Source organism: Microtus pennsylvanicus, chromosome 2 (genome assembly GCF_037038515.1).
Source record: "Microtus pennsylvanicus isolate mMicPen1 chromosome 2, mMicPen1.hap1, whole genome shotgun sequence".
Taxonomy (NCBI): Eukaryota; Metazoa; Chordata; class Mammalia; order Rodentia; family Cricetidae; genus Microtus; species Microtus pennsylvanicus.
Genome location: NC_134580.1, coordinates 95,314,780 through 95,458,958, shown reverse-complemented (window position 1 = coordinate 95,458,958; position 144,179 = coordinate 95,314,780). Strand labels below are relative to the sequence as shown.

General features: G+C 40.5%; 1 protein-coding gene across 1 annotated transcript; it reads right to left on the bottom strand.

Annotated features, from left to right (window-relative positions):
- Window positions 1-35,864: 35,864 nt before the first annotated feature.
- On the bottom strand, window positions 35,865-114,512 carry Spred1 (sprouty related EVH1 domain containing 1). Its single transcript, XM_075961762.1, has 7 exons — window positions 114,336-114,512; window positions 71,858-72,032; window positions 57,172-57,340; window positions 55,275-55,324; window positions 49,828-49,986; window positions 43,125-43,226; window positions 35,865-40,796 (listed from the first exon to the last, which is right to left on the bottom strand). Exons 1-7 carry the CDS (start codon window positions 114,365-114,367, stop codon window positions 40,149-40,151), a joined length of 1,335 nt encoding a protein of 444 aa, XP_075817877.1. The 5' UTR covers window positions 114,368-114,512; the 3' UTR covers window positions 35,865-40,148.
- Between the last annotated feature and the right edge of the window lie 29,667 nt (window positions 114,513-144,179).

Below are 144,179 nucleotides of genomic sequence, written 5' to 3'. Positions count from 1 at the left end.
TTATGCACACAACAGAATCCTGCTCACAGTTTAAAAGCCGAGAATTCCGACTTGTGCTATGAACGGGCCTTGAAAGTATAAGGCTGAGCGAGAAAGGCCAGTCACAGAAGGATGAACGCTATATGGCTCCTTTTATGGTATACCTAGAGACATCAGCTTCATAAAGACAGAAACTAGGTTGATGGTTGCCAAGGTGTGGGGCACGGGAGTTGGGGGTGAACTATACGGTGGTTATGATTTCGGTGTGCGTAATAAAAAGTGCTCTAGAGACGGTGGGCTGTGACTTGCCCAGCAGTGTGAATGTGGTTAATATATATTTTAAAATTAAAAATAATCAAGACTCAAAAAATGAGAAAGATGATTAATTGCATGCTCCTGTATTTTACAATTTTAGAGAAGAAATTACAGGACTGGGTCAGGCTCAAGTGGGTGAAAATCAGGTAGAATTTAGTTACTTTGAAAATTAGTCTCCAGACTGGAGAGATGGCTCAGCAATTAATAGCACTGGTTGCTCTCCCAGAGGACCTAGGTTTGGTCCTTAACACCTACATGATGGCTCACAGCTATCCTAACTCTAGTTTCAGGAGATTGGATGTCCTCTTCTGGTCTCTGCAGGTATTTTGTGTGCGTGCACACACACACACACACACATATGCATATATGCACACACACATACACACACATGTGCAGCTAAACACACACATATAAAATAAAATGGGAAAAGTAACTTTAAAAAGAGAAAATGCATATCATACTTTGAATTTTAATTTTGCTTTGTCTAGACTCTGGAAAGACTGAGTGGGTAAGAACTCTAAGTTGCTTATGGACTTTACTGTGCCCTCATTGTCCCTACTCCTTAGCTACTGTGTTACTGCAGACTTGGTAAGGTCTTTTTGAAAAACCTTGTCCACCCCTGGCCCCAAAGCGTGAAGGAGGAAAGCCTGAGGAAGGGGTCCTTTCCTACCTTGTTGTTCCACCAGAGCCTCCAGCAGCAGGTTAAAAAGAAAAAGGAAAAAACAATACCCTCGAATCAAAGAATTGAGGGTGCACTTTTATTTCATGTGTATTATGACAACATATGGCACCTGACCCTTGACACCCCCTGACGCCTGAACTTGGATTTTAACCTTCACCCAGGACTTTTTGAATGAGGCAAAGGTGTAAACAGCTCTTGTCAAAATGGAAAGACATGCGTGTAGCTGGCAGAGCATCCGGTCATTCCAGAACAGAGCATAGCAAAAGAAAAGCCACCAGTCAAAGTGGCTGAGGTGTGTGTGTGTGGGGGGGGGTGTCAAATTCACAAATGGCAACAAAAAAGATGGAGGAAGAAAGTCGTGACGGTGTGAAGGAATCTGTTGAAGAGGAAGGGAGTATGCAAGGTGAATGTAGGAAGAAGTGGGTTTTTTCCCACTCCCACTTCCTTCCCTCCTCCCATTCCCTCCTCTCCTTTCATTCCTTCCACTAACCTCTCTCTCCACCCTCATCCCTCCTCGGTGAGGGTAAGGCACATTGCTTTGGGGAACATACAAAGCCCTATCTAGACTGAGCAAGGTATCCATCCAAAGAGAATAGGTTCCCAAAAAGCCAGTACATGCAGTAGGGATAAATCCTGGTGCCACTGCCAGTGGCCCCTCAGTCCGCCCCAGCCATGTAACTGAATTAGAGGGACTAGTTTGGACCTATGTTTGCTTTTTTCCTTGTCCGGCTGGAGTTGGTGAGCTCCCATTAGCTCAGGTAGACTGTTTCCAGTGGGTAAACCCATCATGGTCTTGACCTCTTGGCTCATATTCTCAGTCCTCCCACTCTTCAGCTGGACTTTGGAAGCTCAGTCCAGTGCTCCGATGCAGGTCTCTGCCTCCGTTTCCATCAGTTGCTGGATGAATTTTTTTAAAGATTTATTTTTAATTCTGAGTATATGTGTGTATATGGCACATGCACATGAGTGCAGGTGCCCAGAAGACAGCTCAGATCCTGTGGAGCTGGGACTCCAGACAGTTGTGAGCCATCCAATAGGGTTGCTGGGACCAAACTCACGTCCTCTAGGAGGGCTCTCTAAGCTCCTAACAACCACTGACTGAGTCACGCCCTGACCAAGGGAAACCTGGAAAAACAGCATTTGGCTCTTCGCCACTGGGAAGGCTCCGGGAGGACTGAAGGGATTCCTGAGTTCTGGCTGTCACCACACAGGGAGCACCTCCACTCTCTCACAGCCAGTTCCCTGCTGCATACCAGACCCAGAGAGAGGCAGACCACAGTTTTCACCTGGGTCTCTGCCACAGGCTGACCAAACAGGAAGCCTGTCCTAATGTCTCCAGAATTCAAAATGTTTGTGGAAGGTGGAGTCTTGCCAGTGCTCAGTGAGTCAGCCACAGTTAGCCGGAGGGGAGAGCTGGGGTGACCACTTTGGACAATATGCTGTTTGGAAGTGGGGATTTCTTCTGCAAAATTTGAGCTTGGGAACATAGCGTGCTTCATATAAAGCAGAAAGTAAATAAATGATTTCAAGGCATTCCTCTCCCACATGACCAATTCAAAAACCAAAGCCATCAAACCCAAGCAAGCACCAAATGGATTCAATGAGCACTCATCTACTCCAACCTTAAAAATATAATACACATGAAGCTATTTTAGAACCGTTTTTTCCCCTCCTAAAAATGGAACTCACTGAAATAGAGACACACTGGCCACAATAATTTAGTTTTCATCAAGTGTGGGTTTTCAAATTTCACCAAAAAGGCTCCAGAAAGAACATTTTTTTTTTTAAGTAGGAGCAAGGCAAGGCAGTTTGATGTACTGCTGGGAAGGATGGTCAATCCTTATCTGAGATAATTTTTAATAGCTTAGCGTAAGTTAGTATACCAACTAAAGCTGTTCTGTGTTTTCCTTGTTTTGCAATGTTGGGGACTGAACCTGAGGGACATCTTCAACCCCCAGTACCTTGTTTTCAACTTGAGAACTGAATTCCCATTGTTTCTTGTTTGCTGCCCTGATGTTTATTTGTAGCTAATATTATTAATTGTATTATTATCTGATCAGTAGTCTCCTGATACCCATGTTTTTCTTCTTCCATAGTAACAAAACTCATCATTTTTAAAACTGACCTTCTAGCTGCATGAACTAAAGATATTTCTCATTCTCTTTTACAGCTGAGTGGGGTGTGTGACTAATTCTGACCAATGCAAAGAGAAAATGGTACATGGAACTTTCCAGTATACTGTTTAAAAAAGGGACAGAGATGGGCGTGATGATGCATGCCTTTAATCCAAGCACTCAGGAGGCAGGGGCAGGCAATTGGATCTCTGAGTTCAACGCCAGCCTGATCTACAGAGAGAATTCTAGAACAGCCAGGGCTACACATAAAAATATCTCCTCAAAACAAACAAACAAATAAATAAATAAATAAATAAATATTAAAAAATAAAATAAAAAGGACACGCTCTTCTTTGTGCTCCCCCAGCCCCACTGGTTAGAATTCAGATGAGAAGAGTAACGGTTCTCATACTAAATCAGGGTCATGAGATCCTTAGAAATGGAGCAATGAAAAGGAAGGTGTCTGGGTCTCAAGCCTGTGTGGTCCTAGATTGTTCAGCTTTGACAAACTCTAGCACTCCAGAACACGGCCCTTGATACTGCTGAAGCCACTTGTGGTGGTTTGAATGAGAAATGTCCTCCAAAGGCTCCTGTATCCAAATGCTTGGTGGTGATGTTTGAGACTGCTTAGGAGGTACAGCCTTATTGGAGGTACAGCCTTATTGGAGGTACAGCCTTATTGGAGGTACAGCCTTAGTGGAGGTACAGCCTTATTGGAGGTACAGCCTTAGTGGAGGTACAGCCTTATTGGAGGTACAGCCTTATTGGAGGTACAGCCTTATTGGAGGTACAGCCTTAGTGGAGGTACAGCCTTATTGGAAGTACAGCCTTATTGGAGGTACAGCCTTATTGGAGGTACAGCCTTAGTGGAGGTACAGCCTTATTGGAGGTACAGCCTTATTGGAAGTACAGCCTTAGTGGAGGTACAGCCTTATTGGAAGTACAGCCTTATTGGAAGTACAGCCTTATTGGAGGTACAGCCTTATTGGAGGTACAGTCTTATTGGAGGTACAGCCTTATTGGAGGTACAGTCTTACTGGAGGTACAGCCGTATTGGAGGTACAGCCGTATTGGAGGTACAGCCTTATTGGAGGTTCAGCGCTGGGGATTTGTATAGTCTCACCCCACTTTCCAGTGCTATCTTTGCTCCCTCCCCGTGAGTTCTCGGCTTTCTTTGCAGCCATCATGCTTCCTCACCAGGATGGATTCTTGTCTCTCTGGTCGTCGCCTGGGTCACGGTGTTCTGTCACAGGCTCAGAGACGTGACTGCTACAGTCCCATCCTGTTTCTTCCTGCTTTTAGCTAACAGGAATCATGAGCTGACACGCTATGTTAGTGTATGCTACCGAGGAATAAAGAAGTCTCTGCTTTATCATGTCTATAACCCTAGACATGAAGATGGCACATAAGTTAAATGTCACTAAAGCAACTGTGTTGTGAACCCTACAGCCCTGTCTTCCATGTGTATTTTCCTTCCTCTCAGCATCTCCCTCTCTCTCTCTCATAATACAGCTGCTTAATTCTACGTTAAAATCTTGTCTTAATAAACTCTTAACTTTGCTTCATACAACAAGCAAACGTAAAGACGAAAGTGGAAAGGGCCTGGTGCCCACAATCCTGCCTGTGTCCGTCACTCAGTCACCTGAGGCTGGGGCATAAAGGAGACTTCTGTGAAGGATCGTCTGAGCCCCGGGCCTCCCACCCAAAAACCATCACACAGGTGCAGGCTAGACTCCATGTTTTCAAGGTCAAAAAGGACTAAAATTAGTTATTTTTTTCCAAGGAAAAATATGACTTTACAAAGTCTCATGGAGCCAGGTTCGGTGGTGCACATCTTTAATCCCAGCGCTTAGGAGGCAGAGGCGGGCAGATCTCTGTGAATTCTAGCCAACCTGACCTACATAATTGTTTGGAATCTCCAGTTTTGGGGGGATGATGGCGTTCCTGACCCCACCCTCAGCATATCAAGCAGCAGCTCCCTGGAGCTGCCTCATTCCAGACTCTGCCCCTGAGAAAGCCCACCATCGGTGGCTCCTCCCCCGGAGATGCCTGGGACCACGCTTACCAGGTATTTAGGACCCATCCCATAGATCTGCCACACATGCTCTGGAGTTCCGTCTCCTGCCTTTGGGAGAGCCACCCGAGAGTGCTCTGCTTTGCAATGTCCTGTTTATTAAATCTGGATTTATTAATTCAGTTTGATTTGGCTTCTTGCCTCGGTGGCAGAGGAACCCAGCAACTGGGGATCTAACAATAATGGGTTCCAGATCACCCAGAACAAGAGCTACAGAGTGAGACCCATCTTTTAAAAAAGTCTTCAGTGTTTCTTTTCTTAGGTTAAGAAAATCCTGTGGGGTTTTCCATTCATGCGCACACACTCAAGACTAAGTGTGTGCATGTTAGTGAAAAGCTTCTTGTATTTCATTCTGATGTTAGAACAATTTTCATGAAAGACATGTTTATGGTGAGAGAGTAAAAGAAAAAATGGAAAGTAAGGAAAGTAAGAAATCTGAAGCAGGAGAGGAAAATTGAGATGTAAAAGCCCAGACCTCCAGTGTAAACAATGTCAGAACAGTGCTATTCCTGGGGGGAGACTGGCCCAGACTGGAGTAAACAGGAAGTCAGCTCCATAGATAGGAACTCATTGATTGATCTGAGCTTCAACTAAAACTAAAAAATTGTGAAGAGCTTAAAAAACAAGAGCACATAGGAGAAGTAAACACAATACAAAGACAACATCTCCTCCAGGATTGTGTCCAGGAATCCACTGGGAAGTTTTAATAATGGTGATCAGATTGGTTATCTACATTTTACAACCCATAATGTAATAAAAATATGACTGTCTACATTTTATAGCCCCTAATGTAATAAAAATGTGGCAATAGTCATCAATGACTAGCCTCAACCATTACTTAAGCACAGATGCAATAGACAGGCTGAGCTAACAACATCTGAACTTGGGGATCAATCTTGACATCACAACAGAAGAGTCGTTCAGCCAGTATAGACCTCCCGAGAGGACATAGCAGGAACTGCATAGCACTGTGACCCAGGAAATAATCTTACAAAATATGGAACTGGAATCTGATCTAGCTTTAAGAATCTGCCTACTGGAAAACCCAGGGAGAGAAATGCATACTGGATGCTATCTTGGGGGTAACCAGCAAAATCAGGATTTAATGAGTCACTAAGAGGAGTCTCACATAAAGGAAACTTACCACAAGGACCTACTGGAGATTCCTTAACCAAATCTAAAAGCAAAAACCAGTTATAAATAGGTACCCATGAGACCCAAAGGGAAATTTCAACATTAAAATATTGGCGTTATGATCTTGGGCTAAGCCATAACTTTTAAAATATGATACCAAGAAACAACAAAAGGAAAATGAGCCAAGGGAGATGGCTCAGCTGGCAAACTGCTTGCTTGAGACATGAGCTGAATCACCAGAATCCCCATAAAGATACAGGAGAGAAGCAGCTCCACAGGTTGCCTTGGAGCCTCCACATTTGTGCTGTAACACACACACACACACACATGCACACACATGCACACACACACACACATGCACACACACACACGCACACACATGCACACGCACGCACACAAACATGCACGCACACACTAAGTTTTAAAATAATTTAAAGAAAGTATGAATTAGAGTTCATCAATATTTAAAACTCTGTGCATTAAAATGTTAACACACACCATGGAAGTGAAATAAATCCATAGAATAGGATAAAATATTCTCAAATCATATCCGACAGGTTTGTGAATCCAAAACGTATACAGAACTTTAAAATGTAATGGTAAAAATACAGTTCAATAAGAAGTATGCAATAAAAATGGACAGCAGAGTTCTTTTCAAAAATACGTATGTAAATGGACAATAAACACCAGAAAGATACGTCTGCACATTCAATAGTGGCACAAATGCCACATGAGTAACCAACCACTTTCTGATTTAAGGCCCACTCTGCAGGAGTAAACTCATGCTTGGTATGGTAAAACCCTGAGACTAGGGAGCCCATAGGCCATAGAAGTATCTACTACTAATGTTTTGCTAACTGGACATGGCTCAACTGCCTTTGAAATGCAGAGATTAGCAGAGCTCTCAGTCCTCATCAGAGAAGCATCTTCATGCAATGGGCAGTGTTGCTCTAGGGACTCACACTAGTCCAAGTGCAGAGAATGACTGTAAAGTGCTGGGTCATAAACAGCACTTTATATGTTATATGTTCCATGTTATAGTGCCTATCAGAGTCCATGAGTGGGATCTGTTTCACCTTGACCAAAGGCCAGAGAGTTCAAGCCTATTCCTTTATTTTTTAAGATTTATTTATTGTGTACACAGTGTTCTGTCTACATGTTTGCCTGCAGGCAGATCTCATTACAGATGGTTGTGAGCCACCATGTGGTTGCTGGGAATTGAACTCAGGTCCTCTGGAAGATCAACCAGTGGCTCTTAACCTCTGAGCCATCTCTCCAGCCCTCAAGTCTGTTCTTGCTTCAAGGTAATGACAGGAGGTTTGACCAGGGTGTGGCTGCCTACAGGATTCTTAGCCGAAGGTATGGTCACTGCACGTCCTGCCTAAACAACAGAGTACTTAACTCAGGATATAGTTACTTGATGTTTTGGGTATTAATAGGTAATTACTTTGTTTCTTATTTTGTATCATAGTAAAGAAGTCTTGACTTCTTCCCCCCTTTTGGATTGAGGTATATAAAGTATATGACAGATTCAGTATTCACTGGGTTACCCTCCCATCTCTATTCTGTGTCTTTGTCCGTGTGTGTGTGTGTGTGTGTGTGTGTGTGTCTGTGTCTGTGTGTCTGCTTTTTCTGCCCAACATTTATAATCCACATGCCCCTACCCTGGAACGTACAAACCCACTGAGGTAGGACTACGACAAGTCCCTCCCCTCACTGTTCGTTCAGGAAATATCATGGGAGAAGGGGTAGAAAGATCTCAAGAGCTGGAAGTTGGAAAAGACTGAGGCAAACAGTGCCTTCTGGGCAAGACAGGGGTGCTGCTCACAGCAGCTGTGGCTGCCTGCACACGACCTGAGCTCACATGCTCAGAACCCAGTGAGAGCCAGGTGTGGCAGCATGGTGCCGGTGGCCCCAGCACTGAAGAGAGCAGAGAGCAGCAGTGAGCTAGCTGATCGGGGCTCTAGTTCAGTGTGACAATGAGTCTCCTAAGTTAAGGTGCAACTGAGGAGCAACTGAGGAAGACATCAACTTCCTTTAGCCTCCACATAAACATGTATACAGGTGCACACACATGAACATGTACACAGGTGCACACACATGAACATGTATACAGGTGCACACACATGAACATGTACACAGGTGCACACACATGAACATGTATACAGGTGCACACGCATGAACATGTACACGGGTGCACACACATGAACATGTGCACAGGTGCACACACATGAACACGTACACGGGTGCACACATGACCATGTACACGGGTGCACACACATGACCATGTACACGGGTGCACACGCATGAACATGTACACGGGTGCACACGCATGAACATGTACACTGGTGCACACGCATGAACATGCACACAGGTGCACACACATGAACATGTACACAGGTGCACACGCATGAACACGTACACAGGTGCACACACATGGCCATGTACACGGGTGCACACACATGACCATGTACACGGGTGCACACGCATGAACATGTACACTGGTGCACACGCATGAACATGCACACAGGTGCACACACATGAACATGCACACAGGTGCACACATGAACATGCACACAGGTGCACACACATGAACATGTACACGGGTGCACACACATGAACATGTACACGGGTGCACACACATGAACATGTACACGGGTGCACACACATGAACATGTACACGGGTGCACACACATGAACATGTAGGCACATATGCAGCAGTAGCAGCAGCAACAACAAGAACAACACACATACACACACGAGTCATCCTCTCTTGGGGGATACTACTGTATTTGTGGTGGCATGAGGACAAGATCTAAGCCAAGTAGCAATAGGAGACAGTGCTTGGGAATCGGGACAGGACTGAGGAAACAAGACTGACCTTGATTCATACGTGTTGAGATTGGGTGTGAAATTGCTGAGGGTTTGTTAGGCTCTTCTCTTAACATTTATATGTGTTTATAACTTTCCATAGCTAACGGGTACAGTCAACAGACTGGTTGCTGTCGGGTCCCAGGTGAGTGGGACTGTGGCAACAGGGACAGAACCTGACAGACTAGCTCAAACCTTCTCTTTACAAACCTGACATCCCCACCGAGGAAAAGAACAAGGAAGATCTAAAAGAGGAATCTGTAATTTTTTAAAAAGTTGTTTTTAGAGGTGCACAGGGGAGCAGAAAATGATTTCTGCAGCCTTCTCTGCTCTTTATCTGAGCCGTGAACTCACCTGACAAGAGACAGATTAAGATGAGAAAACCCATACTGAAATATGCATGTGTGCGGGAACTCACACCCACCGTCCACAACCAAAGGTCAAGTCTGCCTTGGGGCTAGTGACTGGGGCTGTGCCTTCCACACATTTAGTAGGTGTGGAGCAACACCTACTGACCACAGCCGTGCCTGCCAGTCGGGGGATTTTCTCTGTTCCACGCTCAGTATATAATATATGCAGGCGTGAGATTGAGGAATGTATGCAGTATCTCTTCCTCTCAAGTTTGCTGTCAACTTAAAATACTCATTTAAACTTTAAAAATATCTTCTTTGCTCTGTCTCTTTGTCTTCCTCACTCTTCCCTCAGGCTTTTGATCCCTTCACTGGCTTTTCTTAGTTCCACATTTTCACAGAAGGCCATGTAGCCAGGATCATACAAAGTGGTCTCCTCCATTTGACTTCTCCCAATCAGTAGCATGCCTGCAAGCCTCCTTTACACCTTTTCATGATTTCATAGATCATGTTTTGAGCTGATTAATATTCCATTGTGTGAATGCATCACAGTTAACTCATCCACTTTATCTACTTGAAATACTTCCATGTTTCCACAGGAAAGAACACAGCTAACACAAACAGCCATGTGCAGGAGTTTGTGTGGACACTTGCTACCTCCTGTGATAGTTTGAATGTAAATGCCCCCCAAAAGCTCATAGGGAGTGGCATTATTAGGGGGTGTGGCTTTGATGGGGTGGGTATAGCCTTGTTGGAGGAAGTGTGTCACTGTGGAGGTAAGCATTGAGGTCCCATACATGTTTAAGCCACACCCTGTCGTGAGATACTTGATTGCACTGTGCAAAGATGTATCACTGTGATTGGTTTAATAAAAATCTGAATGGCCAACAGCTAGGCAGGATTTCAGACACAGAGGACGCTGGGAAGAAGAAGGGCGGAGTCACCAGGACTCGAAGGAAGCAGCAGGGGCAATACAGAGTAAAAATAACCAAGTCACGTAAAAGAATGTATATTAAAAGATATGGGTTAATTTAAGTTATAAGAACTAGTTAGAAACAAGACTAAGCTGTTGGCTGAGCTTTCATAATTAATTAGAAGTCTCTGTGTTGTGATTTGGGAGCTGGCTGGTGGGACAGACAAAGACTTGCTACAACATCCAGTGTCTCAGTTCACTTACTCTTACCTTTGGATCAAGATGTAGCCAGCACCATGTCTGCTTTCATGCTGCCAAGCCCCGCCATGATGATAATGGACTAAACCTCTGAAACTGTAAGCCACCTCAACTAATGTCCTGCTGTGGTCATGGGTCATGGTGTCTTTTCACAGCAATAGAAACCCTGACTAAGATAGCTCCTTTGGATTGCCCTTTTATAAGCTAAGTATTTTTATATTTAATTTTGAAAAAGTCACCAAACTATCTCTCAAAGCAGTTATTCTATTTTGTATTCCCATTAGTACTGAATAATATTACTGTTTTCCAGGTCCCTACAGCATCTGTCATCATCGGGGTTCTGGATTTTTGCTATTCTCATGTGTGCAGTGAATAGCAGTACTATTTCAATTTCCATTTCTTTAGTAACAGATGATGTATCTTATTTTGAGTTTCAAGAGTTCTTGTTTTTAAAAGATTTGGTTTTATTTTAGGTATGTATGTATACTGCATGCACACCTGGTACCCGCAGAGGCCAGAAGGGGGTGTCAATCCCCTGGAACTGGAGTTACAGGCGGGTGTGAGCCAACGCATGGGTGCTGGGAATCAAGAGGAGGAAGAGAGCTCTTTGTGTGTTTTGAGTAAGTCTTTGCTCAGATAAATCTTCTGCGAGCATTTTCTTCCAGTCCTTCACTCATCTCCTTCTCTCTACAGTGTTTTTCCCAGAGCAGAATTTTTGAAAGTGAATGAAGTTGGGTTCTTTCTTTCACGGACCCCAACTTCGGCATTTCATCAAGAAAAACATCATCAGCAAACGGAAGGTCCCCAACTGCTCTCCGATGGGGCCTCACTTTATACCAAGGTTTGTGGCTTCTTTGCAGTTGTTTTGTGGAAGCAAAACATCTATGCCTATGTCTAGGTTTAGCTTTTCATATGTGGATAGTCTGCTATTTTCTTGCTTTGCTCCTGTAGAAAAACAAACGAAAAACTGTTGGCGTTGTTAGACGGGCCTGTTTCTGAACTGCGTCTGCTGTATGCACCGTTCACACAGTCTTGATTACTGCTGCTTTCGTGTGTCTGGTAGTTGCGGAATGTCCACCCTACTTCAGTACTGCATTGTTTTTCTTCAGGGCTCTATTAGTTGCTCTTAGGTCTCTTCCTTCTCCACAGAAACTTTATGATCAGTTGTTGACATCCACGAAATGACCGACTTGGGTTTTGATTGAGATTGCACTGACTCAATAGTCAAATTTGGAGTCTGATATTTTCTTCGTAGCCGTAGATATTGCTCCATGGATTATCTCTTCATCTATTTTGTTCTCTGATTTCTTTGATTAGATCTTACCGTCTCCCCATATAGATCTTGTGTGTTTTTCAAGATTTGTACTTGAGTATTTTATATCCCAGGGTATCAGTACAAATGGTATTTTGTTTTAATTTCTTATTCCACTTGTTCATTGTTGTAACATAGGAGAATGGCAGGCTTTTGTATGTCACTCTTACATCCCTCAACTCTAGCTCTATTGGTTATCAATTCCAGAGTGTTCTTTGTTGTTGATAATTGTTTTGAATTTTCTGCAGAGAAGTTTTCTATGAAAACTCCTAGAAATCATTTTAGAATCCTTGGATCAGTTTTGGTTGCAACTAATAAACTACACTGCTATGGCAGCAAAATAGCCACATACAATATGTAAAGAAATCAATGTGCCTACGTTTCAATAAAACTTTATTTAACTACATATTTCTTACATTACCACTTGACATATTTAGTTTCAGACAGTAGGCAGATTGACTACTTTGACTCATGAGCTATGGTCTATTGGCCCCTGAACAACTGACTCTTCTGACCCTAGTTCTGGTTCTCTTTTCCCTGACTCATGTCCCAAACACAACAAAAGTTCGGGAATTTGCCACCGACTGACTTCTTCTCATTTAGGAACACTTAGAAGAAACAAAAACAACATCCTTGAACTGAGACTACCTGTCCATGGACTCCTTTCAGCTCAACTTTTATCTACAAGTGATAACAATGAAAGCAAAAGGGGCCATAACTTTGAGAGGGAGCAAGGAGACGCACATGGGAGGAAATGGAGGAAAGGATTAAAAATGAAAAACTTCCTGTTCTGTGACATAAATAGCATTAAAACAGAACCTACAAATGGGAGTCTTAGATGGAGCTCTAAAGGGGGAGGAAATGTTTCATCAGTAGTTCTGGGATAATTGTCTTTGAGCCTGTGAGTTTTTAAATACTTCAATAAAATGTGGATTAATCTGGTGCCAGAATCATTAAACAAAGTAAATGAGTGGGTAAGAAAATATTATCTAATATTTAAGGTTCTTTCCGTTTCTTTCTGGCACAAGGGAGCAACAAAGGCTCAGCGAGTTTCCCACTACAGAACTTAGTGTTGTGGGCTGCGGAGAATTAGAAGGTAAACGAGAGTGGGCAGACAGAAGAAGATCGAAATTCTAGGTATCACCAATGCAGTGCTTACTGTTTTTATGTTTTTGGTTTTCCTGTCTGGTACCCTCGAGGGTGAACCTAAGAAAGGCTTCAACCCTCGGGAATAAGTACTGGGTAACCAGAGAGAGCTAAAAACAAAAACAAACAAACAAACAAAAAAGCCTTCTACGCTTGCCCCGGAAACAGAAACGGGAACTGCCAAAACTGAGAGAGGATGCCGACTTCTTCTGCCCTTCTGCTTTCTCACACCTGCAATGCCATGGCAGGAATGATAGAGGCTGAACCTTCTTTTTCAGTACAGGGAGATGGGGTTTCAAGAGGATGAGGCAATCAATCACCCCTCCCTGTCTCTCACTTTCTCTCTTACTCCCTTGTCCTCTTCACACACACACACACACACACACCGTTGTCTTCACCCACTGGTCCCATGGGTAGAGGAGTCAGGTGACTAAAGCCTCAGCATCCTGGCAGATGAGGACATAGGAGATATTCACGAAAATACAGTTCAGGAAAACCACTCCCTCCATGCTGGTTTTGAACAGCATGGGGTAACTGCCTAGCTGCGTATGCACGGATCTGATCCTCATCAACCTTCCAAAGACATGGAGGGTGGTTGGAATAACGGATGGCTATTTAAACTACAGACTAACTACAAGGTGAGACCCATGCAGGAGAGCTAGCAGACTGACAGTAAAGGGACCACAGGAGGGAGTTGGCCAATCACACATGCAGAACATGGTCCACATGCAGAACATGAACCTAGTCAGGTGGTGAAGCGCCTAACAGTGTGGGCTCAAAAATACTTAATTATTCTCTGTGTAATATTTTTAAAACAAAACGAACAGCAACAGAATTGCCATGAGCCAGTGTGTTAAAGAAGTAGCTTCGGCCAGTGGCTCAGTAGAGGAAAGCCAGGTGGGAAATCTGAACAGAGATTAAAAAGTAGACGGAGTCAAAGAGATGCCAGTAGACCACAGCCTCGTGATGATACACAGATTAATAGAAATGGGCCAATTTAAGATGTAAGAGTTAGTTAATAAGAATCCTGAGCTAAGAGGCCAAACTCTGTTATAATTAATACAGTTTCTGTGTGGTTATTCGCATCTGGGCTGCCGGGGAATGAACAAGCAGTCTCTGCCTACACCAGTGTATGTCTTAAGGTCTTGGATGCGAGCATCAGAAATACCCCAGCTCAATTAGGCAGAAATTTTGTTTGCAGACTATTGGCTCAGAGAATTTACAAGAACAGAGAAGAACCGGAACAGCAAAGTGATGAAAAGCACTGAGGAGGACCTCTCACTGGCCTGGTCATCAGGGCCACTCAATTCCAAAGGGCTACCCAGGTTGGCCTCCCAGGACAGGGCTTGCTGGATATTTGGATTTCCCTGGGGACATCCAGAAGGATGAGGGGACAAGTGCAAACCAGAGAGATCCACAGATTGCAGCCATCAAAAAACAGGTAAAATATGGTCATTGCCCGCTCCTACAGAAAAGGCCTATAATGTGTAGTTCCAACTGCCGAAGAATCGCTGAAGAGGCTTTGGCCTCCAGGGAGCTTTGCAAAAGCTATGGTACCCAACTGAAACAAAGATGAGAAGTCATTTGAATCAGAAGTTTCAATTTGTGTTTGACTCTGCAGTTAAAATGGACACTAACCCAGTTTTGTTTTTCTGGGTTTTGTTTTGTTTTTAACAGTTTGGGGTTTTATTTTGTCTTGGAAATATGAATCGTAATATTTCTCAGTACATACTCCCTCTGATATATCTCAAAGGAAGCAGTATTTGAGGATTTTGGTCATATACCCATCAGCAATACTTTTTGAGGTCCAGTCCTTGTGTATCCATGTTCTTTTGTAAACTACAATATTCATTCATTGTGTGTGTTCTCAGTAACACGCTAGAAAGAGAATGTTCAAAGACATTATTCACACAGCACAAAAATCACTGTTTATTTCCTTAGCAAACTGTTAATGAGTAAGTCCCTGAATGTGCTTCAAATATCTGGTCCCACATTCAATTTATTTTTAGACTTGATGCTGATAGCTGCTATAATTAGAAAAAGTCAAAAAAGATATGTAAACTCAAATATGAGTACTTCATCTGTGGCCATGTTCATTAAACTACAACTATGAGCCTTGTTTCTGTAAATCCCAGCTATGCCAATGCCAAGGGCTTCAGGGGTCAGGGGTGCGAGTGTAGCGGAGACCTGAGTAAGCTCCCATTTATGCTGCTGTTAGGCAAAGCATGAGAAGATGTTATATTGTTTTAATTTTAGCAGATGGCTTCAAGACTGTTGTAATTTATTTTTCAATTAGAAAACTTAACTAGATTAGAAAGCTATGAGTCCTACTAGTTAAGGGTTGTGTAGATAGAGTTCATAGGAGCTAGCCTGGCATGGGAGACTTCATAGGAGTTAGGCAGGCATGGGAGGGTTTGAAGAATGTCTTAGTTACGGTTTTTATTGCTGTTAAGAGACACTACGAGGGCTGGAGAGATGGCTCAGTGGTTAAGAGCATTGCCTGTTCTTCCAAAGGTTCTGAGTTCAATTCCCAGCAACTATATGGTGGCTCACAACCATCTGTAATGGGGTCTGGTGCCCTCTTCTGGCCTGCAGGCATATACACAGACAGAATATTGTATACATAATAAATAAATAATTTTTTTTAAAAAAAGAAAGAGACACTATGACCACAGCAACTTGTAGTAGGAAGGCCATTTGTTTGTTCTCAGCTGCCCAGACTCCAGAAATAACCACATAGAAACTGTATTAATTAAGTCACTGTATGGCCCAGTAGCTCTAGCTTCTTATTGGCTACCTCTCACATCTTAATTTAACCCATTTCTATTAATCTGTGTATCGCCACATGGGTGTGGATTGCCGGCAAGTTTCCGTCTGGTAGCGTCTGTCTCTGACAGGGCTACATGGCTTCTCTTGACTCCGCCTTCTCTCTCCCAGCATTCAGTATAGTTTTCCCTGCCTAGTTCTATTCTGCCCTATCAGTTTTCTTTTCTTTTCTTTAAAAAAAAAACAGTTTTTATTATGTATACAATGCTCTGCCTGCATGTAGGCATGCCCGCTAGAAGAGGGCACAAGATCTCATAGATGGTAGTGAGCCACCATGTGGGTGCTGGGAATTGAACTTAGGACCTCTGGAAGAGCATCCAGTGCTATTAACCTCTGAGCCATCTCTCCAGCCCCCAGTTTTCTTTATTCACTAACCAATAAAAGCAACACAAATACAGAAGGACATCCCATACCAGCAACTCTTATAAAGAAAACATTTAACTGGGATGGCTCACTTACAGTTTCAGAGGTTCGGTCCGTTATCATCATGATGGGAGCATTGCAGGCAGATGTGGTCCTGGAGCTGAGTATGCTACATCTTGCAAGTAAGATGAAGATGACTGAGACACTGGGTGGTATCCTGTGCATAGGAAACCTCGAAGCCCACCCCCACGGTGATGCACTTCCTCCAACAAGGTCATACCCATTCCAACAAAGCCACATTTCCTAAGAGTGCCACTCCTCAGGAGCTAATGGGAGCTAATTACCTTCAAACGACCACAGAGAAGCTAGCCTGGGATAAGAGGTTTCATAGGTGCTAGCCTGAGATAGAAGAGTAGGGGCTAGCCCAGCATGGGATGGTTCATAGGAGCTAGCCTGGAATGGGCACATCCATAGGAGCTAGCCCATCTCCCTCTATAGTAGTGGAACCACGACAGGGTGGGAGTGATCTTTGCAGTGTCTTTGCAGGTCGGGAAATGCCTCCGCAGGAAAAGAGCTGGCTGCACAAGCATGAGGACCCAGGCTGGAATTCTCAGCACACACCTAAAATCTGGGTGTAATTATCCCCACTTCTGTACCCCAGCACTGGAGGGTAGAGACAGGAAGATTCTGGAGATCACTGACCAAGGAATCTAGCCAATAGGTGAACGTCAGGTTCAGTGAGAGACCTTACCTCAAAATAATAAATAAATATCTTCAGTGCTTACCTTCATGTATATGAAATGTGCACCTACATGGACGCATGAATACACATAAATACACATAAACATGTGTGCACACATACAGCATCCATGTTCCTTTGCAAATTTCTTTCTCCATGGCACTTCAAAAACAGGTGGTTCCTGTCTTTCTGACTTTTAGCTCAAAACAGTAGATCCAGAATGTTCTTTAACAATCTCCAAGGGAGCATACTATTCACAACTATATGACCGCGCACCAAGGGAGCATACTATTCACAACTATATGACCGCGCAAACAGCAAAGGGGGTGAATATGTTTGATCCTGACCTTTTATGAAATAAAAATATTCCTACTTCATCCTTCCAGCTTTGTTGGACTGGGTTGTGTCAGAAGTATTTTCCTCTATAATTGTTTAAAGAAAAAAAGTGCAAGAAATTTAGATCTGAATGAATTGGCAAGTTCACTGAATGCGGGGATGGGGGAATCAGGCTCTGCAGTTAGACCTGCTTCTCCCTCTAAAAAGAACCGGGCAGAAAGGGTCAACAAGCTCTCCGCTCTGCTGACCGTGGTATTGGGGCAAGAGAGCCTGGCGGAAAGCTGCTGGCTTAGTTACGGTGATGGCTATGCTGGTTGTCAGCTTGGCTACATCTGGAATGAACTGAAACCCAAGCAGTAGGTACACCTGTGAGGGATTTTTTTTCCTAATTAAACAATTTTAAGTGGGAAGATTCTAATCCAGATTTTTTTTTTTGAGGTGAAAAGATACATCTTTGATGCAGATTTTTTGAGGTGGGAAGATGCACCTTTAATCTGGACCACACTGTATGCTGGCAGCCTGTATGGAGGATATGGAAGAAAGAAGTGTAAAGCCGAGAGAGTCCATGAGAGTCCGCAATAAAGGGATATCACACATTTCCTGGGGAACACTCGTGAACAACAATAAGGGAGAGAGAGAGGAGAGAGAGGAGAGAGAGAGAGGAGAGAGAGAGAGAGGAGAGAGAGAGAGAGGAGAGAGAGAGAGAGAGGAGAGAGAGAGCTACCACAGTTCTCTGTCCTGGGGGCACAACCAGAGCAGCCCACCACACGAGAGAGCACAAGCGAGGGCCCTCCTCTCTCTTAAAAGGGATCATGTATGTCCCCAGACTGTGCCCCAAGGCAGGTACTCCAAAAACTACTAGCAGAATGAATTCTCACAACATGGAAGCTCTCTCCTTTTGCCTGCTTGCTCTTGGTCGCTCCCTTGACCACAAGTCCATTCCTTCACTGGCATCGGAGCCTACTTCTTCAAGATTCCAATGTGTAATGAAGACCAGCTGAGACAACCAGCCTTGTGGATGGAACTGGACTCTTAGACCTTTTGTTGGTAGACAGCCATAGTTGGACTAGACGGACCACAGCCTGTAAGCTATTCTAATAAATCTTGTGTATGTATGTATGTATGTGTATATATATATATATATATATATATATATATATTCATTCTCTGAGTTCTGTTCCTCTAGAGAATCCGTAGCAATGCAGCTGCTTTTCTGTTGCTGTGGTAGAATATCAACAAAGCAACTCAGGAGAAGGAAGGTTTATTTTGGCTCACAGTTCCAGGATGCTGTCCATCACGGTGGGGAAGGCGTGGCAACTGGAGCTCAAAGCAGCCGTCCCATCATCACAGTCAGGAATCAGAGACGGGTGAGTGTGTGCTCCTGCTCACCTCCTCTTCCCCATTTGTTCTGTTCAGGACCACAGTGGGTAGTCTTCTCACATCAAATAACATAAACAACATAGCCCTCCATAGACATGTCCAGGGGCCCATCTCTCCAGTGATTCTCCCATTCTGTCACACAGACAACAATAACTCTCCCAGCTGGATTGGCCTTCTCAAGAACTCAAGTCCAGTTCCTGATCTTTCCAATATCTATGTGAACCAAGGTGATCTCTAGCTCCTCCTCCTCATTGCTTCCACTTCTACGTAAGCAAAGGCTACCTTGTTGGAAGAGGAGCACATAAGCCAGAGATTGAGACGATCTGATCAATGATAGTCTCATCAAAGAATTACTTGCTCCTCAAGAACAGAAAACATAATCAAATATAGAAGAACCTGTGACAGGTAACAAGGGATCCAAATAATGTGGTTATTAGCAATGAATTTAAAATACATATGGCTAATGTGCCCAAGAAATTAAAAGACAACTCTGAGAATATTGACGGAGGTTCAGGAAGCATAAAATACTCAAAATCGGGGGGAAATACAAGGAAGACTTCAGTAAATGGACTGAACATCAAATGAGGCAGAGCTTCAGAAACTGTGTAAACTGGGTGTGGATCAGAGGGAAATGTTTAGACTGAGGCATGAAGAGATGGACAGAGACGCAGAGTGGAGTGTTGACTCAGGTTTCTGTCCTACCCCGTTCCCACAGTCTTTATGTAGGTCCAAAAGAAATCACACAGAGGTCTACATTAATTATAAACTGATTGTCCAATTAGCTCAGGTTTCTTATTAACTCTTATAACTTATATTAACCCATAATTCTTGTCTGTGTTAGCCACACGGCTTGGTACCTTTTTCGGTGAGGCAGTCACATCTTGCTTGCTCTGTGTCTGGGTAATGACTACAGACTGAAACTTCCCTCTTCCTAAACTTGTCGTTGTCCGACCTCTACTTCCTGCCTGGTCACCCTGCCTCTACTTCCTGCCTGGCTACTGGCCAATCAGCATTTATTTAAAATACAAGTGTCAGGGTATAGACCATTGTCCCACTGCAGTGGAGGAGGAAAAAGGGGAGGGGAGAAGCAGAGAGAAAATAGGTAGCAGGAGAATTGTGGAGAGAATGAGCATTCCGCATGCTGGTGACAGGCACGGAGCTTCAAGTGCTTTGGCACTGGTTGTCGGAGACACGTGATCTTTAAACAGATGTCACTTGTACAAAATTCACCACACTAAAGACAGCTGGTGGCCCTCTGGAGATGTCTGCCTCGCCCACCTTTAGAGAAGCCCATGACTGTTGTGTGGAGTGTCTCAAACACCTCATTGTGCTTGCGATTCCCACAGCCTACATCATCTGGGTCACAGCGACCAACTCCTTTCTGTGGTGGCTGCCTGTTCAGACTTCGTAGTCACACCAGTTTCTTCTCACTTTCAAATACTCACTACTGATCTAATTACACATAAAGATTGACACAAACAGATTTTGTAAATTTCACCATTAAAACATTCCAGGACAAACAGCAAATAAACTTGCATCTACTAATTCAGAGAGAATGCGGCAAACTTTTCTATAAAATGACAGAGTAAATATTTGAGTCTTCGAGGGCTCTTATGATCTCTGTTGTACCTACAAAGCGACACCATCATGGCACAAAGGAACCCCAGACCATGCATCAGCAAACAGGCATGGCTGTGCCCTAAGCTTTATTACAGTCAGTTTTACAAATGGCCATAGTTTACCTGCCCCTAATTTAACCGAAGAGCAACTTCCCACTCTATGTAATCTGCTATTTTTAAGTTCTTCACTGTGGTGATTAATTTTCCTTATAGATTGGATACATGCAGAATCACCCAGAGAAGGAATCTCAATGAGAAATTGTCTAGATTGGCGAATGAGCAGGTCTGTGATGGACTGTTCTTAATTGGGTTAGCTGAAGTTGGAAGACCCACTGTGCATGTGAACGGCTCCATTTCCTAGCCTGGGCTTGAAGGGGAGAGACCCAGCTGAGTGCAGGCAGGCAGGCAGGCAGGCAGGCAGGCAGGCAGGCAGGCAGCAGTCCACGGCTCTCTGCTCTTGACTGTGGATGTGATGTGTCCAGGTGTTTCAAATTCCTGCCGCCTTGACTGCCCTGAAATGATGGGTTGTCACCCGGAATTGTGAGTCCTTCCTTTCTTAGGCTGCTTTTGTTGGGGGCCACAATATCACGGCAGTAAGACGGAGGCTAAGACATTCAGATTGCCAGCAATACGTTCGAACATCACAACTCAGGTCAGGCCATTGCTGCGCTAGTCTCTGTGAATCATTTCTGGCATATTAATATAGCAAAAGTTTCCCAGTAAAGATTTTTTAAAATAGTCTCTGAATAGGAAAGCATCTTCTGTATGCTCCTTTGGTTTAGAGAAACTGAACGTGTTGCTGAATCGAGTATTTCAGAATATAAATTTGAACACAGCTGGAAAGAATGTAAAGGTTCCTCATTATGTTTTGGATTGCCAATTTCTATAGCTTAATCGTGTTGGCAACATTTGAAACTGAAATGCAGGGTGGGGCCATTTCTGAGGCTGGAGCTCACACATTCACACATGAAATGGGTTTTGAGTCATCAGCTCTTTGGGTTGACTTGGAGGTGCTGCCTCGGGAACGCTTCCTGAATGAAAACACATCAGGATGTCCGGTAGGGTCTTCTGCCTTCAGTTTCTTCTCGGGCATCTGCAAAGCTGTTTTGCACATTTCCCCAAGGCTTAGGTTTTTAAGGGCTGAATAATAATACTACCTGTTAACTTGATTCCTATGTAAGGCGACCAGCTCTTCTGCAGATCTCGCTGTCCAATCAATATTTGGAGCACATACTTTTTCCAACTTTCCATCTTTTTTAAAAGGTACATAAATGCTCCATTATTCTCTTCTGCTCCCCCACTCCATCATTCTTTACTGTCTGGATGACTAGTCTTCCGTGCCAACCACAGTCCTTCGGGGCAACCGTCACCTGCTCTTCAGACAGTCCCTAATTTACATTGTCATGAGGGCAAAGCACATTCAGTAGGAACCGTCCATCAAACGCCTACCCCACCGTACTGTGTGAGTTTCTCCTCTGTTGCTGTAATCAAGTATTCGACAGAACAGCTGTAGAGTAAGGGCTTGTTTCAGTTCAGCACCCTGCATTCACAGTGGCAAGCAGCGGAAGGAAGGCTCACGAGCTCGTGCTCAGTTCATTCTCTCCATCTTACACAACTCGGTCCCCTGCCCAGGGGATGATCCCGCCCGTAATTCAAACAGTTCTTCCAGTATCAATCAATATAATATAATTAATATAATCAAAATAACAGGCCCACCTCCTAGGTAATTTTAGATTCTGGCAAGCTAACAACACCTCCACTGATGCAACTGGGGGCAGGGATGGGAAACGCTGAAACCAGCCTGGGATACGCATGGTGCCAGATAGTAAGGAAATCCGCAGAGGACGGAGGGCACATGATCCCTGATGGGCCTGTGATGGAAGCTATTGGCACGGGTTCATGTGGACAAAATTTGGGATAAAAGAACAAATGACAATGGTGGTGATAACTAAGGGTGTGCTAAAAGCCCTTGAGGAAGCAGGAGTCCACACTTACATCATACGTGAAGAATAAGCATTTACAGCAAGGGGGAGCTTTCAGCTGATAGAATAACAAGCCCAGGTAGACAAAGGCAGGCAAACAAGGAGAAAACGGGGCAAGGTTTGACTACCGAATAAATAACTGAAAGTAGAGCAGCAGCAACAAGGCAGAGACATACGGGCAAGCCAAACTTCATCTACTAGACAAAGGCCAGGTAGTGGTACCCCGCCACTGAAGGCAGGATTTGTAATGGATTTAAACACATCAGCTGCGGTGCAGGCTGTGGTTCATTTACTCACTTCTAGCTCCGCTGGCATCTTTGCAGAGCTTGTGAGAAACCACCTCACCCTGTTGGAAGTTAGCACATGAAGAAGAGCGAGAGCTTTGTGGAGTGCTGGCACCCGGGGGCTGAGGACATAGCAGAGTCAGCTTGTCCAGCACACACCAGGCCTTGGGTTTGATCCTCAGGGCTGCATAAAAATTGGCCATCGTTGGGGGCTGGAGAGATGGCTCAGTGGTTAAGAGCATTGCCTGCTCTTCCAAAGGTCCTGAGTTCAATTCCCAGTAACCACATGGTGGCTCACAACCATCTGTAATGAGGTCTGGTGCCCTCTTCTGGTCTGCAGGTATACATGCAGACAGAATATTGTGCAAATAAAAAATAATAAATAAAAAAAATGGCCATCGTGGTGTGCACCTGTAATTCTAGCACTTGGAAAGGGAGGCAGGATGGGCACAAGTTCAAAGTCATCCTCAGCTTCGTGAGCACAAGTTCAAAGTCATCCTCAGCTTCGTGAGCACAAGTTCAAAGTCATCCTCAGCTTCGTGAGCACAAGTTCAAAGTCATCCTCAGCTTCGTGAACACAAGTTCAAAGTCATCCTCAGCTTCGTAGCCAATTGAAGGCCAGCCTGGATTGAGACTTTGACTCAAAACGAAACAAAACAAAAAGCTAGCATCTGGCTTCAGTTAATACAGGGCCACTGCAGACAGCGTTGATGAGGCCCCAGCCAGGGGAAAGGAAGCAGGGACAGAAGCAGCCGTGGTCCCGCTTGCCAAGCAAGCAGTTTGCCTAGGTGGGCAACGGTCTTATGGGGAGGAAAGGATCCAGCTTCCTAAAAGTCCCACCGAGAGTGGCCTTTCACTCAATGGCTGTGATGAAATATCCTTTAAAATGGCAAAGTGGTTTGCAGTGGCTCCGGCAGCATTGGAGAACTAGTCTCCTCAAGGACAACTTCTCTGTAGAGAGCTATAATAAGGTTGTTAGAATGGCAGAGGGACCACAGGGAAGCCCGTGACAGCACAAGAGGAAATCCATGGACTGGTCCCTCCAAGGGCAATGACGAGAGAGCAAAAGGAAGTTACAGCCACTAGGAGGTGCTGTAGACTCACCACTACCTCACATTAACGTGTGGGTGGAAAGCCTTCTGTTTCCAACAAGGGCTTTTTCAATGTAGCTTAGAATCTGCCTTAGAATTGTGGTCAAGTTTGTGTCCCAGAGGTGGGAATGTACCGAGACATAATAACTACAGACTATCCTGTCCCAGGTACTCACAAATCTCCACATCCTCAGGATGCTAACATCCTGCAGTGGCCACTCATTGGTTCTAGCTAGCCATGGGATCCTGAGGAGTGACAAGCTGTGTCAATGCTTAGAGGCAAATATACCTTAGGAGCCTACTATTCTGAAGATGTATTTCAAAATGGTGGTTTATGTTTTCCCAAGAATTTGTAACACGGGATGACTAAAAACATACTTAGATTGCTTCTAACATGTGCCGGGCAGATGGTCAGTTGATTGGAAGGCAGCCCTGTCACTCACTGTGCCGATCCTGAAGCCCTGGCTTCTTCACTCCAGCCCAGATGCATGGCCCCCCACACATTCCCACGCTGCTGGTATACAGACTTAGAAGAAGCTGTTCTCAGACTTACTGCATAGGGAGTCTGGCTTCTCGGCTTCCTCCCCAGTGACTTCCCAACTTGGCTTCTGGAGGAAGAAGATCTGCTTTTCTCCCAGAGGAGGCCAAATGTCATGACAGGGAAAAAAAGTTGTTAGCAACAAGGGGGCCCTAATGAGAGAGCAAGGGGTAAGTTGGACCCCGAATAGATTCTACTGCTGGAATGAAGAGGGGGAAAAAGCAAAAGGTTTGATAAAGCTGCTCCACTCACTCAAGTACTTCTCATTCCAGTACCTCGGAATGCCTCCCTGGGCTCTGTCCCCGCCCTGTACGCCCCCTCTGTGTTCGTTCTGAAAGTCAGTTGAGTGATGGGTTAGTTAGCATGGTGCTCATCCCATGGTGTCACCTAGCAACGCCGTGCTCATAAATAGCCACGATCGTCTCCTCTCCAAAAATGGCTAAAACTTCTTTGAAAGGCATCAGGAAAAATGCTTAGCTCTTTCGAGCGGGTGTGAAATATTCCCCTGTCTCAGCCTTATTCCCAGCCTTCCTCTTCCTCTGCTCAAATCGACCTCCCAGTATGTTCATTGTTTATACTTTGCTGTTTTTAAAATGCATATTTCCTCCTCGGGGTCACATAACAGCTGCTCGTGTAAGTCTCCCAGTTCTTTTGCAAACTTCATTGAGCTAAAAAAACAACTCAAAAGCCAAAAACAGTCCTTTCAAATCTTCACCTTTTGCACTTTAGAGGAAACTACACTAAAAGTCAAAGAATTAGAATATTAACCGAGAAAGAGTTGCCGCTAGGAAAGTTAAAAGTGTATTAAATGTACAGTACTATCAGGTGAGAGATTTATCTTTCTATCAAAAGTTTAAATTCACATGAGGTGGTGGTGGCACATGCCTTTAATCCCAGCCTTCGGGAGGCAGAGGCAGGCAGGTGTCTGAGTTTGAGGTCAGCCTGGTCTACAGAGCAAGCTCCAGGACAGGCTCCAAAGCCCACAGAAAAACCCTGTCTCAAAATTAAAAAAAAAAAAAATTCACAAGAGCACAAAGGGTCCCCTGCCAAACATGGCAGTAATACCTATAGTCTCAGGACTCAGGCCTGAAGTAAAAGAATTGCACTGAGTCTAGCCTGGGATACATAATAAGACTGTTTAAAAAAAAGTAAAAGTGGGGTTGTTTCCATTAGCTAGATCAATATTTAACAAATCCTAACTATACCTTTGGGGTTTCCTACTATATTCCAACAACTGACCTATATAACAGTACACAACTTGAGGTCTGTCGAAACCAGGGTTGGACAGGAAACAGATGCACACTACACTAAGTAACTGAGCAAAGTGGGCAAGGAGACCAACACAGGATGACCCCAGGACAAGCCGAAGTACAACCAGTTCCACTTCCAGCCCTCAGGGACAGTGGACAGGAGGAGAGTGGGTTGGCCTTGTAGCAGTCTGAAAACGAGTAACTGGCACCAGGGAGCGCGGATCTCAGTAGAGGAAACCATTTCTCCTAACAGAGGGATGCGAACCCAGATGTCTTGTTCCTCGACTTCCTATCTCCCATTTAGGTCTTCCAGCAGGCAGGGTTGGGGGTAAAAAAGAGGGATCAGGGTAGTATAGTGATATCATAAGAGACAGGAAGGAGATGGGCTGGGAATGATATGACCTGGAGGAGAAAATGGGAAAAGATCAGAAGCACAGCCAGTGTAGCTGGGAGAAGGGGGTGTTGGTCAGGCAAGCCTGGGAGTTAGGAGGGAGGTCTAAAGCTGGAGCTGGACATCCCAGAATTCTTAGGCTAATGACTGGTAAATATAGCTGTGTCTCCAGATGAACTCACTCAGAAGACTGAGGGCTCAAGCCTGCACCTGGGGCCATGTTAGTGCCTTAGGGAGCATGAGCAAACGGTGCCAAGGAGGATCAGCCAGTGAGCTTGAAACACACTACAAAGCTCCATCTTTTGCAGTGAGACTTCCAGAATGAAAGGATTTGGTCTGTGTCGTGGCAGAGTAGGAGTGTGCTGCCTCATTTCTCACCAGCTTGATGTAAGGTAGGTTTATCTGGTAAGAGGGAATCTCAGTGGAGAAATGCCTCCATCACACTGGACTGAGAGCAAGTCTATGGGGGGGGCATTTTCTTGGTCGTATAAAGTCCAGCGTTTGGATGCTCAGAACTCAGGCAGAAGCCTCACAGTCCTGGCAGCTCACCTGTCATCCCAACACACAGGAGGAAGGGACAGTTGATCCAGGGTAAACTGGTTACCTACCTAGACTACTCAGAATTGCTGCGTTCCATGCATGGTTAGAGGCTCCATGTAGGTAAATAAAATGAAGAGCCATTGAGAGGGATGGCTAGCATTAACTTTGGGCCTTTGCATGCAAGTGCTCACGTTTGTATGCATATAGGTGTGAATGCACACACACAGGCCAGAAAAAAATACATTTAATCAGAACTCAGAGTGCAATAAAACACACACACACACACACACACACACACACACACACACACACACACGGGAATCCCTTTCTCATGGTTAGTTATAGTAAGCTAATTTAGCCCAGGCTTATGATTTTTCTGGTCATTCTCATTCCATGACTAATTGATTTTTTTTCTTTTTGTTTTCATGTATGGTGCTCCACTCCAAAAGAACTACTGGGAAGGCGTTGTTTCCGAGCAGGGTTTCCAAACAGGTGATCGGCATGCAGAACCAGCCCTGGGCCTGGAGGAGCTGAATCCTTCATTCTCCAGCACTGCTCATTTCTTTACCCCTCTCGTCCACAAACCAGGTATCTAATGATGGCATTGCCCTCTAAGTGGGTATTGCCACTGATGAAAACAAGTCTATCATTGTGGGTCTACTGGTCGTAGAGTACTGTGTCTCAAAGGAGGACCAAGGAAAGAGGAAAATGCTTAATACTATGTGCTCTTTATTTTCTTTTTTACGTTGTTTTTGTTGGTTTGCTGAAAATATTGCAGAGTGGCAGGAAAGATTCAGACACCTCCACATGGTGTTCTGAAATTCATCTCAACTGTAGGCCGCAGATGGGCTAGACTCCCAAAATCCAGAAGCTTCAGCCATTTCCTTGGTGTCAGGATCTACCTCAATGATCTCCTGCTCCAGACCTGAGCCCTCAGGAACGTAATTATCTCTCCTCCTTTTGCAGCTTCACAGAAATGCCTCCCACAGACCTCCCACAATCCGCTTTATCAGATGTGCGACATAGCCTACCATCTTATGTGAGAGCTTCTTGCCGGGCATAATGGCAGTTTCCTCACACCAGAACTTGTGTGGAAGATGATGCCCAGGTGCACACAGTACCTCCCAGTGATTCAGGGCACCCTTGGAGTTTTGGTGCAAATGTGAACCCTGTTGGCAGGACCTGGTACTCTTTTATTTATTGAGCTCTTGTCTGCTAGGGACCAGGGGATAAACCTGAACTTGGTTGCAGAGAACTCAGTTTATGACTATTAAATAGTCACATTCTTGTAAGAGTCAAGTGCACACAGAGAGCTGGGAGCAGGCATGACTAGCTGGAGCATCCTAGGAAGGCTTTCTTGGGAAGGTGATATGGCAACCGCTTGAAGTGCTGATGGGAGACGATGAGGTGCAGCCAGCAGCGGCAGATGTCAGGCATGGTGACTATGAGTCCTGTGGTGGGAAGAAGCTGCAGGGTTGAAGGTCAAGCAGGGTGCCTTGTTCTGACAGCCCCAATAGGGAGTTGTGATTTTGCCCTATGGACAAGAAGCCATATGGACAACAGATCTGAAGGTCCAGCAAACAGATTAAGGAAATAGACCCAGGAGGAACAGACGGATGCACAAGTCTGTCCTGAGCTGAAGTCTCAGATTAAAGGGGTGGGACTGAACCTTCTATTCTTACACACTCTTGAGAAAAGAATGTTCTCTCAAGCATATGTTCTCTTTGGGCTATCATGGGTATAGAATACTCAATTTGTTTAGAAAATAGGAAGCTGTTGAAAATGGTATTTCACTCTTTCATATAGGCAGGGCTTCGTGTTCAAAGCACATTTACATTCAGCCTTTCATTCTGTCCTCAACAAAATGTAGCACTTCTACCCATCCCTTATTTAAAGATTCTAGCATTCACAATCTCGATCCAACTGTGATGTGTATTTCTGGGTGCATTGTTAAAATCCTGCAGCTGCTAAGCCCATTACGAAATCCTAGACTCTCTGAGGTTTGAGGGAACATTGTCTCTCAGTTGGTACCAAACCACTTACTTTGCTGAGGTCCAGCGTTAGCTGGAGGAAGAGCCACAGTTCCAGTGAAGTAAAACAAGCACAAATCCCAATCAATACTCAGGCTTCCTAGTAATTACTGTATTATTTTCATATTTGTTTCTATTTCAGTGCTAGGGATCAAATGCAGGGCCCTGTGTTATCTAAGAAGTTCTCTTCCACTATGTTTACCTCAAGCCTCTCAAAGGGGTATTTATTATTCTGTGTGTGCATGTCATGTATAGGCAGGCACTGGTAACACATAAGCATGTGGAGGTCAGCGACCAACTTCTTTCTTTACATGGGTTCCAGGGATCAAACTCAGGATACTATGCACACATATCAAGTGTTTTGATCAAGTAAGCCATCTTGCCAGCCCTCATGAAGGAGTTTCAAAGAATTAAATGGCAATCATGTGCAGTATATGTATACATGTGTATGTGTGTGTACACACATGGGAAGACACCGTATCAGGTGAGCAGGGTTCTCTCCTCTATTGCTCTTGAGACATAGGCTCTCACTGAACCTGGAGCTCAATGATTTGTTAGGCTTTTCTACCCCTACCCCCACACTGACGTTAAAGCTGCTTGTGGCTACACTTGGCTTTGTATATAGGTGTTCACACTCAGGTGTGATATATCTGAGATATATCCTCAGTCCCTGAATGCCAATGCTAAGACTCCCTTGAAGTCGCTCAGTGTGTCTTGATTGTGCTAACGTGACACCCCAGTTCTGCTGACAAGCAGATTATCTCAATCAAAAGTGTGGCTCAAGGCAATGCGTAAGGACACTAAGACGGAAATGGCCCAGTCCCCTCATCCTGCTTCTCCAAGTGGGAACAACCGGCACAAAACTGTTTCCTTGGTTGCCCTTTCTTCACATTCAATAGCAGGATAAAAACATCAGAAAGGTTGAGTGAGCAGGTGAGTCAGAAATGTCTGCTCTGGCAGGGACCCAGGGAAGCTCTTCAGAGAGGGACTAGAAAGTTGCACACGTCGAGTTATTGCCTGGAATTTCATGAACATCAGAACCCTGTTTAATAGACAAGAGACATTGGGTGATGTTCTCAAACAAGGCAAACTCCCTACGTTTAAAATCAGCCTCAAAACTAATGATCGTCTGGGGGATGTAGCACAATTGCTAGAGTACGTGTTAAGCATGCACAAAACCCTGGGTTTGATGGCCAACACTACATAAATCTGGGCTGGTATGTATGGGACCTATATTTGACCTTTAGAAACCAGGGTTTGTTGTTTGGATTTTAAGTGTGCTGGCATGTGCCTGCTCCATGGCAGCCAGCTAGCTTACCGGTCCCCTCCCCCTGCCACCATAAATAGACTTTTGGATTATGTCTGAGGAATAATACGCAAGGTTGACCTCTGACTTCCTCATGCAGGAGTACATTATAGCAGCATTTTACATATGAGCATGTTCTCTCTCCCTCCTTCCCAGCCATTTGATTCCCAATCTCCTTTCTGTGCTTCCTCTCTGATCCCCACCCCATCCTGCCATCCTTGCACTGTGTCCACTTGTATGTGGAAAAGCGTGAAATATGAAACAAGAACACCCTCTTCTGTTCCATTCATTCATACAAAACAGCAAGAACTTTCTTAGTGAAATCTTGTTATTTATCTATGCAGTAGTTGTATTACATGGAAATGAACCATGTGGAGGAAGAGACAAGAAACTGAACACTATGGACCATTATTTGCAAACAGGATGGTTTGCACTGGAAAACAAAGTCAGTTTCTCTAAAGGCAGCATTGAATAGACACCTGGAAAGCCCAGTCTTCCACACTGTGAATGAAAAATAGAAAGAAAAAGGACATACTCCTCCTAGGTATTGTGGAGATGAACATGAGGGAACACACAGCCAGAGACAGACACGGAGACATCTGGAAGAGTCCGGAGTAGACGTGACCAGCAAATTGAGCCAGACCATGTCAGTGTGTGTTTGGGGTGAGCAGGAGCCAAGAGGACAAAATACAAAGAGGCTCAATGTACCAGAAATGGCTGGATTATATAGAGAAGAGCAGTTGCGGAGAGGGTGGTCCAGCCCCTGGGACTCAAGTTTAGGGTGGGGGGCAGGGTGTGCCAGCCAGTACTTCTGCTCTAATGTTAATAGGCACCTCAGCCTCTTAGGTCTTGTGAGACCTAACACGTTATATGCTTATTTTCCAGTTTACTGGAGTCTAAGGTTCTTATCTCCTTTCCTTACTTTGGTCTTAAGCTACTCCTTCTGGGTTGTTTTGTCTCTTCAGTCTTGGTTCAATTTTACTTTTTCCTTTTTAAAATTAAGCCTTAAAGGTATAACATCTTATCAAGTACTGCTCTGGCTATATCTTACATGTTTTGTTATTTGGTATCTGTTATTATTGTTTTTTGGGTTTAAATAATAGTAACTTTAGCCAGGCAGTGGAGGTGCACACCTTTAATCCCAGGACTCAGAGGCAGGAGGATCTCTGAGTTTGTAACCAGACTAGTCTACAAAGCGAGTTCCAGGACAGTCTGGGCTGTCACACAGAGAAACCCTGTCTCAAAAACAAAAAAACAAAACAAAAAACTAAACAAACATATCTTAACTTTCCAAAAAAAATTCAGTTTACTTTGTGTTTATGTGCCTATGTGTACATATTTATATATATATATATGGAGGTCCGAGGACAACCTGTCCTTCTACTGTGTTCTACCTTCTAATGTTTCTTCTGTGTGCTTGTGTGTGTGCCCGTGTGGGAGTGTGGGTGCACAATTTTCACAGTGTGAGCATGGAGGTCAGAAGACCACTTCAGGTGTCTTACCCCCACTTCCACCTTGTTTGATACAGCATCTCTTTTTTGCTATTTTCCATTGCATATGCCAGGCTAGCTGGCTTGTGAGTGTCCAGGGATTCTCCTGCCTCAGCCTCCCATTTTCCTGGAGTCCTAGAATTAGAGGCATGTGCTTCCATGCCAGTCTTTACAAGGCAAATGAGTGAGCACTCCATGGCCTTTAATGTTTCTTAAGTATTTAACTTCACTGAGATGTGTCTATAACCAAGCCTTCTGAAAATGTTTTATTGCTCAAAATAGTCATTTTTATAAATTTTCTTTGTATGAAAATAAAGTGTCCCACACTTTTAAATATTTTGTTTAAGTGTTTCCCCACCTGTGTGTGTATGTGTGTATATATATGCACCATGTGTGTACAGTGTCTGCAAAGACCAAAAGAGGGTATCAGGTTCCCTAAAACTGGAGTTACAGGCAGTTGCGAGCTGCCACGTGGGTGCTGGGAACTGAACCCAGGTCCTTGCAAGAGCAGCAAGCACTCTCACCTACTAACTACCTCTCCAGTCCCAGGTTTCCTAATGCTGAGATATGATGTCTATTCATTATGGACAGCGTTACTTTGGCTCAGAATTCAAGGATAGCATTCACCTTCATAGGGCAGTCGCAGCTGCAGGAGCTCATGGCAGCTGACCACACTTGCTCTGCATCAGGAAGTAGCGATGAATAAATGCTAGCGCTTAACTGGCTTTTCCCCCTTTTATACAGTCCGGGACTGTCGTCCCACCTCAGTTACTCTCATCTAGGTGACTCTTCACAGATGCTCTAGAGATTTGTTTCCAAGGAGATTCTAGATCCTCTCAATCTCGATGAGAAAGTTGACAATCAAGATTAACCACTAAGCAGGGGACAAATTAAAAGCCTAAGAAAAGAACCATTCACTGGAAGGGTTTCAGATATTCAGGAGATAAGTATCATGATAATATGTAGGCCAGACCAATAGATTGGTTGTTGGGGTGCCTGCTTATTGTGCGCAGGACAGTGAGCTCATTCTCAGAAACACAAACTTTAACAACCTTCTCCCTCCAAAGGGAAACGACTTTAATCAACTGCAGATCAAGCTGCAGGAAGTAATGGATGAGTGCCCACATTTGCTAAGCACAATAGACTTGAGGTTGCACTATGACCAGAAAGCAAACAGAGGCCTCTTTGTTAGCATCTAAGGCATTGCACAAACACCCTGACTTTCTACTGTCATCTTCTAAACATTCACAACATAATTCTTTTAGTGGCATTAACACCAAAGTCAGGAAGGATTTCGTTTTATTCATGTGTATGTGCCTGATTTAATTTATGTGCACCATGCACGTACCGGTGCCCACAAAGGTCAGAAGAGTGTCAGATCCTCTGGAACTGGAGTTGTGTGTGCTGGGAAACAAAACTAGACCCTCTGTTACCTGCAGGTAGTGCTCTTAACCACTTTTCCATCTTTCCATCCCTGTACTGACTTCCCTTTGAAACCTTAATATTGCTTCAATGTTACTGTGGACACAGCAGGGATAAAAGAATGGAAGCAAGAAGCACTTACAGAAGTGGAGGAAAAACAAACAAACAAGAAACACCCGAGCCTAGAGTTTGATGGGAATGGTGCATACGAGAAGCTGTACTGATGGGAGCTGTGCACACCTGAGCCTTGTTCTGAGATGGGAGCTGTGCACACTTGAGCCTTACACCACTCCCATCTCAGTGCAAGGCTCAGGGTGATGATTAGGCCAACTGGATGGTAGCGGTGCAGCGGTCCATCGAGGCAGAGAAGAACAAGGACAAAGGTCTGAGGGATGAGGACAATCACTGAGAACTGGAGCATCCTCAACTTTCTGGAAGAGACACACTTGGGCAGGTGAGCATCTGGTTTAATGAAGGTTGTGATGCAACTCAACATCCTTGTAGAAATCTCTACATTTCTTTGACCTGTTACAAGCAACATTCCTGTCCTAAGAGTGCCTTACAGTCCACAGTGCATCTGATGACTCCCTCAGCATCTCATGAAGTAACTGACCTTAAACCGATTTTCTCCTTTCAAGAACACCATACCATTTGTAACCATGTTGCTTTCATACTTCAAGGAGATCTACTAACTAGCAGGGAGTTCATTAATTCTTTTAAATTCTAAGGTAGAGTAAACAATGGCTTCCCCAAAAGGCCTCCTAGGTATGAACTGACATTGCCTAGAAAAACACATCTGCGTCAGATTCTACAAATTGATTAGAACTTTTTCATCATGGAGACTTGTAATTTTGCAGACCAAGAATCAGAATTCCTTTAGTAACTGTTTACCATGCCTCCTCCATATCAGGTAAAACCTTTGGGATGAGACGTAGATTACTCTATACCTTGAAGCTTAAAAATGCCATCAGATAGCATCTGAGACCTTTAGCAATGGTCTCCACCTGCCATAACCCTCCTTCCCAAGGACCCCACGCATGTATGTGGGGGCTGCATTTATGATTGAACTTTTGTTCTGTGACCATCAAAGTTTATGCAATAACTTCCACATCAGAATGTGTCATTCAGGGTAACCTGAATCCATGTTCCTAGGCTATGTTCACTCAAATCTGGCTTAGAATAAATTTCTCACTTTCCTTTTGGAACAAGAGCTGTGTTTTGTGTTGATGTGGCCTTTCTTAGAAGAACAGAAGGTGGAGGGAGGGCTGTGTGTGTGTGTGTGTGTGTGTGTGTGTGTGTGTGTGTGTGTGTGTGTGTGTAAAATGTACCGTTAAAATTCCTTTTTATGAATTCTTCTGCAGACTAAGTTAGAAAAAATATTTTTAGAGCACAAAAAAGTAGGGAAGAAAGTATGGAGGACAGAAGGTCTAAGATACAACAAACCTTAAAAAAAAAATCAAGTTGATGATGGCTCCAATCTGACAATGAGTTAACAAGTAATGGAAAGAAAGTTCAATCTTCAGTTGGTCCTGCTGACTCATACACAGCCTCTTAACTTTTCAAAATTATTTCCTTAGAACCAGCAGCTTTGAGGGGAGTCAGTAATTTCGTCATGTTTAAGAAGTAACCCCCAATATAAACTCAACTCTGGTGTCAAGAGACTTGTGGGAAAGCTGACAGGAACAGCTCACCATTCTTTGAGGGGTGATGAGAGACTCACACTGGAGATTACGGTTTTTCTTCTGCCTCAAGGGGAAGTATCGGGCCCTGCTTTGGTGAAAAAGAATCCCTCTAGGGAAACGGCACCAGTGAGTAATTCCACATTAGAGGGTATCTGGCCTTTACAGTGAGAGTTAGCCAAAGTGCCCAGGCCTCAAAGATTTCCCAGATCTCTACCACAATTCCATGCTCCCGCTTTTATGGGATTCTCCATGCCTCAGTTAAGATGGCTGAATAGGGGTCCAGGAATGAAAGGGAATAGAAAAAACGACTCCCTTATGACCTAATTCCAGAATAAACACCTATCTGATCCTATAAAGTGCATCTCAATCTGCCATAGAGAGACAAATTGCACCAGGACTCTATAGTGTTCTCTCACGGGACCTAGGAGCATTTCTTAAGCTCCCCAGTCTAAACCTTCTTAGAAAAGAGGAGCCATACACTTCAGTTAAGTAAGGATTAGAAGTGACCAGATATAGGGTACTTCATGGAACAACAAAAGTTCTAGTTATTTATGTTAGACTTAATATTTCAAATGGAGTTTTGAACCATCATTTACTTCAAGGATCTAAAGACTCAAGATATCAGAGCAGTTACTTTTAACTAAATTCACTACAACTATCATAAACTCAGATTTTTAATTATTTATGTGCATGTGTGTGCCTGGATGAATGTATGATGTGGGTGTGTGCCCTCCACAGTCAGAATGTATCAGATCCCCTGAAACTGAAATTACACGTCACTGCGAGCAGCCTGATGTGTCACACCTTCAACCACTGAGCCATCTCCCCAGCTGTCTGTTTCCTTAAGGAGTATTACTGCATGCACCACTACCCTGACGGCATCACAGGACAACTGAACTTACCTGATAGAAAACTGTTCTTAGACTTGGTATTGACTTGATGTGAATAACATAAGTAACTTTCTGAAAAGACTGTAAATAAACATGATTCTGTGCCATACATACCAGAGCTGTAACACAATAACCTAAGAGCATTACTTTGGTGTTGAGATGTTGTCACAATCGAGACTGCCCTAGCAGTTCCCTTATTTTTGTTGTAATACAAAGGCAAGTGGCTAGTGTACACACACACACACACACACACACACACACACACACACACAGACAGACATCCTGCAGTTTGTTAAACATTTGCCACACATCTTTAAGGCAGCTAATTCTAGCAACTGCAGCACCAGGGCAAACCAGTAATTATGTAAATTAACAACTAGCAATTATCTGGAATCAAGGGTGATGTCATGAAGATGAACTGCAGGTGAACTTTCAGTTAGAATATGGCTCTCAAGAATGAAACCACATTTCAGACGAAAGTGCTCAGTCCCCCTGCTTTCCTCCCCAGTGATTACCACCTTACACAGCATATGTTCTGAAGAAGTAAGAGAACGCCCTTTTAAATTTCATGATTGGTTTAATCAGGTAATTCCAGGGGAGGGGAAATCACTGAAACAAATCGTCTACCGGCTGATAAGTCCAATTACATGGTATGATGGAACAAAAGCAGTTACAAACTTGTATGTGCATATTTACATTATATACTCACAACTCTCAAGCTAGCTGACTATGTGGAGAGATGCATTAGGACAGCAGTTGAACAGGCTTCCACTGCTTGTTAGGAAGGATGCGGTCAGGCTCCTAGTGGGGGTAATATACACGTGAGGCACTTCTGAGGTCAAGGAAATAGAAAGCAAAACATCCTTCACACTGGAAACGTTAACACAAAAATGTGTGTATCTTTAACACAAAGGCGTTCAACTAGATTTTTCTTGAAAACTTTCAAAAAACTAACAACTTTTGCAATTGTAGCTTTTGGGACAATGGATGACATCAGTGTACCAGAGCAACCAAAAGGTTTCTAACTGCTGGGCTGTTAGGCAACTGAGTTGGTAACTCTCCTTCCCTCCCCGCCCACTTTTTGGTTTGTATAAATCGCCTCTGCTTGTCAGTGTGCAAGTTCTTGATATTTGTAGTCTGACTCACCATAAAACACACACGGCCCTCTTATCATTCACAGCCGCTTTCCAGTGTCCCCTAATACTTACAAGTGTGGATCTGGACGTCAAATCAAGAGTAAGCAACATTTAGTGATGAATTGGTTTTATCGGTTAACCAAAGTTCTCCAAGTTATTTTTCAGAAAGAGGTTACACTTGCTCAATGCACTGTTGGACTACAAGTAAAATTACTTTAAAGCACATTAATCCAAGTTACACATTCCAAATATAATCAAGACATTCAATTTCAACAGAAGAAAGATCCATAAAATTCTCTACATTGCCCATTTAGAGGAAAGTACATGTTTCCTACACTCTGAAGACTAACGTGAGTATAAAGAAATTACCTGTGTGCCACTTAACTAAGGGGAGAGGGGAAGGAGAGAAGACTCACCCAAGGAATGAGACGGCACTATACACATGAACTGAAAGTGCATTTGTATTATTTCAGAAGCTCACTTTAGGCACTGCTGAATAACCAATGAAAATAGGTAGTTTCAAGTTTTTCCCTTTAAGTTTGAAGCCCTGTCTCATCATCATCATCTACTCGGAAACACACACACTCTCTGGAGTTGTCATGATAAAATACAGGCAATTATGTTTATCTTTTTTTTTAAAAAAAATTCTCCCTGACTGGCACTGGGAAGAAAATAGGAATACCATTTTGGTAATGGCTTCTGAGTTAAAGGAACTGGTTGTATAAATGCTTCAGTATATACGTAAGTCTGACTGCCAGTTCCAAGCTTCAATAAATATTTTAAAACAGGATATGTAAGAAAAAAGTGCTTAAAATCTTTCAGCAACCAAAAAATGCATTAAAGATTTATTTACATTCCATTGAGCTGTTCCTTACCCCTGGTTTCTCTGGTGGGCAGTGGGCCACCCTCTGAACAGCCATTTACTGGGCAGAGGCCAACTCCATCTCTTGACACTGGTCTAAAATCATCCAGCAGGTGGCACTGGAACTCCAAAGTACTCCTGATCAGCAAATCAAAGGCTCCGAGGCCCCTTTAAGCCACAAGACTCACTTGAAGACCAAACAAGCCCACCAGGCAGAATTCTTTCTGGTCATGCCATTTTGGTGATTTTCAATATTTACTTTAATAGTTTTGTTGAGCCATAGGCTTAAACTTTAGACAAAAGAGGAGTTTTAAAAGGAAACGCTCAATGGTGGTGCCAAATCTGCACAGCAAATGAAAAATCATTCCTGAATCCACCTGCACATGCTTGGGAATAGGATTAAACTGTTCATCTGATCACAGAGGGACTCAATATTATTACATCATCAGCTACTTTCCTGCACTGATGTGAATTCGTATATGCTAATTACAAAAAATCCAAAGTAAAAAAAAAAACCCAATTTCATTACCATAGTTTTTAATGAAGAGCAATGTTTAAAACTGTAAAGGAAAAAAACGGGAACAGGATGGCAAACTCTTAGCAGCAAAGTGGTTAAACAAACTGAAAATATTAATGCACAAACATTAAAATATTAAAGCAGGTATGTTGCGTATAAAATACAGTAGAGAACCAGGAGATGCACTATAGTGACTAGTGCTTAACAGAAAAATGATTAATTTTCTTCTTATATACACAGTTCATTTCCACGGCATTTCCTATATAGCCAGCAAGTTATAGTCTTCAGTTATTCACACCTTGTTCCAACCTGAATTATAAACTCCACACTTACAACAAATATGAATATTCATTCATAAGGAAAACCAGTATTTCTATTTCAGCAATAAAAAGGAATTTTGAAAGTTAACAGTCTGCTCTAGGAAACCAAGTTTATCTGAAAACGCCAGGGATGAAGATCATCTGTGTAGCAGCCTCCAAATATAGAAACAGTAAAAATAAGACTTAAAATTGCTGCTACAGTGTCTGGTTTTGGATTTAGTTCATCCAATTGATTTTTAGTACAAAACTAGAAATAGCCTCTTCTTCATAACATCTATAGTTATCAATATATTTTTCTTCTTTTCAATGTGAAATAATACTTCAAGATGATCTATATACATAATGTTGTCAGTTCAAGCTGTCATATAAATATAAATGCTTTCTTAAAAAAAGTATTTTACAGACAGATAGTGTTATATATACATTGTTCAGTTTGATGTGGGGCAAAAGAAGAAAGCTAACACAAGTTTAAGTGTGACACACAAAATGAACGGTACAGAAATGACACTGAGAACCTGCAGAATGAACTTCAAATGGTAGTGTGATTTTCTATCACTTCAGAGACTTTAAGCAAAAAAAGGAAAAAAAGGCACACTGCTCAACTGTCAAGGGAGTATATCAAAGAACCCCTCATATGGTTAGAACGTAATGTAACATTTTAAAAAAAGAGACAATTTGACCCCAAAGCACTTTTAAATGGTTTGATGGAACACACCATACCACTCTGTAAATCAAACATCCCATAATACAAATGCTCTGTGACAGGATGTGATGTACAAGCTCTTCCATTCACAATGAGGATTAAATACTTTCTTGGGAGAGTTCCGCATACATTTTAATGCAAAATAACTTTGCTCTTGACTAGCTGAAATAAAATGCAACTGAAAAATGTTATTGTTATGTGAGTAATAATAATAAGCACAGAAGATTAAGCTTAAAAACAATCAGTGAAACAGCTGTGCACATTCTGGCTTAGCAGAATGATAAATGGAGACTCAAGAGGAAACTGCTTCACATGAACTATTCAGCTAATGCTCCTGCCTTGTAAAACCTTTATAAAGGCAACTAAGCTCTTCTGAAGGAGGAAACTCTGGAAGAAAACAACTTGCTGGTTGAATACCACAAAAACAAACAACGAGAAACCCTCACTTTCTTCTATGCTTACTCAGTCTCTTTATATAAAAATAAGTGTTATGTTTCCATCAGAACATTAGACAATTACACCTGTGCTTAAAAAAAAAATTGGTCACTCAAGGCTATTAGAGTATTTTAAAGAGTTTAGATTTCCAGAATGTACAGATAGTAACTCAATATAAACTGCAGCCAGAGAGAAACGAGGATGAACATATCAAATCTTTCACATGGATACAAACGTTATTAACTAGATGAGTTAAATACTCAAAATATATGGAATGTGGTGGTAGATATATGCACATCTACCTCAGAACTAGGAAGGGCAAGAAAAGTTTAATATGTCATAGTTCGTACCTTACATTTAGTTAAATATAAACATTTGTTATTTATACATAAAACTGCTTTCAAAAAACAACTAATACATGATTTAGTTGCACTTGTTTTATCTTTTTTAATTTCCAAGTATTAACTTTTCTGTACTGAAACCTGTTCCTTAGTGCACTTTTTAGTTAATGTCTTAAAAAATTCAAATCTTTAAAAAGTCCCGTCACCTAGTGCATAAATATAAAAATGCCAAAATTAATCCCTTTTAGTTGGATCATATTCTATGTTGACCTTTTGTAATCAATAACCAGAAATGACTTTCTTCTGCCAATGATCTATGATCTGTCCCAGAACATGCCACGCACTCAGGAAAACATCAGGCATGGCAAGCATCTGTAAGTCACAAGAACTGATGAGTTCTGCTTCCTCCACGCATGGCCCCAATGAACCAGGCAAGATTCCATACTGCCTGCCAACAGCTTCCACAAATCCAAGTTAGCTAATTCCTGGAGATGAAGATTTTAAGCTCCTGCTGGCCCTGGACTGCTTCACCCAGCAGCCTTATGTTTCCCACCACAGCACCCACATGCCTCACCACAGCGATGGCACATTCTCAAAGGGACGTAGCAGCACATACATGGTACAATAAAGGACAGCGCTACCAGGGCTAACCATCTTAGGCAGAACTTGTCATCACTAGTGTCACATGAACAAGGGTGAGAAAAGTCTCCCTCTGAGTCTGACATACAATGATACAGCATGCTCTCTGCACAGAGCATGCAACTAACTTGATATATGCATCTTCTAACAGGATCTGGAGCATCCTGGCATTTCCCCCTGCCATTTTCTTCATGATTAAACCTTTCCTGGCAGTACACGCAGCGAGAACGTTCCCCATCCTCTTTTCTTCGTTTTGACTTAAATTTTAACGAGGGAGGCTGTGTCTTAAATACCACAGAGTCTTTCAGGGAACTTAACTTAGTTTCATCTCCACAGTGGTAGAGATAGTCTGATTTTTTACTGTCTTGTTTAGAAAATGGAATATTGGAGTCAGTATCATCTCTCTCCAAGTCATTTTTCCACATGTCCGGATGTCTGTAGTCTGCATACCGACGTATTAAGATATCTCGAGGATTTATTCTGACAATCTCATCCTCATCTTGAAAGCTGACGTGTCTGATTGACTTCAAAGGGACCTAGACAAGATGAAAATTGCATAAAGGACTATGACAGTTAATTTTATTTCAGTCTGGTGGAGCAACCCTATCGAGGGACCCATTCAAGGAGCTCCATGCCAAAGTTTTGGATGAGCCGGGCGATGGTGGCGCACGCCTTTAATCCCAGCACTCGGGAGGCAGAGGCAGGTGGATCTCTGTGAGTTCGAGGCCAGCCTGGTCTACAAGAGCTAGTTCTAGGACAGGCACCAAAAACTACAGAGAAACTCTGTCTCGAAAATCAAAAAAAAAAAAAAAATCCAAAGTTTTGGATGAGATCAACACTTCACCTGGTGAACCATATCCAATCAGATAATACCTAAAACTAAAACTATCTCCCTGCATGGCAAGAAATTCTGCCATTAGAACATTGTACTCAGGCTCCAATTTTCCCCCATCTCCAACCCAATGATTTATCTGTAGATTTTGGGCTTTTATTTCTCTCCAGTACCGAGATTGAGCCTAGGGCCTTGTGTCTATTAGGCAAGCTCTCTACCATTGAGTTCCACCAACTAACTCTGTGCACTTTTTTATCTTGAGACAGGGTTTCAACTAAGCTATCCAGACTGGCCTTGTGTTCTCTTTCCTCTTGCCTCAGTTTCTTGAGTAGCTAGGCGTACCGGTCTGTGCCATGAGATCTGGACTAGACTTTGGGTTTGTATCCCATTACTGTTTGAGCCAATTCCTTAAAACAGAAGATCCATCTACTGATTTTGTTTTACAGATTTTTAGTGCCAACTCTCATATCTTTAAAAATGTAGAGCCGGGCGGTGGTGGCGCACGCCTTTAATCCCAGCACTTGGGAGGCTAGTTCCAGGACAGGCTCCAAAAACCACAGAGAAACCCTGTCTTGAAAAACAAAAAATAAAATAAAATAAAATAAATAAATAAACAAAAATAAAAATGTAGAAACGGGTAAAGATTGCTGACTAGAATGATACATGTCAGAGCCTCAGAGAAACTACTGGTGGAAATATACTGGTGGAGGAAATAAAGTCCTCCTGGTAGGGACTCAGACTGAAACCAGAACTCATTACTGGACACTGGGAGAAAGAAAATGTAAATGACAAGATCGATCATGTTTGGTATACTTGGAAGGTAGAACTTGTACATAACAATATTTAGCAGACATGCTGAAAGTGTGGCAGGTAAGTGTATGTGTGCATGTGTGTACGCACATGCACAATGGTGAAGGACTTGTTAAGCAAAGTGAAACTCCAAAGTGGATAATTCCCAGTGTAATTTTATTGCAAACAATAGGGAAGTAGAAGGATTCATAAAGCTAAATTGTGCCAGCATGGACTAAAGAGGTAGGGTAGGGCAGGATGAAGAAAAATGTTCAAGCCAGGCAGTGGCGGTGCATGCCTTTAATCCCAGCAATCGGGAGGCAGAGGCAGGCGGATCTCTGTGAGTTCGAGGCCAGCCTGGTCTACAAGAGCTAGTTCCAGGAAAGGAACCAAAGGCCACAGAGAAACCCTGTCTCGAAAAATAAAAATAAAAAAAAAAATTTCAATCTCTGGGTCTCTGCAAAACAGGGCAAGAGTGCTGTGTGGCTACAGGCATACTCCATCCTTTCAGTAAAGAAGCCTGACTCTGAAGACAGGGCTGAAGTATGTTCCCACAGTTTAAGAGGGAAGGCAAAGCTTTTACTGCAGTACATCATGCTATCTATGGTATTCTATGACCCTGATGGCAATGCTGATAACTAGAGTGAAGGGGAAGCAGGGAAGACCACCAACTCAAGAGGGCAAGAAGAGACAAACACAAAATCAAAGATGATTAATTCCAAGTTCAAAAATTAATTAAACTGCTTTTTATTAGAGTTTGACATCTTCATTTCAGTTCCTCAATTCTGTAATGGGACTCTCTATTTCTACTCTATATATTCCCTGATACTGTATTCTAGAAGCCATCGTCTGTCTGGTTCAGAGGCTCACAGCTGGAGAGTTTTGTTTCAAGACGAATCATTCCCCAGGGTCATCGTACTTTGTTGAGGTGACAGTTCAAGCCTTGGGAATTAGCACAGATGCTGGAGTGGGACAAACCCTTCAGGACTCTTGGATGGAGATGTATATTATTCTCTGTGTGAGAAGGGCATGTGAAGGCCAGAGTGTAGAGTGAAGGATGCTGTGTACTAAATTAACAACCTAAGTTCCTGTTTTGTCCTACCTGGTGATATAGATTCAAAAGCCACTCAGACTGAAGAGAGCTTATGTATAAAGACACAGTAGATGCATACTGAATAAGTCTCATGTACATGGATGTTGAACTGCTACATTTCAAACCAAGAGATAAACGAGCATTACTTACCCTATTTTGGGACTTTAGGCTCCCACACTCCTTAGATAATTGCCGCTGTACATATTCCATACTTCGGCTCTGAATGTCTAGGCCTTGCTGACTGAATGGTATCTAAAATTTCAATGATTTCTATTTTAAGTGGCAGCAGTATAAATTTCCTACTTTTAACAAAACCAAGTAAAACATACATTTCAGTACCCGAAAGGTTCTAAAATCACATCTAACCAGCCCCTCCCATCAAACACATTAAAACCCCATTTTAATAAAATGCAGAATTGGCCTGGAGATAATAGCTCAACAGTTAAGAATACTTATTACTCTTAACAGAGGACCTGAATTTGGTTCCTAGCACCCACATGATGGTTCACAGCCATTTGTAATCCAAGCTGTTTTCTGGCCTTCACAGGAATCAAACATATTATGTATGTTTCCTGTGCACATATGTTTTGCATCACATATGCAGGCAAAATATAGAAATGTTTTTTTAAAAATAAAGAAAAGCAGAATCACTTCTTCCCTGTTTTATTCTTGAAAAGAATTCTTGTTGTTATAAAAATGCATTTAAATTTAATTTGTCAAGTAACATCTTGCACCAAACAATCCAATCCCCCTGCAAAAGAATACCACTACTAACAACAATTAACAAAAATGCAAACAACATAGAAGATAGGTATGGTGGCCCATGCCTGTAACCTCAGTACTTTGGCGTCTGAGATAGGAAGATCACTGGAGCTTAAGGATAACCTGGACTACAAAATTAGAGTTCTAGTCCAGTCTAGGCTACAAAGTAAAATCCTGTCAAAACAGCAAAAATAGGAGGGGGGGAAAGATGCAACCCAAGAATCTATTAATGGCTGCCTGTAAATACACAACATAGCAGGCCAGGAGATGGAGCATCTGAGTGTGTCAAAACAGGGCTGCTAAGAGCAAAAGAGGCAGGGTTGGGAAAGGATAGGACAATAATCACAATGAGTTTTCTGGAGTGATGGAAATACTATGGAACTGAATAGTAGTGACTGCCCAACCTTGTAAATATATTAAAACACCAAAAAAGGAAGAATTTGTGGTATATGAATTATGTTTTATAAAAAAAATCATGAGAACAGTCAGTCCTGATAAGATTTCTTAGCTTGAGTTGTAAAGAACATTTAAGAACTGAAGATTATGGTTAAAATTTTATCAGTTTACTTTTTAGAATTTTATAGTTAAATTAAATATACAGAAAAAATAAAGGACATAATGAATTCTCATGTTAATCATTATCAGTATTTCAGTGGTTTTGTATTCTATTGTTTTACTGAGACATTCTGATCCAAACCCTGATACACTTAATAAAAGTGTAATTTGAAAATTGCAACACCCGTTCTATATGAAGTATGAGTTTTATAGGTAGAACATATAAAAATTCAGTAATTAACAGAGAAAGGGACTACTATGGATTAAAAGTTCTGGTAAGACTCCATGAAGGAAACACAGAATAAACTATTTGTTAAACTAAAACAATAATAAATGGAGGAGCACTATAGAGAAGGAAATAAGAGCGAAACATCTTTGCTTAATATAATGACCTCTAGTTAAATAGTAAGTATATACAGTCTTAATGGCCAGGGATTATAGCTCTAGGGTAAAGGATTTGCCTAGCACACACACAAAGCCCTCGTTTCAATCCACAGTGCTAGAAGAAAACAAATCCCCAAATATCCTGAATATTTATTTTATTTTATTCTAGGAGTAGACTTTTAAAAGTAAAAATGCCTATTTTCACATATTATCCCTATTTTACTATCTCAAGTCACATACACACCCCATATAAACACATACACATTCTGAACTATTCAAGTTAATGAATCAATAATGCCTATTGTTCTCTCATGTGCTCTCTAAATAAAAAGACAAATGGACATTTATTTTTATGCTCATTTAACAAAGCTGTTAAAATATACACCTCAAATGCTGCTTTTGAAAACACTGAGAATACATGCTATTTCTATTATCTTTAGGATAATTTATCAGCTCAAAAGCCAGAAGATACTTTTTCAAAGGGATTCCACTAATAATGGCAACAAAATGGTACAAAGGAATAAACTTGACGCCCGCCCCCAAAAAAATCAATTCAAAAATCAAACACCATCAGTCTGGGATGATTCTGAAAGCACTTGTCCACATCAGCACTTCACTGCAGCCCTGAGTCTAAATTCACACAAGCAAACTTTGCATGGTACATGCCTTCACTTCACGCCAAGGGGCACTGCCTGAAACACTCTGGCTTACACCCAAGACTGTGTATTATGAATGGCAGTATTTACTGTACATAAAAGACTTTCTGCATTTACAGAATCATAATGGTTTAATTATAAAATGGGCCTTATGATTTTATTTTCCTGCTGTCATTCCTCAGCATGAATCAGAAGTCTATTTTTAGATTGTACTGTTAGAGTATTTTATTTCAAAAGTTGCTGTCTTATGAGTTTCATCAAAAAAAGCAAAATTGTGGTAAAGGATTGATTAGGAGATTTATCTCCAAATTTCTGAAATGGCTCTAAACATACACCTGCTATTTTGTATTTCTAAGAAGTGGCATTCTCAGTATCGACAGTTACAAATCAAAATATTGATCAATTCAAAAAATTTTAAGACACACAATATTTTGTCATAGTATTAAATACTCAGGCAAGATTTAATTTTATGTTTATAAGTGTTTTGTCTATAAATGCACATATATATGTTTATGTATCATGTGTCTGGTGCCTGTAGAGGCTAAAACAGAGCATTGGATCCCCTGAAATTACACTTGTGGGTCCCCATATGGGCTCTTGGAATAGGACTGGGTCCTCAGGAAGAGCAACAGTGCTCTTAAACACAGATCATTGGCTCATTTATGTAAAAATCTTATTAGCGCACAAGTTGCATTTGTTTCTGGTAAATAGTGAATTTAAATATTGCCAAGGAGGTATTTTAAAGTAAATTTCTAAGTTATCACTTGTATACCTATTTTATATCCATACATACCCATGGTCACACAAAATTTTCTTATGCAAAGAGGGGTTTTAAAAAGGACTGGATCAATCTGTTATGGAGTCTTTTACAGCACACCAACACCAAATATTCACCTATGCAGTCCCTAAGAATCTCACACATGTGAATAGCTGAGGAAAAGAACTACCGGCAATTAAAAATGCCTGGCAGAATAAAAAGAGCCAAGTGTAGAGATCAAGATAAGCAGAACACTAAGCACATAAAAACTAAAGAAACAAAGGGTAAAGGTAAGGGACAGGCTGGGATGCTCCTACGTTATAGGGTGGTTTCTTGGATGCTCTTACATTTCACAAACCTCTGGTAATGACCTCAACTCATAAACACTACCTTGTTCATGGTTAAATGACTGCCATGAACTTCAAAGAAAAGCATATTATGACTTAACATCTTGAAACAATGTACTTATCTATACAAACAATTTAAACAGCCCATGAAACACTAAAGGAGCCAAAGAAAAAGTGACAATTATGTAAGTATTTCTGAAGGGAAGATGATAAGCTACCATTGGGAACAATTTTTCACAGACCTATTTCTGCAAATCTACTGAGTATGTACAATGTCCATCTTTGTTTCAGGCCTTTTCAAGGATATACGCTAATATAATGAATCTCCTAAAAGATAAGATGCTCTCTCTCTCTAAAGGCAGGATTGCTTAGTACCCAAAGAAAAGAAGACATAAGTAAAATAGTCTGGTTACAGTCTTGACTTCCTGAAGTTCAAGGTTTTGTTTTAATTTTTAGAATTTCATATATATTCTTTTCTCTTCTCCTTCCAATTCCTTCTGTGTCTTCTGCTACTCCCACTTAAATTCTTGGTCTCTTATTCTTTAATTATTATTATTACAAGTACACATATAAATTTAGAAATACAACTAGCTGAGTCCCTTTGGTATTTTTCATGTGTTTGGGATTAGCGCAGCAGGGCCTCATTCCTGAATTCTCCTTCTTTCAGTAGCCATTAATTGTCTATAACTCTTCATCTAGAAGTGAGTCCTTGTGAGAAATCCCCTATGTTGGCATGCCAACTGGTGTTCAGTGTTCTTGCTTAGGCAGCTATGTTGTTGAGAGTTCACATGTGCAGCTTCCCTCTCATATACAAAAGTTACTATCTCACAGTACAGTAGATGTAGTAGTTTTCTAGCCTGTTAATCTTTCTTCCATGTTCTCCAAGCCTTAATTATCTAAGTTGTGTTTGTATTGCAGCTGTATCAGTTATAGCAAGGCACACTATGGCCAGCTAGTCTCTGCATTCTGACCAGTTGTGGTTTTCTGTGGCGGTCTCTGTCTGCTGCAAAAAGAAGCTTCTTTGATAAGGGCTGAGAGAAATTAAACTGGTTTAGGGAAGTAGCAGGAGGGGGCTCTCCTCTAGAGTCTATGATTTTACCAGCCACAGAGAATTCCCTCCTATTCAGTAGACCCAATGTCCAACAGTGTGTAACTGTTGGCTACCCACTGAATATAAGCATCACTATTGCATCTTTCAGAATATTCTCGTCATTATGAGGGTGCTACAACTGGGTAGGCTTGCCTACTAATTACTTTTCTCCCTTGGCAGCTTGAATAGCTCCTTCAAATACTATGAGAGCAAGACCACTTTGTACATCTTGAGCAAACACCGGCCTGACTTTAGGAAACAAGGGAAACTACATGAAAATGAAGGCCATGGCACTACACTGTACTGAGAAATAAGATTCTTTGTGTCTGACCAAACAATCGTGTCTTTTGGAGGAATCTATAAACATGGCAGCTAAATTTGGTAGCTAAGTAAGGTAACATTCTAGACCTTATAGTTCAACAAGGCAGCTGTCCAGCCCTTTTGAAAAGCTAGCTTTTCTGTTGTAGAAAAGGATCTGTTAAGCTAACTCTGAAGCAGGCAATAAATATCCAAAGCATATTAACTCCCCTGCTGAATACTTAAAACTCCAGTAGCCCATTTCATGACTTATTGCATGTAAAGCCTGTGCTAAGATGAGCTTCCACTGCTTCTAAAGTCCTCCTTTAAATTTTGCATTCTGATTTTTATGTAGCATTTCCTTAATCTCAAGTCTGAATCTTAGAAAAGGGACTTTAATTCTAGTTATTTTGAAAAACAAAATAAGCTCTACAAACTAAGAGTCAGATTCTGTACTGTGAGGAATTGTCCATGTTGCCTTTCAGATTATATCCAAATACAAATGGTATGGAATCCCAACACCAACATGCCAAACAGAGTGTTTTTTCTTGGTAAGTATGAAAACACCATCAATAAACCCTCAATTTTGTATATTGCCCCTTAACAAGGTATAGCTTTAAAGGAAACAAATACATCACATTTAATTCCTACTAAATTCCTATCTATCTTTGTCTATAATCTTGGAGATCAGGACACATTAATGATAAGAGACTAGGAATAATACTATTTATTTAATAAAATACTTTCCCTGGATGCTTTTTTTTTTGTCATCATTGTTTCAAGCTTCTAGAGGTAGATTCAGGTATTACCCAATTTATAGACAAACTAGGAAGATGATGTAAGGCATTTACCTAACAAAGGACTTGGTTCCCAAGTTATATAAAGAATATCCCTTCAAATCAGTAGGAAAAGGCCAGACAACCAAATGTGAGACATGCAACATTTTTGTTAAGAGAATTCCTAAGTGGTTAATAAACACAGGAAAACACACCAACAATCAGGGATATAAAACTTAAAATAAAATAAAATACTATTTATTTCTACCTAGTGACTATTTCAATATAAAACAAAAAAGGTGGAGTAATACCAAGTATCCCAGGAAATGCCAACTCCCTGTATGAATGGCGAATGGGAAGATTACTTCAAACTGTTGTTTTTGAGTAAAATTGACAATCCATAAAAATGTTCTGTGTTTTGTCCCTGGTTTCTTGTATAACCCAGTACATAACTATGTACCCAAGTTTGTGAAAAACATCCTAGATAAAATCCAAGGTATTTTTCACAGTATGAACATTAAATAATCTGGTGCCACTCTCTGCTTCTTTTCCTTTCTTTCTAATATGTGTGGTTTTCTACCAGATCACATATACACACATGCCCATGGTGCTCTCTGTAATGGAGACTGCATATCTCTTCTGGAAATCAAATGTGGAATTTCTAGTCTCCTTCTATATAATAGTTATTTAGAGACAGGCCTTTGGCTGATAGGTCATGAAAACAGATCTCCTAATCAGACAGAATAGTGTCCTTCTTAGGGCTACCAGATGTTTTTATTTTTATTGTTCCCAGCCAAGTGGGGACATGGCAAGAAGGCAATTGGCCAGCTAGGAAAAAAGGCCCTTACAAAAGCCAGTCCAACGCCCTGTAATCTTGGCATTCTAATTGTTAGAGCTGTAAGATTAAAACAAACAAAAACCTTGCTGTTTGAGCTACCCAGTTCATGTCGTCCCACAACAGCTTGAACTAAGGTACTCATTCCCTGTCTGCAGCACTCATTCTCCACATCCCTGTGCCCTTTTACAGAGATTACATTAATTTGTCTATGGACATACCACCCTGAATGCACCCAATCTCATCTGACTACCATTAACTGTAAATCAATACCCTTTCTTGGTTTTGTTTGTTTTTCACCTGGTAAAGACTAGAGGGTCTTGGTGGTCTTCTGTAGCACAACAGTTTCTCTATATATGATATACATATGTATGAATGGTACGCATTTTCTTACCTGGCTGCCTTGGCTTTGCAAGTAGACTCTTCTGGCATTCAGATCTTCGAAGGGTAAAGGTCTTATGTCTGAGCTTCTGTAAGGCTCACTGGTAACAACTGTCTCTTGCTGGAAAAGGTGATCTTTTACTAAGGAACGAGAAGTGTCCTCTTCAGTGGTCTGATGGGAGCAACAACACAGAACAACACTTCAGCACAATCAGTAAGTCTATGCCATTAACATCGCCATGAAAGGCAATCCCCTGAACACAAAAGTACATGCCAAAATATGAAGAAATTTAGAACACTTAAACTTCATGACTACAGACCTCATTAAAAATAACTCAGAAGAAATGAAGATACAATGATAAAGCCTTTAACTACACTGAGTAGTTTAAATACATAGATGACAAAGAAATTAGGAGGAAAATACAAATAAATATAACAATTTGCAAATTAAAAATAAAAAGCACACAGTACAAGCTATAATGATGATAAAGAGAACAGAAATATGAACAACAGTGGTCCGTGAACAGAAACATGAGCACAGTGGTCCATGAACAGAAACATGAGCACAGTGGTCCGTGACCATGTTTAACTTGCTAAAGACTTACAGACACTTAAACCACCAATCACCACAGACTTAGAGAGGGCATATACTCAACTAGTGATAGTCATTTAAGACATTTCAAAATATCGCAAACAAAAATATCTATAAAATAGATGTTACATGAGCGAAATATAGCAACTATAAAACAAAGTCCTGGGTTTTTCCATTTCTTTGCAGTGTAAATTAAACTATTTGCTACTGTCTCCATTAATGTGTAATTATTTGAGAAAAGATTTTTGACAGCCAAGTAGAAATGGCTGAATACTGTCACTGACTCAAATTATTACTCAAACTATCCTAAACTAATTTAGAACGATCATTATAGTGTTAACGAATTTCAAGGTACAAGACGTATACTTTCTTTCTTAAATAAGTTTTGAAGAGTTTTTTAATGCTACTTCTAAAATAAACAAGTAAATTACATAAACTGACCAGGATCTTTTAAATTTATAATTTATTTATTATAAAAATAAAATTTTTGCTCTGGAACCACAGTCTCTAGTCATTAATTTCTCCAGAATTCACTTTTCTAAATTATAAAATAACTGTAACATCTAGTGAAAAGCAGTTATTACGCCAGGAACCAAGCAATTAAAGTTTAAAATATATACAAGGACCCACTGCCAAGTAAAGCCAACTATGTCAGACCTGGTTAATTCACATTGTGACCTAATTCTCCTCACAGTTGTCCCAGACTAGTATGATGATTAATGCTAAACTACTGAAAGAAGTTGGCTAAACACTGTTATTCAGCAAACATTTTCTGTCAAAATACATTTAAAAATTGGGAAGAGCAAAAAAGAAAAAAAAAGAAACCTATCTGTTGAAGACCTTCAAAAACAAACCACTAAGTCACTCACAAACTGAATAAAGACGATGTAAAAAAACAAATGGTTAAGAAAAAGGACCTTAGAAGCTTTGATTCACTCATTAAAATAGGATGTAAATTAAAATGTTCAACCAACTTTTTACTATAAATTGTAAATTTATACTTTTTACTATAAATTATATTTAATTACTATAAATAGTATCAGTCTTAGAGCTGGCTGGGATACTCATAAGATAGAAATTTAAATAAGCATTAGTTGCATCAACAAAAGATAAGGTAATGATATCTTTAACAATAACTTCTTTTACTAAAATACAGTCTAATTGAGAAATCGTTTAGTAATTCTAAATGAAAGCTGGGCATGTAGCTTAGGATACCAGCACTCACTTAGCATGAGCAATGCCCTGGGTTCCATCTGCAGCACAGCAAGGAAGCAACAAAACTTTTTGTCCGAAACAACAAGCTTTACTTAAAATATGTATCTGAACAAAACAAAACAAAACAAAAACGGTACTACTATGCTGACGTGGCTAGCATTCTGTGCTTCCGTGAGTAGAGCAATAACTGAACAATTTATAAGGATACATTTAAATGGGTCTCAGCCAATAAAATAACTAAGGAATCATTTAGATGAGAAATGACCAGTGTTTGAAAGGGCTATCCATATGATGTATAATAAAGCATGTTATTACTTATACTATTATGAAAATCAAACTAACATTTCAGACAATTCTGAACCAAGAAAAGTTTATTTTTATGTTGTTAATTTCTTTTAAAAAAAAAAAGGGGGGGGAGACTAAGCGTTTACCCTTACTTTTGATAAAAAAAAAATCTTAATTTTTAAAATAATACAAATATACTCTACCAGTAAACCAGTCACTTTTTACAAAGTGTAATGTATCTTTTCCCTCTCACCTAATATAATGCATTACAATATTCTTCACCTTTGCCTGAGATTTCTAGATTGATGCTGAGCAACTCTCTATGTCTATAAAATGACTTTGTAAACATGTGACCTTCCCATCCACTTTCCAATCTATTTTCTCTTCTCTATACCCACTGTCTTCCTGAAAGCCCTATCTCATGTTAGTGTGATTCAAACTGATCTTTTCAGACTCTGGCCCACCATTTTTCATTAAGACTTTTATTTTTATACTCAAAGTCTTACTAAAAGCCCCAGCTACAAAGGCTGTAAGAAACTGGGCACATGCTATCACGGCATGGATGAGAACCAGAATCCTCAGAGCATCCTCCTAAGTGACTACACGGACCACAGGAATGCACTGAAAAGTTTAATTTTATCTGATAAACAAACAAGTACACTATATTGTACTTGCTCAAGAATTTTATCCTTGAAGTTATCACAAATTAGCTTTGAATAATGCGTGGCTGGATGATATTCGACAAGACAAAACCTTAATTATCAAGTATATATACATATAGTAGTTGAAATTGTATGCTCAGATTTTGTGACCTTATAAAGTACAAAAAAGTTCCATAATTCTTTTGCCCTAACATAATTACAAACATGTTTATAGTACCAGCTCATTTTAGAAATGAGCTGCAATCAATTCCTATTCTAGTCAATAGATCCTCTCAGGGAAATTTTTGATTAAGAATAAACTAATCCCCTCAGATACACCTTTTTCTCTGAAGACAGGGTCTCACTAAATATGTAGCCCTGGCTGTTGTGGAACTCATTATGTCATCTAGACTGGCCTTGTACTAACATAGATCTGTCAGTCTCTTGCTATCTAGGGCTAATGCTTCCCATGATCCCCTTAAGTTTTTAATCCTGCCTCCCATGGTTCCCTTAGGTTTTTAATCCTGCACTTTTCTGAGAGTTTTGTCTAAAACACCATTAGTATATAATATTCTACTTAAGCAACCTCAATGAAATAACTGTGATGAAATAGTAAAGAAAGAAGGAATGTCAAGACATATCTGCAGAAAATATATCACAGAAAAACCAGTCCGTGTCCTGGCTTAGATAGCAGAAGAACATTCCAATGAAAAGTTAATTTGGCCTCAAGGTACTTTTAAGTTTGTAGAGATTCTTTACTGTTTGTAGATACAGTCTTGAGACAAGGAACAGTAAATCCTTTTTTCTCTCTTTCTTTTTTGGTTTTGTTAAGACAGGGTTTTTCTGTAGCTTTGGAGCCTGTCCTGAAACTCGCTCTGTAGACCAGGCTGGCCTCGAACTCACAGAGATCCACCTGCCTCTGCCTCCTAAATGCTGGGATTATAGGGGTGCGCCACCACCACCTAGTTATTTCTTAAGTAACAACAATGTTTGTGATCACGGCTATAAAAGACACCAGAAGTCAAACATGAACAAGATGAGATTTTAAACCAAAATAATGGACCTGTTCTCAAACTATTCAAAGACGGTTGAGAAAGAAGTAAATTCTCCCTGGTAGCTCATGGCAAATGATAAAGACACTAAATTGATGAGAACAGAAAGGTGTTCTGCCACCAAATACTTTCTATCTAACAATTATGGCCAAAAATGGGATCTTACTCTCTGTGGATACATTAATGAATATTCAAAATGAGATTTCTGCTCTAACATTTAATCCTTTCAAATTTGACAAGTTTTTACTTCTACTAAGCTGAAAAAAATTAAACAGGTTATATGCTATGCTTTTAAACTATATTCTAGCTGTCTTTATAAATGACGGTCAAAAAGCAACACACGGGCTAATGAAATGAATGGTTCAGTGGGTAAAAGCTCTTGCCTCCAATTCTGATGACCCGAGTTCAACCCTTAGGACCCACATGATGGAAGGAATGACTTCCACAAGTCCTCTGACTTCTACAAGTGTACTGAGGTGCATGCTCCCTATTGCTCTCCCTCCCCACAATCTCCCACGTACCCAATCACTTATTCTCCAAAACTCTGGCATATCTGTCACTAGATAAACTATAGAGCCTTAGAGTAAATTTAAGAATTCTCTTCCAAACTGGCTAGGCTCCCACCAAGCCAGCACATTAAGTAGGATCAAAACCCCGTGCCATTGTCCTTGGCGGAGGGGGGAGGACCTAGGACTTACCACTGGGCAGGGAACCCTGACTGCTCTTTGGACTGGAGAGGGAGGGGGTGGGGAGTGGGGGGAGGGGAGAAGGGTGGGAGGAGGGGGAGAAGAGTGGGAGGAGAGGGAGGGAAATGGGAGGCTCGGAGGAGGTGGAAATTTTTTTTTCTCCTTTTATCAATTAAAAAAAAAAAAAGAATTCTCTTTCGCAGTTTTAATCCTGGACAGACCTTAGAATAGTGTAATTGGTGGGGGGAGAGGAGAAAAAAATAATGGTTACTCTACTCTTCCAGAGGACCTGGTGTGGAGGGGGACATCCTATTCCAAGCACCTAGATGGAGACTCACAACCACCTGTGACTTCAGTTCCAATGCATCTGACTCCCTCTTCTGGCACTGCTTGCACATGGTGCTCAAACATCCACACACATAAAATACAAATAAGGACTCTCATGTTAAGGAAGTTAGCGTCTCTGTTCACACAACTGTTTGCTATATAAGGCATCTCCACAAAACTCAGCAGCTTAAACAACTTCACGACATAAATTGAGTCAGAAATTTGGGAACAACATAGATGTACAAAAGTAAATAATCTCTACAAACTTAAAAGTACCATTAAGTCAAATTTTTTCAATGGAGTGTTCTTCTGTTGTACAAGTCACATTTAAATCAATCAAATGAGTAAAGGAGATTCCCCTCAGTGTGTGAGATGATGTCCTGCAGAGAAAGGACTAGTGGGTCTGAAAACCCAGCTCAATGCTGCAGAATAAATCTGACCAGCTTCCATCATGCCAGCCTGCCCGCTTCAGACTTCAGATCTCTACAACTTTATGAGCCAATTCCTTATACAAAATAAAACTCTCTAGGCAGTGGTTCCCTTTAATCAGGAAGACCTAGGTAAATAATATTATCTTTGAAATTTGTGGGTTGTAACATGAATTCTAATGATTTTCTAAACATGTTTATGTTTTGAAACACCTTTCAAGCCAAACTACTTACTGGTAAATCGTCTTCTCCTCCTTCAGCCTCATTTTTTGATGCTGGGCACCCTAAAATAAGAGGTCAAAGTTAATAAAGCATATATATATATATATATATATATATATATATATATATATATATATATATATATCCCCTTAGATTTCCACATTAAAGATTGACAATATCATTATAAAGATCAGAGATTCATTTCTGGGTTGCCTGGTTACAGATTCAAATACCAGACACTTGTATTTGTTCCTGTTAGAATAATAAAATGACTTCTTCCATCATCTCTTGGCAAATTTCCATTTACTTTCTTTTATAGCTAAGCAGACTTGTTATGTTATATTTCTCTGGTTGTTTAAGTGATGTCAAAATGTGATTAATTCAGTATTTAAATAGTCTGATCCAGGAAACACAAGCATCCAAAACCAAGAGTTTAGTTGTTCAAGTTAAAAAAGAAGTCAAACTTGACTTACTATAGAGAGTCAAGGCTCCACTGATTAACTTGTGCATACCCATGTCTGTTTAGGCTTTTATGGTGTTGAGTGTCTTTAGTTACAATAAATTAATACAAAATGACATGAGTACACGTCACTTATGTTCTAGACATAGCTAGCATGAAGCAGGCATGAGATGAAAAGAAATGTGGTCCTTGTAAAAAGTAGTTTATTTTTTGGGATAAAAAAAGTAACAGAAATTTAGTAAGTTTAGAGAACTTTGATGAGGAGGATATTAAATTTTTAACAAGACAGGATGAATACAGCAACAGTAACCTGGTGAGGCAAGTGAGCATTTCCTCCTTAAACATAAACTGGCACAACATTGTGAACCTCACTTACTCCATCTTACAAAAAGAAGTATTCTCGTACAAGGGCATTTAAACCTGTATTCATACAGGTTTAAAAAAAATCAGCTCAAAACATAAAATATATTACTTTAATCTGATGAGTTATGAATAATGATTTTTCTCTTTAAATTATTTGTTTTATAAAATTTAGGCAAACAATTAGAATCAACTGGGCAGCTTTAGAAAATATGCCAAAATTAACCAGCTTCACACACTTAATCAAAACATACTCAGTATTAAGCATTTTCAAGCTCATCTCTAGTTTTCTCCTAAGTAGTTTATATCTTCAAATTCCTCTAAATTACCACCTTGCACTTCCTACTTTCTGTCTGCTTGCTTTTCCAGACACAGTCTCATTATACAGCCCAACCCAGGAAGAGCTTGAGCTCTCAATCCCCTGCCTCTATCCCTGAGCACAGGGCTAACAGTCACGTTTGACCACACTGACGTTTTTGTATTATTAAAGGTTTTATCCTTCTCAATTAGAAAAAAAAATATTGGTTATTATCTCCTATAGGAAGAGATAGGGTTAAATATCATCTTTTGTTTAAGCAAACACACATCAGAACTATGAGAAAATACATTCTCCATTTAGAATCTCCACGTTTGGGGCTGACCATCATTTAACAAACTGGTAAGATATTAAAGGGGACAGATGAGATTGCGGCCTCTGCCAAATCTCAAGAAGACCACAGAGTTTTATAACTGAGGATCTAGAATCTAGATATATATATATGAATATTACAAGGTTTCTTTCTATCTCGTTAAAGAGAAAAGAGTGTAATATTCCAGGACACACACTGCTGACAGGCTCTTCACAACACCACCTTCACATGGTATCAAATGCGACTGGACAAACATAAAGAAGCCAAGCAGCCTTCTCATTACTCATTACTCTTTACTTACTATGTCCTTTCAAAGTGTGGGCACGTTAACAGACAACCTTACTTGATTAAAGGACACAACTACTTTAGGTCAACATCAAAGAAAGAATAAACATTTACTACTACTATCTATATATAAGGTGTAAACATTCAGAAAATTACAAAAACAAAAACACCCTACCTTGAGAAATATCCTCTATAGCTCTTCGAATGCCTCGGTCAAAAGCCCTGGCATCAGCAGGACTCTGAAAGGTAAGGCCGAACTTCTTGTCGTCGATCTTCCAGTGGTGAAATGTGGGAGTGACCTTATTATAAACGAGGTCTTTTTTAAGCATACACTCCAAAACCACCTGCCAAAAGTCAGGTGCCAAAGTTAATGAACACACAAAATGCATCTAATGTAGCTTTGACATAAACACTGAGGACTATAAATACAACGAGCGTTTTTAAATAAAATGAGCTACTGAATGTAATCTTCACAAAGTCTACCTAATAAAGGGACTGATGAGATTGTAAACAGAATGTGGATTACGCTATCATTTAAAAGAATAAACACTTATTCTGCATACAAAATTTCTAATAGAATATACTTAAAATTGTTTTTGAGAAAGCCTGGGGAAAGAGACAGAGCAGAAGTGGTAATATCAATATGACTTTTAAAAACCACTCTCCCCCTTTCTCCTTGTGTTTCTGGTATCTAACAAGCGCTCCACCATTAATTACATCTTCCAGCCATTCCTCTTCTACTTTCTTAAGAGACCCATTACAGAAGCAGATCTAATACTTACTTGCCATTTTAGTAGCTTGGTTATTGGTTATAAAACTTTTCCCCCCTTTGTGACAAGGTCTCACTGAGTATGTCTGACTGGACTGAAACTTCCTAGGGAGACCAGGCTGGCCTCAAGCTCACAGACGGCCTGCCTCTGCCTCCCAGGCAGGCTGGGACTAAAGGCGTGTGCTACCATGCCTGGCACTGGGTTGCTAACTTCTCAAAGTTCTAGCTTCCTTTGAAAATAACAGCATTAAATACATCCTATAATTATGAATGAAAATTTCATGTAATTTGTGGGATAATGCAGCTTTGTTTCTTCATATTTTATTTTTTCTGAAATGGTTCAGGAAAGTAACAATAATAGGTAAAATGACTTCCTCCCTTTTACTTGGGTTATCTATTTTTAATATCCGCTCTATACATCCTAATGTATACAATTTTTATTTTATTTAATTTCTGTTTGTCTATTTTTGCAGTGCTGAGAATTGCATTTAGGGCCTCACACATGATAGGCAAGTGGTCTACCATTGAGCTACATTTCTAGTCCAACATTTTTGCTTATTTTATTCTGAACTGTACCAAGGAGGTAATTATTTGATGCCCCATTGCTCTTTAATACTTGGATGTCTTCCTTAAGACTGTTCTTGTATGTAACACAGTGAGTGATCAAAGTTAACATGGAGATACTCTTTTGTTAGTTCATATTCTAATTTTGTCTGATAATAACATTTTAAAAACTTCTAGTATAGGGTTCATTCTAGGATCAAACACTATATTATCTTTAATATGGGAGCCTTTTTCTACCAAGATGTTCAGACAACTTTCTATCACATTTGCTATCATTATCACTATACAAAAGAGAAAAAATACACGTTAAGATTACTCTATAAGGGCTGGAGAGATGGCTCAGAGGTTAAGAGCACTGCCTGCTCTTCCAAAGGTCCTGAGTGCAATTCCCAGCAACCACATGGTGGCTCACAACCATCTGTAATGGGGTCTGGTGCCCTCTTCTGGCCTGCAGGCACACACACAGACAGAATATGTGTACATAATAAATAAATAAATATTTAAAAAAAAAAAAAGATTACTCTATAAGGCTAAAAGAAACCAGTTAAGAACCACCTAAGCAGCACTCAGATCACATACCTACTTTAGTTCTTCACACTAGTCGTAATGACTTCAAACCACTTTGCTTCCTAGTCTGTTTATTCCTAGTGCTAAGACTAGAAATGCTACAAGGACTTGGACTCAGCCTTTTTCTTGCCGAATTTTTGACCTCAGGGCAACATGTGATATGTACACATACACACACACACACCACACACACACACACTCTACATGCTCAAAAACACCATGCCAGCTACTCCGGCTATCACCTTCACCGGCATACCTTTTCCACACACTGCTAACAATCCCCTCAGTCAGGGCAACTACTCTGTATGTGAAATTTTTTTTTCTTTCTTTCTTTCTTTCTTTCTTTCTTTCTTTCTTTCTTTCTTTCTTTTAAAAAAAAAATAGAAAGTATACTTTGTTTTAACCTTTACAGTCTTCCCAAAGCTAGGATCAAAACTAAAATCCTAACGATGACTGACTGCAGCCCAGAGATGGTCCCACCCCACCCATCTGACTGCCTACTCCATTCTCGTTTCCTGCTCTGCTCTCTGCTCCCTTTACTCATCTGACAAAGACTCTGGAGAGACAGTCCCAGAGATGGTGTAGCACAGGTCACTTCCTTTGCCTATAACTTTATTACTCAACCCGTACCTTGCAAAGATTCCAATTCATACAAACATTCATAAGAAAAGCCCTTCCTGACCTCTAGACAAGATATAGTCTGATAAAGTTTCTGACATTGTAATTTCAAATTGGGTATTTTTAAACACCTCCTTTCGCTAAGTCTATAAACTGCATCTATGTTTGGCTATCCCCTAATCCTTACAACACAGAAGCAACCTTACATATCTAACAAACATCCTTCCTCATAAAAATACACATGTGTACAGTTTCTTCAAAAACTTGCAGGCTTTATGTGTTTTCCAGATCTCCACCCACTGAATTAGGTTATACCAGGCTACAGTTGGCTTTTACAAGTTCTGTAGAGCCCAGTGGACGAATGTTTTGGAATTTTGGAAGTCATTATTAAACATTTAATAATAAAACCTTATAGTGAAATAAATTACTCCAATTACTGCTATGCTTCATGTCATCCAGTATACATTATATTCAATGACACCGGTAGAGTGAAGTCAGATGAGGCAGAAGTATGTAAATACTATGAATCACTACCTCTGTCCCATATGAAAGTAGTTGTTAAACCTTTATCATCAAAGCACTGGGACTGATGTCTGTTTGATAGCAAGTCTTGTTAACTTAGTGCTAGGGTTTTGCTGATGGCTACATGTGTGGAAAAGTATCTATGCTGATTTACTATTTGTTATACAACTATTTTTCAGAAACAGAAATATAAGAAGACCCAAATTTAAGTTATAGAACTCAAGAATAAATACTGTATAGGTGTTAATCACTGTAACACTTGTACTCATTCATAAATATAGTAAATGCAGTATTTTAGAAAATGGTAAACTGAATTGTTTGAAAACAGGAAGAAGAACAAAAAAAAAGTTTACTTCTAGGTATTATGTAGCATGTCACTAAATCTTAATGCCTGAAAATATTACTGAGTTAGTTCTTCTGTTAGATTTCCTAAAATTAATACTTTCCAACTGTTTCCTCTAAGATTAAGATCTCAATGTGATCTATACTACTATCCACCACTAGTTTCCAAATGCTATCCTCTTGGAAATATATAAAAAAGGAAAACACTGAGTTCTTGGGGATATATAAAAAAGTGCAAACACTGAACTCATGCAATACACAACAGGTACAAGGGTAACATACCAACAAATTATGAATCAGAAAGAACTCAATTTGTTTTTGCCTATATACTAGGGATTAACTTGCTGATATTATACAATACATTTAACGTAGCAGAAAGATACTCTTTAGGGCTACAACAGTGGTAGCTACTGAAGGTTTCTGAGACAGAAAGACAAGTTACTTATTAATTACCACTACCACCCAACCAAAGCCTTTGTGGATAATCTTAAATCTATGTCACAGAGAACATGTTGTATCAAACAATAGTTACATAAATCTCAGACTACATGTCTGAATTAAATAACTTCTTTTCCATTTAAGTCACATAAATTACAAAGCTGTTTCACATTTGACTTAAAATAACATTAACTGAGGGAGGAGGAGGAGAAAGAAGAGCAGGGGAGAACTCTATTTATAATTATTGGAGCTTCTTTATAAGAGAAGATCCTGTATACAAGAAATGAATAATTCCAAGTCCCATAAAATGATCCTAAATGCAACTGCCACACATAATAAAAATATGTTTAAAACCAGAAGCAGTATGGTTTGCTTATTTTGCCATTCATAAATGCAGTTATAGTTGAAAAGCAAGGCCAGGAGCTGGCTCCATGGGTCAGACAAAGTGTCTGTGGCACAAATGTGAGGAGTCCCTGAGCAGAATGTCTCCGAAACCTACATAAAGATGAGCATGGCAGTGCACATCTGCAATGCCGTGTACCTACTGTGAGAAGGAAGCAGAGGCAGAATTCCTAGAAGCTCTTGGACCTGCGAGCTCAACATAGTCAAAGGCAAACTATTAAGACAACCTGTCTCAAAAAAGGTCGAAGGCAAAAAGAAATGTTGTCTGACCGCCACAAATGTGTCTTGGGATGTGTGTACCTGTACACTATGGGGGGGGGGGGTGAGACTGTATGCTTCAAATATATCTCTCCCTAATTTTAATTCATAACTCGAAAATTTTTCCAGGATTAAGTAGTTTAGGAAATGAGCGAATTTCACCAGGTCCCCATGATAACCTTAAAGAACATTAATGAGTTAGTGAGACAGAAATTCACACAAGAATACAAATACACACATACATACAAGTAGCCTCATTCTCATTTCTACCCAAGAGAAAAATCTTATCCTAAGTTAATAAAATATAAAGTTATTGTACATATTAATATAATATTAAATCAAAAATAACTATAAAAATACTTTCTTGAAGTATTTTAACAAGAATTTCCTAAAGTAATTTGTGATTGATCCACTTAGAATGTGGTTAGTTATCAAAGATAAAGTAAAAGAGCTGTATTTTAAAATCACATTAGTATTTTTTTAACTCAATCATTAGCAAGTATACTTAAGTTAGGAAGTAAAAATGTATTCTTATTCTGTTAAGGTTAAATAGATATTAATTATAATGAAAGATGGTCTTTAAGATGTGTAACATTTAAATGAATTTACTCACAATATAAAATATATCTTGGCAAAAGAATCACACTGTATTCTCTAGAATAAAAAGAGCAAAAATAACTAGATTCTCTACTTCTAAACAGCTAATGAATCAAGGAAATCAGCATGAGAATCAGACAAGGAAATAACTACATATAAGAGTGGAGGGCTGTGCATGAGGGAACAGTTTTGCATACATAATGGCCTAGGTTTCAGGAGAACAGAAGTGAGGAGGGGGAAGGAAGCAGGGGGGATAGATCCTATGTGGGGTAACCAAAGCAGAATATTTAAAAGGAGTTTGCAACACAAAAATCTTGGCAGATAAGAAAACCAGAAAAGAAAAGAACTTAATGTCAAAAGTACAAAATAAATACACTTTTTTTTAGTTTAAGAATTTAGAGATCTAAACAAAGAGATTAGATGACTCATCATAAATGCATTCCTGCCAAGGCCCCATAGTCTTCCTGCAGACAGAGGCAAGACCAGCACTTCGACTTTCTATAGAAGGGAAAGACTGTGGACCTACAACAATCTTGAAGAGACAAGACCCAGTGGGAGGACTCCCTCTCCTAGGTATCTGTGCTAATGCACAGTACAGGAGCATGGGATACAGCATCTGCAGGAAAACTGTCAAAGTAGGAGAACAAGAGAGAACCTACAGAACCATCTTAAAGGAAGACAGAAAGGTGATTCAAGGAGGAAGGACAAACTTTTCAACAAATGCTGCAGAGAAATACAATCATTCAGCCCAAAGACAGAGAATCTTAGCTTAACTTTAATAGTAACTAAAAATTAGTCTAAAATGGGTTTAAATATAAAATACAAAACTATAACGTGTATGACAAATTATAAAATATAGCGTCAGAAATAACAGACAATCGAACAGTTTATGGATTTGACACTAAAACAGCAGTCTACTAAAAGAAAAACAGATAAATGAACTTTAGCAAAACTTAAAGCTCTATAAGAGCCTATTAAAGAATGAAAAGAAAACTAAGGACTGGGAGAAAACATGTACACAGCACATTGTTCCACCAAGAACTACCATCCAGAATAGAATTAGCACTGGAGCCTCAACAGAAAGAAAGTATCCCAGTGAGGAAATGGGCAAATGACAACAAATATCTCACCAAGAAAGGATACTATTAGCTACCAGGGAAATGCACATTAAAGCTACAATGACTTTGACTTTTCGTTAGATGCCCAATTACCAACACTGAAAAGTGAGCCCATGAAATGCTGAATAAGAATGTCGTGAACATTTAGGTACCGCTTGAGCAAACGTATCACAGCACAGCCACTTTCAGTACAAGTCTAGCAGCTTCTTACATCATTAAACAAATTACTATCACATAATCTAGCAAACTCTATTTTGGATTATTCTAGAAAAAAAGTTATATGCACAAATAAATGTACAGTAAAATTTATACAAATGCTCACAGTAGCCTTATCTATGAAACGGCTCTAGAACAACGTAGAAGTTCTTCATTAGTCAATGATTAATATTTAAAAAAACTATACTTATATTACAAAATACTAACAATAAAAGATTTTTAAAACAAGTTATACTGAATAAAAACCAGACAATCCTAAAAGGTTGCATACTTACAATTCCTCTTTTATAACACTTTGGAAATGACAAAAATCATAGGAGTGATCCAGAGAACAAACAAATCAGTGCTTGTCAGGCTAACAGTGATATGTATGTGGCCATAAATAACAAGGAGGAGGAGTGGTTGGCTGCTTTGTACTGTGCCTGTAGATGTTAATTTATGTGATCAAACTATACAGATCTAAATATAATAAAAATTGACTAAGGTTAATACAGAAATCAAAAGGTAGTTGTCTGCATGAATATTTTAATATAATATGATAATATAGCTTTTTAAAATGTTACCTCTCATTGGTGAAACTAAGTAGAGAATACATACAGGATCTCTTTACATTATGTTTATAATATTAATAATCTAAATTTAGTTTAATAAAATTAAAATATCTATGGGACACATTCTAAACCAGATTTCATAAAAATTAATGCCAAATTCTGGTGGCACGTGAGAAAGACAAAAATGCTACATCCACAATAAAAGATATCTCTCCAGGTAACAGCCAACATCATACTTCTATGTACAACAGTAGAAAGTCTATACATTCACAAAAAAACAGGGATCCTTAATTATTAATAATACCTAGCATTATTCAGAAAGATCTACTTAGTATCTAAGAAAGAAAAATTACAGGAAGAACTTTAAAAGACTCCAAGAATGGTAGAAAGAAGATGGCAATTTTTATGTATATATGAAAAAGATTAAATGAATATATTCCCCTATGGCTTAAAGAGAAACTATTCATACTTCTCAAAGTAAATACAAAACACATTCTACAAGAAAGTAATAACTAATGAGGACAACTGATGCCAGCAAACACCAAACTCTCTCTACACAGTTATAATAATATAAGAAGGTACATTTGCCTAGAAACCTACCAACTAAGAGTTAAGCAGGAAGCTGTATGTAAATTAACTGAGTCCCTGCAAATTCCTGTGCTGCAGCTCTAACCTCCAATGTGGCTTTCTCTGAGGACAGGGCCTGTGAGGAAGTGGCAAACGTCAAATGAGATTAGACACACAGCGCCTAAATTGTTATAAAGCAAGTGTCCCGTTGATGGAAGAGATACCAGCATTCCTCCCTAGGCCAGAGGACTTGAAGAGAGTCTCCCGACAGGGAAGTGCCCTCATTAGAAACATAAGCAGGCAACATCCTTGATCTGACTCTGTGACACCCACAACTGCAAAAAACATAATCCATCCAAGCAACACTGTATTATGGCAGTCTGAACAGGAAGCCAAGCACATGAAAAGACAACAGTAAATGATTAAATACAGACAGGAGTGATATTAATTAACCAGTCAACTAAAAGTGGATAGCCAGGTTATAATTAAGAGTCTAATAAAAGTAAGAGAAAGCTAGCATGCAGCACCAATAATTTCAATTAAAAATTTGGACTCTAATTCAGAAATCAAGACGGCTACAGAACTTTAATAGCCTTAACAGAAGTATAGCTCAGTAGTGAAGTTTTTGCCTAATAAATATAAGATCTTAAGATAAATATCCAGTACCACAAACAGTGAAACAAGAAAACAGTCTACAATTCAAAAAATAAACAGAGCACATCAGAATGGGAGACCTAGTATGAAGAACTAGCATTGGGCACTAAAGAGAAAGATGAAGCCAACCTAACTGACAAGTGTGACCCACCATGCCAGTATAAATCAGTTCAGTGTAGTAGAATCCAAAGAAATTGAGTAACTAATGAACAGACTGATGATCATCATTTAAAACAGAAAATTGAATTTTAAGATATGTGAAGCGTGGGCTAAGGGAAGGTCAAAGTACAAAAGGTGAAGCTGTCTGAAAGAGGAAATAAAGGCAGCCAAAAGGGTAACTAGCTAGCTCCCAATCCTAACTTTCAGGAACCAAGTATTACAAGGCTCCAAAACATAGCAAACAGTAACGGTAAGAGGCAGGGTTTTTCCTCTTCAAGAGGCATCAGCCACATTAAAGAAATAGCTGCTGTAAAACTACTTTTGAAAGAAACTCACAAAACTTACGAGTGTTCACAAAGATACTTCTGCCATTGGTGAACTGGCCCTGAAATGCACAGGAAAGGGTTGACTGGTTGAAAACTGTGGGTATTTGTCCCAATTCCATTTATTCATAACACAGCTGACTTCCTCAAAGTACTCTACTTTTGGATTGTGGCAACAAAATGGACATGGGGACTTAGAGCCTTCTTTTCTACAGTGTTTTTTAATTAAACTTTTTAAATACTTATTTTATGTACATGAATGTCTATCGATGTGCTCATGCCTAGGGCATTAAGGTCAGGAAAAGAGCACTATTTCTTCTGGAACTGGAATTACAGATGGCTGAGATCTGCCATGTGGGTTCTAGGCATCTAAGTGGGGTCCTCTAAAAGAGCAGCCAGAGCTCTTAACCCTGGGGCCATTAGTTTCATACTTGTAAGAGTAGGCATATTCTGAAGTTTAATATACATTGCTTCAGCTAATCTATAGGTACTCAAGCAATAACATGAAAATACCTGATAGTCTATCCTTGAGAAAGATACGGCTAAATAGATGAGACAAAATGGTAAGGCCAGATCATTTTCTTCTGACATAATAAGATTCTCTGTAGGAAAATTATTGAAAAAATAGAACTACGTAAAACTGGACAATAAAATTAGGAGGCTTCTCTGTGGCAAAGTAAAAAAGATACAGAGGAGGACAACAAAGATCAAGAAAGAAAGTCTGGTTGAACAGGAGAGATCACATATCACAGTTCATCCCTACATCAATGACTACTATTAACAAATATTCTGATTCCACTTACCAAATCCAAAATGTCTGAGATTTTATATAATATACTACCCAAAACTAACACCATAACTGTACTCAACTTTAAGAATGCTCAAGATATGGAAACCTCAACAAACAAACTAAAATATAAATCATCTTCACACAAATGTTACCCAATCTTCTCAGTCAACCTGTCACTGGCTACTCTTGAGTATTACTCAAGTTCCTGACAGAAAAACTTCCATTTCTTCCAGCACTACCTAGCCTGTTGTTTAATATTTACTTTAATTAGAATGTATATACTGTGAGAACTGAGATTTCTTAATTCATTTTCATAATCCCAATTTGCTGTGGGACAATGATCTTGTACCCTGTAAAGATTTACGGGTTATATTGCTTTAATAAAACACTGATTGGCCAGTAGCCAGGCAGGAAATTGAGGCCAGCAACAAGAACAGGAGAATTCTGGGAAAAGACTCAGTCTGCAGTTGCCACCCAGATGCAGAGGCAGCAAGATGAGAATGCCTCACTGATAAAACGTACCAAGCCAAGTGGCTAACATAGATAAGAATTATGGGTTAATATAAGTTATAAGAGCTATTAAGAAGCCTGAGCTAATAGGCCAACCAGTTTATAATTAATGTTGACCTCTGTGTGTTTTGAGGATTGAATGGCTGCCAGACAGAAACCTCTGTCAACACCAATTCTTTTAACTGAATTTGGCACAAGCATCTGCTGACAAATTATGTGCTATATGGTTGGAAGGACAACTCACCTTTAAAAATTTAGAATTAAAACAAGTAACATTATATGGATTCAACAGGTTATATTTAGGAATAAGCATATATATGTGAATATATATATTTATGCGATAGCAACCGATAAAAAAATGCTACAAATCAGAAGGAGAGTGGGGAGTACAAAGGAGGGTTTGGAAGGAAGAAATAGAACCCAAATATAATCTCAATATATTCTAAGCTTTAATGTGTAGTTATTAAATGGGCATGCTGTATGATGTTGCTTTTATAGTTGATACAAAAATTTACCAACTTACTGCCTAGCACAGAATGGATGAGAAAATAATTTACAAGATAGGAAAAAACATTGCTGATAAAAATTAATAAAAATGCTAAAGACAGAGGAATTTAGTGAGTTTAGGAGAAAATTACAGGCAAAGTAATTGAATAGACATAAAATTTAAGTACAAAACCACAGAGTCCCAAGTGGAACAGAATAGCCCTGACTATCAACCATATCAGAAGAACCTGTTGGAAAGAGAACCAAGGTCAAGACAACAAAGAGCCCTCAGGAAGAAAGAGAAGGCCCAGAGGCGGAAGAGCTTCTTTGGGGAGCAATTGTGAAGGTCAGAGCTGAAAGTGGAAGTCAGAGGCTGTGATTTGCTGAGGGCAGCACACAGAAATAGCACAACACCTCCACTCCCACTCCTCCCTCTTCCTAACTGTGATATTCCAGTTCACACAACAGTGTCTTTCAGGAGACAGGACTGCCAAGGAGGCCAAACCCTAAGTAAAAGCTAGTCAAATCCTTTAGATTTTAGTGGAGCATACTCCTACAGTACTGCCATTTGACAGTGAAGCAATTCAGAGGTATCGTGGGAAAGCTTAGCAGGAAAATTCTTGTTCTGTACTTTTACTAATTTCAATATAGAGTTTTAAGATTCCCTAACATAGAAAGGGGGTCAGGGTCAAAGTGACTGGTGTTGTATAATTATCTTCTTCCCAGGAAATATTCTAATTTTGTCTTGGTCCTCAATAGAAGGCAAAACAAACAACAAAAAAAAAACCCAAAACAAACAAAAACCCCACTTTTATAAATACCATTGTTGTTGAAGAAATGAAAAACTTTTAGTGAAATTTTAGCATTTATAAATTGTTTATCCACAATCTAATTACTCATTAATTCTAAAAATAATTCCTTGATCTCCTCAGCAACTTTCCATACTATAAACAAGCATCTTTCCTCTTTTCATTTCAAAATTACATTTGTAATCACTGTTTACATTGGTAGCTATTTTATAACCTTGTTCTTGTTTTCAAAGCACCCTAAACAATTCCCTTGTTTTAGGAAGCATAACAAGTAATCACAAATCAAAGGCTGGAAGTCAGTCTTTTGTTAAAACAAGGCTCTGTTCATCACTTGGAAGGAGGGGGCTGGTTTTCTTAAATCAAGTAAATGTTTCTAAATTCTTGTAAACATTCTTAAATACACCTTGTATGTGTCTTGGTCAGCCATGGCCATGTGCAACTTTTCCTATTATTTATTTTCTTAAAGGGTGCAAGTTCATTCAGGAGTCTAAAAAAACAAGAACTTCACTTCTTTAATTCATCAAACGGACTGAATGCTAAGATTCAGTCCACAAAAGAGTATAGGAGAGTTTCTAGCAACTTATCACACAGAAAACTATTAAAATACAATGTTTATTTACTAGGAAAACCTTTAAAAGAAAACAATTATCAATTTGGAAAGAATTTTATGGATTTCCAGATTTGCAGTCAGGGAGCCTTTGAGAAAATAGAAGCGCTAGAATTAAAACCAATCAACAAAATAAGTCATAGAATTGACACTCTCATCTCTTGTTTTCAATGCTCCTGTCTCCTTTGCCTTGAGACTGTCTACTTTGATATTTTCAAGACATACCCATGAGTTATTGCTATCTTTGTGCCTAAGTCCTCACAACCTAGAATGCTTCATTATAGCTAATTCCTGAAACAAACATTGCAACCTTCCAACTGTATGCAATGTCTCCTCCAGGCCAACATTTGATCTGCTTATTGTCCCTGCATCACTAACAGTCAACAGTTAAGTAAAACAACAGGTGCTTTGATTCCTGAGGTCAGTACTTCTGGCAGAAAAGCCCATTTAGTCACTAACCATCATGGATGATCCTCTATCCCAGGAGGAAGTTCTGTGCTTGCATATGTGTGCTCTCCCTCTCTTTCCCTTTCTCCTCATTCCGTTTCCTACTGTTGAAAATAAGATTGTCTTCTGAATCCCAGGCTCATTTTTTGCAGTTGTATGGAAGAGCTACATACTGACCACTCACTGTCTCCATCAACCTGAGCTACCTCAAACCAACCTCACTTCAAATTATACTGATTGGGTTCCTTAGTTAACATTAAGTAAACACTATCTTATATTTAGGTCATCTTTTCCTATTGATATGCTCTTACTTAAAAATATTTCTCCTCCAAATTTTATTCCACATTTGCCTTGTATTTTTTTTAAAAAATATTTATTACCAAACATTCATGAAGAAACATTTTATATCCTTCCTCTTTACACAGTTTCTAACCTACAACTTATTTTTAAAAATACTCAGATATCAAATTAGAAACATTATACTCTAGGACAAACTACTTGCAACATCATTATGGTCACTATTTAGCATCTCCATGTTTAAAATATGCAGACACCATTCTATGTGTGCAAAGAATCACTTTTAAACTTTATAAGGTGACACATTAAATTTATTCCATTTTCCTCTGATTTAACTGGAGTTTTCCTCAAAACTAAACATATTCTAGTTAACTGTGATCCGTTGTGTCATATGTACCATTAAGAAGTAATTATAAAACCACAAAACAGTGGTCTTGGGAGGATTTCAAGATGATATATGATAATTCTAACTATGGGAGAAATCTGAGCAAAGATTAGCAACTTTCTAAGTTACTAAAATGATCCATCAGTAAAAAAAAATTATGAAATCCAAAACCCAGCCTAAAAAAAGAACATTCAAAATGTTCCTGTACAAAAGAATTATTTACATCTCAAACATCTGACAGAAATAACAAAGGCTAAATATGCTTATGAACTCATCTAACAAATTTAAATGATTTCTAGTTACTTTAAAGTATCTTAAGAAATTTTCAACACTATTTCTATTTTGCTTCTATGCATTTGCTCTTTCCTTGACACACAAATGACACTAATGTTACTCAACTTGTACGCTGTAGTTTTTGGTTCTCAGATAAAATGAGAATAAGCTGTCCACAGAAATTAAAAAAGGACAACTAACATCAAAAACTAGATTATCATTTTAAAATATTTTAATGTAAGAAAACATCCACAAAGGTGAAAAATAATTTTGTTGAGATTCAGACTGGCCAGTATGTAATCTTATGTCTTTTTATTTAAAAAAAAAAAATTATGGGGAATAGAAAAAAACCTGAGATCCCAAGAGTTTAAGGCAGAAGTAAGCAAAGTTTCTCTTTAAGAGGCCACACACGGGGCTGGAGAGATGGCTCAGAGGTTAAGAGCATTGCCTGCTCTTCCAAAGGTCCTGAGTTCAATTCCCAGCAACCACATGGTGGCTCACAACCATCTGTAATGGGGTCTGGTGCCCTCTTATGGCCTGCAGGCATACACACAGACAGAATATTGTATACATAATAAATAAATATTTAAAAAAAAATAAGAGGCCACACACTTAAGGCCTCTGTTGCTGCTACTCAACTGCCTTTATAGCATGAGAACAGTTACAATAATCAATGGCTTCAGCCAAAGTCAAGACACTCTGTAGTACTGTGCCATCTCTTCAGCCCTGTACAGAGTGTCTTGAAGAGATGGCACAGTACTTAAGAGCACTGACTGCTTTTTCAGAGGACAAAGAGTTCCATTTCCAGCACTCACATGCAGCTCAAAACCACCTGTAACTCTAGTTCCAGGGGACCCAACACCCTCTTCTGGTTTTTGAAGGCACCAGATATGCATGTAATGAACAAAAAATATGCAAGCAAAACATATATATATTGCAAACAATTTAAGTGAAGAATTTATTTATGGATGCTAAAATTTGATTCCACCTAATTTTTAAAGTCACAAAATTATGATTCTTTGACTTTACTAACGCTTGCTTTTTGAGATAAAGTCTTTAACTGTGTAGGTCAGCATAGCATAGAACTATGTATTCCAGGCTGACTTAAACATCATAATCCTCCTCAGTAACAACTGAGGTTACAGGTATGAGCCACCATCATCAGCTCCATTGAAAATGTTTAAAACAACACCCTACCCCACCCTCTGACAAGAAAACATCATCAGCGCATGGTCTGAATTAAAAAACAAATAAAAAGAACAGGTGGCATGCCTAAATCTGTCCTTCAGACTAGGGATTGCTGATCCTTGGCCCAAAGTGGGGAAGGATGAAGAGCTATTCGTGAACATTCTGGAGTTAATCTATACAGTAAAGCAGCAGCCCCATGCAAGATGTGTACATTACTGTCAGATCCAGACAGACAGAGGTGCATATTGTCTTTAACATAAACATAAAAACAACTCCCAAGAAATAAACATTGAGTCACAGGCAAAATTAACTCTGACGTAAATGATATACCAAAATTTTAAACAGATAATTCATTTCTTCAGAAAGTATCCTAAAATTACATCAATAGCTCTATTAATCATTACCATTTTGTCCCTGAGTCTCTCTCCACGGATAAAGAAGTCTGCACAGCCATTCTCTTCCTGATGAGGGACTCTGAAGACAGTGACGATGCTCAGTCCGCTCCCTCCGAGTGGTAGCCATCCACCACTTGAGTCATCTCTGGTCATCACCACAGCTCGCACTCGTGCATAACTATTACTAAAACAGACACAAAGACCAGGAATTAGCTTTTCCAGAAACAACAAGAAAGCCAGCGAGTTTTGTTTGAGAAGCCAAATACCACAGTAATTGCTATGTAGCAAGTAGTATGTTTATTATTTACTTCCATAATAAGCCATAGGGGGAAAAAACTAACTGAAAGGGGGAAACCCACAAACAGAAGGTTGTTCTTTATTTTAAAGGTTCAACTCATAATAAGACTACAGGACTATTTTAATTCATCATTTTGGTAGATAGACCATATCTGGATCACGCTGTATATGTGATCATCGATCCAAAAGAGAATTTGTCACCTTGCCTATATTTAATTCATTTGCTGCAACATTACAAGGACAAAATATTGCTGTATTTATTTTAGCTCATTTAATTGTTTCTAAACCCCCAACTTTTCTGGAATACATTATAAACAAAATGTTGAAATAAGCATGCTTAGACTTAGAAGCCCATTTTTAAAATCTTCTACCAATGAGTGGGGAGCCTACATCATTTTTATAAATCACAGAGGGATAAATATTCTGTTTAGTCATTAATCCAATATATCTGTGGAAACCTTCCATGTCTTCATTTTGCTCCATTCTACTCTTAAGAGACTAGTTCCATTTCAAAATGCTCTCCCCAAATGAATGACTTTTGACATAAAACCTAGGATAGTCACTTAATGCATTAAGTGTCCTATACAACTGACATTTAAGCCCTCACTCTGTTTTAAAACTTTTACTAATTATTAATAAATAATCTCTAAGTCTGCATAATGAACCATGCAAGCTTAGAAAAGTATACTGGATACAACTTAGATCTGGGGCTAATTATAAGTATCAGCTGATGGTCTACACAACAGTTCTGTACCTTTTAATGTATCTCTGCATGCTCTAAGCTGTTCATATGGTACTGCACTTGTCCAAAAGTTCTTCCCTAGCTTCTATTGTTCATTATTTTTCTAATTTTTAAAAATTATAAAATCTAATTACATAATTCCCTTCTTCCCTTTACTCCCTTCAAGCCCTCCCATGCAAATCTTTATTTTTTTATTGAGGTAACTTCATACACAGTAGCATGCATCCACTTTAAATACACAGGCACCACCTAAGTCTATAGATATGTACACGTGCGGCTCAGTACATGCGTTTGTGTCCCTCCAGAATGCATTGCTATCTAAACCCAAAGATGAAGGCATGATGAGGCAGTGGAATATTTCGGTCATGAAAGCAAAGCCCTCGTATTTGATCAGCTTTAGAAAACGAACTCTTAAAGCTACGTCATTCTTTCTCCCATGTGGTGACACAGCTAGAAGGGAGCCACCTATGGTCTTGAAAAAGAACCCCAAACAGACAACTTAATCTTCAATTTCTCATCCTCCAAAAGTGTGAAAAACAAATGCTTGTTGATGACAATTCATTTCATTTACACTTTAACTTGTAGAAGCCCAAAGGGACAAGATATGTAGAACCATCATGGAAATTAAGATACTTCTACCACACCAAAGAAGCCCCCTGCGCCCTCTTTGTTTTTATTTATAATTTGCAGACAGCTTGGCCCATGATAAGCCTTCATATACTTTGAAGCAAGTAGTATTATCATTATACTTTTTTAACTCACTACATTAAGTGTATCCGAAGTTTATTTTGTAAATTTTACTGGAGTCTCCTAGGTGAACCATTTCCCTTTCTTACACTGAGAGGAACTTGGATCATTTCAGTTTTAAGTTATGATCAAGCTCATATACAGATCTCTTTTTCTTTGATCCTGTTTTTGAAATGGTCCTATGTAGCCCAGGCTGGCCTAGAACTCACTATGTAGCTGATAGGGACTATACAAGTCTGTTATTAGCAATGCTTTTATGTCTCTTAATTACTGAGAAATGCAATTATTAGTTCACAAGACAGCTGCATGGTTAGCTATATAAAAAGTTTACAAATTGTTTTCCAAAGTAGTTGTAATTATATATTCCATCAAAAAAATGACAGCTTGTTGTTCTATATCCCTAATATCTGATGTTTTCAATATTTTAAATCTTACTGTACTGTGTACATTATAGGGCTATTTGTCTGTTTTTTTGCTTTATTTTTCTTAAGATTAATGAAAGCTAACAACATTTCATTTGGTCATGTGGTTATCTTCTTTTTAAATCTTTTCATCTCTCTCTTTTCAAAGACAGGGTCTCACTGTGTAGCCCTGAATAGCCTGGAATGAGCTACGTAGAGCAAGCTGCCCTAAAACTCACAGAGATCCTCCTGCCTCTGACTTCTGAGTGCTGAAATTAAAAGAATGTGTCACCATCCCCGGCTTGACCATTTTTAAAATTATTTCCTTAGAAGCTCTTTATATATTCTGGACACAAGTTGTTTAACAAAGTATATTACAATGCCCTGCACTGTGATTTAAGAGTGAGGCTTTGGTGGGCCATGATGGCACACACTTTTAACCCTAATGTTCTGGAGGCAGAGGCAGGCTGAACTTCGTATAATGGAATGGCTTCCAACACATTCTAGTCAACATAGCAAGTTCCATGCCAGCCAATGCTACACAGTAAGACCCTGTCTTAAAATGAGGGGGAGGGGAGAGGGAGGGCGGGCAGGGGGGGAGGGAGGGAAGTGTGGATTCTAGTCAAATGTCCTTAATTTGGATCTAGGTTTGGTCACATACTAACTAGGTCTGTGACCTCTGGGAAGATATCAAACCTTCTGTGCCTAATCTTTGAAGTAATAGCACCCATCTTTATTATAAGCAAACAGTCCCTGACCTGCAGTAAATGCTGTATTTAAGTATGACAGCAAAACATTTAAAACTAAGGTTGCCCCTCTGCTTATTCAAAGTCAGGCACTGATGACTTTCTATCGCTTGTCAACATTAAGTTACAGAAGCTCTGATGGCACTGGCTTTACAGGAAACCACTATGTGCCTACGCTTTCAGTACCCAGCTCTTCAGTCTACTGCCAATCTTCCCTTTGAACTGTTCAGGGCCAGGAGCACAAAGGCTGCATTATTAACAGCTTCTGGAGGCTAGATTCTTTTAAAGTAAATGAAGGAGTTCTTAAAGGATTTTCTTCGTTTTTATTTTTAATTTAAAACTAATATGGTACCTAAACTTCTGATCTCTGTTCTCATTTGAACAACTGTTCATTCACATATAGTAGAAGTTGCTACTAGAGCATAACACAAGACCGTGCAATTTGTAAACGAACAGATTTATTTCCCCTAGTTTTGGAGACTAGGAAGTCCTAGATCAAGAAACAGGAAACTTTTGTCTCCTAACAGTCCAGCTTTCTGCCTCTAAGATGTTGCCTTAAACCCTATGATCTCCAGAAAATAACACTGGTCCTAAAAGCTTCTATGTTAAAAGCTTGGTCTTCAGTTGATGCCGCTCTTCAGAGCTGAAACTTTCTAAGTGGGACTGGCTGTAGGGAAGGACACACTGAGACCCTTGTTCCTTTCCCCTTTTTGCTTCCTGGCCACCAAGGTTAAGCAGCTGTTAGATGATGAGTTCTCTGGCATATGATCTACTCTACCACAGACCCAAAGTTCCTGGGCCAAATGATCATCTACTGAGATCTCTGAAACGCTATGTCAAAATAAGATTTCTTCCTTTAAAGTTGTTTTTCTCATGTATTTTTCACAAAAATGGAAAGATGACTAACACAGAGGTAAAAGTTAACTGTGTTAAATTAAAGCTCTGTATTTTATCTTGTCAGCAAATAATACTCTGTTAACTAAGCAACTAGAAAAAATTGTTACCAAGCACTGTGGCATAACACTGACTTTTATAGAACTGTAATTGGCTTGCATTAGTTTCATTTTCGTTTCTGAAACAGTAGTGTAGTTTTGCTTCTTCCCTACATGTGTAGTAAGAGTATGATTTACTTAAGATACTAAAGGGGCTGAAGAGATGAATCTGCTGCTTAGAAAGCACACAATGCTCTAACACTATCTACCACTTTTGGGGGTTTAGTGAGATGGTTCAATAGGTAAAGATGCTTGCCATCAAGCTTGAATGACCTTAGTTTTATCCCCAAGACCCATGTGGTAGATGAAAACATATTTCCCCCAAGGTCTCCTGTCATCTCTACTCCCATGCCATGGCACAAAACCTCCTAAGAAACAAATACAACTAATTTTTAAAAATCTTTTTAAAAGGATTATTGTAAACTTACTTTTCAAGGAACTGTTACCCTAGTAATAGGGCTTAGATATTATCTATTAAAATTTTCTTGCTCTTTAGTCCAGAAATTTTTTTAAGATCAGAAATTTTTTAACTTTCTTTTTATTTATTTACTCACTGTGCCTTTCACATCATGCATCTCAATCCTATTCATTTCGTACGCACCCTTGCCCTTGCAACCTCTCCTCTTCCCAAAAATAAAATAAAATTTAAGAGAAAAAAATAGTCACACAGTAAACCCTTTTATCCATGTATCTTTACTTGCAAGTTTTCACTGCAGAGTCATTGATCTGGTTTGAGCTCTCTGGTTTTTGCTACACTATCAATGCTGGGCCCTCATTCTGACTTTTCTTGGATATCCTGTTTTTGCCCTGTGTCATGGAGATCCTGAAGCTTTGAGTCTGCAGGACCGGCCCTTTCATGTGCACCCACAGATCACAGATGGAGTGGATGTTTGGGTGGGCCAACTCATAACCCTAGTTTTGGGCCTGGGTAATTGCAGGGTTGGTTAGCCTGCCAGTTCTCCCATTTTCACTAAGGTAAGCTCTCTAGCATTGGCCTGGCTAGTTTACCCCTAGCAGAGATGAACAAGGGATGGAGCCAGTTCTGCTTTCACACCCTCAGGGTTGGCACTCCCACACCTACACCTTCAAGGTCAACTCTGCATGTTGCCCTGGTGTGTGGGAGCCACCCTCCAAGAGTGCTGCAGCTGGTGAGGGGCAGGGACAGCTCTCTCACTCTTTATAACCTCAGGGGCAGCTTTCCTAACTGCCACAGGCATGCACGCACCCACACCACCATATGGCAGATGAGGGGCAGGGCCAGATCCCCTCCCACCCCCCCACTTTCTAGGTTCCCTAGCACTCCTGTTAATAGGGTCAGCTCTACTGTGCTGCCCTGGAGAGATGCAGTGTCGACTTTTCTGAGTGCTGCAACTTGTAAGGAAGAGGGTCAGCTCACTCACCCACCACAGGTGACAGTGCCAAGTGGGGGGCATCTTTCCCTCTCCCCCAACACCACATGGCAGACAAGGGGGTGTTGTCAGCTAGCCATCTCTCACACCCTCAGGGCCAGCTTACCCATACTTCCTCCTCTAACAATATGGTCAGCTCTACTGTGCTGCCCAGGTAAGAACAGGCCCGCTTTCCTGAGTGCTGCAGCTGGAGGGTCGGCTTCCTCATCTGTCACAAGTGGCAAGCGGTGAGGGATAAGGGAGGCCATCTCTTCCCTGCCCATGCCACTGCATGAGAGACAAGCAGTGCGGACAGTTCTCCCACCAGCTTAGAGACTGATTAACACAAACAGCCACCAACTGGGTTGGCTCTATTGTGTTGCCCAGGTGAGGTGCAAGGCCTGCTCTGGTGAGGAGCAGAGCAGCTCTCCCCCTCTTATGACCTTGGGGCCAGCTCTTCTCCCACCTGCCTCAGGTGTGTGTATGGGGGGGGGGGACGACAATCTTTCTCCCCCTCATGCCACTGTATGGTAGATGAAGGGCCGGGCAAAATCTCCCATATTTTCCAGGCCGGTTCACTTGTGCCCCACCAACAGGGTCAGCTTCACTATTATTCCCAGATGAGGTGCAGGGCCTGCCTTCCCAAGTGTTAAACCAGGAATTCTTAACGTCCCATTTATATAACTCTTGGAAGGAACTTAAAGAATTCCCAAACTGTGTTTCTTTGTACTTTTAAATAGTATTAGGAGCTCTTAGTCACTGAGTCATCTATTCTGCCTCACACACACCTGTAATGAACTGTAAAGCTATTTAACCATGTATGTACTTCCTTTTCTAGAGATAGCATAGTTTTAACCACAACTTTTCAATTAATGTAAGAACCATGGCTACACAAAACAGAATTTCTTGTACTGCTCTGGCTTCTCTTAGGTCTAGCTCAGAATATTTCTAATCTAGCCTATCTGTGGTTTATGCTTTGGTTGACTGTCCGAACACTTGTAAAATACATTGCTTTCCTGGTTTTTCATTTCTCTCTGCTTCTGACTTTATCCTCTTCTACAGTCTACCAACCGGTTCACACCTTTATGTGCGCTTACTAAAAGTTTCAGTTAAATTTCTGGCCTCCAAGCAACAATATAACACATTTCTATTACCTTAAAGACACTGGATCTCTGGTAATTTGTCCCAGCACCAACAGGAAATGAATACAAAAGCATGAGGGAAAATCTTGAAGATATGAAAGTAATCTGTGTACTGGAGAGGAAAACGATCATTTTCCTACAGCAAATGATAATTAACTGCTCCTCTTCCCCACAAATCAAAAAGTCCTAGAATCCTATAAGGTGTATTCAGTACAAGAATTACCTGTGTGTGTGTGTGTGTTCCCCTCATGTTTGTTTACAAAGGCAAAGTACTTTTTTTTTTTTGAGTATTCATTATGGCTTACTTCAGGCACACATTTACCATCCAAATATTAAGGCAGATCCTAAGAGAACCACATTACAACTCATTCATCTAATCAACACTACTTATATGTCATGTATATAAACAAGAGAAAAACTATGTTCCCTTTCCTGTCTGTAGAGGCTTCGCGCCTCTCGAGTAAAGACATAAAAACAGAAATCACTAATATCCCTTTTATTTGGGAAGGGGGAGTAAGACAAGATCTCACTACGTAGCCCAGGTTTCCCTCAAACTTAGGGCCTTCTGTCTCAATTCCTGGATACTGGAATTATAGGCAAATACCACAACATTTGGCTCAACAGTCAATAATTAAGCCTTGTACACTATGCTAAGTATTATTGCTTGTGACTACAATAACAGAATGCAAAATGCAGTAAGCATGGGAGAGATTTATTTGTGTCTGGTCTTTCTCAGAATCTTGTACTAATCCTAACGATGATAGGTACTTTCCCAATTGAATAAAAAAAATTAAGTACTAAGTATGATGAGAAAATTCCAAGTCCAAATTACTCTTCTGCACTAGTAAGTTTAAAGGAGAAGAAACAATTCCCATGTAGTAACCATCAATCCAAAATATCAAATAGTATTGTGTTCAGTACCAAGTCAGGCAGGCCTCCTGGTTTTCCAAAATCTATGGATAGTAAAGTCAAAGGCCTATGAGGAAATCTCCTGTTGTTTTGCCTTAGGGACTCACAGATAAACTACCTTCTAAATATCTGTATTTATACACATAGACGAATGCAGCTCTTGGCCTTAGAGAATCCTTTTTGAAGTTAGTGATATTTAAAGCAGAAACCCAGAATTTCTGAGAATAGGTGGCTGCTAAAAATACTCACCCCAAATGGTACGTGTATGTCATGTCCACTGAAGTCCTGGAAACAACAGCTGGAAGGACTAAGGAAAGTGAAAGATGGGAGAAATGTGGTGGGGCCTGTTTCATATACAACTATGCACACAGAGCTACAATAGCTTCCCTCTCAAGTAAAGACCAGGAAAGCAGAGGATGTAGAGACAAGAATGTAGGAAGGGGCCAGAGGTCAGTTACCAAGGAGAGAGATAGGAAAAAGAGGGTAGTGGAGTGTGACTGAATGTAATCATAGAGTATTGTATATAGGCATGATACTAATTTGCTTATAAAGTAGAATGAGTAACAGACACCAAAGGGAACTCAAATAATATGCAATGTTTATATGCATGTACCTATATGTTCTTTATTGCATGTACCTTTATGTTCTTTATGCCTGAGTATTCTAGTATGGTTTCTGCTGCTGTGAAAAAAACACTGACCAAAAGAAACTTGGGGTACGTTAACCGACTCATCTGTCATCGAGGGACGTCAAGGCAAGAACTTAAGGCAGGAACCTGAAGGCAGGAATGAAGCAGAGACCATGAGCAAAGCTGCTTCTTATATAACCCAGGACTATTTGCCCAGGCATAGTACCTACCACTCACCAGCTTGGCCCTTCCACTTCAATTACAAACCAAAAAAATGTCCCACAGCCATGTCCACAGGCCTATTTTATGTGGCAACTGAGGTACGCTCTTCCCAGATAACTAGTTTATTCCCCATATTTTCTCTATCAGATTCAGGGTATATGGCCTTGTGCTGAGTCCTTGATGCCATTTGGAGATGTGTTTAGGGCAAGGTAATAAATATGGATCTATTTACATTCTTCACATAGCTATCTACTTTGACCAGCTAAAGATGTTTTCTTATGTACAATGTGTATTTCTGGCTTCTTTGTTCACCAATGGAATTGAATTAAAGACCCAGATCTAATTTTTTTAACTGTTCTACATTCTAATTTTTAAAACTACATTTTGAAATTAAAATGTCTCAAGTTTTAAAGCAATGCCACCAGTTAACTATGATAACCTTATGCTCTCCCTATTACGATTTCCTGACTGGTAAGGTAAGGTAATGCCTATAATCACAGTATTATGAGAAATAAATGAAGATGATTTTAAATGCTTAGCACTGTGTATACTCATACTCAGATGGCTAATAAATGTTCTTATAATGATCTGATTAAATTAACTTTCTATGTTAACAGTATGAGCATTCTGGAAATGTTTCATTTTGTATTCACTATGGTTTTGTAGAAGAAACCCAGGAGGCAGTGCCCTTCTCAAAACTTTTAAACATTATTAACTATATTATTATATAGCTAAGAATCAATAATCAATTTTTTAATTCTGTCCCTAACTGTTTAGAGAATGGAAACATATCTAACCAAGTTAGGCATCTGGAAAGCCCTCAAAAAGAAGCAGAATTCATTTTTTAATCTGAAGAATAGAGGTGTTGAATTACCTCTATTTTATGAACCAAAGTTCTGATTGACAATATCATCAACTTTCCAGAGTTCACAATTAAAAACTGGCAGGTGATGTCCATAATCTCAAATCTGAAGAATACAACAGAACAGTCATAACCTCAAGGCCATCCTGGACTACATACTAAGATCCTGCCTTAAAAAAAAAACAAAAAACAGAAGAACCATGGGAGACAGTTGAGTCCATAGAGTACTTGCCATCCAAACATGATGACTTTTGAGTCTGCATGTCTAGCACCCACGTAAAAAGCCTGGCACAATAAAGCACCTGTAATGCTCGCACTGAGGAGATGGAGACAGGATCCCTATAGTTTGATGCCTAGCCAGGATAGCTGGATCAGCAGACTCCAGACTCATCAGGAAGAGACCCCGTCTCATAAAATAAGGTAGAGAGCAATTAAAGAAAACTGACACACGGGCTGGAGAGATGGCTCAGTGGTTAAGAGCATTGCCTGCTCTTCCAAAGGTACTGAGTTCAATTCCCAGCAACCACATGGTGGCTCACAACCATCTGTAATGAGGTCTGGCGCCCTCTTCTGGCCTGTAGGCATACAGACAGAACATTGTATACTAAATAAATAAATATAAAAAAAAAAGAAAAGAAAAGAAAACTGACACTCATCTCTGGCTACAAACCTAACATTCTCAAGACCTAGGTTGGTCCAGCATAGAAATGATGAGAGGGAGAAAGAAGGGGGGGAGGGGGGCAAAGAGAAGCCAACATTAATACTAGAATTCGGGGTAAAATAAAAAACCATTAAAGAGCAGCAAAATAAGATAGATTTGACTATTATACATTCCTATACAACAAAACACCATAAACAAGGTAATAAAGTAACAAAAGTAAGCAGCAAACTGGTGGAAGTAAACACACACACACACACACACACATTTCTACTGTTGCTGTTGATATAAAAAATGCCAACTAAGTAGTTTAAAATAACACAAATTTATACACCTCTGTGACTTGGAAGTTCATAGTTTGGGTAAAAAAAAAAAACATTCACAATGCTGTACTCCTTTCAAGAGGCTCCAGCAGAGAAATAGCTCCTAGAGGCTAGTAACATTCTTCAGCCCCTTCTCCCCTCAAAGCAAGGAACTCTTTTTTTCATATGAATCTTCCTAAAGTAACTTCTCTCTGATCACAGTGACACCGCTGGGAGAGTTTACCACTTTTAGGAACCTATGTGCTTAGACTGGCCCATTCAGGTAATCCAAGACAAGCTCTCCACAGCAATGCTAACTGCAGTCACACTATCAGGGTTGCTAGGTTTCAAGGTTTAGTTAGGTTTAAGAGCCTTTGGGAGGCAGGGGAGAAATGAAAAATGAAAAAAAAAGAAAGATATATTAGTTTTCTTTACGACAAATAATACAAACAAGCAAGCAAGTAAACAAACAAAAGGCAAAGTTTTCAAAGAACTTAATTTAGAAAACAAGAAAAAAAAAAGACAACTCCAAAATTCAATAAACAAGGAAGGAAGATAACTCAAAGGGAAAAAAATAAGTTTATGAATAATACCCACAGATCATAAAATAAAAAATAATCTAGTTATAATTAAAAGGATGCAAATTAGAGATGACCAAGTATCAAGACATTTGCTAGTTCAAGAGACAGTGAAGATATGAAAATACAAATTAGTATGATAGGTTTTAAAAGAAAATTTATGAATATCCATCAAAATTTAAAATACAAACATTCTCTCACTCAGCAGTTCAGCTGCTCTCTTTCTTCCATGATGCCCAAACCTACTCCACCCTACATAACACGTACATCCTGTCAACTTGGAAACTGTTCCCCACCTATTTACTACTTATAACATCCTATGTCTCACTAACTTGCTCCAACACTGCAGTCTTTTCACACTCCTTTCTAGAACACACAACATGTGGTCCTTCTGTGGGTGCTAGGCATATCTCATGAAACCAAGTAACCGTTCTGCGGAAATTAAAGGGGCAGCTCAAAGTCTTGCCTAAAGAAAGGCTGATGCTCTCTTGTGGGATACCTAAGATGTAAGACGTCTCCTAAGAGAGGAGCTAGGAAGAGACAAGCAGGAGAGGGAATTATTTTTGTAAATGTTTCCAAGTGGGATATGAATCCAAGTTCAAATAATGGACATTTGATGTAGACTAATGTGGTTAATAATAAGCACAAGGCAGACACCACTCCATTTTTCTAACATAGGTTAATAAACCTATCTGAAAAATTCCTTCTTGCCAGTTAGGAAAAAGGCACACAAGTCTATTCTCATTTCTAGCTTTAGTAAAAATTATATTGTTCAGCCATTATTACTTAGTATTATCTGTATTACCAAAGACATTAATGACAATTGTGGGTTTATGGGTAGGATGAAGCAATACTTTTCTAGCTACATGCAGCAGTGGCAAAAGCATTTGGTGATAGATCACTGTTCAAGGAGATTTGGGGATCATCCTGAAAAGAAAGTCCTTTACTCTCAACATTGGAAGATGTCTTTTGCTCAGAATGGAACCACAAAACCTGTTCCATTTAATTGCTAGGACTTCTGAAAACACTGTGAACCCCTCTAAGGTTCTGTACTCACAGCTTCATTTAGCAAAAATGAAAAACACATACTTTTCTAGGTTCATCTAGGGGCAAATACTTAGCTATATGCATGCTCAGAGTTCATATAACATTTTGGCATTTAATGGCAGGTGAAGCAGGCTGTGAACAGCCAGCCTTAAGGGTAATGCAGTCAAATTGGGGATACAAGAAAGATATGAAGTCAGTGACAAGGACCCAGATTCATCAACAGACTAACAAAGAGGAAAACCGAGAATGTTCACAAAGAGTATAAAAACCACCATCTCAGTGTCCTAAATATGCCCAACACCTGCAAGTCTTAGAAGTACCTCCAGGCATTTAATAAATACCGGAATAGGTGAAGGTGGGGATAATAAAATAAAAAACATAAGGAGACATTAAAATGGCTAAAATTCTTCTATAAATACCTTTCAAGAGTGACTCTGGCATGTAGATCCTACAAGGTGACTTAGTCAAAATGAGAATTCAGTCAGAATGTAGCACTCCTCAGTGATGTGCATACAGACAGTTACATAATGCTGCCAGCATTTTATCCACAGAAGGCAGTTTAGAAACTTCCTCTTAAGAGGCCACACTAGTCTGGAAATAGAAACTGTGAGACTGTGGGACCTCTGAAATTTTAAACACTCCTTCCTCTTAATGCAATATAAATCGATTTAATTTTCACAGAAAACTGAATGTCCTTATAGCAGCACTGTCCAATAAAAACCAACAAACAAACAACGAGAATTCAAGTTACATAACTAAACAGGGCAGCACCGAAATGGTGAGTACACTGCTCCAACACCAACAGGCTGAGTAAAATGTACTCAGAATCAACTTTGTTAAAACTGTAGGGTACAGTAACTAAGCAAACATCAAATCCAAGAGGAGCCGGAGGAGGGGGGCAGGTCCTAGCATCAAGGCTAACCTGAACTACATGAGTAAGTTCAAACAGCCTACGTCACTATATCAATTTTGACAACTGCTCTGTAATTAGTAATTACAGGTGCGATATTGGAAATTTATTTTAAAATGTAAGTGGATAGGTACTGGGGAGATGGTTGAGCAGTTAAGGGCACTGGCTGTTCTAAAGAAGCTGGGTCTGATTCCCAGCACCCACATGGCAGCTCACAACCCGTACTTGGGGACCTGACACACTTGTCTGTCTTCTGGTATACTGTACACATGAGACACAAACACATACACTAAAATAAAAAATGTCTTTGAATGTAAGGGGACACTATAGAGAAAGAAGGCATTCTAATATTCATAAATATTCTTACCTTTGTATTTTCTCCTGCAGAATACTCTTTTCTCCTATATAAAAATTCATGCACATTCTCACATGTTGGCTATGAAGACTTCTCTTTTATAAGAACTTTAGGCATTTAACATCTATTTTACTGTTTTTTATAATTCCTGTGATGTCATCTATCCACTCTTAATTGTTTTCAGCTGAACAAAATTAAAAACCATCAACCTACACTGGGGTCCTCACAAAAAGAAAGGGAAAACCCAGGTACTTTTTTATTTATTTATTGGTACTTTTAGTTCTTAAGTTATAGTTTAGTGAGGATGAAATGGGCTCCTGTAAGCAAAGGTAGATAAAAGCTGAGTTCTACAGAGGAACCAAATATCTGTTTATAATCTCACAGATAGCTTCAAGTCATGACAAGGAAAGAACATTAACTTTGTCGTTCTACCAAGCATGTAAATCAGTCAGTCCTCCCAGCCCGACGCTGTTCATCAACAAAATGTCACCTAATAACAAAGCTAACAGTCTAGACAGTCACATTTGAGCCAAATGATTCAAAGTAATTTTCCATAAAGAATGGATTTGCTTAACTGTTTATTGCTATCTAGAATGGAAGAGCCACTAGATAAATATGTACCCCTTACACTTCCTCATTGCAGTTCACTTCGTTAATATCAGTTTTCAGAATATGGATACTGCCTGGTTATATGCAGTATCAATTAATGACAAACTGTTATATATGATGTATTGAGAAACATCAATATAAGTAACAGCATTTTTCATACAGATTTTAAAATATTTTTAATACTTTCCATTTATTCATTTATTTGTATGTATGTGTGTCTTTATGTCTTCCTGTGCCACCGTGCATGCCTTTCTGTCAGAGAATACTTTACTGGGATCAGTCTCTCCTTCCACAATGTAGGTACAAGATCAAATGTCTTTACCTACTCGACCATTTTGCCAGTCCCCTTTTTGTTTTCATGGTGACTTATAAATCTAATAAAATCATTGGTGCTTTAAAAAAAACCAGTTACTAAAAGAGGCAAAAATAAGAGGGAAGAAAAACTGACAGAATACTCAGAAATAACAGCAAATATGTATCTTGGGTCTCAAAGTAGAGCAAACTAGAGTTCAAACTTGGCCAGCTGGGAGCTAGCACAGGTAAGTTTTTAAGATTGGAAATTTAGGGCACATACTCCCTTGAATCAAACCTTCCAAGGACAAAGATTGATGGCTGATCACTTTTCTTTTAGAGATTGGGCACTAACGATACAATCTCTTCTGCCAGCATTCCCTGGTAGACTACAATAATGAAGTTTTTCTTGCAGTGAGATATCCTTAAATTAACTCTTCTATTTTCTCATATGTATATTAGCACATAAGTGTACCTAAGTCAAAGGATAGAGTTCAAGTAAGCCTCAGTATCCCAGTGGTAAGACATGTGCCTATTAAGCCACCAGTCCTGGGTTTCATTCTCCAGCACACACATAAAAGATCTTTGAATTTCCTCTCAGATCCAATCAAGAAAGTATATTTACATTTTCACATATTCTATCAAAACACAAAAGTAAATCATTTTATCTCATTCCTTCAGAGTTCTGGGCTGCTGGATTCCTTTGGTGAAGAAGTTACAGAGAACTCTCTTAAACTCACTGATACACACACACACATGCAAGTATTCATGTATACAGTATACAAATGCCAGTGCGAAATTTCACACATCCTCAGCAATTTAGATTCTCAAGTGTAGCAAAAATACTTCAAAGAAAAGGGACTTATTTTTTAAATAAATTAAACTTTATTTTAAATTTGACTCTAGCTAAGGGTTCTTCACTGCCCACCACCTCATCAGCTTTAGGTTCAAAACATCCTTACAGTATCAACAAAGTATCTCTTCTCAGTGTTCAAAAATCCTAGAATTGAGTTCTGCTGTCTAATTAATTTATCTGTCTTGGTTTATTTGCCAATTCCTGAACCAAACACACCTAAAGAGTTAACCTTGACTTTTAATGAGAAGGCCTGAGAGTGAGGAAAGGATGATATCCTAAAGAGAAGAAAGGCACTCTCCACATGGGCACAGATTTGATAAGAAATGTGGAATAATCTAAATAATAAAAGAAATGGATTCAGCTCAATAGGAATTTTACTGGTAGATGGCCTTATATACTAAAAAATAAAATTATTCCAGGCTTCAATGCTGGGGGATATAATTAAATTCTAAGAATAATTACACTAAAAAAAATAGAATCAAGAAAGCTTGGAATAACCAGAAAACAGAGATAGAAAGGCCACTAGGAAGATGCTATTTGCGTCCTGATACTATTTCAATGCTAAAGCCTGGGTACACAGCAGTGTCTGTATAGACCGAGCAAGAAGGTAGAACTTTGTATCTATTCCTTTCAACAAAACTCAGGCAGAATAAGCACTAGAAGACAAAGGGTGAGACAAAAACTACAGGAATCAAATAATTTCCAAGACTACAAACCTATGAAGACTGAGAGCCCAGCAGGGTGAAGAAGTTGCTAATCCAGAATAAGCACCCAGCATGGTATTACAGTTTGGATCACAACTGTCTCTGAAAGGCCACATTTTATAGGGTTTGGCCACCAGCCTGCGGGTGCTATTGGGAGATGGTGAAAACCCTCTCCTATCCCACACCCTCCTCCTAGGAGGTGAGCAGCTTCGTTCTGTGTGGTGCTACTCTCACCACAGGCCCAAAGCAGCAACAAAGGGATGGGTGATGTGCTAAAAGCATCCAAAAGTAGTAACAAAAGTCTGAGTGGCAGTGACTATTCACACAAGGTTTGTTTTTTTTTCAATTAGACAATCAAATTCACTAAACTTTTAAAAATAAAATGATACATTAAGGCTCAGTTGGTAAAGTGCTTGCCACACAGGTAAGAAGACCTGCGTTTGGATTCACAGCAGCCTTGTAACTGGGTGGGCACAGCAGTGTGCACCAGTGCACCCAGGAGTGGAGAAGCAGAAATAGGAAGCTCACGGGGGCTTGATGGCCAGCCACTATAGCTCAGTCGGAGTGAGCTCCCTGTTCTGCAAGAGACTCTGTCTCGATCACTGAATGTTGCCCTCCAGTCTCTCAACACACCTATGCACACACAAAACACGGCATTGAGTACCAAGTACCCAAGATAAATAAGACACAGCTCCTGTCCTCAGAGTACTAACAATATAGCGAACTTTAATAATGTAAGGAGAATAATGTCTTGAGGTACTTTACTCTAATGCAATTATTCTATGTATTTAATGGGCGCTCTGGAAGTAAATCAGAAACCTGTGAAAAAGACTGTGAGTCAGGCCAACTTTTGTGAGAAATACTCCTTTGAAAAGTGAAAGTCAGTGATAGGAGTATGACATATAACAGAAGTGGATAATTTAAAATATAATTAAGGTCAAGATAATGGTTTTGTTTAAAATTCAGAAGTGAATCCTATGTTTAAGAATAATTTGGATGCAGAAGCAGTAATAAACTGGCACTATAAATGTGGAGCGCTCATTTCTTCAGTAACAGGGACATAAAGTCCAGATTCTGCTATCTTTTGGTTAATCCAAACCACTTTAGAGTCTGCTTTTTAAAAAGAACCAGTAGCTATAAAAAAAAAACATGTGAATTTTCTCAGTGGCCTACACACCTGTAACAGTGTCACAGGTCTTAACATGAACAAAAAAACCTGAGTTGGATAACACTTGAGGGCTGGGGGCTCCAACCATCTAATGAGTATTTCACTCCAACTGCGGCCTTGCAGGAACAGAGGCACAGTTTTGGGAAGGTTTCCATCTATTTAGAGAAACTGGACACCTTGCTTATGTGAAAGCTCCTGGCTTTTTAAATGATGGTTCACTTAAATGTGGACCAGTTGAATTCCACTTTCCAGTTTGTCTTAAGGTAATGATTCCTTAGCACAGTACGGTTATATATGCTTCAGCCATTTTTATGTTGGCATGAACCTGGCTATAGGTTTTGTTTTGTTTTTTAAGACCAGGTCTGATATTGTAGCCCAGATGATCTGGAACTCACTAAGGAGCCAAGCTACCTAAGAAGCAGTAACCTGACTCAGCCACATCATGTCCAGCTCAATTACCTTTTCTAAAACTACAGAATAAAAACTACATAAATGTAGCACACTTCAAAATCTGTAAGCAATATAAACAAAAAGCTTATCACTCTCTCCTAATGACTTAGCTAAATTTAGTTCTAATGACTTTTTGTCATTTCAGTATTGAATATTTAATCATTCAATATTGAATCCAAAACTTAAAGACCCCAGCAAACTCATTAAGAGGGTCTACCTTCTTACTCCCAATGCTCCCTCATTGTGTTTCAACCACAACTGTTGTCTGAGGTTTCCATCCTGCCCGGTTCCTGCAGTCATTAAGTCCCAAAGAAATCACAGAGGTCTGTCTCCATTAACTATAAACTGATTGGCCCATTAGCTCAGGCTTCTTATTAACTCTTACAACTTACATTAGCCCATTATTCTTGTCTATGCTAGCCACATGGCTCAGTACCTTTTTCAGCAAGGCAGTCTCACATCTTGCTTCTTCTGAGGTGGGCTCACAACTGCAGAAAGAGCTTCCTTCTTCCCAGAATACTCCTGTTCTCATTGACCTGCCTCTACTCCCTGTTTGGCTGTCCCACCTATACTTCTTGCCTGGCTACTGGCCAATCAGCCTTTATTTAAAATATAATTGACAGAATATAGACCATTCTACCACACCACACAACTTTCTTCCACCCTAGTGTCTCCACTTGATTACCCCCAAAATATGTAATTAATTGAAAGTTTGCTTCTTCAGTATCAGCTAATGTGTCCTCCAAAAAAAAAGATACCTCCTTGCCATTCTAATACCTATGACTGAGATAATCTAATTTATTAACTTAAATATTTTTGTTCCTCTCCTATTAACATGGCCAATGATTCATGTAAAGTGGCCTTTCAACTGCATCTCACACAGTATCATATGGAATAGTAGATGTTCAAGATGTAATAACTGAAAAAGTCAAAGAGAAATATGAAAAGTCCCAACCTTCCTCTCAGTTTATTAACATGTAGTATCTATCAGTCTCTATGAAGACAGTAAAATATTTTGTGGGTTTTGTCCTAGGAGAAAATTTCAATATGCAATGTTGTTGTTGTACTAATAACTCAACCTCCGTTCCTAAAGCAGCTACTAGGGTGAAACATCCCCCATTTTCTTACAATTTATTTTTAAAATTTATTTTATATGCATTGGTGTGAAGGTGTCAGATCCCCTGGAACTGGAATTAGACAGCTGTGAGTTGCCATATGAGTGCTGGGAAATGAACCTGGATCCTCTGGAAGAGTGGCCAATACCCTTAACCACTGAGTCATCTCTCCAGTCTCAGGAACAGCCCTTTTTAGGTTAACTTTTTTAGGTTTCTATGGCAGGGAAACACAAGATTCCAGAAGGACCTCTAAATACAGAGAGGTACAAGCAGCTACATTCTTATAGGCCAGGCAAAAGCCATTCAATATGGAAATTTCTCAATCTGTGTCATTCAGAAAAGAAAAAAAAACAACCCCAAGCTTAGAGACTACAGTGTTTCCAGGAACCAGGTGCTCTGTATCCAAGGAGCCAAAGGAGGAAAGGATTCTCCTGATAGATTATCTTAGACAAAGACCATGAGGCAAGAAAATATCTCAGGTGAGAAAATAATACTATAAGACAGACAGTCCAGTGCACAACACATGGTCAAAATAAGGCTGCTCTTTACTAAGAAAAACATCTTTTGAGTAGGGAAATGTAAAACTTACACTTAAAAAAGAAAACCTGTCTTGCAGATTAAAGTAAAAAATGGGGAGGGAGCCAAGTGAATGAAACACAGCTGAGAAATATAAAATCAGGATAATAACTGTAAAGATGGGTCAGAAAATCAAATGGCAAAAAGGCATACTCTGCTGCTCAGGGTGCTTCTGAAGCTCCACTCTCTAAGTTGTACTTCCATACATTTTTCAAGCGACTCTAACCTCCACAGTAAAGTTATTCTAAACAAAGACTTAATGGCATAATCACCTCCACTGTACTTATCACCCATGTGGCCTGTCCCAGACAGCACTGTAATATACTGCCGTGCATCACTGCTATGTTCTGTTACACCTCTTACATCTATGTTCTACAGCAGGAAACAAGATTCCAGAAGGACCTCTAAGAGAGAGGGACAAGCAGGTACATTCTGGTAAGGCAGGGAGAAAGGGATACTCTACTCCAGCAGCTGTCTTGGGACAGCTGTCTGGGCTGAGTTAATAGTACAACAGTGCACTGATTAATTTGTGAAAACTCACAGACCCTTTTTAAACTCAGAGTGTCTGGTAGAGAATAAGCACTAAACAAGTACGTTTTAATTTTAATAGGAGAGTACCTTTTCCTTGAGAGTTTTTACTGTACATGCAACATATATAGTTTCAAAAAGAGGGGCAGCAGAACCTGTCTATCAGGCAGCAGGAGCAAAATAAAGATGCAGTATTTAAAATACTGTGGTCCAGATGAAACAGTGAGGTTCTTCAATATACAGTCCGTAATATACATGCATCACAGTAATTGATATGTTTTTTATATCACTGACTCATAAATGCCACCCAAACGTTTAAATACATTTCTCATGCCAAGGATCAAAGTAACAATACATTTAAAAATAAAACAACAAAAAATAGATAAAGAAATGTAGTCTAGAAAATACATAAATGTATTCAGGTATTTAGCTGAGACTGCAATAAGGAATATCAGCTCTGTGGAAAACAGAATAGCTGCTCAATAGTGTTAAAGTAAAAAGCAAGCTTTCTGAAGAAAGGGCTTAACTCGAAGCTAAAATTAAAATGATGTATTATTAGAAATTTTCGTAACTCAGAAGTTGGAAGCTGAAGGATCAGCTGAAGGTCAGCACCAGCTACAGTGTGAGTTTGAAGCTAGCCTGAGATACACAGACTTTCTCAAAAGAAAAAACAAACAAAAACAGTATCAGAGGACAAGCAGAGAAAGACAATTTACAGGAAGAATTGTCACTGGTGTTCCACCTCACTTAAAAAAAAAAATCACCCTAGTAGAAATTAGTTACAATTAAGGTGACTTTTTCACCTACTGAACTACTAAAAAATAATGGTTGATCAGTACAATCTATTCTTCTACACATCTTATGTGTCCTACATTCAGTATAGTTTGGCAACACCACCTCCCCACCCACTCCCAAAGAAATCATTTAAAACCTATATACACATATACCCCTCAGAACCAGAAATTTTACATCTAAAAATTAATTCAAGAAAAACAGATATACTCAAGACTATGCATAAAGCTATGGTAATTGCAAATTAATAAAGAAGGAAGGGAAGGAACTTACTAGAGGCTCATCAGCAAGAGACTACAAGTAAATCTGTGACTAAGTGTTATTATGGGGCAAAGTGTATACAAGCTGACACAGTAAGGGTGAGGAGGTAGGCTTTGAAACAGCCAGAAACATCATGATCTCAGTTTGAGATAGTTCCTTGTTCCTAAGGAAGAGTCACAACATGTCATGGCAGTCAAAAGACACAGAAGTTACTTTTATTTTCTTCTTTTACAACAGGAAAAAATAAATAAAACAAAATAATCCAAGCTCTAAAAATATTAAACTGTCCATTCAGCACTGAAGATTTCAGTAACCTACTATGCTTGAGAAACTGGGTTTAAGACATGTTTAATTCTGAGAATTACGCATTTTGTATAAGAGCTGGAGCAAGAATTTAAATCCCTGACCTCTTGGTTCTGCTCTGTGCCTTAATTAGATGCGCCTAGAAAGGAGGCTTTATTTAAGGAAGTAATCTTTTGGAAGGGGTGGATACTCTCTATTATCTACAGTTTTACTAGTGTTAAGTATAAGCACATAGCACCTATAGAAAAAAAAAATTCCATAATCAGGCCCCCAAACATCACCACCTCAAAAACATGTGATTGTACCACAGACATTCATCTCCATGTGTTTATCACTCTCACAGTTGCCTTGAACGTCTCATTAACCTCTTAATGTTCAGCTACTCACCAAGTTCACAGAATATACTAGATGCTACTAGAATTTTTGTAACAAGGATCAATGCTGGCTTCAAATCAGCCTCATCAGCCTCATTGATTCCCTTGACAGTGAAGCACTTGAATATTGTCAAACCATGGTTCTTACACAGAAAGAGAAAGGCATGTGAAAAAAAAAAAAGCCATCACTGGGGGAAAAAACATTCACTTAGTCTATCAACATTTCATTTCGGGGGTCTTTATAAGTCAAAGATTACACTAAAGGCATACAGAACACATTTTCCAAAGCTACCAACCAACAGACACAGATAACTCATTCTGAGTACCTTCAAGACCTATGAACTCAAACCATTCTATTACTATTTATCTATTTAGGTCAGCAGTTTTTATATCAAACAAAACTGGAATGAATCAAGGATACTAATCACGGCTTCTACATCTGCATAAGGATTTTTTAGTGCATTCCTTAGTTGTATTTATAGATTGTGTGAATACGTTGTAAAGCATTATGGATACAGTAACGCTGATGCCCACCAGATTATGACAATTTAAAAAATGCCAAGTTGATTTCTTAAAATAAGTGAAAGTTTTTCTATCCACAGAAAAAGCATGCACAAAAACAAAAAACAAAAAAAAAATCATGTGAGTTTGAACCCTGGGCCTACATATGCTAAGCACAAGCTCTGTTTCTCCTGCCCCTGAACGACAAGAAGAACTGATACTTGCTGCCTCATCAATGGCTAAATGTTTGCTGCACAAGCCTGCAAACAAGAGGAATAGAATTTGGATCCCAGGTACCCATGTGAATGCCAGGCAGACGTTGGGGCACATCTGTAATCACAACACTTCAGAGGTAGTGACAGGATCCCTGGAACAAACTGGCTGCCTAGCTAACCTGACTAGCTGAAGGGGTGAGTTTGGGGTTCAGCAAGAGACCCTGTCTCAGTGATAAAGTGGAAAGTGGTCAAAAAAGACACTGGACACTGTAACCTCTACAGCACACGCGAACTCATTCCCCACCTCCAAAATAAAAAACAAACAAAAAAGCCTGTGGGCAATTTCTATGGCACAAACCAAACATGCATACTGCTTTGTCAGAAATAACTAATGAAGGTCAATTATTTTTTTCTCCATTTATAAATCTCAAGCTGCGGAGTATTTCTCTAAAGCTAAGCATCGTTACATTTTTATACAAGCATACATTTTTTCAGAGAGTGAAAAACTGAAGAAACAGAGCAGCACATTAAGTATAGAAGGCTAAAAGCCTGGACCCTAAGCAAATTATAAGAAACCTCAAAGAACTAGACCAACTTGACATAAAACACAGTACTTCATTTTGGGGGGAAAAAAAATCAGATGATCAATTTTCTCTCTCACTTGGAAAATATGGTGACTTCCGAGTTCCTAAGACAATCCATTCCACCCTCAGACAAACCACATTAGGAACTTAGCTTTTGTCTCTAAACATAGAACAAAAGTCTGCTCTTTTCCCTTAAACTTTCACCTGCTCATTCTACTTTTACGCCCAGGAACAGAGTGGGATTCATGCTTACCAAGTGAAAAGCATCATGAGACTCCTATTATTTGGAGCTAGTTCACTAAGTTTCCTCAAAGCCCCACCTGACCAGTTCCTACAACTTGTCCTCATCTAATCTATTTTCTGAATATCACACTGATGGATTAGACTTACCATAACTGTTATGTGTGTGTCAGGAAAGAATAACTAGTAACACTTGAGATAAAGATGTTAGATGATAGAGTAGGCACATTCTAAAACAATTCACCACATTCTCTTTGGGACATCATCGGTTCTCTATTACACTCCCTAAATTAAAGTCAATATAGTTTCTTAGAAGGCTATGGCCAGTACTTTCCAAGACAATCATTTATTTAACCTTCCAGGAAAAAATAGTTTCAGATCCATAGATGACTGTAAATCTACTTCAAAAGGGTTTTTTTTTTTTGTATGACCAGACAAGACCCTGTCTGAAATTTTCAAGGTGACCTAGGAGGAAACTGATACAGCCCACACCTTTTAAAGTGACCAGAGGTGAATTTTACTTTTTATAATACTAAATTCTCAGTCCAAGAATGTTCTGATCATCCATTTTTGAACATGTAATGCATGAATGATGAAACTAGTGTCATAAGTCTGTCCTATAAGAACACACAGGAGTTTCTCAAACATGAGAATGTGCTGTGTCTGTTCAGAGTTCCAGTGGTTCCCTGGCTGTCAAAATAAGCTCTGTCCATTCCTCTGCCTCCCAGAGTAGCTTCATTACCAGTGGAAACCACCACTTCTGTTACAAATTCACAATCCAAATGCATCCTTTACTTTTAAGACAAAAAGTTAGCATTGGATTATTCTAAATCATTTGGTTTTGCCAACAGTCATTTTGGATTATGCGAGGGAAATGGAGTTTGCAGGTCTACACACAGACTAACTGGGTAGACACATTGCTAACCCCAAATCCTAAATAACCCCTCAAGAGGAAATCATGTAATTGTCATCACTTCCATGTCTCTGGAAAAGATAGACTTGACAGCCCAAGTCAGTTGTAATCACTACCACAAAGACAGTAAGACATTTAGATTAAAAGCTGGGTCAAAGATGGGGATAGTGAGTCCCTGGGTAATAAGGATATAAACGTTTTATTATCTTTGCATTTTTCTGTTTAAAAAAACTTCAAAACACAAAAGCATCTCACTCCCTGCTACTTGAGAACTCTACTTCTTGCCAAGATCCTACCTAGCTACCAGGAGCACCGAAATAGTACTTTTACAAAAGACTGAATCATGGATCTATGGCAGGGATGTAAGAATAGGTACCATATTTTCCAGGGCTGACTACTAGTATCTATGATCTATCCCTAAAAACAAAGGAGATGATGATTTCCCCAAAATAAATTATTTTAGGGTCATCACAGATAACATATTCATGAAAACAGAAGGTAGAAATTGGCTAGGCAGTTTAAGGTGAAAGACCCCAAAGAAAAGTGACCACTTTTATTGGGGAGGGAGAGGTGCCATTTTTCAGCGGGGACACTGAACTGACAGTAATGAAGACAAACTTTCTACAGAGGCAGACACAATACAACCATAATAGTTTGAGCTAAGTATCTTATAATCCCAAGCTTTAGTATAGTCATTTATTTAAATAATATGGTCTTTGAACTAGCTAGTTTTTAGGTCAACTTGGCACCAAATATGGTCATCTGGGAAGAAGGCATCTAAATTGAAAAAAAAAAAAGTGCTGCTACAGGACTGGTCTGCAGGCAAGTCTGTCAGACAATTTCTTGATTGATTTGTGAGGGCCCAGCTCACTGTGTGTGATGGTACCCCTTGCCAGAGGGTTCTGGGTGCTATAGTAAAGCAAGATGAACAAGCCATCGAGAGTAAGCCACTTCTCCATGACCTCTGCATCAGTTCCTGCCTCCAGGTTCCTGGCTCTGCCTTGAATTCCTGCCCTGACTTCCTTTAATGATGTACTTTAAAATGAAAATGTAATCAAAACAAACTCTTTTCTCCCCAAGTTATTTATGGTCATAATGTTTCATCATAGGCATAGAAACCCTAACTATGACAGTCCTATTTAATAAAAATCCTTTTCCAGTCCAAATTTCCTCACTTCTGTGAAACAGCGAGGACCTGTAAATTACCTGGTATGTTTAGCATGTGTTACTTAGAGGTTACTCTACACTAGGAACTTGTTAGTATTTATACTTGTGATGATGAATTACTACCACCAGTAATAATTTCAACAGAAAGCTAACATTCCGGTGCTATCTATGTGAAGACACATACTTTGTGACTGGTTCCTCTGGGCTGGACTTGATTATTGCTACTTTGAATCAAAACTGCTCTGACCAACTGAAGATCTTGGGAGACTGGGTTTATTAAGATTCACTAAGATAGTGAAAAACAAATAGATGGTGCATACATTTACATGTTACTCTAACTGTGATATACACAAGATGAAAATTCCCTAAGAGTTCTCTAATTACAAAGATGAACTTTTATTTCCAGATCTGTTTTACTACTAGTGATTAAATTTAACCATACAGTTGTACTTTACCGCTCTTCATACAGGATTTCATTTTAAAATTACTATCAAGCATTTTTCTGTATGATTTATTACCAGAAGCATAATGTATTTCCTTCTTTTAATATAGAAGCACAAATAAAGATGTTATGCATACTTTCTTGTGTGTGCAGACAGACTATAAAGTATCAGCAATTGTGCTCAAAAAAGCTCAGCAAGCTTCAGCCTACTACTACAAAAAGTGACAACAAAAAAGTTTTGTAGATGTTAGCCAGAAGAATGCCTCATAAAAGTTATTCTGAGAAAAGATTATTTAATGATAAACTCCACTATTCTTTGAATCAAGTAAAAGCTGAGAAAGAATAAAACAAAAGTGCAAGCCATATAACTAAATAAATAAATATTTAAACAGAAACTCAACCTTAAAAGGGATAGTCAGAAAGTCTGACAACAGAGCTAGTACTTCACAGCAGATGGTGTAAAAATAAATTTAAATGCACCTTTTACTGAAATGTCCTATCTTTGACAAATCACTAAAATTTAAAAGAGTATTGGATAAACAGTGAGAATTAAGCAACAAACAAAAAACCGCTTACAAATATTTAACAAGGCTATATTATAACACCTATGAAAGGACAGGACACTAATTAGGGCATAGGTAAATGCAAAAATGAAAGTAAGTCTAGCAGTGTATTGTATTTACACATTACATAAAGATCCTAAGCTACCTAAGAGCATAGAAAATAAAATAGTAACAATCATCACACCACCCACCTGTACAAAAACACTTACTTAATAGGAAAATGGCATAGTAAATAAAAAATTTACAGCAGTGTCTCCAACATGTACATGCACAGTCCAAAAAACTACTAATGCCTTACTTATAGCAAGCATGTAAATATGTATAAAATTGCAATGGCTATTTTCTGATATGAAAAAGCTGTATTATTAGCAAATATATTTTAATTAGATTGTGTCCAGAAAAGGTGAAAAGCAAAATTAATAATAAAGTAAATGTGAAGCTGGGAGTGGTGGAGCAGGTCTTTCATCTCAGCACTTGGGAAGTGAACGCAGATAGATCTCTTATGAGTTCAACATCAGTCTGGTCTATGTAGTTAGTTCCAAGATAGCCATGGTCGGACAGCAAGACTGTACCCAAAAAAACAGAAAGGAAGGAAGGAAATGAAAAGACAGAAAAGTAGGTAAATGAAAGGAAGGAATACAATATCTAAGTGGTTAGTTAAATAGAACAAACCCTATCTTTGAACAGAGGAGGTCTAAGTTCATATCCCAAATCTTAATACTTTATCTGGATTTTATGAGGAATTCTTTTAACTTCAGCTTGGCTTTCTCCATCTGTAGTGTAAGCTAAATAATACTACGGACCTTACTCCAAAGCTAATGAGCACAGCTGGAAAGGTTTTTTTTTAAATATTTATTTACTTATTATGTATACAATAAATAGTCTGTGTGTATGTCTGCAGGCCAGAAGAGGGCACCAGACCTCATTACAGATGGTTGTGAGCCACCATGTGGTTGCCAGGAGTTGAACTCAGGACCTTTGGAAGAGCAGGCAATGCTCTTAATCACTGAGCCGTCTCTCCAGACCCCGGGAAAGTTTTTAAATACAAATAAATCTCCAATAAAAAGAACCGGTGCACCTAAGAAAAATGGTGACTCCAAAGCGAGGACAAGCAAAGTGTGCACCGAGCCCAGTACATCTGTGATACCACAACGGAGGTCCCCCAAAATGAACAGCTGTCAAAGGGTCAACACGCTGGTGCTTCCAGTAGCCAAGTCCAGGAAAAAAAGCATAAAAATACTGACAGTGGGCCAAAAGTCATACTAATATAAGTATGTATATGAGAAGAGACACCCTTCTACCAAATACCAACTTACTGAAAGTGAGAGAAACCATGGTCATAGAAAAATCATGTGCAAACATCACTGTAAATCGTGCAGATAAGAATTACCAACAAATGATAAGGTAGTGGATAGATATGTGCAAGAAAACAGTATTTCTACGCCACAGAAATCTACTCAGAAGCTGCTTATTAGAAAAAATGTTAAGGAACATTTTTAAAAAACAGTTAAGAAACATGGCAAGCATCATAGACAAATTTTCAGTTGGGCTCACCAACCTCCTGACTAAATGCACCACTACAACTCTCTAACATGGTACTGTTGCCAAAATGCACACCTTGAGTTAAGGAACATTCTGCAAATACCTGCCCAGTACTCTTCAGCCAGTGTCAAAATATAAAGAGAAATTAAAGAGCTATTTCAGATCACAGGAGACTAAGTATACAAGCATGGACTACATCCTGAATTAGGAAACATGGACAATATTATCTATATGTTAACTGTTTCATTCGACTATGCAAGATTTTGGGATACTGACTTAAGGTTTGTGTATATTCTTTGTAAACTGATCCCTACTTTTTAAGGTCTAATATATTTCAAAAAAGATAGTTTTCCCCCAACTTTACAGAACTACTTTGAGATTCTGATGCTGCAAGAAGCAGACACTTGGTCTCTGCGGTTACCCAAATACACCTTAAAGTCTATGGGAACAAACTGCACTGTCAACTTAGAATTCTAGGCCTAAGCCAAGGGGATCAAAGAGTATTTGGATTCCAAATTTAAAGAGAGAAAAAAAATGTTTTTTAAGTATCAGCTTTGTCACTGAACATAAGATACAAAAATATATGACTTTTATGAAGCAAAACAGCAATATGAGTAGCTATAATGGCCAATAAATGCCAACTATCTTCCAACAGCTCTGTCCTCTAAGACAAAAATCAACCCCCGAGGCTGGGCGGTGGTGGGCACACCTTTAAACCCAGTACTCAGGAGGCAGAGGCATGCAGATCTCTGTGAGTTCGAGGTCAGCCTGATCTACAAGAGCTAGTTCCAGGACAGCCTCCAAAAACTACAAAGAAATCCTGTCTCAAAAAAACAAAAAAAGAGCTAGTTCCAGGACAGGCTCCAAAACTAGAGAGAAACTCTGTCTCAGAAAATAAAAATAAGAACAAACAAAAAAATCAACTCTCAAGAATACGTAGATGGACAAGAGAACGGCAGACGAGTATATTTACCTCATCTCTTCAATGTTTCTACCTTCACCTTTTACCCATCTGAATGGAAACAGTTCAGACTGTTCATGGCCAATGATTAGGAGTTTGCAACGCCAAACCTGTTCTTCACCTCAAATAACCTTTTGTCTTCCAATCGATGGAGCTTTCTGGAGCATAACTTTTAGAGCAGCACATCTCCTACTTTTACATTAAATGCTGGCCCAACTGGGCTACTATTGTCATATATCAACAATTACAAATTATTCACTTCAAAGCTCTTTCTAGTGAAGGAGTACCAGACAAGTACCAGAGTGTGTGTGTGTGTGTGTGTGTGTGTGTGTGTGTGTGTGTGTGTGTGTGTGTGTGTGTGTGTGTAAAATACCTGAGCTATTACTCATACTGTTTCACCCACAACATATAAAATATAAAGGTGCAAAAAGACTACTTCCACAGTACTCATTTGATCTTTTGTTCTAAGCTATAACCAACACTAAGTCTTTAACCTTTAAGCAAGATAACATTTATCCTGCCGTATGAACTTCAAGATAAATCAGTCAGCAAAGACTGTAGCTACATAAATCATAAGACTTCAGAAATGTAAAGGTGAGTGCACATGAAAAAATGTCTCTTATAAATGATTTTATTTCAACACTTTTTCTCATCTTGGGGAAACATATACTGCCCCCAGAGTTAAATCATTATCCAAGTTCTACAGTACAAAGAGCTAGTATTTATTTCTAATAACTGAAAAGAATTGTCTGAGAGAATGACCCAGGCTCTATTCTTCCATACCCCCAATACTTACACCTGGAACACAGTATACGTCAAAAACATTAGCACCTCTACTTCCACCAGTATTTTACAATGCTCAATAAATGTTTGCTGTGTTACCACATTCAGTATCCACAATAATGACTGTGCCAACCCTAGAAGCAGTAAACAATGTGGAAGATGAACTGAATCTGACTAATAAGTGCTACAGCATCATCATTTCCATCTGTCTGCCTGATACAACCATGCCAGCCCACCATTCCAATGTCCATGAATGATTAAGCTCTTTGGGTATCCTGTGCTGAAATATTTAGTGAGCTCTAAGATATGGAGAACTTACATAATGGCTTTTAATTGAAGGACACTTCCTTACTGAAGAAGACCTAAACTTTTTTTTATATGACCTGAATACTTTAATGTTACTGACATTTAGATTATCATACACAGCATAGAGATAATCATTTATTACTGGATTCGAGCATCTTGCCATTTAGTAATAAAGTAAATTCTTCTAACACCATCATTTATCATTTTGAAATAATTACTTAAATAACAAATTAACAAACAAGAATCTGGTGCTGAAGAGACGGTTCAGTGATTAAGATTACTTGCTGCTCTTGGAGAGGATTGGAGTTTGGCTCCCAGCACCCATGTCAATAGGCAGCTCACCTGTTACTCCAGCTAGAGGAGATCCACCTCCTTCTGAACCTCAGTGAGCACACATACACAGGCATACAAATAAAAAATTAAAATTAAAAAGGGAAGAAAGAGGAGAGAGACAAAGCAAACAAACAGCAATGCAATACAATTTGCAATTATCGACTGTGCACCCAGAATATCATACAGACAACCGTCTTCAACCTCAAAGGAAAACCAAGAATGTTAACGAAGCAGTCCAGCTGCAGGTGTGTAGACAGCTTGTCTGGGGGTTAGTGCATTTCAAGTCGACTCCAAGTTGGCTTTTATAATTTCTAACTATAGAACAATGCATATGTGTGTAAATCATTTCAGATTTTTCAGTTACCTAAATAGTCCATGAAAGTAATTAACTGCAAATAAAATTATATAGTAGAATGTAAGTCTTATTCAACTGTTTCACAACTTTATAATTAAAAAAGGCAAAGTAAAACAAATCTTGAAACTAATGATGTAATGAACAGGAGACTAAGTCAAATTACAAAACAATTAAAACCACTGAGCTAGAAATCATCAGAGCAATCTTACTCATTATATCATTTTGGGAAACTGCAATTCTAAAAGTATGTTTTCAAAAGATTACATATCAGACAATGCTTACTACTATATGAACATAATGAACCACCAGCACTCACTATCATGAATACATAAAGGCCAAGAGATGAGTGGAAGCAAGTGAAAAGACAAAGAGATTAGGAAACATAACTTCAGTAATTTGGAGAAAGGGAAAATGTAACAGGAAGGGAACCAGAGTCTGCTTGCTGACCTAACCAAGTCTAAATCCCAACTATCATTTATCAGCCTTACCTGACCAGGCTTCAATTTTCTCTTCTATAAAATGGACTTTACTATACCTACACCATAGGGTTGTTGCAGTAAACAAATTCATTAAATATGTAAATTAATTCACTAACTCAATTCAGTATCTGGCACATGTAAATACTCTAGGACATTTTACTGAAATTCATTATCTGATATTCAAGACAGCAAAAGAGTAGTAGAATAAACTGGAACTATGGGGAGGAACAATTTGGTAGTTTTTGTTGTTTTTAGAGGGAGCATTGATTCAGACTTCAAAAGTCACTCTAACTTTATAATCCAAATATATTCCTACATTTATCCCAAGAGAACACTTAGCAAATATGTACCAGGAACAAAAACATTCATGACAGTAAATATTTGGAAACAACTCAAATAGCCCTAGGAAAGAAAACACAGTGTGTTAACAAAAGAAGTATTACATGGCAATACCAATGAATTTAAAACAGCATGTTAAAAATGTTTAAATATGCTAGGTGGTGATCATATTCTAGACAGTTATTAATCAAATATTTAAAAAATAGGACTGCAGAAGTCTATACAAGTGCCAATAATAACAGTATGAAACAAGAAATGATTAATCCAGTTTTGAACACCTAACACGGACTGAGGGTTAAGTATAACCTGCTTTGGTAAAGAATAAAACAAGACAATGCATGTCTCACATACTAAAACTTCTGATTTGATCCATGTTAGCTACTAATCAAAGTGATAACATTTACTGGGGCTTACTTTAGAATAAAATATTTGTAAAAGTTAGAACCTCTCAGCCGGGCGGTGGTGGCGCACGCCTTTAGTCCCAGCACTCGGGAGGCAGAGGCAGGAGGATCTCTGTGAGTTCGAGGCCAGCCTGATCTACAAGAGCTAGTTCCAGGACAGGAACCAAAAAGCTACAGAGAAACCCTGTCTCGAAAATCCAAAAAAAAAAAAAAAAAAAATTTAGAACCTCTCCAAGAGTGATGTCTCATATCTATATAATCCCAACATTCAGAAGACAGAGAGGGAAGGATCAGTTGTTCAAAGTCATTCCCTGCTACAGGAGAAATTCAAGTATCTGGACAACAGGAGACCCAACCAATAAAAAAAAAAAATCACTTCTCATGTTAAGTAACCCCTTTTTTGTTTCCCCAAGCAGAAGCCAAACTTAACAGTTGATGTTTTTCTGTCAACTTAGTGATTGCACATCCATCTACTAATATTTTAATTATTTTCTGCAACACCACAGCACAAGGCCTAGTGGGCTTCCCCGGTCCCAGAACCACAATATGTAGGTTTTATTTACCTACAAAGACTCAGAAGTCAGATGTGGTGAAAACCTGCTAGAATGGCAAGAGACTCTTTCCTTGTCCCAGAACCAAAAGGAAGTTCAAACCCTAGCCCCGCCCTTTTCTTCCCATGGGTCTTCTCTCTCCAAATTCCTGGCTTCTCTATGATTTATTCTGGTCAGCTAGTTGCTGGCTCTGCCCCAATTCAAGGTAAATTTTATTGACAGTCTGGAGAGTCACAGTCCAATCAAAACACCCCACAATAAATAGTAACTATCCCAGGGCAAACCAATGGCACAAGAGGGTTTTTCCTTCTTACCAATCAAATTGTCCTTTTGCAGGCTGGAGAGATGGCTCAGTGGTTAAGAGCACTGGCTGCCCTTCCAGAGGTCCTGAGTTCAATTCCCAGCAACCACATGGTGGCTCACAACCATCTGTAATGAGATCTGGCGCCCTCCTCTGGCGTGCGAGCATACATGGAAGCAGAATGTTGTGTACATAATAATTAAAAGAAAAAACAAAACAAATTGTCCTTTTGCTAGATCATCATGCCACAAATGTGTTTTGACATTAATTGCCTTATCAGCTTTTCTGTTTTACGTGTCAAGAATCTCCAAAATACGTTCCAAGACATGGACAGTTTAATCATTAGTAACTGACAATATGTATCAAAAGTCTATGGTAAAGACACTTAAAGTAGCAAGTGTACTATGCTGGTCTACTATAGACTAAAGATTTATATGAGCACACAAACAAATATAAGCAATCACTGGTTAACTTTTGACTAAGATGAAATACAAATAATCTATAAACATCAACATTCAACACATACTAAAAAGGACTAACCTTAGTTTAATGCCTTTTTGCAAAACAACTAAAATTACCTACTTCTCAGTAACACTTCTACATTTTAGAAAAGCTATTCTTCAAGCTTTCTTAGTAAAATGCAGAATTTTCAATAAATTGAAAAATAATATGCCGGGCGGTGGTGGCACATGCCTTTAACCCCAGCACTCGGGAGGCAGAGGCAGGCGGATCTCTGTGAGTTCAAGGCCAGCCTGGACTACAAGAGCTAGTTCCAGGACAGGAACCAAAAGCTATGGAGAAACCCTGTCTCGAAAAATCAAAAAAAAAATAGTAATAACAAATAAATAAATAAATAAATAATATGATACAGTTATCAATGTATTTTTCTGTGATGAAAGACTGGAAATGCTACAGATCTCTGTTCAATTCAGAAATGGCTAGTAAAACTATGATATTAAAAATAGTAGGAAATCACACTACATTCCAAAGTCTCCTGCCTCTGTCCTAAGGCCATCAGCTTTGCCAGCACAGAGACCTTTTTCACCAACTATGGGACTAAACTTCCCCAAGCCTCAGTTTTCTCACTTTTATAAAAGGGCAAAGTTAACAGCCATGGCATCTATTAGAACAAGTAGCTGCTATGAAGCCAAAATCTGTGTCTTCCTCAAGCACTGTACCACTGAGCTATAGCCCCAGTTCTGTATACTGTTATGCCCAAATCGGTGAAGTTCCCCAAAAGCCAACAAGGAGATCGAGTCCCCTTTGTTAAAGCAAAGAGCCTTTATTTTATGCAGGTTTGCAAACTCAGTCTCTCCGTATTGGAATAAATGGAGAGCCCCAAGCTCAGCAGTAGTAAATGTGGGGGTAAGGGGTTTCTAAGGCTCAGGACCCCAATTGGCTGACATTTGTCTAGGGGTGTCCTGGTGAGTGTACTGGCGGGTGATCCTATCTACAAGGGTTGGAACGTTAGGCATTTCCTTTGGATGGTCTGTTCTTGGGTGGTGCTCGGGTAATCTCAGTTTGAGGTTCTTCCTGCAACCAGGTATTGCTTCAGGGTAAACTACTGAGACTAGGGCCTCCATTAAACTTATGAATGACTGAGTCCTACACTGGCAGGTGATAATGGTTGGAAGTAAAGAACTTCCTTTGGGTCATCTGTTCATATTTAGCTTATCATGGCTGGCTCCTATATAAACTAACAATCCCTCAAATACTAGTGATAATTTAATTGAGTATTTAGAATCATATGGTACTAAAAATACAAAATGAATCTAAGACATTTGGAGACTAATTTCACTCAAAAAACAATCAACAGAAAAAATATTATCATTAAAAGAAACTTAAGTTCTTTGACAATTACCACCCTTTCACAAACTTTGATGGTTTCTGGCGGGAGTGAGGGTGGGGAAGGACTCAGCTTTCTTTAAGGGACTGGCCACTGGGAGTCTGACCAGACTCCAATGAGGACAACACAAATTAGACTTGGCATATTTTTTTTCTCTTTTCTTCTTCTTTCTGTTGGAGGTCACAAGGGTAACAGGATGGATGGACATGGGAAGACTGGGAAGTGAGTGTGATCAGGATGCATTATGTGAAATTCCCAAATAATCAATAAAAATATTGTGCTGGGAAAATAAACTAAGGGACTGAGGAATCAGAGTGCTTGCTCTGCAAACGTGAGGATCTGAGTTCAAATTCCTAGCACTGCATAAAAGCCACTGTAGCCACATTATCTATAATCCCAGGACTATGGAGGACAGAGAGCATCTCTGGAGCTTGCTTGCTGGCTGACAGCTTCAATGGGTTCAATGAGAAAATAAGAGGAATAGTTTGAAGAGTGCTAGAGCAGAACACTAAACATCATCCTTTTCTGGCCTCCACACACATCACACACACACACACACACACACACAAAAGCGCACGTTCACATACACACGCCTGTGCCATGGAAGGGACGGGGACAGAGAAAGGCAGAGAGACGCTGCCCTGGAATTTACTATGCAGCCAGAGCTGTGCCAACTTAAAATCCTCTCGCCTCCGCCTTCTGAATACTAGGATTCCAGCTGTATACCAACCATACAATGTTATTTGTAATAGTAAAGAGCTGGGAATCTACCATTCATTAAGGAGAAAATAGCTATGTAAGTTTTGGGTACAATATGATGGTATATTACAGTGTAAGAAAGAACTATTAACATAAGCATATAAAATAGTCGTTATATTAAGTGTATTATCAAGTATGAGCGAATAGTAGTTCTGTTGCTTTTTGACCTCTTATTAAAATCTACATTAATAACTATATTTACACTAGAAAAACAAAATTATATACACATGAAGCTTATGTGTATGAAAGGTCTGAAGATTTTACATTTGCTTTTTTAAAAAATAAATCTTTCTTCAACATTAATTGCTCCTACCCATAAACCAAAGTCAATTAAAAGTATCCATTTTACCTTTGTAAGACAGGAACCCACTATGTATACCACATTGGCCTCAAACTTAAGAGATCCACCTGCAGGTCACCAACTTGCTAGGACTGGTTTCCTTACACTTCCTGATTAGCTAAATGTATTTAAGGCAGAGTAATACAAGAATGGGACGAACTGAAGGAAGGTAATCAGTAATTACAAACCCAACTATCCTTTTCCTTTGATATGCACTGGAGAACAGACAGCACACATTATATAGGTTGTTCAGACTCAAAGCAATACAGTATGTGTGTCTCATCAGTAAATTGTTTTGGTCACTAAAGCGGATTGCTCCTTTGTGAAGTATCAAGACTTAGAAAAAAAACTGCTAAGGAAAACAAAGGGTAGTTAAAGGTTAGCCTGTTTCATTCACTCTCTTTCTTTTTAAAACGCAAAGTTGACCAGTATTTTGGTTTAATGCATTGATTAAATGTTATTTGTTACATATTCTCGACTTCTAACCTAGGGTTTTGTTGTTGTTGATGTTGTTAATCAAACAAGCCTGATTTTAAGTTCTAGATTTATGCTCATTCAACACCTTAATTTATCAATAAACTTAAAATTAATTCCTAAACCAAGTATATACTTATATATCCAAGGAAGTTATTTCTGAATTAGCAAATTAAAATTACCACAGAATAGCAGGCTATATATCAGGACTAATGATATATTAATTTTTTGCTAGTTCTCATGACCAAAATTGACAGCTTACTCATAAGCTGACAAATTCTTGGTTAGTTCAACTGAAGTTCTAACAGATTAAACCAAGAAGGGTGAACTTCTGGCTAGCAAATCTTTCTCACCAGTAAGAAATCTTAGCTGGATCGCAGCTTGCAAAGCAAGTGTTTACCTCTTGAAATAACTGAAACGGAAAAGGCTCACTTCTCCCACGAAAGTAAACTTCTCATCCCTTTACAGTGATATAAACTGCCAGGAAGATGGCCCTTCCCACCTAAATAGGGAATAGCATCAAACCTACCAGTACCTCCACAATGTATTCAAATGGGTTTTTTTTAAATATTTACTTATTATGGATACAATATTCTGTTTGCATATATACCTGCAGGCTAGAAGAGGACACCAGACCTCATTACAGATGGTTGTAAGCCACCATGTGGTTGCTGGGAATTGAACTCGGGTCCTTTGGAAGAGCACGCAATGCTCTTAACCTCTGAGCCATCTCTCCAGCCCCCCTCAAAGAAGTTTTAACAGGCCCTAGAAAAATACTTTCTACAGACAGGTGAGTTGTTGTTGTTGTTTAATGAAGGAAAAATGATACAGAACTAGTCCTTCCCAATACCAGTTCTGTATTTATTTGCCCACTCTTTCCTTGATCTTTGCCCAGAACATGAATGAAAATGTTCATGATACATTAGTATTATTTTGCTTGTTAGATGCAAAGGCAGGCAGATCTCTGTGAATTGGAGGGCCAACCAGGGCTATATGAGACATAGCCTCTCTCAAAAAAAAAAAAAATTGTTTTCATTCCAATTATCATAGACATAAATTTCATAGACCTAAAGACTAGTTCTAGACTGTTAAGGGTATAGTTACATACACCAATCTGGTCATAGAATATCCAAATGCCAGAGAATAATACAACACTTTACCCGTGTTAACTTCTGAAACTAAATAAATGTGTCAGATTAACATGTTTTGATAAACAACCAAGTGAGAATGACTTTCTAGTGTGTTCTTAGTCATTAAGCAAAGCTTAGAGACTAGCATAATGTTAATGTGTTCCTTATGGAACTCTTCAAGTTGGCACTGAAGCCCAGTAGCTTTTTGTTCACCTTTCCAACTAATCTGTTAAAGGGGTAGGATGCTTAACCTCCTTATAATCCCCAACTAGCTGAATGTAGGAGATTATTTAAATTCGTTGAATTTAAGAAGCTGAACTATATAGTGGGACCTCATCTCCCAATGACAACAAAATGATTAGTAAGCCCAGCTTAAAATTTTCTGATGTACAGATCAGTTGTAAAAAATTATTTTTATCTTTTTATTCAAAATTCATTTTTACTTTACCATGCTCAGGCAGCAATTACTTAAACATGTCAAAAATAATATAATAAAATTAGCAAAATCAAGTTAAGTAGTGTGTCTACAAAATGATATCATTAGAACAAATCATACACTATTCGCATAAAAAGGGCCCATAATGCTTAGTTTAAACTCCTTCAATCACAAACTGTTACCAACTGTGACCCAGAGAGGCTATCACTCACCCTTGACCAGAGAACTAGTCACAAGAAAAATGTCTCCCAATTTCAAGTTTAATGTTCTTTGTGTTATACTACAGTGCATAAAACAGTTAAAGTTAAACAGATATGCAAATAACTTTTGAACTATCACTTTAAGTCTATTTATAATGCAGTATTTTAAAAAAAATTGTAGATACCCTAAACCATATTTTTTTGATTTTTTCTAAACAAACCATTTCTACTTTACCACCCAGCACATTAAGACAGTCTGAACAAAATTTCACTCTCTGCTTTAAAACTGACATAATTCTCAAAGACAAACGGACAGACATTTCAAAGCCTAAGTAATCTCATATTTTTTCTTTTGTGTATGGTAATTTAATAAGAAGTTAAAAATTGACTATCTCAAGAAAAAAACAGCAGATACTGATGAAGAAAAAAATTCAAGGTCAAACTTAATATTGTTCAAAAAAGGAAAACCCAAAACAAACACATTCCAACAATATTAGATTGGTAAACATCAAAATATATCATACATTGGACATACAGTAGCCACTAAATGTGACCTTCAAGAAAGACAATTAAAACATAGCAAACTACTTACATATATTAACCTGTCATAAGTATCCACTATGAAACTCCACTTCGGTCAGAGTGTGTGTCTGTGAGTGTGTATATAAACATGTTACATAATTCTTAAACAATGAATTTTTCACAGTGCTTGGCAGGAAGTGAAAAATCCAATATATGAATATCATCAAACTCACAGGTAAAGGAGTATGCACGCAATTACATAATGAAATATTATAGTCCTTGTTATTTCATGGTAGCACAGCAAATAAATTACTCATCTCTGAACTGGTTTTTGTTTTTGCATGGGTGGGTAAACTATTTTGCAAATTGTCAGTTTTAATCCAAATGTAACTCTTCTAGAAGGTTGGGGAAAAAATGCAGACCTATCTGTATGAACGTTCCCAACAATTAGTGAGACCTATTAGGCATGTTTAAGTCACCCTAATCAGAGCAAGGTTGTCTGTCAGTCTTTCTCCTTGGATTCTTCTCAGTCACCAGCAGCAGCACACAATTAGGGTGCCTATAATTTCTACCCTTTCCCATCAATGAACTTCTTTATTCCTAACCAGTTTCTCATTATTTGGCACCATGTAGAAGCCTCAAAAGGAAGAAACTTTCAAATCTTTGAAACTGATAGATAAATGACTACCTTTTTGTTGATAGAGTGAATAGCTCAGAGGCCAACACAATGATTACTCCAGAAGTATCTAGGATAGTTTTAGGTCCTAACTATTATTTCTAGAACTTGAGGAAATCTAACATGTCAAAAAGGAAGTCAATTTTGGCCTTGGGAAATAAAAGGGTAAATCTTTAAAAGATAACAATAATTTTCCCATAATCACTCAGTCTATTTTCTAATTAAATTAAATGACCCCAAATGTATAAAATCACACACACACACAAATACACACACTAAAAGTGTATAATGAGCATTATGAAGTAAGGGGCGATAACAGACATGGAAATGAGTAAATGATTACATCATAACTTAAAAATCTAACTTAAGTATGGATCTAGTACACAACACAGGACAGAATGTTGGAGAGCATGGCACAATTGAGTCTCCTGGAGTGAAACTGTTTCCACGAGTTTCTTTTTTGAAAAATTATTTTGAGCATGATAGCATATAGGTTAAAACAGACAACCCAAGACCAGAAAGCTTTGCATCAAATAGGAGGAATAAAGTTGAAACATGTAAGCTAGTATTGAGCTCAATTGAACTCCAAGCAAATTTTACATTATGTGTCCATAATATCTACATAAACATACATTCCCTGAATAACTGACACACAGCTTCCCCATGTTTCTTTCCATCCGGTTCTAGAATACTTTCTAAATATATGTATATAATGTACACATATATAATGTATATATGTAGATACACACACAACAAATGAAAAATTCATATACTCACATGCTCCTACTGTGAGGTACATTGGTAGGAGAAATGGTTCTAACCCAGACTTACCTCAATTCTAATTAACCTCCTCTAAAATTACTTATAGTAATTATATCCCAACTTGGTATTAAAAAGCCTAGTATACTGACATGGCAGGTGGTTCTGGCTTATTTAAGCACAATAAACAAAATTCTTGGTTTTTCAACTACTTCACTCCTCCCTCCAAGTAGTTTGGCCCAACTGGCAAAGGGCATGTAGTATGGTAGTCACTCAACACAAGTTACAAAGGCCCTTAGCTATTACATCACATGTCCTTAAATGTTCAAAATTTATTTAAAAGGCTAATTCATTATATACAATATGGTACATCTTTATCTACTGGACTATTGGTTTTTGCAAATGAAAAACATATATCTAGGTATCAATTTCTGTAAAATGAAATATTCTTTGAAAATAAAATCATGTGTGGCAGTTCTTTTACTCGAGGCTTAAAGCAGTTTACCCTAGAGTACATTTACTGCCTTTTGAAAACTCAGATTAAAAAATTCTTTTATTACATTTATTAGTGTGACTGCATTGGGCACACAGGTGGCATATAGGTCAAAGGACAACTTCTGGGAGCAGGCTCCACCGTGTAAGTGCCAGAACTCAGATCACTAGGCTAAATGGTGCAAAGTGCCTTCAGCAGATGAGCCACCTTATTTTTTAAACAGGAATGTGAAACAGTCTCCCACCCATCCCATTCATTTCCTCATCTGACCTGTCACTGTTAACATGAAGCCTTTTACTTAGCAAATCTCCCACTAACTCTTGATTAGATATGAAACCACTTCAGTTAGCTATCTCTCTGTTTAAAAAAAGTCTAAATTCAAATAATGTTTTTCAGAAGAGCATTCTAAAAGGCATTATTATACTTCAGCACAATGACTACCAATTTTAAAAGGTTAAAACACTTCAAGGAATTGGTAATTTTCACCTTCTTTAAAAGGTTAAAAACAAAGAAAAATAAAGTCTTAAATTCCACTGTAATTAAATCCCTATGAACTATGGTTTAAAGAAAAAAGGAAAAAATAATACAGGCCCATAAACTAAACACCTAAGTCCTTGTGGGCGTTGCTTTATTTCTTGCTTCTTCATAATGTATGATTACAATTAATGAATTTCCATTTCAAAACTTCACCTCCTACATTAAAGATGAGATATACAAATGATCAGATTAAAATCAACATTCCAAGAAAACCACTTTGTGGTTGAGCTAAGGCACAAGTAAACAATGTCAGGTCTACCAGCAATGATTACCATTTTCTAACATAAAAAAATTTTTTTTTTTGCCCTATGAAGAACCTTTTAGTGGATTATACATGCTAAAATAGATTACTCTTTTCCTACCCAAACTAATATAACAAAGTTCCTGGGGAGCAATGTATTAATAAGGCAGGATGTTATTTCTGAAAACAAATTTAAAAATCTGGATGAATAATTTCCAAATTGTTATTTCAAAACATCAATATCATTGCTGAATATATTTTACTTACAAAACATCAATATCTTGAGGATTAAAACCATCAGAAATATTTTTCATTTTAGTGTAACAAAGGTTCCACCCACTGAGATCTCTCTCACACACTTGCCCTTTCAACTTACTATAGTACCCAAAAAAGGCCCGTTTTGAAACAATCTATTACATGTCTGCACTAGTCCACATCCCATCATTTCTTCTTCATTCGCAGCAAGGCAATAATACTACTCCCTAAACTACTAAACTGGTAAGACATCTTTCCCCATCTCTAAAATAGATCTGAAGATTTTATCACAGCTGCTTTCTTCCAAGATACTAATAAAAGTTCCCGTCATTCCCTTCAGCATTTCCGCAGTTTTTCTCCTAACCCAGTACTATCTCAGACAGGCGTCTTGATCTCGCTCAAAATAGGTCTAGTCTGCGGAAGGCAGTGACAGTGTACTGCACTGTGAATGGACAGCCAGGTATTTTATGAATGGAGGCGGTCACGTGATCCCAGCACCTCCCCGAACTGATATTTCCCACATAACTGTGTCAACATTCTGAGAACTGGGGTAGTTGTTTGTGTGTGCGTCTGTTCTAAAATTTAATCTAAAACTTCTAATCTCCTCACTTCCTGAACTCAAATATCTACATAAAGAGAAACAAGCTTCGAATGTTTTTCTTAGGAAACCCTTTCAAGTTGTCCAAGGTGATGGATGTTTAATTATTTTTTTTTATGAATGAAGTGTGCTATGCAAATGAGGGCGATTCACAAAAAGAGAGAACATGGCGGCCACTTCTGCTTCTAGACTGTACTGACTGCAGCAATCCACCGCCTTCCACACCCGCTCCTCAGTCTGTGCTTTTCGAAGAGGGGGAGAGAACGCAGCTTGGCATTTTTCTAGCTAGTTTACGTTGAGCGGGCTTCGGCAATGGCCTCTAAAGCCTTCTCGAGGAGGTCTGACTTGAGGAATGTACTTTATTTAAAGGAATGCATCCTCATTTAACTCTTCATAACCCTCCAGAAACAAACAAAACTTGAACTCAATTACAACAAGAACAACAGACGCCAATATTCTGCCCCAAATTAACTCTCTGCTCAACAGGAAAATCTTGCCGCACCATTATTCCTCCAAGTGGCTGCTAGGTTAAAGCAAAATATTTAAAAGGCACAGCGCTTCGTTTCGAAAACATAAGGACAGTCCAAATAAGCAAAAAAACGTAAAGTCATGGAATGCTCGAGATGAAGTCACCAACGCGTTCGGCAATGTAAACGGGGCTTTATCGCAGACGAAAGCCAGACACTAGCACTCAAAATTCTCAATTGTTCTTGATGAAGACGGGTTCAATATTCGCAAAGGTTAAAAAAAAAAAAAAGCTCAACATCGCCCACACTCCAGGTGTCCTTAATCCTCTTTAATTCTTAAAATGTTTCCTTAACCATTTTTTTTAAACTAGAATAGTATAGGTCAGAAGTTTAAAAAGTGGGGCAGGGGGCGAAGGCTTAATCGGCATTTAAGAGTCATTGAGTCATCGAATTAGGATTCAAGAGCAGTTTGCGGCAGGAGGTGCGCCCACACATTAGTTTCCGAGCGAAAGAGCTGAGAAGGGAGGATGGCTGGATGGTCAAGGTATGGGGTGGGGGGGGTGCCGGAGCGAAGGGCAGGCAAAGGGAAGTTTCTACTCCACTTTGAGCCACCCACATGACTCGGGGACGTCCGATGGCTACAACGCCTCAGCTCGGCACTCGAGAGCCTTTCCCCCCCAAGCAGGGAGGGGAACGCAAAGCTGGAAAGGGGGTGCTGCCACTAAAGAGCCCGGCCCGACACATCGGGCATCTATCACCTCCCGGGCCGGACGGGCTGGGGGAGGGGGCTGCCCGCGGGGTTCACCCAAGCCAGGGCTCGCTTACTCGTTGTCAGAAGTCGCCGTCTCCTCGCTCATTTTTCCCTCACCGTGATCCGCACAGGAGATGGAGGAGCAACAGCAGGCGGGGAAGCAGCGGCAGCGGCGGCACCGAGGGGCGGCAGGCGGCGGCGGCGGCCGGCGGGGCGCGCGGGCAGCGGCTCGGGGGCCTCACCATGGTGGACGCCTCACCCGGAGCGGCGCCCCGCGAGCCGGGCAGCCCGGCCACCCCCGCAGGGGGGCGGCGGCAGCGAGCGCGGCCGTGGCGACCCCAGCGGTTCGCTGCGCCGAGGCCGGGTGCGACGCCGAGACGGCGCGGGCGGCTGCGGGCGCTGGAAAGGGACGCGGCCGGCGGCTGAGGCGGTGCTGCTTGCTCTCTCAGGGGCGCGACGACAGAAGGGCGACGGGGGCCGGCGGGGGGCAGCCGAGCGCTGGCTGCAGGCAGCGGCGCGGTCCCGCCGAGGTGCCGCGCACCATCTCCCGCCTGGCCGCCGGCTGCCCGCGCGGCGCGCCCGGTCGGCCCTCAGGGGCTCCCCTCAGACGCGCTCCAGCTGGGGGTGGCGGGCAGGGCGCGAAGCGGCCGTCCAAGCCCGAGGGCACAGCGCCGAGAGGCGGCGAGCAGGGCCGAGACCAGCACAGCTCCGCGGGCCCGCTCCTCACGCCCGCGAGAGGGGAGCCGCGAGGGGGGCGGCGGAAGCTCTCACGCCGCCCGCTCCTTCCGCCGCGCGAACCGGGGGCGCCCGCGGGAGAGGCAGGCGAAATAGTCCCTCGCGACTTCTGGGGCGGCGGGGGCTCGCGCGGGAGCCGGCGGGAAGGCGGACGTGGGGCGCGGCTGCGAGCGGGCGGCGCGGGGCCTCCGGCGAGGTGGTGGGGTGGGAGGGAAGAGACCTAAAAGCCACGGCCCGCAGGCGAATCACTGCAGCTCGAGATCGTGGGCAGCATAACAAGTTTCCAAAAAGTAGTTCCCTCCTCCCCTCGCTTCCCAAATCGTCGGGCAGAGGGAGCGGGGCGAGGAGGGCGGCGGAGGGATATACTGCTGCACCGCGCGCGTGTGCGTGCGCGCGCTCCAAACTCTTGGCACGCCGCGAAAGGGGGCGGGGGTGGGAGCTCCGAGCTGAGCTGCTCCGGGACTGGCATTGTTGCGACGCGCAACTCCCCGTTACTCGGCCTGGAATATCCAGGTTGTCTGTGGAAGCAGGCGGCATTTCGCCTGGTGTTCGGGGAAGAAATCCGAAGGCCACTCCGTTCTGCTCAGTGCGCGTGCACGCGCGCGCGTGTGTTGTGTTTTCCTTGCAAAGAATGGAACTGGCATGAGTTCATCTCTAGTTAGTGGGGGTTACGGGCCGGGACTGCAAAGCGAGCTCCTCCTGCTGTCCCTCTAGTTGCATTGCTGCAGTCCCCTTGCTGCTTGCACAGAGAGAAAGAAAGACTATGAGTGTGTGTGTGTGTGTGTGTGTGTGTGTGTGTGTGTAGAAAGAGTTGATTTCAATACCTCGCGGCGCAATTCTCGCTGCGCAAACAGCATGCAATGCAAGGCATTCATCTCTGAAAGCCCGAGTGCTTGTTAATGGAGAACGGCTTCCATTGAAGCCCGGGGTAGGCGGGTTACATGAATCTGGCGCATCCAGCAGCACAGGAAATAACTCCCGCTGCGAGTGAGGTTGCATAACTATAGCGCAGGAGATGCCTGTGTGGCACGAACTCCGCCGAACGGAGGCGGAACGATTGTTGGATAGGCAGCTGTCACGTTTGCATTGTCAGAGGACAATGTAGGCAGTCATCCCAAAAGGTCTTTTTTTTCGTAGGAGCCTTCTAGGATTGAGGACTGGAGCCTGGGATCTTTGTGACTGAAGGGCTAGGAACTCCTGGCTCTATAAATTCTATTATCTCTTCTCTATCTACGAAGTCAGCCTAAATACTAGATGGCCTGGGAGACTGAATCCCAAGCGCTCCCAAGTTCCTGTCGCGTCCCTCCAGGCGGTTCTGCTCGAGGCTTCTCACTTTGTTCTCAAGTTTACTTGACCTCCAGGGAAGGAAACTTGCGGCTCCAGCCACCTTGAGGGATAGAACAATTCCAGAGAAGAAGAAAGAGAGAGGGCCTCCCAAGGAAACCGACACTCTCCTGCCAAGGGTTTCCAGGAAGCCTCAGAATTGCTGCTCTCCGGATGAGTACACACCGGTGTGCTAACAGTATTGTGCACATAGGAGTGCCTAAGGTATGTTTGAGGAAAGAATGAGAGCACTAACCCAGCCAGCCGTGCACCAAAAGCCCGTACCGTGGATCTGTGAGGCTCCTTTATATAACTGCCTTCCGGCCACGTCTGCAGGACTGTTCATCTTCCGAGCGAGGAAGGAGCAGCGGTGCGGATGGGAAAGAGAAGTGCGTGGAGCCTGCGCTGAGATCTCTACCCCTACCATTTTGAACTTGATTGTGATGTGAAGAACCTGACCGCGGGAGTGTTGGTACTAGTCTGCCCTCCAAGTATTCTCACTAACTAGCTTTGCCCACTTAAGTTTAAATCAGTCTGGGTCTGGCTGGCAATTCCCCAAAGGGGGGAGGGGGAGGAAATGAAGCAGGAGAATTGCAAGTTCAAGGTCTGCCAGTCTGGTTGATTTAGCAAGACTCTCAAAATTTAAATTTAAAAGAAGCCAACCATCTAGGCTGGTGTAGAGTACCTGGGTGGGGGTGAGGGATACCTGAGGCCCTGGGCTAAGTCCTCAATACCGAGGCTGGAGGGAGGCTCGAGTCAAGTCTAATCTCTCAAAGACTGTTCTTAAGTCACTTAAACTGCCTGTTGCTGTGGGGCTAACAGCACCTATTTCACGGAGCTCTACGTGGGTTACTGGGATTGCAACACACGTAAAGAATTTAGAACAAGTTGTGGCACACACCTTTAATCCCAGCACTCTGGAGGCAGAAGCAGGCGGATCTCTGTGAGTTCAAGGCCATCCAGGACTACACACACACACACACACACACACACACACACACACACAGAGAGAGAGAGAGAGAGAGAGAGAGAGAGAGAGAGAGAGAGAGAGAAACCCTGCCTTGAAAAACAAAACAAGCAAAGAAGAACTGAGAAGACAGTCGAAGTTGATTGCTTATCCAGCTCTCACTGTGATTCTGTGAAACTAAGCTGTAAAGCCCACGGCAGAGTGCCGGCATGTGAAGTCAGATGTGAGGCGCTCGGTATTGTCCAGTCATTCACAGACAACCATCCATCTTCTTCCCCGTGTGCCCCAGAAGACACATGGCCTGGCCCTCCTTAGGCCATCAGCAGTGATAACCATCAGAGTTACAATGCAGGGCAAAGGTGGCCATTTGCAGGGCTGCTTTCCCTTCTGAGGAGGTGCAGCTGTCTGAGGCTCCTGTGCAGCAAGCACAGAGATACTCAGAACCCGCTCTGGGGGAAGATGAGAAAACTGGCTTTGTTTAGCACACACCAAGCTATGTGCTCTCCGCTTCCACAGAGAGAGCCTAACTGAAAGACTCAAAATGTGGTCAACAGCCTGAAGTGCCGCACCTCAGTTTATTCTGTGCCCTTTGGACAAGACGCAGTGGGTGGTCAAGCCATCAACTCCTTTTAGTTAGGGTTTGTCTGTGTCCATTTTAAGAGGATATTTGTAGTTCCCACTTCTTACCAGTAGTTGTTATATGCATATGTGTGTGGGTGTCTCCCTGGTCTAGGTCCAACCTATAATAAAATATATTTTAATATTATATATGTGATATATGTTTTATGTATTTTGTGTTATGTATGTGTGTGTGTGCGCGTGCGTGCGTGTGTGTGTGTGTGTGTGCGTACGTGCGTGTGTGTGTCTGAGAGGGGCAGGCAGCCTGACCCACAGTGGTGCTGATGTGTGTGGTGATGTAGGGCAGAAAGACTTTGCTGTAACTCTTTCTGCTTCAGCCCACGCTCAAGGACATGGGATGCCTCTGTGCAAAGTTTGCTCCTGAGCAGGTCTGGGAGCAGTTCCACCTGCCTCGGAACTGCTGTCGGTTTTGGTGGGCAAAGTGGGCGCTTTGGTAGAACCTTTCCGGGGGAAGTCTGATGCAGGGCCTGGTCCTCAGGCCTGGCTGCCAAAGGAACGAGCAGCCCTTCAGGGGGAACTTAGTGGACGTCCTCCTCATCTGCCTGGTTGCATTTACAGCCTGTTGTCCTGTGGCTTTTCCTCAAACACTAGTCTCTAAGATGGATACCAACCATGTTACTCAGTCCATCTCTCTGGAGGTTCTGCCTGCAAGTACACAGACTTGCCCCATTGGACCATCTTTGAAAACCGGCTGTGGGGCTGGAGAGATGGCTCAGTGGTTAAGAGCAATGCCTGCTTTTCTAAAGGTCCTGAGTTCAATTCCCAGCAACCACATGGTGGCTCACAACCATCTGTAATGAGATCTGGTGTGTTCTTCTGGCCTTCAGGCATGCATGCAGGTAGAATACTATATACACAGTAAGTAAATAAATCTTAAGAAAAAGAAAAGAAAACCAGGCTGTGGGTACTGCAGCCCCTACCCCTGAGTTGAAAAACCAGGCCTCTACCTAGAACCGTGGTGTCTGAACAGCAGAGATGGGCTTGTTCTAGTTCTGATCTTACTAAACAATGTATGTAAGGCCCAAGAAGACTCTTGGACAAAGGATAGCCTACTGGTGTTTCTCTCTTAGGGAAAGGTTTATGGCAAAAAAAGAGAGAGAGAGCCGCCACTCAAAGGCAATATATGAGACTTTATTTGAATCCTGATTTGGCAAGTCTTTTAAAACAGATGATTGGGGAATGTTGAATACTACCTAAGGATTTGATGAGAATAAAGATTGTTTTAAAGATTGCCCTTCATGGCTATGTTTATTAAATTCTTATTTTTCATATATGTATATTACAGTAGTACAGTTTAAATAATATGGTATCTGAAAGTTACTTCAAAATGAAATACTTAAGAGACTGATGATGCGGATAAGTATATTTCCTTCACTATATTTTATATTGAAATCTTCCACTATAAAGGTATTTCCCCCAGTCTTCTGTGAACACTCCTTTTTGTACTTCTTTACCAAAGTGCTGAGGATCAAGCCCAGAATCTACGTGAACTAAGCAGGTATGTTCCCTCTGACTCCATCCCCAGCCCTAGCAGTAGTGAGGCTGCTTTGTAATAGGGCCGATAACTTTCCTTTTTCAGAAATAGGCAGGTCCTTCACAGCTTTCCTCCCCTTTCTTTACAAGCACCTTGTCATCCTGTCTCCTAACACATCCCTAACTAAAACCATTGCTCTCGCCAGCACCAAAGGGACAGCCTCACATGTCTGCCACAAGCTAAGGACATCACGGTCACACCTTCGGTTCCAGCTCTGTGCAGTTGCTACTAGCCAGGGTTTCTCTGTAGCTTTGGAACCTGTCCTGGAACTAGCTCCTTGTAGACCAGGCTGGTCTCGAACTCACAAAGATCTGCCTGCCTCTGCCTCCCAAGTGCTGGGATTAAAGGCGCGTGCCACCACCGCCCGGCCTAACCAAGGATTCAAAGGCTAGGTTCAGATTGTTCAAGGGAGGGGAGGTTTGTAGTAGCTTGATTGTTTTTCCCTGGTGGAGGGGAAGGGAAACTGTGGAAGGAGGATGGCCATAATTGCTGGTTCCCAAAGGTGGCTAGCTCTCTGTACTTTGTCCTCAGCTTCTTAAAGTTAGCCACACCCACTTAACCCCAGCCAGTTAAAAGAGAGTGGCCGTAACCTAGATGTTATGAGTGGAAGGAACCCTTTCCTTCCTAAGTTGCTTTTTATTTTTCGTAACAACAGGAAGGAAACTAGAATAATTATGAGTAGTGCCAAGGGTCAAAGAGAGAAGAGCAAAAACATGATTGTCAAGTAAGGCCAGGACCGGATCATTTCAGAAACGCAAAGTCACCAGTGGGTTCGACGTTTCAGGCAGATTAACACGCTGCTTGGCAACTTGAGAGGATCTAGTATTACCTAAGAGACATGCCTGTAAGGGGTTTTCTAGGCAACTTGAAAGGATCTAGTATTACCTAAGAGACATGCCTGTGAGGGGTTTTCTAGGTTAGGTAAACTGAGGCAGAAAGCCCCACTGTAACTGTGGGTAGCACCATCTCACAGGCTGGAGGACCTGCACTGAATAAAAAGGAGGAAGCATGGGGAGAGGAGTGGGGGGAAGGGGAGAGGGGTGGGAGGAGGGGGAGAAGAGTGGGAGGAGGGAGAGGGAAAGGGGAGGCTGGGAGGAGGTGGAAATTTGTTTTTTTTTCTTTATTCTTCTTTTATCAATAAAAAAAAAAGGAGGAAGCAAACTGAGCAGCAATCCCCATCACTTTCTGCTTGCTCATAGATGCAGTGTGACCACTCGCCTCAAGTGTCCTCCTCAGCATGATTGGTAGAGCCTGCTCCTTCAAGTTTGGCTTCTTTCTTCACTGTCCCAGCAGTGAAAAGTGCAGCTAGCAGAGGTGGCCAGGTGGTAAATGGCACCCAGTCCTCTGCCCTCATCAGTGTTCCCGCACTGTACTTTATAGTAACCCGCTTTCCAAGGAACGTGGATTTCGTCTTCTGAGGTTCTTTCCTTCTTGTCTTTACTATTTATATATCATGTTGATATGTTGATGCATTAATGACCTTTATTTTTTGCTAGTTATCTTTTTTATAAATATATATTTGTTTTCCCGGTTAAACTTTATGGGACCTAAAAACTAGGCTAGTTTCGTGTGTGTGTGTGTGTGTGTGTGTGTGTGTGTGTGTGTGTGTGTGTATTCATTTTACTAATAGACTTTTCGAGGCAGAAGGTTGTGCCAAGGTCTAATCCACATATATAAGTGCAGTTGTGTAGCCTGAGTCTGGGCTAAACCCAGAAGTCCCTCGCACTTCCTACTGCACTCGAATATGTGGTGGTTCAGCATTTCGCACAGCCCCTGTCTGGTGCTCCTGACTCTCAGCAGGTATTTGTACACTTGGCAAGTCCAAGAGGAGAGAGCCATGCCAACACGTGAGGGTCTCTTAGTACTTAAAGGACAAGTTCCCTTCCCTTTCCAAAATTCCCCTACTTTAGCACTGTTCCTTTGCGGTTGTCAGTCGGCAGAGTTGGCCATTTGAAACCAGGTCCTAAAGGACTATTTTCATGTTGCAATAGGCTTTGTATCATGATTTTCTCTCTCTCTCTCTCTCTCTCTCTCTCTCTCTCTCTCTCTCTCTCTCTCTCTCTCTTTCTTCCCTTTCTCCCCCCTACCTCCCTCTTCCTCCCCCTTCTGTTCCTCTTTCCCAATCCCTCCTTTTCTCTCCCTCCCCCCTCCTTCCCTCCCCCCTTGTTCTGTCTCCCTCTCCCCTCCCTCCCTCTTCCTTTCCCCCTTCTGTGGTATAATCAATACATTTCTAAACAGTTTACTTGCCTCTAGTGTGGGCCTCTCTTCTTCACTGAGCTTCCGTGTTTTTCCAAACTAATGTAAAGAATGAAAGGCAAGTGTGCTATTTTCTTTTTGTCCCTAAGGACTGCAATTGTTAGTCTGCTGGTATCCGGTATGTGTGAAATCAGTTTACTTTTAATGCTGTAACTGCCTTTTACAGGAAGTTTCCACAAGCTTCGGATGAGTACAAGGGAAATGAGCAGTCTGCGATTTCCTTTATGTTCCGTGTAATCTTAGCAGGGAGGATGCTTAGCAGACCCTGTGCTACTAAATAAAGCACTCCGCTCTACCGCCATCCTCCCAGATGGCTGCGGCATTCCCATTCTGTAAAGGTTATGTTCCCTTACAGCAGTCATGAAGGGTTGGATATGCATCACAAGAGAGTCCTAAGGCTCTGTGCATGCAATACGGATTTATTAATAGTAGAAGGAAAGAGTCTAGGTAGTTCTCAGATTTTTGTTTTATAGCAACGGCTTTCCCTTTAGTGAGTAATAATTAACCTTTGCATGGGATTTTAGTGACCTAAGCTCCTATGTCCTTGCCCAGTAAGTATTACTACAGAGACTGGGATTGAAAATCAGGGAGGTTAAGATACTTGTCAGGGGTGTCTATAGTAGTAAAGGTGTAGTTGGAGCTGGAAGTGAAATCGTGTGTTTCAAAAAACACCTCTCTCTCTCTCTCTCTCTCTCTCTCTCTCATCTATGTGTTTCAGTATTTTATAGACTATTTCAAACATAGGCTACTAGCTGGAATATGCTTCTATTTTGAGTCATTGTTCTTTTAGATGATGGTTTAGCAGGAGAATGCTAGCTTTAGCTGAAAAGGGGATTAAATTCCCTGGTTGTTATCAGTTGCCTTGTATGGGAAAGAAACTCCTTCTGCCGTCAGCTCTCATGGTAGGCCCCAGAGACTTCTGAGGTCTCTTTTATAAATTAGTAGTTAAATTAGAGCCTTAGTAGTAAGCGTACATACTTCCCTCAGAAGGTAAAAGCATCTGGATATCTGGCGTCTTTGTGTGACGCTGGCAGCATTGACAATCATGGTGGCTGGAAGCCATGTCTGGCTATTTATTCCTGGGAGTACTAGGGATATTTCAAGAGCTCAACAGATACATATACTTAGTGCACAGTCAATACAGAACATTTGTATTGGCACAGGAAGCTCTTTTGGACACTTTAGAGTATAGATGTGTTGCTATAAATAATATAGGGACTTACTTTGTTATTAAAATGGACATTCACAATGATTATGCCTTCAATCGTATTATTACCGACCTACACAGGGACACTGGATTTCCTCTTTTGATATCCAATTGTCTATTTATTTCCACCCACTAAAGGTGAAAGAGAGGATAATTTCATAATTAAGGTCTTTGATAAGTTCACAGGAGGTATCTCTCTGCTGGGGAACATAAATTCACTGATTTATTTGTTTTATAAAAATACTTCAAGCGTCCATCCTTGCAAAGCATCATATGAAGTCTGTTAGAAATGTCAGCTCCTCGCCTCCACCCCATCCTTCCTGAGTTAGAATCTTCACTTAACAATATTCCCCAGAGAACTCATTTGCACATTGATGTTTATGAATCAATAGTGCAAAAATTAATCTGTGGATAGTAGTACCCTTTGCTAGCACTCACTGAAAACATGTGTCTCACAATTGTTAGACTCTGAGAATACACACACACAAGGCAATTGAGTCACTGATCTGGCTCCTTTCCTGGTCCCTACAAGCAGAAAAGTCTTTGCCATTGCTGCCCTTTGACCTCTTATTTGTAGTCTGCCTTAGACCCCACCCCACCCCCCAGCACTTTATCTTGCTTCACCTCTGGGTGGGACGCTGTTTACCTGGTTCTCTGCAGTTTTAGGGCTGCCTCCCACTGATGGTAGAGTAGGCAACAGACCTCTGGGGATGGCTGTGAGGGATTTTCTAGGTTGGGGCCTTTGATGTGGGAACGTCTAACCTCAGTGTGGATGGTACCATTCCGTGGACAGGGGATCTGGGCTGCATACAGAGGAGAAAGCTTGCTGAGCACAGAAGTCATCCTGTTTCCTGGCTGTAGATGCTATGTGACCCGCCACTTCAAATTCTTGCTGCCATGCCTTCTCCATCAGGACATTCTGTAGGAACTATGAGCTGAAATAAATAAGCCCTTCCTTATGGAGTTTTTGTCAGGTTTCCTCCCACCCAACATTATAAAATAGAGTTAATATCATCCCTTCTTCCTTCCTTTCTCTAAAATTTACCCGATTTCCCAACAAACAAAGGCCAGTCTTTTTTCCCTCCAGATCCCTCTGTACTATTGTGTTAGAATTTAATCTGGTCTCCTTGTTGGGTTTGTGTAAAGCTCAGTACTTCTAACGACTCATTTAGAGTTTCTTACAATTCTACATGTTGTTACAATTGCCAACGAAAAAAGTCTTGATGACTCTTCCCTTACACGCTCTTTATCTGGTGGATAGAGTGGGTGTGTATATATGTGCAGTTGTAATTTGAAACCATGATGTAGATGTTTAATTGATAGAGGTGGAAGAAAAGCTAGGAAGGAAATATTAGTATTTGAGAAAAAAATGTTATTTCTTTGAAATAGAATTTTGTACTATCTAAATGTTTTCTTTTAAATGTTTATTTGTGTGTTTGCTGGGGGAAGCATGAGTCTGGAGGTTAGACGACTCATGGGAGTTCTCTCCTCCACCACGTGGGTCTCGGGGCTTGAACTCAGATCATCAGGCTTGGAAGCAAGGTCCTTTACCCACTGAGCCATTTTGCATGTCCTTTCTCTCCATTTCTCATGTTTCCATAGTTAATATTGTAAGACTAAAGACCAGAAAAACAAGCTATTGTAACAGTCTCTATGAGACAGTCGGGTAGCACACTTCTCAGTGGTGAAGAGCCTGGACATGAGCTACAGACTAAGACTGTGTTTTAAAAAAAAAAAAAAGAAAGAAAGAAAGAGAAAGAGAGAGAGAGAGAGGAAGATGATGCATGTATGCGAGGTTAGGAATTGACACAGTACTCATGGGTCTTGAAGCTGAAGAGTGTGACCGCAAATGCAGTGTGTGGTAGGATCCACAGGGCCTCTTTAAGCCCCCGAGGAGCCCCACAATCTTAGGCGGATGTGCAAACTCAAGGCAAACATTTAGTCAATACAAGATGCTGTCTGACTGAATGCCTAGCGAGAAATAAGCTAACTCTTAGGACTTTCTTCCGTTGGAACCAGTTTTTAGTAACATTCCCAAATGTGTCCATTTTGGAAATCTATTTTGTTATTGTATGATGCTATACTTTTATTTAACAAAAATACTCATACAAGCTGGGTGTGGTGGTGCATGACTTGAATCCCAGGAGGCAGGTGGATCTCTGTGAGTTTGAGGCCAACGTAGTCTACATAGCAAGTTCCAGGACAGCCAGACCCTGTCTCCAAAAGAAAAAGTAAAAATAAAAAAAAATATACCTTATACAAATAGAAAAGTGATTGTTACAAGGTGACGTCTCCAATTCTAGTGACATTTGTCTAGTCACCTCCTCATCATAGAGAACTGTCTTTATTCTCCTCAGCCTGAAAGTCCAGGCAGACCCGGCTTTCCTTCACACTGGAGAGCCACCTTGGCCCTAAAGTTCCTTATCAAAGGCCCTCCAACACTTCACACCCTATTTGCCTGCTGGGCTTTAGCCAATCTTTGTTTATTTCAAGTTTCCTTCCTTTGTTGCCTTGTCCCAGACTTCCTTCTGGGTCCCTTGCCAAGCCCTGCCAAATCCTTTGAACAGTCTCTTTTTTACCTGCCTAGCTCTGCTTATGTATCTAAATCTCCTAGCTGTTTCTACGGAATCATTTAGAATTGATTTAGGCAAATAAAATTGCTTTCTACAAATATGTGTCCACATCTTAGCACGGTGTAGCTACACTTGTTTGGGGCCATGGAACTATTCTTAACGCCGTCTGTTTAGAATCTGTATTTAGTCGTCCGTCCTTCTCCTGCTTCTCTGAAAGTTCAATATTCAGATGGATCAGTTTGTTGTGATAAGAACTTAGAAAGTGAGACCTGGATGGGCTGTTGTCAGAGGTTATCATGATGTATAATTCACTACCGTCGGTGGGAAAACTCTGCCTTTGTATTTGGGGAATTCCTGTGCACTCAAGTGAAGAGGTGTCAGTAGCATCTGACACACTTCATCCACATTTATGGAGTCTGAACCAGAACAAGGCAATAGCGTTCATTATTACAGCATGAGCTTAGGTGTGTTTGAGTCTGAACACATGCAAGCCACCGCACATGTGTGGCGATCCGAAGACAGCACGAAGGAGTTGGTTCTCTTTCCACATTTCTGTGGCTTCCAAGGATCAAACGCAGTCCACCATGCAAGTCCACCTGCGTGCTGAGCCGTCTTGCTGGCCCCCGCTTTTCTTTTACTTTTCATATCTCTAAAATGTCATTTGCTTTAAAAAAGTATCTGCAATAGTTCATTTAGTTGTAGCAACCCCCATGTCTTGGCTCGATATATTTTTTTTAATTATTTTTTCACCTTCACTCTTAATACATATCTTACTTTATAATACTGAAGTATTCATCGGTGAAGACCTCTTCTTGAATATCTGAGTCACCTGGACTTTATTAGCAAGCAGTATTTTGGTTTGACCCTCGAAGGGTTGATTTATCTTTATAAACTCACAGAAGATCTCCTTGTCAAGAAAGTTCCTTTGTTGAGATATTCACGTCAGATATTCACCAGCTTCATACTATAGATGAAATAAACACTGTCCAGGACTTCAGAAAACTTGCAATGTAGTGAAGGCATGGACTGGTCAAGACTGTGAGTGAAGAGCTAGGAGTGAGGTATCATGGGAGCAACAGGCTTCACATCACTAAAGAAAGAATTAACAGTAGGTTACCATGAAGCACTATTGTGAAACATAAATAAGAACAAGGAAGTGAAAAAGACAGCCTTGAACTTGACTCTGTCCGCGTATCCACGGAGACCATGAACAGGAAAGTGCTGACTGATGTCTGTGTACTCAGCTTCCCCAGGGCCAGCTGGTGCCTAGAGATCTGACAAGTATGTGGTTGTTCTCTTTTTCTCCCGCACTTTTAGACACCAAGACCACACCACTGGGTGTGAGAATATTATCCTACCCTCCCCTACCTTCTGCTCTCAGCCTGCCGTAAGGGGATGAAGTGTGATAGTGGCTAATACCTCTCTGGTACCACACCATGACCCCTAAATGTGGACCTAGCTAGCTTGAATTTTTTTTTTTAGTTGTATTTTCTGGCAGTTGTTTGTCATATCGGTGTTTTTGGATTAGGACAGCAATCTGCTAATCTAGTTAGGAAGTAACCTTTTACATAATTAAATATGGTCTGCTTTGATTCCTAGATCCTAATTGTCAGCAGTTGTCCTTGGTATTACTTCTCAGTCAGGCCACCTGCCTGACCACTTCTGCATCCATCCCAGGGCCTTTGCGCTGCATCGTCCTTTTCTCTTTTCTTCTGAGTGAATGTAAAATTTCTACACTACCTGTATCTTCTTGGGGTCTAATTTTATTATGTAAAAAATGTTCTAAGTTGGGCAGTGGTGGCGCATGCCTTTAATCCCAGCACTCGGGAGGCAGTGACAGACAGATCTCTGTGAGTTCGAGGCCAGCCTGGTCTACAAGAGCTAGTTCCAGGACAGGCTCCAAAGCTAGAGGAAAACCTCGTCTGGAAAAGCCAACCCCCCCAAAAAAAAAGTTCTAAAAGTTTCTAATGTGTATTCTTTTAAACTACTCATAGTGACCCATATTTGAAGGCTGAGGCAGGAGGATTGCTATTTGTTTGATGGAGGAGGGTCATCTGTCTATGTGTTACTTTCATTGGTTAATAAAGAAACTGCCTTGACCTTTTGATAGGTCAGAAAATTAGGTAGGCAGAGTAAATAGAACAGAATGCTGGGAAGAAGGGAAGTGAGGAAGACGCTATAGCTCTCCTCCCCAAGATGGATGCAGGTTAAGATCCTTCCTGGTAAGCCACCATCTCGTGGTGCTACACAGATTATTAGAAATGGGTTAATCAAGATGTGAGAATTAGCCAGTAAGAGGCTAGAAGTTAATGGGTCAAGCAGTGTTTAAAAGAATACAGCTTCCATGTAATTATTTTGGGTAAAGGTAGCCAGCAGCCAGGAGCCAGGCAGGGGGAAGCAGCCCTCAGCTCCATACTACATCTGTTTTTAACCAGCCTTGGTTCCATAGCAAAATCCAGGTTCAGGCTCAAGTACAGGTACATTTGAGGTCAGACTGACACTCTGTTTCCCCTGCTTTCAACCCCCACCCCAAAATAACAGAAAGAAAGAGACCAGGAAACTTACATCCTAAAATATATTTTTATATATGTCTAGAGTGCACTCTCAACAATGTTAGTAGATGGAAATCGCATGTGGTGAGCTAGAAATCTGAGGGAAGTGCATGTGAGCCGGAGACCTCAAGTATAATTCTAAATAATCATTCAAAAAGAGCACAAAATAATATCAAATGGCAAAATCACAATGGCCTAAACTCAGATATCATGGACTTGGAGCTTTCCATCCTGTGACAGTCAGCAGGAACTGCTAAGACCGGGAATCACTTAGAGGGTAAGTGATGGATTATCTAGGTTTGATTAACCGCTGGACCTGTCTGAAAGGGATTATCCCGATTAGGATATTGAAATGAGAAGGCCTGCCCACAATGCCTTGGGCTGGAATCCTGAACTAAACAAAACAGGAAAATGAGCTAGGCACAAGTATTCACCGGTTCATACTTGCAGACTATAGATGTGATGGAACCCGGTGCCTCACGCTGCAGCTGCTAGGGCTCTCTGGCCGTGATAGACGAGATGCTGGAGCTGTGAGCAGAAAGGAACCTTTCTCCCTTAAGCTGCTTTTGTCAGGATGATTTATCACAGAAAGAGAAAAAGAAACCAAGACACCCACCCCCTCCTCAGGAATCCCAGAGAGCAAAGAAAATGATACTACATTGCTTTTAAAATTAAACTTAAAAAAATTAAACCAAACATTCCTTGTGAACACTAGGACCTCTGCCAGAAGTCACTGCCGAGGCAGAGGACACACCAAGTCTACATGTCTCCCAGGGACTATGGTTAGTAGTTGAGAAGATATGAACTGAGATCCTTCCCTAGATATTCAAATGTGCACGCAGTAGCCATGGGTTTGCTTATAGCGCTAGTGTACCATGCCATGTGTGTGCTTTATAGCAGTATTTATTCTTCTCGACAGTTATACGGTAGTTTGTAATGTGTTTACACAGCAAGCTACCTGTTGTAGAATATTATTTTAACTGTGTAAAGATGTGTTGCCTTTGTTTTTGCTGCACTTATTTAGTGACGTAAGAATGTGTGTTTAATTATGTAAAGATGGGTTGCATCCATTTCACCTTGTCTGCCTAAGGCACCTGATTGGTCTAATAAAAGCTGAATTCCAATAGCCACACAGGAGAGGGATAGGCAGGGCTACTGGGCAGAGAGAATAAACAGGAAGAGAATTCTAGGCTCAAGAGGAGAAGAAAAAAGAATGAGAGAGGAAGGAGGAGAGAAAAGGGACAGGCTCCAGGCGAGAAGTCAGGCAGATACCAGGCAGACAGACAGACACGGAGAAGCAGTGAAAGTAAGATATACAAAGGTAGGAAAGGCAATAAGCCCTGAGGCAAAAGGTAGACAAAGAGAAACAGGTTAATTTAAGTTAAAAAGAGCTATCCAGAAACAAGCCTAACCCAGGCAGAACATTTAAAATTAAAATAAGTCTCTGTGTCTGATTTGGGAGCTGGTTGGTGACCCAACAGAAAAAGCCTAGTGCAGGTACTGGCATCTATTTATTGTTCTATTTCTATATCAACCATTCCTTACTAGTAGGTTTGTCTTTTCCTGTGAGAAACAGCACTTTCAAAAAATTTTGTTTATTTGCCTTAAAAGTATACTTATAAAAACAAACATTTCTCTCAGAAAAAATTTACATAAGTGGCATTCCTAAATTCAAAAGGAAGAACATTTTCTTTTTTCTGCTTTTCTTCCTTCTTCCCTTCTTTTTTCCCCTCCCTTCTTTTTCTTTCTTTCTTTCTTTCTTTCTTTCTTTCTTTCTTTCTTTCTTTCCTTCCTTCCTTCCTTCCTTCTATGTGATAGGCTCTTGCTATGTAGCTCATGTCTACCTCAGCATCCTGAATATAAATACCACAACTGACTTGAGAATAAACATTTTAATTAAAGATAGAACTACTTGCCTCTCCCTTTAAAGCATGTTTTTTTTAAACCAATTATTTTCTTATTAGTATTGAAAAGCAGTACCATTTTCTGTCATTCACATAAAGGATATTGATCTCTCTTAGTCTTTATTAATGTGCCACCCTGCCCAAATACTCTATTGCGGCTTTGAGTGTTTTTTTTTTTTTGTTTTTGATTTTTGTTTTATACTTTTCTAATCACTAGTTTTAATGTCATTGACATTTCTTCTTCAAGGGGCATCATGATTTACCTGTTTCTCATTTATTTCTTTGTCTTGGTTTCCTGTTCTGTATCCTTAGCTTATAATTGTAGGAGCCAGCCATGATAAGCTTGATAGGAACAGACCACCCAAAGGAAGTTCTTAACTTCCAACCATTATCACCTGCTAGTGTAGGACCTAGCCAAGATAAGCTTAATGGAGGCTTGAGTCTCAGTAGTTTACCCTGAGGTAATATCTGGTTGCAGGAAGGACCACAAACTGAAATTACCCAGGTACCGCCCAAGAACAGACCATCCAAAGGAAATTCCTAACATTCCAACCCCTTGTAGATAGGATCACCTGCTAGCACACACTCACCAGGACACCCTAGACGAATGTCAGCCAATCAGGAGTCCTGAGCCTTAGAAATCCCTCAGTCCCACCTTTACTACTATAAAGACCCAATTCTATCTGAGCTTGGGGCTCTCCACTTATTCCAATACGCTGGACACACAGAGAGACCGAGTTTGCAAACTTGTATAAAATAAAGGCTCTTTGCTTTTACATATGGGACTCGGTCTCCTTGTTGGTTTTTGGGGGACTTTGCAGATCTGGGAATAACAATAATGAGTAACCATAGTGACATCACTTATTTTAATCTTTTCTGATGATGATTTTGTGGGGCTGGGGATTGAGTTCTGGGCTCCATCCGTGTTAGATAAGTGATCTACAACTGAAACACGCATGTGCTCCCTATGGAAACGCTCATTTATTATATACTAGTAGAAGGTCATTTTTTTTTCTACTGAGAAAAATAATAGACAAATGAGGGTATCATTTAGAAAGGCTTTTCCAGGATTTCTTTCTAGTATTTAGTGTGATTTCATTTTTTGCTCTGGACACACAGAATGCACGGTGCATTGTAGTAGCACCACAATAACTCTTGTTTATTCTCAGGAAGAAATCCAAAAGAGCCATTACAGGTCCATTTGTTGCCCCAGCATAAAGCTGTTAAATCAACTCCTAGAAGCAGGTACCCCGATGTCTTCTTTCCCAAAGCAGGAACGAAAATAACTCTCCAAAGAGATACTGTAATGGTAAAAATGGCACTCTCTCCCCAAGGGGCGGCAGTGAGCATCGGGCCACGAGGGGCAGTGGGTCCCAGGTGGGGGGGGTAGGGGGTGAGAGACAGACAGATGGGCATACCATGCAGAGAGAAGATTTGGGTATAGTTTATTCAGTGGGCTATGGAGGGGAAAGGAGGGGGGGGAGGAGCCAGGGCAGCAGCCATCTCTTCCCAAGAGAGACCGGCTGGAAACAGAAGGGCAGATCTGCTAGTTTGTAGAAGGGAGGAGAGTGGGCGGGGCTTGTCTCTTAAAGGGACAGGACAGACCTTTACAGAAACAAACAGGTGGGTGTTGCTAAACTCTATAATCGTGACTCATGTTCTATAATAGTGGAAAGGAGAAAATATAATAGCTAACATGCATGCTCACCTCCTGCCCTGGTGCAGTTCCCCTTTCTCCATAGATGTTCGATGTTCGTCTTGCCACAGAGAGTACACTAATGTTAGATGTCCTGGTTTGGTCCCACTTGCTCCTTAGATGTTCAAGTTTGTCCCACCACAGAGAGGTGCTCTTGGTGTCATCCCCAGTTCAGTAGGAAGGAAATGAAAGCAGATGGATGTTTAAAGAAGCTCCAGTTGGTTTCACAACGAGAAAGCAGCAGAGCTCTGATTCGAAGTCGAGCCATCTGGTTTCAGGACCACAGTGCTCCGTCTTCGTGGCCAGAGTATAACTAAAACAGGATCAGAGAGGAGGGAAACTATAAAGAGGTCACAGATAGAGAAAAGAAAACAGTGAGGGTAGAGGAGGCAAGCAGACAGGAGAAAGTAAATGCTGAGAGTAAAGAAAGAAATGGGGAGAATTCCTTCCCAACTCTGATACCAGCAACTGAACCCCTGCGCATTCATGCCTAATCAAATGTGCTACACTTTCAAGTTGGCCTTAGCCTCCCCTGCCCTTAGAAACTAAGAACTCAGGTGAAGGATTTGTCCTTTTGCTTGCACACACTCGTCTGCAGAAGTCCTTCTTCGGCCTTGGAACATCTCACGTCACCGTACTCCAGTTCTCAGAGACTCTAAGGGATCCGAACTCTTTGAAAGAAAGGTATAATACAAAGTTCCTAAATAATTAGAAAGCCATCATACAATTCAGAATTGGGTTTTCAGGGACTCTCTAGTTCACTGGACCCCACTTATGCGCAATAGAAAAGCTAGCAGGGGATCATTTTGTCCAAATGGCCCTCAGCTGGGAGCAAGTTCCCTCTGCACTCCCCCCACCACGCATCCAGAGGACATTTGGTGATGTCTGGAAATACTTTTAGTTGTCACAGCTCAGGGGCTGAGTGGGAGGGAATGTCACTGGCATCTAGTAGGAGGTGTCCGGGGACACTCCGAAGGATAGCCCCTCACTGCAGCAAATTATCTGGCTCAAGACGTCAGCGAAAGCAAGGTTGGAATCCCATTTTCTGAGAGACAGAGGTACATAGTCTCTCTCTCTGATAGTGTGGAATCTTCCGAACAAAGTCTAGGGGACACACAGCGCTTCTTTTTTCTATCCATTTTTCTATTTTCTTTCCTTTCAACTCCTTCCTCTCTGGCCTAAATTCAGAACATTCATTAAAAACATAATAACGTAAAATAGAAATAGTAAAATTGCTTAAGCCGATGTATTTGAGTGCAGTTTCTTGCCAGAGTTTTCTCTCTTTGGCCTCAGAATTCTTTGGATAAGTATTCTGTGAATGATATTATTTGGAGGTCTCTTTATAAAGCCATGGATTAAAATGAAACACAGCAGATGTTGAGATAACAATAGCATAAAGGAGAAGTGTCATTCTACTGAAAGCATCTAAAGAATAATTATTACCCTCGAATTAGACTAGAGTATTTCTTACCTTAACAAAGCTTACTTTCCAGATTTGAATATTTCCTCATGCATATCTATTAAGGATAACCTACACTATTTATATGGGAAATGTTTTTAATTGTTTAGGGGTAGTAACTGAAATTTATATACGATTTAAAATTGTGTACCACACATTCTGTTCAGTCCTGCATGTGTTATATCATGAAGCCTCATAAATCTTTTTAGTAGATGTGGAACCTCAGAACTCAGGTGAGGGGTTTACTTGCTTGCATAAGCAAGCTGTGGTGGTTTGAAAAAAAATGGCCCCTAAAGGAAGTGGCACTCTTAGGAACTGTGACCTTCTTGGAGTAGGTGTGGTGGAAGTGTGTCACTGTGGAAGTGGGCTTTGAGGTCTCATATATGCTCAAGTCACACCCAGTGAGACAAACAACTTCCTGTTACCTGCAAGTCAAGATGTAGGATGCTCGGCTACCTCTCCTGCAGCAAGTTTGTCTGAATGCCACCATGTCACATGAAACCACTGTAGCACGTGGATTGATGTTCTCTGAGTCTGGGCAAATCTAACATTATTAACACAGTCTGATTCCGCCTATCCCAAGAACATTAAAAAAAAATCACCTATATTCCCATTGGTAACCTTAAAATAAGTAAATAAAATCAAGGTACAAACGCATATGCTATGCATACATTGCTCTAGTAATATGTTGTTTTAATTATAAAAAAAAAACCCTCTAAAGTAAAAGTTTTAGAAAATGAATGCAATGAAGAGCAAATAAAAACTCCTAAGAGTTTTTTGCCCTAAATTTCAAGGGATGTAGCTCTGTGTAGCCCCTGAGATTCTTCCAGCCTCTTCAGACCGCTGGAGTCACAGGGCCATCTTTTCTTTGCTGCATGCTTCAAATTAGGACACAAGGCTCATCTGTGCTTCTTCAGAGGGCCCATTAGGAGGGTCTTCTTGTCTGATCAGTGACAGATGCCAGTCACATCGCAGATGTACACAAAGACAAATGAGCCAGCAGCAGGAGGCTGTGGTTCTCATCCATCAGATAGTGCAGTGTGGCAGGCAAGCGGGACTCGGTCTCTTCCTTACCCATCAGGAGGAAAATTCAGAGCCGCTGCATGACATCAAAGGTTTCCCCACACTTCTTTACACAAAGGCCTTTATCTCAGAGTCCCAATGAAATAGGCCTCTAATTCCATTCTGGCACTGCTTTTATAGGAGTTGTTAAAATATGTAGTAAGCTCACTGGCTGAGAATGCAAAGTTCTTCTACTACACAGTAAAAAAACCCTGTATGTATGAAGGTAAATAAACCTTGGGAGCGTGACTCGTAAGCATGAAGGTAAATTATAAACGTACTATGAAGTTACTTGCTATGATTTGGCTTAACGCTTTCTAAAGCGTCGATTCTTTGCTGCCCTTTCACTTCTTACCAAGACCTTTTGTGACGATGGAGCCCTTTGTTTCATGCTGGGACAGAGATACCATGAGGGCGGTATTCATCTCGAGCTCAAACTGAAGGGGTCGAGCTAACAGATATTTTAATTCCTTTTTAAAAATAAAGAGGAAGGTTTAGAGGAAACACATGAAGCCACGTATCCAGATTTAAATAGGGACAGATGCCTCTTTCCAGCTTCCCCAGGACTGTGGAGATGGCAGCCACACTGCCTGTTTCTGTCTACCTTACATATTCAGGTAGGAGAATGCGTCGTTTAAGGTCCCGATGTCCTAACTTAATCTATAGTTGTGGTCCCCATTCTAGGAACTCTCCTTTTGGCAGACATTCTCTTTTTCAGTTTGATTGTTTTCTGTGATGTGGAATAATTCTGTCTGGCCACCCCGTAAGCCTTTAAAACCAACAGTTTTTAAAATCAACTCTTTGAGCATGAAGAACATGTGTGACCATATTGGGCACAACTATTTTCATCTCAATTAGTATATCATTTATTGGCCAAGTGGCTGATAGAATTTTCTGAATGAGGAGTTTAATATTCACATAAGGATTCCACGGGATCGTGTTACATAAAGGCCAGAGATGTTCAGTTGTCAGCGTCAACTGGGATCACAGATCTGAAAGTGATTCTGTCTCACTACTTTACCAATGACTGTGCCCTCGCTCCCTCCCTCCTTCCTTCCGGGCTGTGTTTACCACTCAGGTTAAATTGCTGAAGGTAAACTACTAATTAGTTGCAGGTCTGTCCGCTCTCAGCTTAAGACATAGAGAAAGAGGCCAACAGACCCTTTCTAGCACCGGTTCCGAAACTCCTTGAAAATATCTCTTATTGGTTCAGTTTAGGAATGCTTCTGCCTGGACGCATACTGTCCCTGGTCAGTCAGACTTGACCGATGTAGCGGTAATTTGTTTGGCCCCACCATAATGACATGGTTGACAAAGTTGAATGGGGCAGTTTCCCTGCAAGCATAACTATCTAGACTTGCCAAAGACATCACTTAGTCCATGACCTTCATGTAACCAATGATGAAAGAGGCTCAGGAAGGCGGGTACCCCCAGGCCAGCAAGAAAGCCAGAGCTGGTTCCCAGGTGTCCTGAGGGCCAGGCACATGTGTTTTTATTCAGCAGACATCCATGCACAGTCACTGGGTCGCACACCTGGTTTCAGGAAAACCAACAGCAGAATTTCTTATCCTGTTCCTACCGCTTCTTAGATTAAACCAGTATTTGCCTCCTCCTCCACCCCTGCCCAACCCTGGACAGTGGTGGGCACTCAAGCCAACACCTCACACACTCTTAGTCTGAGGTGCTAGCAGGGAGTTGCATCCTCAGGGTTAGAGAGCTGCTGCTGCTTCTTCCTCTTCTCTTTTTTCTTTGTATCTTTGCCATAGTCCCTAACCTTCCTTACTAAAATTGTCCCTTGCCCCTTCACTGTGTTTCCACATGCCAACTGACTCCCAACATCAATTTCTCTAAGATCCACACGAAGAGTGGCTGACTGATCTGATAGTCACAGCCTTGAGAGCCACAGCAGAAACCTTCAGTGGGCGCTTGGGAGGGTGAGGGTATTTATTTACATCCTGTGAGAGGCGCACTGGATGTGTGAGGAGGAAACACACCTTAGTAATTATTATGTCCCACCTAGAGAAAGCACACCTTAGTTAGTGATTACTATACCCCACCTGGAGGAAGCACACCTTAGTAAGTGATTATTATACCCAACCTAGAGGAAGCACACCATAGTAAGTGATTACTATACCTCACCTAGAGGAAGCACACCTAAGTTAGTAAGTATTATGCCCCACCTAGCACTTTGCCTCAAAGAAGGAATGTTTACAAGTAGTGATCACAAGTTCTTAGTTGTTTAGAAGGGCTAGAAGGAAAAGAGAAAACGAGGCCATATAGGAAATCAACTCTTGGTTAACACTCAGACATCAGGCTTTCCATTTTCTAGCTAAATGACTTTCAGAGATTCACTCAGCTTCTTGGTGCCTTAACTGACTTATTTGTAAAATGGTAGAGACTGAATAATATGTACTGAAATTGCTGGTAGTCCTCACTCTGCCGTGTTCTCCAAAGGTTTTCAGAAGCCATGTAATAGAAATCTCGCCCCGGTGTCTTGAGTATTCTTTCTCATAACAAGTGGTTATACAGTGCTTCAAGGCCAGGAGAATAAGGGCTGCCATTCACTTTCTAGACCAAATACAGTGGTGTGGTCTCTGAACATCAGTACTGTAAGCTTTGGCCCCTCCCTTCCATTGACTTTACATAGGTGGACACCATGCCTCCAAGTGACTCTCCGCCCCACCTCTTGGTTAAGGTATTATAACTGTGTCATTAATACAAGCTGCAGTTCTCCCCTGCTTACAACAGAAGTTGAAGAAAAGAAAGATAAGGCGATGTCTTAGTTACTTCTCAATTCCTCTGACGAAAACACCCTGACTGGAACAGCTTATAAAAGAAAGCGTTTACTTTGGGCTCGCAGTTCCCAAGGGTTAGACTATGACAGTCATGGCAGCGGGCAGGCAAGGATGGTGCTGGAGCAGAAGCTGAGAGCTCAGGTCTTGAGACACAACTATGAGGCAGAGAGATAACTGGGGATGTTACAGGAAGCCCACCTCCAGTGACAGCCACACCTCCTCCAACAAGGCTGTATCTCCTCATCGTTCCCAAACGGTTCTACTAACTGGGGACCAAGTATTCAAACATGAGCGTATAGGGGGCATTCTTCCTCAAACCACCACAGAAGGCATCTTTCTCAAAGCACTCCGGAAGACATCTTTCCCTTTCACTGGATAAGGCTTCTGTGCCTAATCACATCTCCCAGGCTCCCATGAACTTCCTCATAACTTGGCAATTTATTTAGGTCATTATGATTCTCCCCTGACCCCCACCATATCAGAGCATTTTTCTATCTGCTATCTGATTTTATCTGAAAAAAGGAAAAGAAAATATTGAGCCCAGCAATTCCACACTACTGTGTTCCCTTGACTACAGCTACGCCTTGGGTCCTGGAAGAGACAGCTTATGAAATGTGCCCAGTTCCCAGAGACAGCCAACCGTCTCTGCCGCTCAGTCTGGGTAGACATTCCTGGAAGCAGCCACTCAGGAGTGCTACTTTTAGAAACAATAGCAGCTAAGATCGCTGCTGGAGCCAGGACACAAGGCTTTATCTTCCCTCAGTCTCTTGAATATGCTGCCGTTTGAGGGTGCTTACTGAGTTGATAGCCGAGTGTTAGTCTCCACGCAATATAGCCATCAGTATTTTTCCATCGTCAAAGTATGGAATGGCCTCAGAGCTAATCTGGCATAACAGGCTGGAAATGGGCATCAGAACCCTTACATAAGATTTTATCTCAGTAACAAGTTGTCCTGACCACATAAACATTTAGTTCCAGCTAGCACATAGAACATATTCAGTGAATATTAATTATTATTATGAAGGTGGATTGTGTATCATGATTTATAATGGTGAAAACACAAATATGCCATGTATGTATGAATGTATGTATGTATGTGTATATATTACACTGGTAGGAAGTCACTAAACTGTGCCAACAGTGCTGGATTGGGGGTGCATCAGAATTAAACAAAGAAACTGCTGGGGCTGGAGAGATGGCTCAGTGGTTAAGAGCATTGCCTCGTCTTCCAAAGGTCCTGAGTTCAATTCCCAGCAACCACATGGTGGCTCACAACCATCTGTAATGAGGTCTGGTGCCCTCTTCAGGCATGCACACAGACAGAATATTGTACGCAAAATAAATAAATAAACAAATAAATGTTAAAAAAAAAAAACAAAGAAACTGCTGAAGGTGAAATTATCAAGCCCCACCCAAGATATCCTAATTATTTCTGGAAAGATCCATAATAGAAGAGATTATACCTCATACGAGCTCAGTAAAGACAACATCGATTTTGCTTAAAGCATGATCTTTTAAGTCCAAAAAGTGTTGGCTTTTCTTAACTAACCATTGATATGTGTAGCTTAGCAATGTACTGCTGTTTGCTTAGCCAGTGCAAGGCCCTAGGTTTGATCCTATGCACCACGGAAAGAACAAGATGGAAGAAAGGGATGGAGGGAACTGCCACCCATCAACAGCTTCTTGTTCAATCTTCCTACAGTCCTGTTTTTAAAGGACATTGTCAGTCCTTCAGGTCATTGGAAACAGACTTTGATTATTATCTTATGTTATTCAATGAGGTAGTTCCCCCCCCCCGCCCCCACTGATATCATTATAAAAAGTATTCTTCATTCTCTAATCACATCATTCCCTCTCTTTTCTTCTGGACAGTTCTTGCTACTTACTTCTTATCTATCATCTCTTTATAGAAATTGCCTTAATACACAAATAGTATTCCTTCCAAAGAAAGACAGTTCATTCGGGAATGAGATTTCGGTCTGCTTTCTCTGGGGCCATTCTCACAGCAAGTGCCCTGAAGGCAGAGGGCAGCCGGCAGGTGAGCACTGGAAAAGCATTTTACATCCTTTTCTAGGGGTTGCTCCTGCTGTTCCAGCCCCAAGGTAAATCTCTGTTCACCTGTAGTTCTGCTTGCTCAGAGCAATGTACGGGTTCAGAAGCGACTGATACAGCACTGGTGTTTGTTCCCATGATGACACCATATGTCTTAGTTAGGGTTTCTCTTGCTGTGAAGAGACATCATGACCACAGCAACTCTTATAAAGAAAACATTTAATTGAGGTGACTCGCTTACAGTTTCAGTGGTTCAGTCTATTATCATCATGGCAGGAGCACAGTGGCATGCAGGCAGATGTGGTGTTGGAGGAATAGCTGAGAATCCTACATCTTGCCGGCAACAGGAAGTCAACTGAGACACTGGGCAGCATCCTGAGCCCAAGAAACTTAAAAGCCGGCCCCCACAGTGACATACTTCCTTCAGCAGGGTCATACCCGCTCCAACAAAGCCACACCTCCTAATGGTGCCACTCCCTATGAGATGATGGGGGCCAGTTGCATTCAGATCACCATACCATGCTTCAAAGAGCACCATGAGCATGCCATGCATTGACCTGAGAGAGTCTAAAGAGATTCTCTTTTTTTTTCTTGGACGCTCCCACTGTACACAGTTGTTGCCCGAGATCACAGGACCAATAAAGATACAGACTGACTCCGTAGGAGTGCTCATACACTGCATTTTAGGAAGTTGATGTGGGAGTGTCATATGTCAATCTGTTGATTTCATTGGCTAAGCAATAAAGGAACTGCCTTGGCCCATCTCATTGGTTAGAAGATAGGTGGGAGGAGTAGACAGAACAGAACGCTGGGAGGAAGAGGAAGTGAGCTCAGACTCCACAGCGCTCTTCTCGGGAGCAGACGTCCACCATGCTCCCGGCTCCTGGACAGACACACGCGATGAAGCTCTGAAGCTCCGACCCAAGATGGACTTAGGCTAGAATCTTCCCGGTAAGACCGGTGCTACACAGATGATAAGAAATGGGCTAGTCCAGGTGCGAGAGTTAGCCTAGAAGAGGCTAGATAGAGATGGGTCAAGCAGTGTTTAAAAGAATACAGTGTCTGTGTAATTATTTCGGGTAAAGCTAGCCGGGCAGGGCAGGCGCCTTGGGGTGTTGGGGACTCAACCCCGCCGCCGCCCCATATTACTACAAATGACGCCCAGACGTGTGGCTAACTAAACCCACTTAAAAAACCTGAGAAGGCTTAAAAATAAGGGAGAGAGAGTTTAACACAGATTTTTGCTGTTTGTTGGTGGCGTGCTGTAGAGAGATTTCCTGATTCGGCAACAGCAGCAGAAAAAACGCTGTGTCATTTCAAAGCGTGGCTTCCTGGGGCCGTGCCGCCAGTGAAAACTCTGGCTTTATGTTTGTGTTCCCGCTTGGGATCGGAAGGAGAGTGCTCTGAGACCGTGACGATGACTCAGAGCTCCCCGCCTGCTCCTGGGAAGAAGGCAGAATCAGGCTTAGGCAGGCGGAAGAGCATGGCGGATTCCTGCCGCCATACAGAGACGTGTTTTCAGACTGCACAGTGCTCTGCATGTCAGATTTTGATGTAACTTGGATGAAAAGAATTTCTGTGCTGCATGCTCAGTCTCAGAATTAAAGTGCTGAGTGCCGCTCCTACCTGGTAGCCCCAAGAGGCTTCCTGACTCGGCTTTAGCTGCAAAGCCTGCAGCTCATTAAGAGGTCCTGCCACGAAACACTTAAACGGTGTTGACGAAAAGCTGAACGCGTGCTTTTCGGTTTTAAGCCATAGCAGGAAAAAAGCTGTGCCGTTTAAAAATGCCAGCTTTTGGGCCATCCTGCCAGGGCAAACTCTGACTGTTTGAGGCAGGAGGGCTGGCTACCGAGAGAGGATTTGAGTGTTGTCTGTTGTAGCTCGCTGGCTGGCAGGGACCTTGCAGCCAGTACCTCAGCCATGAGGCTGAAAAGCTAAGGAATGGACTGGATCTAGCTGGCAAAGCCACGCCTTTAGTCCTACTGATATTGCTTGGTAAATTAAAGGCTCTTGTGGTCAAAAAAAGAGAGATATACAGTAAAGAGAGATTCAAAGACAGAGAAAATTTCTAAATGGTTTAAAGTTGTTAAAAATATATAAAGACTAAAAGTTAAAATTCTTAAAGTAAACCTCTGTGACTTCAAGGCGTGGTAGCACACGCCTTTAATCCCAGTGCCTAGAAGGCAGAGACACACAGATCTCTGTGAGTTCAAGGTGTGGTAGCACACGCCTTTAATCCCAATGCCTGGGAGGCAGAGACAGGCGGATCTCTGAGAGTTCAAAGACAGCCTGGTCTACAGGGTTATTCCAGGTCAAAGATATATGCTCAAAAAGCAAAAAGTTAACCTAGGAATGTCACAGCTTAGATTCTTAAGCGCCTAGTGATTTAAAGGCGCAAATCAAAAGTGCTCCTGGATAGTAAAAAATTGCAGATTCACAATAGGACAGATTCAGACCACTAAACGAGTCACACTGTTGGATGAATGTACGTAGGCTTGGGAGAGAGAAGAAAAAGAATATAGAGAATAAAGTTAATGGTTTTAAAAAAAAAAGGTAAAGTCTTTAAATAGACAGAATAAAGTAAAGTGATAGAGTAAAAATAAGCCGCGTAAAGATGAAAAATTCACAGAGAGTCTGGATTCTTTGTATTATTGTGTTTTCTTTAAAATTTTTGACTGTGAAGGAGCTAAGTACAGAGAGACATTTCATTATATGGGCTGCCCAGTGGAACCAGAACGGATATCATGAGGGTATGATATCAGAATTTGGGTCTAAGGATATGATGCTTTGGAGAGAGTCTTCTTTTGTTTTCACAGAGGACCAGACCCTTTGGATTTCTTCTATCCCGATTTGGTATGATAGACCACGACCTCCTGAAATGTTCCTGTGAACGTCCTCAAAAAATTACGTCACTCAACTGCCAACTGAGATAAACCTGGCACACAGGTTACACCCTAAATGATCTGATTAACAGCGCCCCCATTCAGCAGGAAGCAGTTTGGAGAGAAAAAACTGCGCCCATGTTCCCAAAATATTATTTATAAATGTTCTTTTACATTTAAAGGGGGAAATGATATAGGTATGAATAATTTGCATTGATAGAGATTTAAGGTCAATTTTGTTATATGTATAAATGTTTCTGATGTAACTTTTACTTGATAACTGTTTTGTTATATGTAATTTTGCTAGGTTGAAGTTAAAGCCTTTCTTTTTTGTTTAAACAGAAAAAGGGGAAGTGATGTGGGAGTGTCATATGTCAATCTGTTGATTTCATTGGCTAAGCAATAAAGGAACTGCCTTGGCCCATCTCATTGGTTAGAAGATAGGTGGGAGGAGTAGACAGAACAGAACGCTGGGAGGAAGAGGAAGTGAGCTCAGACTCCACAGCGCTCTTCTCGGGAGCAGACGTCCACCATGCTCCCGGCTCCTGGACAGACACACGCGATGAAGCTCTGAAGCTCCGACCCAAGATGGACTTAGGCTAGAATCTTCCCGGTAAGACCGGTGCTACACAGATGATAAGAAATGGGCTAGTCCAGGTGCGAGAGTTAGCCTAGAAGAGGCTAGATAGAGATGGGTCAAGCAGTGTTTAAAAGAATACAGTGTCTGTGTAATTATTTCGGGTAAAGCTAGCCGGGCAGGGCAGGCGCCTTGGGGTGTTGGGGACTCAACCCCGCCGCCGCCCCATATTACTACAGGAAGTGTGTTGAAGGCCTAGATTTTTATGCTTTCTCAGGAAACAGCTCTAACAACTGAAACTCGTGCAATGCTTATTGTGTCGGGCAAGGATGGCTCTGATCGCTTTCCCTTAATATTGAGTTACTCGCTTCTCTGCGATATTAATCATCTAATTTTACTTATTTATTTTTTTCTTTTGTGAGTGGGTGCGTGTGTGCATGTGAGTGTGACTAAGCATGGGAAGGCCCAAGGATGACGTCTGAAATCATCTGCCATTGCTTCTCCCGTTGAAGAAGAGTCTCCACAAACCCAGAACTCAATGATAGAATAATCTGGCTAACCAGCTGTCTCCATCTTTTGAAGCTAGATTATAGTCAGGTCGCCACACCCACCTGGTGTTCCCACGGATTCTATTTGTAGGGGAGCCTGTATGTGGAGGACAGAGGCCACTGTCAGCTGTCTTCCTCAAACTCCCCCACCCTTACATTTTAAAACAGGGTGTTTCTCTGAGCCTGGAGTTCATGGATTCGGCTAGTGGCAGAGCAGCAAACCCCAGAGATCCTCTTGCCTTCAACTCCCCCCCCCCCCATGCTAGGATTGCAGGTATATAATGCCCAGCTCTTTTCCTAGGGTGCCAGAGATCAAAGGCTTGCCCTCATAATTACCTGGCAAGCATTTGCTTACCTTTGCTTACTGGGGCGTCTCTGCAGTCCCTGACCCTTCATTTCTTAATAGACTAGCTTCTGAAAAATTCCAGCTTTGACTCAGGCTAAGAGGAAGAAAACAAGTTCCTAATATAGCCAAGAAATCTATGGGGAGCAGGGTGTTGTGGCAAACACCCCAACTACAAAACAAAAGCGGAAATACTGGCTGAGTGGGGAGAAGAATGTTCTAGAGGGAGGAAGTGCGGAGATGACTAAAGAGATCAGACTCTCAAACCGAGTCCTACTTCCTGGGGTTTGCCAAGGTCGACTTGGCTTGCACAGTCATTGGTGGCCTCACGAAAGTGGGGCTCTTAGCCTGGTCAGTCTCAGTCTCCAGTAGGACTGTCCAGGTAATTTCAGGTCCCCCAAACCACACTGACTATCCACATTTTGATTCTGTCTGTGTGTGGTAACTAAGACTTAGCATCTAAGAGCTCTGGGTTGGACTTCAGCTCGGCCACTTCTTAGACAAGTGCATTCCTTAACCTCTCTAACCTTCCTAGTCTGTGCGGGGAGATCACATAATTCTGTTGTGATAATCAAGGGAGCTAATATATGCACATCATTAGCCTAAGAGTGGAGACAAAGAAATATTAATCACATTGAAGCTGTTGTTATTGTTTTTTATCCCATAATTACCTGTTTATGCAATTTAATAAATATTTATTGAGTTGAGCTACTTAAATGAAACAATGATCAATCAGAAAGCAGTTTATTTCAAAGAGAGGTGTATGTTTTTCGAGGGGTTTGAATGATTTTAATGTACTAGCTTTTTTTTTTTT

Coding starts and splice junctions, on each gene's coding strand:
- Spred1 (XM_075961762.1), bottom strand. CDS start 114,367: ATGAGCGAGGAGACGGCGACTTCTGACAACGA. Junction 57,341..71,857: donor AGAGACTCAGGGACAAAATG/GTAATGATTAAT, acceptor GACTTTTGGCAG/GTGGTTTTGGAGTGTATGCT. Junction 55,325..57,171: donor TATAGAGGATATTTCTCAAG/GTAGGGTGTTTT, acceptor CTCTTATTTTAG/GGTGCCCAGCATCAAAAAAT.